A 144,179-nucleotide genomic window follows, 5' to 3' on the forward strand; every position below is an offset into this window, starting at 1 on the left:
CTGATTACTGAATACACAGTAACAAAGTGACACTTTAACAGTAGGAACACAAAAACACTTTTCAATGCCTATTTTCATATCTTAAATCATTTAAATTGTAATTTAAATTGATGTGATGGCTTGATTCATACTCATCAGATTTGTATTATTTTATCAGTGTATGAGGCACAATGTCTTCAAGCACAGAAGCTCTTTGCGAAAGACATTGGGCACGTATAAACACATGAGGACAGATAAAATGACAACAGACCCACACACACAGGTCCAGTGCTCCCTGGGGAGCAGTTTGGATGCAGGGCAGGGCTGGGTGTAGGGGGGGGGTAAAGTGGCGGTAAGATGTCAAATAAACTGTCATCTCTTATTGTGTCAATGAAGTAATTCCCTTTTAAAGGCTCGACCCTTCACCCTGGAGAAGCTCCGCCAATTGCACAGTGCATGGGAGGAGCCGTGAGGTGATAACAAATGACTTAACTGATGGGGGTGGGGTGCGGCTGACTCACCGCGGGTCAGTTACACCACATCATCAGGTAAAGGATGTGTCCAAATTAATTACAAATACCAGTATTTACATTTTATTATTATTTTGATAAAGTCTACAGATTATTAAATGAAAATGTGAATATTAAAGAACACAACAGCTCCCCTTCAATTTCACTGCATTTCACTGTCAGCCTTAGTTCCTTGTTGCACCACTAGGGGGTAGTATTATATGGACGGACTTGAAGAGAGCTTCCAATGACATACTTTCACTTCCTGGCTCAGGACTGTTCAGCTATTATCAAATATTGCGAAATACATTCACAAGTTCCCAGATGATCAGAAAGATGTGAAATGAAGGGAAAATGTGTGTGTGTGTGTGTGTGTGTGTGTGTGTGTGTGTGTGTGTGTGTGTGTGTGTGTGTGTGTGTGTGTGTGTGTGTGTGTGTGTGTGTGTGTGTGTGTGTGTGTGTGTGTGTGTGTGTGTGTGTGTGTGTGTGTGTGTGTGTGTGTCAGAGTGCTTGACAGGCTGAGCTCTCCCTGCGCCTGCTGTGGTTCTGAGGTGGTCAACTTATGACCTGTAATTACACTGCAACTTTGCTCACACATCTCACCGGAGCAGGTTGGTCCCGGACACTTCAATTACCTCCCTTCAATACCTCTGTTTCTCTCACATGCCCAGCAAACTTATAATGATAGTCCGGGGAATGGACTGGTTCAAATTTCACTACATGTGCCACAGCAAATATTGCCAATAAAAAGTTGTTACAGAAAACAGTCCACTGGATTAGACATATATTCTTATTATATGATTTGAATACTTAATAACAGGCAGAATTTAAGAAATTACACCTGAACCCTTGTGAATCAACAGGCTTATGAACTCTTACACATTTCAATATGCAGACATTTTAATACTTAAACAAGGGAGGCTTGAGAAAACAGCACAGCAAGGCCAACAACAACAATGGCCAACATATTCTTTGAAAATGGTCTGCATCAATTTGCATTCAAACTTTTTGTAAAATAGAGAAGAGCAAAAGATCTATCTGTTGGGACATATTTGAAGGTTGGGCCCAGGTCGCATATGTTTGCCCTTGTAAAGCTCTGTCACATTGTGGTGTAACGGAGCCTCAGCTGCAGGATTGCAGTTTTTAATGAAAAAGTGGGGGCCGCCACATCCAGGTAAGACCCCTGGAGGTTGTATTTCCAGGGCTTTGTTATATCCTACAATGAAGCCATGCCCCCCCCCCCCCCCCCCCCCCCAACACACACACACACACACACACACACACACACACACACACACACACACACACACACACACACACTCACAGATTCAACCAGACGATGATAGCTAGAGTCGTGGCTGATGATGCACATGTGTTTTCCTGTAAAAAGCAAATGTTGGATGTATCTGTGATAATAGTATAGAATCTCAAAACTTCCATCATGTTTATGAGGAAACAGCAGACATTATTAAATGCCAGCCAAATGCAACTTTGTAAATGGAAGAAAATCTGATTATCTTTTTTGTAGTGACGTAGGCACAGGCAGTCATACATGTTCAGGTCTTTGTGGGCTTATTGTGCACGGGGTTCAATGCCAGACTGTTTTCAAAATTTGATAATTATCTTTCCCAAATAATGCTTTTTGTCTCTAAGTTTGTATCAGTCAGCCCTCAGTACAGCAAAGTGATGATTACCCTCACACTTGATTTTATGACTGAGTGTGAAACAATAAATGGTGCAAAATGAGTTTTATTGTTGGAGAAATTAAGGAATTTATTTGTATAGCGCTTTTCACAGTTATAAGTCACAAAGTGCTTCACAAGGGAACAAAACAACGTACAATAAAGAAATAGACCAGAGGTCAGATACCATGGGCACACGTGCCACCAGAAACACAGAGTAGCTTAACCAATGGCACACTATTGTGCAAGAGAGTTTTGGGTAAATGTTGAAGTGTCTCATGCTAAATGGCCTCTTTCACAGCCATTGGCAGGTGCATGGACTGTACTTTTTGGTAGTTTAATTTACTTTTCCCCCGTTCACATTCTGCCCAAACCCGTCCTACTCTCACACCTGTGATTGGCTGGCTAGTATCCGTTGCTTTCCTTTACAGAATATGGCGCAAGTGGGGAAATGAAATAACACTGCCTGAGTGAGCTTGGTAGACGATAAGGCTTAATGTTGGTATGTGTACACTGATTAACAAGAACATTAAAAATAGCACTACACAATAAACAAGGCTGCAAACCCCTGTCACAGACAATGAAGTGGATTATGTAGGAGCTGGTTGGCATGGTAGCAGGATAACTAAGGGCTTATACTATATGTCTATGTTTATCATCTGCAGTATCCACATATAACATCCCAGAAAACCTCTGCACTCCACGCCCCCCTCTTTATAGACATCATGGCTTACAACATCATCCAATAACTTTCAACTGTCAATCTCAGGATAGGAAAGCTGCCCATCCCAATTTGAAACTTATTTATTCAGCGGTCCAGAATCACTGACACCAGACACTGATAGAACAACTGACACTTTGATCATAAATTCCCAAACTGCAAATTACTGCCACCGTGTATCACTTGTGTGGGCCTACTCTTGCTAGTGTTTCTATAATTTAATGAAGCTAAAATCTGTACTCTTGTCTCCAGCCAGCTGCTTATTACCCTGCTGGTCACATAAACCTGGATCTCATCAAAACAGAAAGATAGTGATGTGTGTATGTATTTTTGGATTAAAAGAGCAGGCTAAATACTGTGAAAATATCAATTTGCACTGAGTCTGTATTCTGACACTGTGCCTTTAAATGAGCCGTCAGGGCTTCTGTACAGTTGTGATGTCACAACTATACAATAAATAGAGGTAGAAAGTGCCTTTACAGTCATACCCAGCTGACAGGCCGAGAGCGCAGATGAGAAAGACCCGGAAATGCTGACCAATCAGAACAGACTGGGCTTTTTTGGGAGGGGGCCTTAAAGAGACGGGCGCTAAAACAGAGTGTTTCAGATGAGAAAAATAAGGGACCTTTAAATAAATGATCTGAAAACTTCTTTCACAGCTGCACAAGAATGATCAACCAAAGGGACGGCTGACACATGCAGCTTCAAAGAGTCTACTCAGCAGTTCAGAAACCACCATCTGTCAGAAATTATGAAAAAAGAAAAAGGTTTTAAAACCAACTAGACTAGAAATTGCGTGTGATGATCCTTCTATGCGCAAAGCTTAAATTATATATTGTATTCTCTTGATGCAGTGTGAGTATTATTATTAGTGTGATTTAACCAGCAGGTTCAGCTGTCTTGTTGGTGTACAAGGACTTCTAAGTCTGCAACTAACAATTAGATTGTTGATTAATCTGTCGATTATTTTATTGATTACTTGTTTGGTTAATAAAATGTCAGAAGATCACTCTATTATTATTCATGTTACACACACACACAGGCCTGCACACAGACATGCATAAACAGGACCTATATACATGCAATTAATGGAGAGATGTCAGAGTGAGAGGGCTGCCAATAGTTCAGCGCCCCGAGCAGTTGGGGGTTCGGTGCCTTACTCAACAGCACCTCGGCAGTGCCCGGGAGATGAGCTGGCACCTCTCGAGCCACCGGTCCATGCTCCATTCATGGTCCACACAGGGACTCAAACGGGTTACCCTCCGGTTCCCAGCTGAGTCACCTATGGACTGAGCTACTGCCACCCCTAGAAGATGGTGACAAATTCTGTCATTAAATTTCTTGTTTTGTCCAAAACTGTAATGGAGTAGTAAAGAAACCATCAGATAATTTTGCCCTTTTTTTCTTTAAAAAAAAAAAATTACTCAAACCAAGTAATCGATTGTCAAACAGTTGGCCTAACTAATCCATAAATCTTCGTCACAGTTTTTATGTTTCATTGCTTCTGACTTGTATGGAGAAATACAATCTACTGTGTATACAAGTAAGAGCTTTTGATAACTTGCAAATAATACATAGTGTAAGATAGTATTATAGTATAGTATAGTAGATAGATAGTAAAGATAGATAGATAGACAGTATAGTAATACTGATTGTATTGCTTAAACACACTGTTCTGCAGATGCTACAGAGGGAATAGGACCCATAAAGAACGCTGTGCAGACACTATTGGTTATAGTGAGCAGAAGGTCAGACAATAGGCAGGAGGATAAAGATTTTAGTGGGTTGGCAGTCAGGAGAATCTCATCTGACAGGAATGACCATCACACACCGGCCCCACTACAACTTTCCACTGACTCACCACAGTATCAGGTATGTTGTCTGCCATGAATCAGACCAAAGGTAAGTAGGTGCTAATGGCCTACTTTGATTAACCACAACCTGTAAATAATTTGTCAACAGCACCACATACTGATAACAATACTTTGATGATGGACACTGTAGAAGGATGGATGCTTTTTTGGTAACTGGAAATTAAGCAAATGTGAAAAGATGTGCAGCATATGGGGTTAGGGGAATTTAATAAAGTAGATGACTGAACATACTTAGCCTTAAAGAAACATTCCTAGGTTTACGTCATATGAATTTATAAGCAATTTTAGATATTATCCTGTGATTTTCTTGGCTGAAAATATTATAAAACATGACCTTTGATTAAAACTATAGCATACTGATATAAACATGCACTCTGTCATGTATTACACTTAAATAATATTTAATTTTGTTTATATTTTAACTTAATTTTGAAACTCATTAATATTTAAATTAGTCCCCTGTGCTTTTTGGAACGCCCCCATCTAATACCCAAATATTTAGTAATTCAGCATCATCATGAACACTTGCTGTTGATCCCATTTTAGTGAGAATTTACATTATAATCCACAACTGCAGCATAAAAATGCGTAATTCAAAACACAGATTCATAGAAAATAAAAGCATAAAAGAAATGAACAAAACTAAAATTCAGTTATTTCTTTCTTTCATTATATTCTCTTTATTACTTTCACTGTTCAGTTCATTGTGTTGGGCTTTATGTGACATGTGAGCACTGACCATGATGACTTCTTTCACACACCAAAGGTCAGAGGCATCACTTACTGAAAGAGAAGGACCCCCCAAACACTCACTAAGTCATTTAGCTCATTCCCTATCAATTATTGACATGCAGTTGTCAGTTGAAAAGGCGGCCAGACTTTCCGTTGATCTGTTTGATGAATATTTCAGCTGACAAACAGGCTATGTGACACTCTGCACCAAATCAATGTGTGGTTAGAGGGATGTCGCTCGTCTTGGCCACAGTCATGCACCTTTGCATTCACATCTATATACAGTTACAGTAATGTTGTTTGTTGTTGTTGTTGTTACTATTCTGATTATAGTGTTAAACGTATTGTTTATTTGCATTTATTTACCACTGGACTAAATACAGCCAGCTGAAAATACATCATTTAAAGAAAAGAAACTATGTGTGCTAAGGTGGAATGAGCCAAAGAACCCTTGAGATACTTGTACTTGAATATAATATGCTACTTCATATTTTTAAACCTACTACTTCATGTCAGAGGGAGATTTTGTACTTTTTAATCTACTGCATTTTGCTGGCAGCTAGAGTATAGGTACCACTTACTTTGCTCAAGATTAGGATTGTACGTACAAAAACAGCCACGGCCATTTCATATACAACTTATTGTTATACCGTCGATATATATATATTTTTAATTTTAATTACCAAACAGTAGTCCACCAGCTACAACATTAAAGTCAGTCATTATAATTAGGTAATATACATAAATACATTATAACATTTCTCTTCTTTTTATTAAATAAGATTTTGAATGCAGAACTACACCGTGGTGGCCTCACAAAACTGTCTTGATCTTGCAAGCTCCATTGTATTTTACTCGCAGATCAGTCTGGTAACTTACAGCAGAGAAAATTTGGAGCAGGTTGCCCAAGCGACCGAACCAATCAGTGTTGGTTTTGAGGCTCAAAGTGTGACGCAACAAGAAGCGACTGTTCAGTGTAAACAACAGTGGCTTCTGCAGATGAGATGAGCGCAGCTATCCAGCAAGCCGCTCACTGACGCTTTTTTCTCTTGGATCCTTCTGTTGGAATATGGCACCTGAAATTGTGCCTTTTATCCATAAATTCACGTCACACAAATGGCAAATATATATAATGTTGTTTACTTTGCCTCGATGCTCTGTAAGTATGCCATACGCTTTATTGATCTGATTGATTTGGCCTGTCTATCACCACTGATTTATCCAATCACTAACCAGTATTTCCACCTCTTCCCAAAAGTTCTCCAAACGAGAGTTCCCAGATGGATATTCAGAGCAAATGCAAAATTATGCGAAGCAATCCATCTGGCTTCCTGTTAACACTGTGGTACCGTATTTACAAAACTATTCTTCACTAACATTATGGGTAAAGCAGCTGCTTTTATGAATGAATAGTGTGCTAACTTGTATTTCAGTATTTGTTCATGTACATTAGAATATAAAACAGTAGAAACCCCCCCAAAATTTTTTCATTAAATTAAAACTGGATTGTTGTTTAATTCAAATGTTAATTATACTGTTTTTACTTAATGCATATCAGATTATTAGTAAGATTGACTTTAGAATGAAAGAATTCCTGAAATTAACATATGGCTTTTGGTTTTGGTGTACCACCCCATGATTTCCCCATATGGCCACCTTTATGACAAATGTCTGGGGGTGCCATCGTCCATGATTCAGTCACAGTGTTCCCTACACAAGCCATAAGGGGAAAGCTTTTTACATCGTCTAGCAATGGATCTGACTGCCCAGCAAGATAAAATGTCCTCACAAGGCAAAACCCAAGTTTAAATCCAATATTTCCACAGACCTCACCAGACACTGCCGCGGTGTGTGCAGCAGACTTAACATACTTTTCAACAAAGAAGAAGAGCAGAGTGGAACAAATGCAGCCGGTGGAAGTATTGGATTTAAAACTTGGCTTTGCCCCAAGCAATAATGTTATTGTTCCATGCAGAAAGCAGACATCTGCGAGATCAGTAAAATATCCTTGAAGACACAAACCACTGCTGGGAGAAGTAAATAAAATAACATTTTGTCATGGATGCTTCATGGGAATCGTCAGAATAGTTGGAACCTAAAATGGGCAAATATTTCATGGCTTTAAGCACTTTTGTTTTCATGTCACCATGTGAAAAGCAACACCATGTAGTCACATCTTGCATTCAATAAAGTCACTTGACCACAGCATGAAAGAGGAGCCAATAGCTCTCTGGTGAACTGGTGATGTGTTATTTATGTCAGGCCCAGTTCAAATGCAGCCTCTATGAAGAAGACACACCCCATAAATTTTTCTATTGCCCCTATGAGCAGGTCAGGAAGGCACCAATATTTCCTCTTTATTAGAAACAACATACAGCCATAAAAGGGACCTCAGAGGTGAATCTGTAACACGTGGAATGGTAGTGAAAGCATGCTACTCTGGGAGCTGAGAGGTAGTCACACAATCCATTTCCTTCCAACCTGCCATGTCAATATATTGGTGCATTTCCTCATAACTCTCACACCAGTGACTCACAAACTCTCCATGCTTCATCACAGGTCAACTTGGAGATGAACTTTAAAGGAAGGTGTGACAAATGGTCGCAGCTCCTCAGGCAATTCGTATCTGCTGAAGTGCTGTAACCCTCTACATATCCTGACCTCAATTTTGAGTCTGCGTGTTGAAGGCCCATCTGAGGGAGATGGTATCGATCTGAGCAGGGACTCTGGCAGCATCAATAAACAACAGGCTTCAGGCTTCAAGGCTGAGGAGATGCAGCTCTATTTCAGCCGGAGGGTTCGCATCTGGATACCTGAGTTGGGACGTGGCCCTGGACAGATGGTGGGACACGTCACAGCAGGTCCAGCTCCTTTGTGAGACCAAAATCCAGTGATATTTTCCGTATTGCTTGTTATATCAAGGTAAATAAGGCATTAAACCACCACAAGCTTTTTACTTTGAATAAATACCACTAATGTTAAGGGACATGGTAAATAGAAAGCTACCAAGTAACAGTCAATACCTGCGAGTACGATCGATGCTTAACCAGCAGACAAATAGTATTTCAAGACCTTCTATATCAGCATTACAGTGAAGGAGGACAGTGCTGACTTTGGCTCATTAATCAATAAACACAACAAGCCAACCAATACATTTGACAAAGACTAATGAAATAATAATCATCAGATGATGAGGAGGAGGAAGGATAAGCAAACGCAGGCGGCATTTGGACACTTAGTTAAACGCAAAAACAGCCATAAATTAAAATGAAAACTTTGGTAAATAAATAATTTGCAAACTTGTTGGACAATTGTGTTGCTGTCTTGTTTACTTGCTTTTCCCCTCTTTGCTGAGAAAGTTAAATAAGTGTGCCTCATACATTCAGAGTCTAACTGAGCTCACTTTGCGCTAAGCAGCTTGTCAATAGCAAGAGAAGAGGTGCGAGGCCAGAGAGGAGGTCTGATAAAATGGCTTTTAATTACCAGACAGTGAATGCTGGCTTTCTTTCCCACTTTCTCCTCCCAGCTAAGTCAGGAGTTTGATTTCTGATAATGTGGATTGCTGACTGGGCTTCATCCTAGTTGCCCCTAAAGCAGAAGGACCTAACGTCAAGTCCTGGGAGGGTATGTTTGACAAAGTGCCATATAGATCCTCTGCTTTTCATCAGAGGGCAGTGCTGGTGGAGGCATTAATCAGAACACTTGATAGCCCAGCTTTGTTTTTCCCGTTTACCCTCCTGTAACAATTAGGCACAGTAATAATTCCACACATTACATGGTAATCAATGGGTCTTTAACCCAGCTGTTAGTACAGGTGTAAGAGATTTGATGAGCGCAGAGCAGGTCGATGTGAACTTCTAACCTTTGTGTGTTTGTGTGTTTGTGTGTATTTGACACTTGACAATAGACAGGCAAGCAGATTGAGAGATCAGTAGTTCTCAAACGTTTTTGTCTCCAGGAACACTATTCATGAAAACGAGCATCTCCAAGGCACGCCTTTACATATTATTATGAAATCATTATAAATGAGACTAATTTCAAGACACACGGCCAATTCCTGAGGCACACACACACACACACACACACACACACACACACACACACACACACACACACACACACACACACACACACACACACACACACACACACACACACACACACACAAACACACACACACACAAAGATTGAGGACCAGATAGAGGAGATAGACAGTGATGAGAAGTTTATTTACTCAAGTAGCACTTAACCATTTTGAGGCACTTGTACATACTTAAATTGAGGATTTCCATTTACTGTGATGCTACTTTAATATGACTCTGTATTTCAGAGGTAAACATTATAGTTTTTACTCCACATTAAACATTTGGCTACACTATTAGAAAGCTGCTTACATGCTAATGCATCAATATATTCACATTTTATAATACATATACAATATAATGAGGAGTATAATTTTTTATGCAGGGCTTGAGAAATATATAAATATATTTACCTTTTAGATGGTAACAACCGATAAAGGAGTTCAGCCTTCGGCCAATCGGAGGCGAAGACTTTTGTTTTAGCAGCCAGTGAAATCCAACCTACTCCAATAGCTGGCACGGCGCACATGTCTTGGAAATAGTTTTTTTCAGGTGCCACATGTCGAGCCAGACATGAGCCATGAGGACACAGAACAAGCTTTAACAAGTTCTTATCACAGAATCAACAGACTTGGGTATCAGCTCTGTGAGCAGAGCGCTGTAAATTAACAGAAAAAGAGACTTCATTTTGCACAGGGATCAATGTCTTGTTCTTGGAACTGCAATCAGAGCTCTTCGGTGAGCGGGCAGGGAAACTGATGCGGCCCCTCAATCATAAGGCCGTAATCAACAACCGTTTTAAGCGCCCCTTTGTTTTACATTTAATTATACGCTAATGACTCATGCCTAGTGGAAACATTTAAATACTAATGCTGTGTTAATGTAGAGTGAAAGAGGTAAACCCTCTTTGAATACTTGAAAAGCCATGGTCATGGGGGCACATACTTTCAAAATCAGTTCAGCTCCTATTGTCAATACCGTTGAGGAACCTCGTCAATTTTTCCTCTTTACATCTACGAGTTTCTGTAAAAGTAAGAACCTTTCATTCAGCATTGAAATATAGACCGAACATTTACAATAATGATCTAAGGTCAATTCTAAAAAGAATATTTACCTATTAGATATCCATCCATTACACCTCCATAAAACTATTGTATGCTAAAAATTGTACTCTCTTATCAAACTTGATCTTGAATAAAAGCAGTCCAAGGTGATAATAATAATCTTCTTTTATGGAGCGTTCAGTGATTTTAATTCAGAATAAAAGGCTTAGTTGTACACACACATAGTGTGTCAGCCAGTGTTGCCTTCATGCACCTTTCTTCACAAAGCTTTTCATATAACTCTTTGTAGTCCAAATCACATTTGTAACTTCAATGACATTGTGGTTTTTGGCAGGAGTGAATAATGACAACAATCACACAAAAAATACATTTTAAATATTTCAAATCACATTATTCACAACATATTCACATTCCAATAAGTTAAATAAAATATGGGAACACTTTTTAAATCAAGTTGGTTATATTATAAATGTGAACACCACCTTTTAAGAATACCAGTAAGTTATTTCCATGACCTAAGATGTTATGAATGCTGCAGCACGTCTGTAGTACATGCATATGTGTGTTTGACAGGAAAGGAGAGAAGAAGAGAGAGGGGAAAAGAAGGTGGAATATCGCATGCAGTGTTTCTTTAAGGTATTAATAACTTAGGCTACTTGGAGCGCTGCTTTGTCACTTTTTGACCTCCCCACTGTGTGTCGTTCAGCCCTGCCGGCTGTCCTTTACACACAGACACATTTGTGAACATGAGCTACTCTCTCGAAGACAGAAACCAGAGAAGCAAGTCTCAAATGTGTGATGTGCATCAAGTATAACGGAGCTGTTCCATAAACAATGAATGAGAGACTTATTATATTTGTTTTCTTTTTTAGATCCAAATTATCTTTATTGTATTGTAGTGTTGTAAATGTACCAGTATACCCATACACTTTCCCCTGGGTGCTTTCAGTGTCATCTATAACATCTTTTATCAATCCATTTTCTATGGAGCAGCTCCAGACTCTCAGAAAGAGAGAAGAGTTATAGCACTCTGGGTTTTGGATGTGGGAGATGGCTGTTCACGGTAACTATTTTAGGACTGTTTTGGAACCACAGGAATAACATGGGAATTATGAAAATGTATTCCCCCTTTAATCCTTTTAGCATATTAGTTGTTGGTTAAACAGAGATTGTAAACCTGGACCATTTCTCACCTTACATCTGCTCTTCATTATCCAGCACACCAGACTCATTACCTTCCCAGCTGATCGACGGGAGACGCTGTAACACACATCGTCCACACTACCCTATCTCAAAGACAGTAAGCTTAGTCAAATCACTGTTATTTGGCTGCACTTCTGCTTTTAACACCATAGTTCCCTCCAGGCTTGTCTTAAAATAATTAATTGTCACAGGACTTTGACAAAATTCCACAAAACTTGGGACCCCCTGCTGACTTTTATTAGTAATATTCCTACTGTTATTCCTGATGCTTCATAATACTTGGACTTTTTTTTCTTCTTTCTTTAATTACTTTATTTATTTTCTACTATCATTTACAGTTTTTTACTCCATTCTGTCTCATTGTACCTTAATTATCTACTTATGTTATATGTTATTTACTTACCTAGTTGTTTACTGTGACTGCATCTCGGGCAGACGCTTCAGGTCTCTAAATGCTCGGACTAATAGACTTAAGAACTGTTTTTATCCAAAAGCTATAACAGTGCTTAACACCGCAAATACCTTTACCTATGATGGTACATGATGATCTTTGCTCAGGGTCTCTGAAATCCACTGTTTTTTGGTTTCTCTCCTTAAGCTTCTACGGTGTGTGTGTGTGTGTGTGTGTGTGTGTGTGTGTGTGTGCATGTGTGTGTAAGCTTGACGTTTTAAATGTGTCTTTTAAAGGTCTAGCCTATTCTTTTTGATGCTTTTATTAATGTTACATTATTTCTGCAATTTAAGGGATTGTACTGTACATTTCGTTGCACTGGTACAATGACAATAAAGACAATTCAATACAATTCAATTCAATCTGACATGGGTTGTTTGAAAGGGAATAATGGGATTCATGTTGGGTTTTTTTGTTTTTCTTTTTTACTTTCACACAGACGCCCTGACGCAGTTTGCAACTGTTGCACTTTTCTTTCCCTGTCTGCAAAAATCCAATAAAGAATTGTCTTATCTTTTTTTTTTTTTTTTTTTTTTAAAGGGAGAAAGAAGATACAGGGCTGGGTGTCTTTTATTTTGAAATCCCCTGAGCGGATGTTGATTCGGAAACGCTTGTTGGAGCAGAGAGTGTGTGTTTCCTTATAACTAGCTTCATGGCTAAATCTATTAGAAAACACAAGGGTAAAAACTTTGCCACGGAGAGCAGACGAATACACATTTACAGCTGAAAACACAACCTTTCGTGCGGTTATGACACGACCGTTGACCGAGTTTAACATTTTTAAATCTCCGCATCACTTGAGGAAAAGTGTCATGTGTCGTTAGCAAACCACTGCAGGAAATTAGCTTGTTAGCTTAAGACAGCCAGCCAAGTGTTACTATGAGGTTTAATTGTACATCTTTATGCTTATACTCGATCTAACGTTAAATAACCTTTGCGCAATGGACACCGAGGCGATAGTGATTCGTATAAAAACGCCGTTAGGGGACATGGACTCGGCCGTTGACTGTCCATCTCTCCTGAACTTCAATGATGTGCTGGTGAGTCTTCAGACACGGCTAACCAACTGTCACCAATGCAAACATCCACATTTACTCATTATTCCTGCAATCACTCCTACTCGAATTTACAGATATGGTCAATTATCAAACAGCTCAAATAGTTTTTAAAGCTAAAGGTAATGTATTACCTACAAACATACTGTTAGTTATTTTAATTTATGGTATTAATGCACTGCTCCACTCTATTCTGTGTACCAGGTCTTATATTGTATCCATCACAGCACTATGGTCACTTTATTTTTCAGTATTCATCTGTTACACAGAGCTGGCATATACTTAGACTGCTGTTTTCCTGCCATGCACCACCATCACTTTATTATTTAGCTTATAGTTATGTATTATATTTATACTCTATTACTGCACTATAGTTCTTTTTACGTCTGCTCATTACACACATGCATCATGTCTGACCTCATCTGAATCCGATCACTGTCCACTTACATCTTTTCTGCACTACAGTTCTGTTTATACCTGTTTCAACAGTCTACTGCGTGTTTACATCTTATACAACCGTTCACATGTCTGCTTACATCTGATACACGCATGTCATTCTACATCTCACGCTGACGATGTTCTCTGTATCTAACCTGTACTAACACACTAACATCCTGACACTTATTCTAACCTGTACTAACACACTAACATCCTAACACTTGTTCTACCTGTACTAACACACTAACATCCTGACACTTGTTCTACCTGTACTAACACACTAACATCCTGACACTTATTCTACCTGTACTAACACACTAACATCCAGACACTTATTCTACCTGTACTAACACACTAACATCCAGACACTTATTCTACCTGTACTTACACACTAATATCCTGACACTTATTCTAACCTGTACTAACACACTAACATCCTGACACTTGTTCTACCTGTACTAACACACTAACATCCTGACACTTGTTCTACCTGTACTAACACACTAACATCCTGACACTTATTCTACCTGTACTAACACACTAACATCCTGACACTTGTTCTACCTCTACTAACACACTAACATCCTGACACTTATTCTACCTGTACTAACACACTAACATCCTGACACTTATTATAACCTGTACTAACACACTAACATCCTGACACTTATTCTAACCTGTACTAACACACTAACATCCTGACACTTATTCTACCTGTACTAACACACTAACATCCTGACACTTATTCTACCTGTACTAACACACTAACATCCTGACACTTATTCTAACCTGTACTAACACACTAACATCCTGACACTTATTCTACCTGTACTAACACACTAACATCCTGACACTTATTCTAACCTGTACTAACACACTAACATCCTGACACTTATTCTAACCTGTACTAACACACTAACATCCTGACACTTATTCTAACCTGTACTAACACACTAACATCCTGACACTTATCCTACCTGTACTAACACACTAACATCCTGACACTTATTCTAACCTGTACTAACACACTAACATCCTGACACTTATTCTACCTGTACTAACACACTAACATCCTGACACTTGTTCTACCTGTACTAACACACTAACATCCTGACACTTATTCTACCTGTACTAACACACTTACATCCTGACACTTATTCTAACCTGTACTAACACACTAACATCCTGACACTTATTCTAACCTGTACTAACACACTAACATCCTGACACTTATTCTAACCTGTACTAACACACTAACATCCTGACACTTATTCTAACCTGTACTAACACACTAACATCCTGACACTTATTCTAACCTGTACTAACACACTAACATCCTGACACTTATTCTAACCTGTACTAACACACTAACATCCTGACACTTATTCTAACCTGTACTAACACACTAACATCCTGACACTTATCCTACCTGTACTAACACACTAACATCCTGACACTTATTCTAACCTGTACTAACACACTAACATCCTGACACTTATTCTAACCTGTACTAACACACTAACATCCTGACACTTATTCTACCTGTACTAACACACTAACATCCTGACACTTACTTTTCTCTTACACTTTATTCTTGTTGTTAGGTTAAAATGTTTTTGTATAGTTGCACTGTCGTTATTTGCTGCTCTGTGTGCCCTGAATTGCCCCCCGGGGACAAATAAAATTGTTTTAATTGAATTGAATCGAATTTAAATTATTCAGCATATATGAAGGGGGTTACCATTTAAGAGTGACAATTAATTTCAATATTCCATTAGTGCGTACGATCAGGAAAGGTTTTTGTGTTTCAGTCAGTGGGGTGAGGCTTTGGAACAGATTTCATAAAGAATTAAAGGAAAGTCCAAACGTAAAACAGTTTAAACTGAGGTATAAGGATGGGATCTTTACAAGGTACAGGGATGAAGTTACTCAGGACCACTAAGTGGTATAATGGGCACAAGGGTGTGATGGGGTGTACTGTAAAGTATGGGGATGGATATTTTTTCTCTATATCTCTCTGTGTGTATCTGAATCACGTATTCATTTTTTGGTAAACACACGTACAGCTATATGTGTGTTACTTTATTGTGCGTTGGGAATTTTTTTTTTGCTTAGCATTCAGCAAAGCGTTTTCTATTTTACTTTTTTTATATAAGAAATCTGTTTGGCTAGGAAGCTCATTTCTATTTTTCTTGTAAGTTATAAAGAAGGATAAGGGGTGGGAGTTTATAAGTTTAACTTCTTCTCACTCCTTTTCGAATATTTATTTCATGACGAATGCGATTACTGTTGTAGATATGTATGTGCATATATGTGTATGTACACATATGTGTGTATTATTTTTTGGAGTAATATTCAAAATAAATGCACAAACAAACAAACAATACTGACATAATGACAGCTGTAAAGATAAAGTGTCATCCGAGCGTCCATTTCATCACCTTTTGGAAAATGTTCTTTTTGCTAAAACTACAGTTAGGCATCACTATGATGAGAAATGTATTATTTTTTAGATCCTTCACTCACAGTAATACATTTAACATAATCTCTTTATATTACCAGGTAAGTTCCATATACACAAAGTCAAAATGTCCAAGGCAACCCCTTCATTCACATTATTTTGAATTGAATTCATTTATTTACAGTTTCTGTCAAGTTGAATCTAACAGCTATTTACCAGCTATTGAATTGTATTCAAATTACATTAAGTGAACTTGCCCTTTATTTATTTTATGTTTATTTTAATTTTCTCTCCTTTTTTTAATAATTTATTTTATTAGATTATTTATTATTGATTTATTTATTTAATTTAATTTCTTTTGTCATTTCTGTATTTCTTATACTATTTATCTACTGTATATTATTTATTTAAATGTTTTGATAATGTTTGTTCCTTATATCATTTATTATTCATCATTTTTTTGTTCCTTTTTTCAATTGTTCAAACTATTTGATGATATATTTTAAGCTTCAAGTTTAAAAAAAAACAGCTAACCAACTGTCATTAACAGTTAAAAACCCAGTTAAAAAACAAGTTTGATTGTTTAACGACATGCATATAGTTTGAATTTGATACTTTTAGGTTTCTATGTCTGAGCCCAACTAAGGTATTACAGATATCTGCAGTGCATATCGATTCAGTTTAATTTTATTTATAGTGCCAAATCATAACAAAAGTTATCTCAGGACACTTTACAGAGTAGGTAAAGACCACGCTCTATGACTTATGTATGATTTACACAGACCCAATCTAGCTGTTAAATGTTTAAACTGCTTAGCATAGGAGATTCGATCCTCAGCTCCTCCTGGCGCTTTTCAGCTTCTCACTGCTTAAAAGCAGAAGTCAAATTTCACTGCATAGTACTAACAATTGTATGTGACCATTGATCAGTAAAGTTAAGGTTAAAGTATTGTCCCTGTTGTAATTCACTCTGCCAAACATTTTCAGGTTGCAATCAGAGATGTCATGCCTGAAGCCACTGTCACGGCCTTTGAATGTAAGTGTGTCATGCTTGTATTACTTTGCTCCTGAAACAGGAACTCCACAACCACACAACAAGGTCTATAATGCACCACATCACTTTTCCAACTCCTGACAATCTCAAAGTTTACAGTACTGTGAACCCTCTGAGTGACCCACAGTGTTACTCTTCATTGGTAAAAATACGTTGTACAACAAAACCATAGTCCTATAATTTACAACCTGACTTGGTGTTACTGATGAAACTCCCCCTACTGCTGTATGTGAGCCCTTTAATAATCACCCCCTAATGCTGCATTTAATTAAGGTATCATTTGTTTAGCTAGGTGTATGTGGAGAGGCCAGAAAAAGCATAAATCAATTAAGTGCATCCTGCTCATTGATGTTTATCAAAATAATACGAGTCATGCAATTTCTTTAGAATAATTTATATCCTAATAACCAAGATAAAGCAATTTATTTTGTTCTCTTGCTTTGTGGTCTGTTGAACATATATATATATACTGTTTATAGCATGAATATATAAACCAGTATTTTCCCTGCAATTTTGACATTAATGCTAATTAAATTTGTAGAAGGTCCGTCTTAAAAATTGTTATGTAAAACGGTTGCTGGATAAAACAGGCGAGTATATACTGTTAAATTTAGGTTGTTCTAATATGAGATGCTGAAAAAAGTACTATTTTTTCATTTCTCTTTTTGTCATTTCAAAGCAGAAATATAAACAGTAAAAACACAGATTAATAATGGCCAAATTATTAGTGACATGCAGCGTTTATTGTCCTACCGTGTAAAATACAAGTTGTATGTCATTATCGTATTGTTGTTTTTTTCTCTTTTGTCCCTTAAAGTGATATGTACAGTTTCAAAAGTGACTCTTCTTTGAAGGATTCAGGATTTCCTCATGTAATGCTAAATTCAGTATAATGTTGTGTTACATTTGATGTGTCTGTGTTATATTATTTGTCATATTTGATATACACCAAGGGCCCTACGGGAGGCTAATCTTATCGCTCACCCCCAAATCAATCCAGTTTTATATCATAAATCAGTGTTGCCAATGATATTAACAGCTGTTTCTCTTTTCTATCTAATAAAACAAAATGTTTACAATCCAAATTTTAAGATGCTTCTGTTTTTTTTTAGATGAAGATGAGGTGGGGGACAGGATCACTGTAAGAAGTGACGAAGAACTCAAAGCCATGTTGTCATATGTGAGTATATATAGCATACATATATATATCAATTTGTAATTGTTTTTACCTATCACAGTCACACATCCATCCCACAGTTTTGGTTGTATTTTTATGTTTTAGCAGTGTTCGAGGGGACGATTTCATTTTCTCCATTAGAACGTACACCCACCGGCCACTTTATTAAGCATACCTGGTGCTTAAAAAAGTGTCAGTGTGGTCTTCTGCTGCTGTTCCCTATCTGCTAGAAAGTAGGTGATTGTGTGTCTTCACAGATGCTCTCCTGCATCCCTCAGTTGTAACAAGTGGATATTTGAGTTACTGTTGCCGTTCTATCAGCTCGAACCAGTCTGGCCATTCTCCTCTGACCTCTGGCATCAACAAGGCATTTGCGCCCACAGAACTGCCGCTCACTGGATATTTTCTCTTTTTGGGACCATTCTCTGTAAACCCTAGAGATGGTTGTGCATGAAAATCCCAGTAGATCAGAAGTATCTGAAATACTCAGACCAGCCCGTCTGGCACCAACAACCATGCCACGTTCAAAGTCACTTAAGTCACCTTTCTTCCCTGTTCTGATGCTCAGTTTGAACTGCAGCAGATCCAGATCGTCTTGGGCATGTCTACATGCCTAAATGAACTGAGTTGCTGCCATGTGATTGGCTGATTAGAAATTTGAGTTAACGAGCAGTTGGACAGGTGCACCTAATAAAGTGGCTGGTGAGTGTAGTTTTTATGAGTATACATAAAGGTCAGACCTCATTGTTGCCATTTCTGTCCACAATGTAGAACATTCATTGCATGTCTGAACAGCTGAACTTTTTGTTTAAGATGTTTCCATGCAGCTTTCCCAGTCTAAAACAAGGGTCTAAGAATATAGTGTTAAATTCTGTACAGATTTTAAGCCCTTCTAAGGCAAATTTGTGATTTTGGAGTATACAAATTAAATAAACTTGACCTGAGTGGATAGAGTTACCAGGGCATTCTTTTAAATGTCCTGTATTGTTGGAGTGCTTGGTGCTGCACAATGAAAGAGTCTTTCATCTCCCTGTCCATTCAGCAAAATCTTAAGCCATTTTTACATATGAATCCTGGACAATGTCAGAAGAATCAGGTCCGGAGATAGTCTGGAGTTTCTCTTTCACGCATGCAGCACATATTTGAAGGTTCTTACTTGATGGAAATACTCCAACAGAGTCTCTTGCTGTTTTTTAAATTTGTCTCATGACTTTGCTGTCTGTCCTTACAGAAAGAAGTTCACGAATCTCGTTGTCTCTCCAGTTTGACATTTTCGTTGCTGTTTTTGTATAAATCTTCCCTGTTGGAGGATTGTTTTGCCTGCTGTTGGCCAACGCGTGATATAAATGTCATGAAGGGTCTCCATGAATACAGCGGCTGCATTCACACATGAACTCACTTGGAGGTCACCTGGCCTATGTACTGGTGAGCTTGTTGGGTAAATTCGGTTCGGATGTCGGTCTGACTGAATCAGATAGTTGCGTTCACACATACAGCCTCGCCAGTTATTGTTCAGATAATTAATAAGGCTTGTAGTGCATTTTTGAGACAGACATCTCAAAAACATTGGCTCATGAAACTCAAACTGTTAGCATTAGTGTTTACCATTCTAGCTGGCATGGCGATAAAAACAACTTGCTTTGAGAACAATTTGAAAAAGTTTTAATGTTACATATGTATCATATATATGATACATATTTTTGCTGCATAATCTAATCTCAGATTTGCTGCATTAGCTAATCTCAAAATCACATGATCCCTTCCATTTCCACCAAATCCTGATTTAGTATTGTTCAAAGGGTCCAGCTCTATCAGATACTGATACACATAGTTAAGAAAACACTCGCTACAATATAATAATTGGTCTGGTTAAAGAAAATGCTGGTGACTAGACAGAATTGACACATTTAGACTTCTTGCCTCCACCTCTACACTTATAAAGACTCATATAGCCTTGTCCAGTTGTATTTAAACCAAGGTAAAAACAGCTGATTGGTAGTTTGTAGCAACATACTACTCATTCAGCTCCCCCAACTAGTGCTTTACATTTTCATATTCCACCATACTTACTGTTCATGCCACGGACAGTAAGAGTAATGGCGTGTAATGGGTTTCTCTAAGAGGTAAACTGAAAGCTAAATGAACTGTCAATTTTTATTATTTATTATTCAGTACTTAAAGTTTTGCCTCATTAAAGAGCGAGGCCCCCTGGGCCGCAGAATTGTTCAAAATCTACTTTCATCTGTGGATGTCTTTTACCCCCCATCAGCTCACAATGATGCTGCTGGAGCCACAGGCACAATTTACACTCCTTGTTTTTTGTCCATTTTTATCATGCATTCACTTGTGGTTGCTTTTTAATCATTAAGTAGCATAGGGTAGCAGGGTGATTAAGCAAAAGGAGACAGCTGTTGTGCCAAGGAACGTTGTGAAACGAGGGAAAAAAGTATTGACCTCAGCCAAATTTATTATTCATAAATATGGCCGACATACGTAGTTTGAGGTTATTTTGGAGTTCTGCTTTGCTGTGCTGTGTGTCGTGTCCTGTGTGAATTGGAGTAGCTTTTGAGGAAGTAACAGTATTGATGTACCAATAAGGTTTCAGGGATTTCCTGTCATGATTGTTTTTGTCATTGCTTTGTGTATTGTATGCTAAAATTGCATATTATTCATTTAACAACTTAATTTAGAAGTAAAATGATGTTGATGCAGTAGGTTATGTTGGTCAAGTGCTGTTGTTTTATTCCATCAGGAAGTGCATGAATGCATTAGGGCCCGATTGATCAGGGATTTTTGAGACAGATTCAGATACCGACTTCACTTCACTGATTCGTAATATGGGGGACGCAGTGAGTTTTTGAGCTGGGATGAAAATAGACCTTTACTTTTTGGAATTTGCACCGATATGACTCTGCAAAGATACTTAGTAGGCTGCTTTCTTAAACAAATAACTTAATCTTAATATAGAATATTTAACATTCTTATATACATTATACATACAGTTATTATATTGTCATTAGGAATGGTTGTGAGGGATAAATTCCTTGAGTAGTCCTCGTTTTAAACTAGCTCGGCAATTTTTTTTTGTGTGCATTACCACCTCTTGATTCTGCGCTGACCCGAGACACAAACACCTTTGATTTCTGGAACCGGCTCTTCATCCCACCATTTGAGAGAAGTTGTGTGACCTACATGACGGGGTTACTGTGCAAGCCCCAGATGATATGGAGGGGGAAAGCGTTGACATTCAGGGCCGCAGCATCACAAGCACAGAGGCACTGGACACCCTTTTCAGGGAGGACAAGTTAAAAAAAAAGGGTGTCAACAAGCTAGAAGCTTGTCTCAGTGAGCCATGTATTCATCCTCGGCAAAACCCACTGGAATGGTGGAAGTCCAACAGGTACCGATACATAAAACCGGGCATTCTGACAGGCTCTCTCAAGATATCTCAATTCTTATGGACTACAACTTTAAATAAAGATAAGTGCCTGTGGTACAACTAAAAGAAATTCAAGCTACAGTTTGAACCGTCAATGTCACTGGTAGTCAAATGTTTTTGTACATTCATTCATTCATTCATTTTCAATCGCTTGTCCCTATTGGGGTCACAGGGGGGCTGGAGCCGATCCCAGCTGTTTTTGTTCATGACATTGGTTAATTTAGTCAAATATTTAATATTAAAATATCTTTATTAGGCTAATCTGTGCCGAGATATATATATATATATATATATATATATATATATATATATATATATATATATATATTTATATATATATATATATATCCATTAATTTTGCAGAACAGGCTTTAGTAAATTCTGCTTTCTTAAACAAATACCTTTTATATTTGTGAACATATATACACAGACACCAATATGTCTGTGATAGGCCAATATCAGCCGATAAATTAGTAAGGCTGTAGTCTTAACAGCACATTGATTGAATATGTGGTATCCCCAACTTGCACTGCCTCGTCCATAGATTTCAAAAGCCACAATGAATTTTTGGCAAAATAATCCAGGAGCTCTGTAATAGCTTTCTACTCCTCGTGGGAAAGGCAGGTGCACAAAAAGCTGCTGATCACCCAAGAAAAACTGGGCGCACTAAAATATAATTTACACTAGCCAAGTACTTTAAATGTCTTATGCAAGGGTTATGCATTTCAGCAGTTATTTGCATTTGTATTCAGAGTATTTTTTCATGTTGTGGTTGTTTGCTGTGGTTGGCATTTGGCCCTCCGTAGAGACTCGAGTGGATTTTTGCCTCAGTGTTGTTAATTCCAGGTGAGCAGACAGCCATTATGTGAAATTAATAGGAATTAAGGGAAACCAGCATGCTAGGTGAAAGGTGGGATAATTCATTAGAGTCTCTCGTGTGTGTGTGTGTGTGTGTGTTTGTGTGTGTAACATGCAATATGCTACACAGTGTTTTCTGATATCCAAGATCTTTGCTTTAACATTGCCTTGCAAGAATTCATGCTTCTTGTTGCCGAGCAAAATTAATGCTCAAATCCAGCACTTAATTAACATCAGTCTGCAGAGGGCATTTATTGTGAAAAGTATCCCCCATCACTGAGAACATTGATTGCTACATGCTCCTGTGAGACCCACCAGTCTTCCAGGCATCTCTAATCATTGTTCGACACCTTGAAAGACAGACGCCTCTGTTCAAAGTTAAAGACTGGCCTGTGTCAGGTGCTAAAAAAAACATGTGACCTCATCCGCTCCTCACTCAGCTCCCCCTGGAGGTAGTGCCTCTAATTCCACCATTCTTACTCCCATTTCCCCTTAGTCTGCTAATGATGATGAGACCCGCTCTCTGCTCTCACTCTCCCACTTGTCCCTTAAGGCTGAGCGATGGTATTTGGGATCGGACACTGTTTAGTTATTGGCCAACAATGGAGAATGTCTTTTAATAACACACCTACTACAGATTAGGTGGTAATTGCAGCCTTAATCAATAAGCTAGCTGAGCGGAAAATTAAAGGTACATGAAGCCCGACCCCCCCACACCCTCAACACACACATGTTTTTAGGTATTAGGCCCATTGTTCAGATGTGGCCTAGTGAAAACGCTGGAGGGCAAAAGCAGAGGGCTAGGAGCGAGGAGGGATCTGACAGTGATAAATAGGCCTTTTAATAACAGCTGTGCCACTTGGGTAGTCATTCTCATCCATTCCCATCCAAGCCGGTCCCGTCGTCCTCCCTCCCTCCCCCACAATGAGTGAGCAAATTTACATATCGCATTGATGACTTGGTAGTTCATACTGCATTGTAAATGAAACACAATGAACACATGTACATGTGGACTTCTTGAAGACATCATCTAAAGTGTGTATTCTATAAAGATGTTGTTGTTTTATTGTTGGTTTGAAGTCTCAAAAGGGTGGAGAGATAAACGAAGCACACATACGCAATTATGCACACACACACACACACACACACACACACACACACACACACACACACACACACACACACACACACACACACACACACACACACACACACACACACATCCACAGTTTAACAGATGGTTTGGTTAACTGAAACATCAATTATTGCATTGCCTTGGCAAGCGTCTGAGAGACGTGTGTGTCTGTGTGTGCGTGTGCGTGTCCGTGTGAGTGGGCGCACGTGTTAGTCCTGTAGGATATGAGTGTTTGGTGAGCTGATGACCTGGAGGAGAAAAGGGTTAATGCTACACTCCTTCAGAACAAGCCCACAGGGCATTGGTCCTCATCGGCAACAGATTTCAGCACAGCATGCTCACGTTTATGGGAACACTGTGGATTAATTCTGACGTCCTTTAGATAAACATTTTTGTGTATAATCTAAAATTTGTCAGTGCATCATAAAATTGCAAATTCACCAATGCTTGTTCTGTTTTCATCTGTTTTTCAACTAACCCTTTATTAATGAAACTAGATATATTTAAGTTCCTAATGTGTAATAATGACTTGTGTCCACTATCCTTGTCAACTATTTGGGACTTTCTTCTCCCCTTTAGTACTTCAACACAATGAATGAACAACGCATGAATGGACTGCTGCCGGATCCTCTACAGATTTTTCCACGAGGTATGGAGTGACGTTACAGTTTATCATGGATTGGTACTGCTGAAAGGCTCGGTATATCTTTGTAATTAATTTCCTCATAATTAATCACAAGCGAAATTTAAATATATAGAAATGTTCACAATTTCCTAGTCAGAAACTATTAAATGAAATTTGGGTGAATCACTTGCATGTGCTGTGTTCAAACAATAAGAAAATAGGAGCATTTGGTGACTTGAAGTAACGATGCAGCCTCTGGAAAACATTAAAATTCAGTGGCTCATTCTGTTATGGTGTTGACAGTCATTTATAAATCTACATTTCTTTTGCTCCAAGGACATTGAAACTGCAAGCGTGTGTTCAGGCGCCCTGCCCAAATCTATGTAGTTTTTCCTAAACTGGTTTTCACTAATGAGTGCTTTATCCATATATACATGTTCTATATCTTCAAATAGTTTTCTCACCACACAAAGTCATACGTAATCGCTAACCGGCCCCAAGGGCAAAGTTTATTGTCTCCTTCTCCTTTACGCTGTATCTGTTTCTCTCTATCTCTCCCTCTCTTTTCTCTTACTGTGTGATTCTGTTTTCCTGTTCTACCATCAGCTGTCTCAAGAGCCCAACATCTCAATCATTCTCTTGTCTACAACTAATTTCAGAGTAACCCTCATTTCATTTCATCTTTCTTTTCCCTCTTTACAAAGAACTGATTCCTTTTCAGCACATTTGTAAATGGCCCAGTGATGTGTTCTACAATCTAGTCAATTACTGTTTCAGCCGGCAAGACTCCAGGGATCCGGAACATACATGGCCTGAAGGTACCTATCTCAATAATTGTTTCAGCTGCCTTACACGGAGAGCGAGGGGAGGGGAGGGAGGGAAGTCGAGGCAAATGGATTGGTAACGCTGTGTTCCACTTATTGAAATGTCAATTGAAGTCAAGGCTCTCCTTTTCTTTCACTCATTCTCTTGCTCCCCTCGTCTATGTTTATGTATGGGGATGACTGGCTGTGGCTGCAGTGGTGCTTGTCTCTCTCCTTCTCTTATCGCCTTGTATTCTTGGTTCTTATGCCTGGATTTGAAAGCAAGATGTTATATTGAATCCCCAGAGTATGATCCTCTCGTTCCATATGAGAAGAAGAACATCAGCACTGATCAGAGCAAAAACAAAGTCAGTAAGATGTTATTGTTCAACCATGAAATTGTCATTACAAAGCTCCCCTCTGCCATTTACACATGGCCCTCCACAGACATTCCCATTCCATGTCAGGCATATGTTGTCATTGAAACTCATTGCTAATTACCATGGGTTAAATTACTTGACACCTCCTCCATCTCTCCAGATGATCCATATTATATCCATCTCCATTTCAATAATAAAGTCACCCCCATTCTCCAAATACTGGAAGCGCTTTATTTAATGGATCCTCGGAGGAGCTTTGGTAACAACTACTGAACTGTCAGTTTTTTTTAAGGTCAAGGGTCTGTTTTGATAAGATAATGTTTTCCAAAAACCTTAAGTCCTTTGACTATCTTTCCCCCTTTTTCTTCAGTTTTAATATAAAAGTAATTGGCTGAGGGAAGTCTTGTGCGCTGCTTAAATTAGGTCTTCCTGGGCACTAATTAAAGAGAGAATCCCTGTGCTTTGGTGGACCCAACACATCGGCCTTTTGACCTCAATTAAATGAGTTATTTTTAGTATAGCCTTTTCAGGGTTTTGTCTCTTCTTTTGTGTACCATATCTTGGTTGAGTACAGAAGTCTTTGGAGTAAACATGCAGATGAATAAATGTAAAGAACAATGTCCCAAGTGAGGCATGGGCTTTTAAATTTTATTTTTGAAGTGCCTTGGTAGCCAAATGGGTACATAATGTCCCCTGTTTTATTCCACCCATGGGACCTTGTCATTTCATGCCCCTCTCTCTCTGTCTTTCCCTCCCCATTTTCAGTCTGCCTCTACACTGTGATGTGGTGGAAAGTATCGATACTTTTCAATACAACCTGTTTCAAAGCGATAAAATATCCACATTTGTTTGTATCGAAACGACCGATGCTATAAAAGAAAGTAGATCCACAATCAAATTAAACGACAGGGCAGAAAATCAATTGTGTTGGTCTTAATTTTTTTTCCTAGTATGATTTTGTTTTTTTAATTCTAATTTAATGATATAGTGACAACCTTACTACACTGTCATCTGTTCATTAAAGGCGAAAATACTAAAATAATAAAAATATTAAAATGCAGACTTCCTTCAGTTTTAAGATTTATTACTGTACTTTTGTGCAAATATATTTTCCCTCTCTTCTTTTTCCTTATACTGTCTGCCATCCTCTCCTCTACTCTATGTGGACATGTCTTTCTCTCTTCTTTGCCTGCCTCCCTTCTCTCCTACAAAAGCCAATTAACCTCCAGGCTGAACTGAGAGCTTGTGTTTTGTTCTTGTTCATTAGGGGGTCTGGCCATATGTCTGTCTGTCTGCCTGTCTTTTGGCCTTGACCAGTTAGTGTGTGTCTGTTTTTTTTGTGTTGATGTGATTCCTTTCACATTTTTGTGTATGCGTTTCCACACCTTCAGGTTAATACAAGGCCTAACCCAGCCAATGACTGCACTCATGTTGCTCCAGACTCCATGGCCAACAACAGGTGAGCTTGCTGGGGCACGAGGAGCATGTTACACAAGCTTGAATCAGCTTCAGTTGGTCGGATGATAGATGAGTAGAAAGATGGCTTTGATACGTGCTTCAACTGTGCTGTGTTACCTCCTCCAGCTTAAAAAAGTCATCTGCTGAGCTGAAGAGGATCCTGACAAATGGGCAGGTCAGCATGTGTTTTGGGTTTAAGTAGAATTTGACCACTGTTACCTCATAGCTCTGATTCCCACACCTAGGTTGATTGTATTGTGCTTTCTCAAACACACACACACACACACACACACACTCCTATCAGAGAGACAATTAAACCAGCGGTCTCTCAGGCTGTTCTCACAGTGAACTAATAGAGCTGTTGTCTCCTCCATCCCTTCATCCATCTCTTTTTTTATTCTCTTTACCTCCCTCCTCTTGCCATGCTATCAAATCAGTTGAGGTGATTTCGGGGGAGATGCATGCACGCTTACATATATGTAATCATCATATCACAAAGAGTTCATACTCATGTTAAATGAATAGCTCCAATTCTGCATGAACTGGGGAAATAATGAATCAGAGAATTATTTGTTGGACATTCTGGCTATTTTGGATGCAAAGATAAAAAACAATTTTCTTTCCTTGAATATATCCTTTTATTCTATTTAAGTTAAGGTATTTTCAGGACCCAGGTTTTTTGCATTTGTGCATTTCCTGTTATACCAACAGGATATAGAAAATCTTGTAAATGATATAGCCTTTCATTTAGTTTTGATATCATACAACTCGGTATGTTTATGTGAATATGAAAAGGATATTTAGCAGAGATAAGATGTGAAATGTATTTCAAATATTGAACAAATATCTTTAGATTATCTTTTACTTTTGCCACTTAGCTTTTTAGATTTTTCTCTTTTAATTTTGGTAATAACGAAGATATAAACATAGTAGTGGTAGTTACTGTTGACATACAGTAAGTCTAACTCTCAAACTCAAGACCAGGACCAGCACTATGTAATACGTTGTGAAAATATTTGTATAAAGAAATTAAATAATGATTAAATATTCCACTTAAATGGAGATAAGGACGTCCCCATGTTCTGTAACACTGCATTTAAAGTTACTGCAAAGAAATCAGCATTAAGTCAGTCGCTCACTCATCTAAGCACACTGTATTTTTATAAACTGGACATAAAATGTTGTATTGATTTGCTTTTCTCCTCCTGTTTTCTCTCCTTGTGTTGTTGAACTTGCGATGACCTGAGAGCTTGTCTTGTTTATAACCTCCAATGACAATGTCCTCCTGTCTCACTCTTTCACTCTCTCCCTCTCACCCGTGTAGTTACACATATCATCCACTGGTTGCATGTCTCCTCATGTTATAACATCTAAGTACCATTATTGTATACCTGTGTCAGCAGATAAATGCCCAAGATATCCACTATCAAGAGCAGCTTGGCCATGGAAACGGAGGCACAGTTTACAAGTAAGAGCTGGCTCTCCCATTGAGGCACCAATATTACAAGGCCACAGCACAATAACAGATAGTGACACTGAAGAGATACCTGCCAAAACATGTGAGATGGTCTGGAAGATTTATCCAGGGATCTTAAAGCCTATATACAGCGTAAATTTAAAGGAAGACTGTCTCAATTAGTGGCCAGTTTTAGACTAGAGTGTGGTACCATTCTTGTCTTTTCATATTTTTTTCTGCTCGGTTTTTATGACCAACACATCGACCTGCAATAGTGTTCTGTGAAGGGTCCTTCATTGCTCACCACCTGTCCTCCCTTCCTTCATCTGTCCATTTATCTCTGTGTTTGGTGTGACATCAATAAGGCTTGTTTGTGTCTTTACCTTCATTTATTTATTCTGGTTTGAAGGTTGCAAACATATATGATATTGATTTGGGGCTGTAAGTTATGACAGCAATTGATGTAATCTGTCCATAGTTCTGCACATTACCTGACACAAGAGGAGAGCTCCATTCTCTCTGGCTAGACAAATGTATTACTGCCCTGCTAATGTTATGACAAGGTTGGCATTTGTGTTGCTACCTCCATCCTTATTTTCCCCACCTTGTGTTTCCTCCTTCCCATCAATTCTTAGCTATTGAGCTGTTTTATTGAGATTGAAGTATTGATCACTGCTCAGACTAACCTTGACTTGACAGATTGGTCTGATTCACGTAGTCCCCAGCAAACCCAGTAAATGTCCTATCCAACACATCCGCAAAACAGTCTTTTATAACATGCCTTTCCTTCCAACCACCTTTTATCGTTTTGTGACTTTGAGATAGTTTCATTAAGAGCCAATCTCTCACAGTTGTAGAGGAATAAGATTGCTGATCAGTTTGGCACCAAAAATGGTTACACTGCAGTGGGAAGGCCAATATTGCAAGCCCAACAACTTCTCAGTCAATTTAGTCCAGCAAAAAATCAATATTCTCTGGTGCTGACATTTTTAGGGTTGAAAGGAGAAGATAAAAAAAATACAGAAAAAGAAAATAACCAGCGTGGTTGTCTGTGCTATTTTGATGTTTCAGAATGTTTTATTCCATTCCCATTTAAATTAAGATATACCTCACTTCGTTAGCAGAGGAGCCCAAACCTATTTTGGGTCAGCTTGAAGCTCTAGCCCTTTTATTATGTTCCTGAACACATGCTGTGTCTCAAATTCATACTACACACTAAAAATGACAAAATATACTCAACAGTCAATATGTAGACTAAAAAAACCTAGATTTTGTGTGTGCCATTGATAAATACTACTAAACGCTGCGGCATGATATAGACATCAACACACTCCATGCTTGAATGCACCGGACAATAAGCTCCTGTATTCACATACAGGCCCACTCGGGAATTTGGCCTTTGTACTAGGTTTACTGGGAGTACTTGTTTGATATCCAGTCCGACTGACTGAGTTGTCGGTGCATGACTGAAAGGAGCTGCTGAGAACTACACAACCAACAGTGCCTCCTGGACAGAGGGCAGAAGTGTAATGTCTCAGTTGAGGTCAACATTTCCCCACCCTGCTGAGGACGGCTAGGTCCTCAAGGGTGCCTTTAAGTCATTTTTCAACCCTACCCAAGTTCACACCTTACAAATGGGCTTTTGCTTACCAAACTACCCCAGTTATATTCTTCCTGGCCCGCCTGTCCCTCTCTGCTGAGTAAGTAGTTGCTTAGTAAGCACCAACCGTGTTCTGGGAAGCCTCTTCCCCCCGCAAAAGTTTTGAAGTAGGTACACTGACTGCATGTGCTCAATCTCTAAAAAGACACTGTAGAGGCTGGCTCGGAGGAAACTAAAATCGTTTCGAGTATAATCCCTCAGAGACAGCAAACCTATTTTTACCAAACTGTATCCAGCAGCCTCATCTGCCATTAGATCCAGTTCACGAACAGAACAGTTTACAGCTTGGCTACGTCATCCACCCAATAGCTTATACAATTAATTCCTATCACCGCTGTATAAATACTTTAATTGTAGAAAACAGTTAAGCTCTGCCCTGGCTTCTCCTGCACTCTGCCTGTCCAAATCACAGACACACCTGCACTTGTCCACAGGTCTGTGTGGAACTGTCACCCTACTGACTAATGTTGATGTGGTACTTAAACAACAACTTCAATATTCACATTTTGCTGGACAAAGTAATGCATATAATCTGTTTGTCTACATACTTAACAGGAAAAACAGTTAAACTAGTGTTCTTGGTCTTCATGTTTCTATCTAGATTGGTAATTAGAGCAAGAAGAAACTCAAAATCCTGAATTTGTAACCCAATTGGTGTTAATTATGTACGTGGCCTTGACAACAGCTCCGAAACATTTCTGGCGATATTTCTTAATTCTGTCCCTTTTTCTTTCATTTTAATTATTTTGTCACAGTCAGAAAAAGCTCTGAATGTGTTATTGACAGACAACACACAGCTAGTCAAAGAATGGCAACGTGTCCACCTCTGTGTAGTGATGTATTCAGCTCGGCTGGATATTTCATTTGAAACAAAGACAGCGATACAGAGTAAGTACTTCAAAAGATTTATCCAGTCTGTCCTCACAAAAGCTTTGTTATAGAGGGATTTTCTTGAGGGCCTGGACAGGAAGCTGAGATTATGCGATCAGGTGCACAAAGAGAAGAAAGCATGAAGAGTTTAGGTTAAAAGGATCACCATAATCTAAGGGGCAGTCTGAACATGAGTTTTCAGTCTGTGACAAAGGGTGTGTAGAGTTTCTGCTGTCACGATCTCAACAGGGAACTCATCCTACCACTGTGGAGCTAGGGTTGTAGGTTTGAGCCCTGAGCCAGTCACAGCACAGAAAGCACATATACACTTTTGTTTTGTTGAGGCTATTTGTCTACCTTGTTGTTCTTATCAGAAATACCTTTTGTAAAACACAATTTTGCTGTATTAGGCAGGAAATTAGTCCCAGATTCGAATATTAGAATTAGTTTCTTTTCTTTTTTTCAATACTGTATGCATAGGGTACTACGCACCAATGGCGTGGACTGCTTGCTACAAAACCAATTCTGTCCTCTTCAGCCCCTTTGGTCCAGCTTATATTAGGCTTATGTGTGAAAGCACTACCAAAGGCCCCACCTTTTAACCTTTTAGCCCATTTATGACCCAGAGCCATTTAGACTCAATTGGATGTTACCAACACCTCAGCTCTCCATAGCCACACGCTGACCTAGCCATCCATCAATGTCGGCCTTTGTTTTTTATTACACACTCTCGCAGAGGTCCATCTTGTCCAGCAATCTAACTGACTATATGGCTTATAAATACAATAGGACAAGGACACACAGGCTATTTTCGTGACTCATGGATCTAACAATGCAATTAAAACAAGCACATTTGCCTGACTGTGACTGTGGTGACATCTACTTAGACACCCATGGCTGGTCCTTTACTCTATCAGCCCATTTTCTCTATTGATTGAGTTTTTTCGCCTCATTGATTAGACTGTATGTTGAGGGCCAAACCTCTTTTGGTAATTGGTGGTAACCTAGTATCTTGTATCTAGATGTGTTCAGATTGTGTCTAGAACCAGTTGGATACGATTACTGTTTATACAGGGTATAAGTGCAGCGGCAGCCTAGGCTTTGTCTTTGGTGTAAAAATTTTTGTATATCTCTTTTTTATGGGTAGACTGTGGCTTTTGGAGTATTTCTCCAGACACTTAGGCTAAATTGTCTTAGAGCCTTTTTATTAAACTGTGGCATAGTGTAAACTGTAAAACCTACAATGCAGACATAAATAACAGCAAGTAAACTAAGTCTGCTGTAACACTTATTGCCTGTCAGTGCAAGGCCATACAGTTTTAACTGTCCTGTAAATGGCATGAATACATCTTCATGTGGTACTGGACTTTCCATTGTGGCATGTGTGAAACTGGTCAGGAAGTGAGCAAATGCTATAGGACACTTTATGAATACAAATAGACAGCAATATTTTTCTTTATGAAAGTTGTGTTAGAATTTTTTGTCAGCCACAGGACATCTGCTCTCAAAAGTGTGAAAGTCCAACAGTTATATTGTCTTTTTTCAGCATGGTGAGAAACAAACCTTTCAGTTTTGCTGTTTGTTGTTTGTCTCAGCCTTGCTGCTTCTAATGTGCCGGATATTTGGCAAATCTCTTTATGTATATTTGCGTGAACATGCATGTCCGTCTTTGAATGTCTGTGTTAAGGTTTCTCTCTTCCCTGTCAGTTAGGAAACCCGTTATAGTTGTTTCAGGTGAGAGAGTTAGCCAGAGGGAAAGGCGGCCCATCATCCATTTGGAAGTGTAAAAGTGTCACAGTAGCCCTGATCCAAGAGGCCAGTCCCTCTAACCCACAGCCCCAACTTCAGAGACATAGAGAGAGGCCATATGAATACTGCATGATGGAGGTTTTATTACAGAGCGAGCTAGAGTGTAAATAAGATCCAGGCAATGGGGCACGTTTACTGGGGTCAGATCAGGGGAAGTAGCGGGGGGTGGCTATGTAACCTTGTCCCCATGTCTCCTGCTGTCACAAGCCTGTCACTGTAACTCATACTGGGATGCTCGGCCCTGAGGTGGTCAAGGACAGTCTGAGAATAAAGCTTTAACCAAGCGGTAGTCACACCATGTCTCCAGCCCTTAACCTTTCCCTTTAAATATATTTGTTAAAACTTTTGGATTTCTTAACTTGTTAATTATGTCTGACATAGACATACATTTAACTTTTACCATATATAAATGAACCTGTGGTGCTTATTGGGGATATTTCCCTTCACTGTTATTGAAAGCATATTTAAGACACCACCCTCTGAAAAAGGACTGTATTTGAATGACTTTAATGTCAGTTTACCTTGATCCAACTGAACCAAAGTGAACTTTATTAAAAAGTACTAACTCTCAAAGATTGGATGCACACACTCAGACAAAACTTGTGCATATGGTTTAATCTCTTTTCAGGCTGCCTCACACACACACACACACACACACAACCTGCCCAGCCAGTATTTAACATGTCTACCCCTGCGATCTTGCTTCAATTAACATCTTCATCTTAATTAAGAGGTAGCACTCATGCTTAACTGATATTGATTGTAGCTTAAAGGAAGACAGAGACATCAAAATGGAAACAAGACCGTCAGCCTTATGTGCAAGGAGCACTCTTCCAAAAACGATGACACTTGAGATTAAAAACACTCTCTAACACTCCCTTAAGCAAAAACAAATAATAGCTCAGAAGAAGGCTTGCCATTTGTTTTAATGACTAAAAACTTTTGCTATTCCATATATTTTGGATTACATTTTATGTGTAAACGTTTGGTCCTAGCTACCTTATTCCTTTCACAATCTCAGAAAAGTTTGCAGATTGTTTTTGACTTTAGCAGTGATGAGACCGTTTTCAAAGATGTGTAAACTACAACTCACCTACAGCCACAGCCAGAATCTGTGTTTGTTCTACATGTGTGTAAATGCCCAACATGGCACTAATAGGTGGCATTAATTAAAGGCCTGGGCCAGTTTTGAGGTGTCTGGTCGAAAAGCAATGCGATACTCCAATCTAAGACACAATAATCACACCTTGTACCATACACATTCTCTCTGGAGGACCCACTGACAGTTGAGTAGCCAGGTATCACATTTACTCGCTAAGCAGCCTGTATGACGTCCATGGCCCCCACCTCATCCCCATCACCTGACAGCTGTTGGACACTATTTATCCTTAAGGATTGTATTTTGAGAGGTCCTGAGGTGTTGTCACTGGTGCCGTAAACTAACCTTCAAGGGCTGTAACTAAAGCCGATGTTTGGCATTAAGGAGTTTGATAATTAAATCATTACGGGGCAGGTTTGTGGCTGTTGCTTCACTTGCAACTCAAAACTCTGTCTGGAACAAGAGTGATAGGGCTGACTGGATCTGGTTTTGGGTGGTGACCTCTGACCTTTGAGAGAAAGGGCAGTGCATTTGCATACATGCTATGCTTATTTAGACTCTACTGCTGCTCAGGATGGAGAAAAGGGGAGTTCTTGTTGCATTGTCATTTACAGTAGGTCCTTTCATTTCCAATATCCTGAACTTGGACACCATGTTTAGTACATAATTAGTTCATTACATTAACAATTTGTGATCGCTCTGATCGGAACAGTGGAAAGTTGTTTTTTTTCCAGGGCAGAGTGCGGGGGAATTTTTGTATGGGGACCCTAGCTTAATGGACAAAATATACTGTACATTATGATCAGAGGTCCTTACTTGGAAGAAAGCTAAAAAAAAATAAAAAAGTACACTAGAAAGGAACTCAAGCAGCTGCTTTCTAGGGTTCTGTTACCGATTATCTTGTGTTTTGTTCCTCTAGAGCATACCATCTTCTGGGCAAGCGGGTTTTAGCTGTCAAGGTGAGAACTCCATCCCTGTTGTTGTACTTGCTCTTTAAAAAGTAATGCTCAATCTAAAACACCCTGTCAGAACATCAACAGAACTTATTAGTGTTAATTAAAAGTAGTTCCTTTATTCCCCATATTTGATTACAGGTCATTCCCCTGGATATCACAGTGGAATTGCAGAAGCAGATCATGTCAGAATTAGAAATTCTCTACAAGGTTAGTTTTGACATTTTCCTCTTTACAAATACAATTTATCTTTTCTTCTCTGAATGCTGTTGTCCTAGATCTACATTGTTAATAAACCACGAGTCTAACTCATGAAACATCATTTATTGCCTCAGGTCTTTCAATGGGATCAGTGATACATGAAAACATGCGCAACATACAGGTGGATTAGACAGTTTACTGATCACCTGTGAATTTCTTTCAATACATAAGAGGAGGTTTTTTTTCTGTTGCTACTGTAATGTACAGACCCAAAAATTGTGAGCGCTGATATTCACTTAAAATAAGGGTTGGCCATTAATTCAATATGATCGTTTGTCGCCTTTCAATGGCACTCTATCGCGATTAAATCATATATCGAGATGCACAATTAGGTAAGTCATCAAAATTTATAATAAACAGCACATACTGACTCAAGTTTTTCATAAAATCTGAAGTGAAATATTTTGAGTTTATTTAGCACTAAAGTAATACTAATTGGGAAAATAAAATTCACATTTATAACGTGACTGAATGTGTGTGGAAACAAACGAGTAATAAAACTGTTTATTTCCAAACAAAAACAGTTGATGGATTTCAGCACTGACTATAATAACTTGGGCATAAGCGATCATGAGAAACTTCAACAGATTATTTTGGCATACTCTTTAATGATCTCATTGTCTCTTCTCTTGATTACAGTGTGATTCACCCTACATCATCACTTTCTTCAGTGCCTTTTTTGTAGAGAACAGGATATCCATATGCACAGAATTTATGGACGGTGAGTTTCTCAGCGGCTTAAGCCGGTAAATCACGTGTTTTTTCTTTGCTAGCCACAGCTGTGTAGAAGCGACTAAGGGGATGTGTCGTCAGTCTGTGTATCCATTTACACTTTTGCAGATCAAGAGAACATCTTATTGCTGTGAGCTGCTTAGCATGCTTGTGTGCTAAAAGCTACAAGGGCGTGATGAATCTTGACTTAAGTGCATTTGTAGGTGCGTTTGTACGTCTGTGTCTGGATTGGTGTGAGATATGGGACTGTGTATGTTTTTAGGTGTGTGTGTGTGTGTGTGTGTGTGTGTGTGTGTGTGTGTGTGTGTGTGTGTGTGTGTGTGTGTGTGTGTGTGTGTGTGTGTGTGTGTGTGTGTGTGTGTGTGTGTGTGTGTGTGTGTGTGTGTGTGTGTGTGTGTGTGTGTGTGTGTGTGTGTGTGTGTGTGTGTGTGTGTGTGTGTGTGTGTGTGTGTGTGTTTGTCCGAGTGTGTGTTAATGCAGTGATTCCCCTGTTTCACACATTTGCCAGCTTGTCAGCAAAGTCTGTCTAACCTCTCAGCACTTTCTACTTCATGAAACTTTTCTTTGATCAGTCATTTCCAGTTGTATTTGATTATTTGAACACATAAGGAAACACCAATGAATGTGTCATCTTTCTTCTGGTTTTATTTATATGAAATATACATGTTGAATGCACTTAAAGTGTCATGCGAAGTGGAATTATAACAAAGAGTGAATATATTTAATTTTCAAGTACATTTTGAAATATACATGGCAGCCAAATCACCACACTGATGTGGAAATTCTATTCTTCTCTTCTTTTGGATTTCTTTGACATATTGGATGTGTATAGGTTAAGGTAGCACACATGTTGCCTTTGAAACATTTTTGTGAAGTTCTGCTACTTCATTCAGTGCTGAGCTTTTGTTGTAAAACATATTTAAATATATATTTTGTGTAAATATCCTGTCTAAGGTCTTTCTTTGCACGGTTGCCAGTTTTAAATGCAAAGCATTGTGGGGTATGCTGGTTGACCTAATGTAGATTTAGACCAGATCTAAGAATATTTTTTGTCAGTTGATTGGATTGGGACTGCAGTCTGGACCGCCAGGCTCAATTTGGCTCTTTGATGTGCCAAAAAGGCACAATATGAGAATATTGGAAAAGAATTTGTACAAAATGTGATCCTACCCGAATTAATAATTTTGCCTTTGCAGGTGGTTCTCTGGACGTGTACAAAAGAATTCCAGAGCACGTGTTGGGGAGGATCGCAGTGGCAGTAAGTTTACATGAAATACACAAAACCTCTCTGTTAGTGGTTTGATTACTTCGTGAAAACCATTTGGACTAAGAGGTGTGCTCTGGAGTGTTTAGAAACATTTGAGTGTATCAGATTGTGATTGTCCCATATGTGCCTGGCATCCACAGATTTAAATGCTACCTGTTATTAATTTTATCAGATACAGAACCGGTCTTAGGAAAAAACTATTTTTTTATTGATTTATTAAAACAAAAGAGAACCACAGGTGTGAATTTTTCAATTAGCTTCTATTTGGTGAACTGATGGACAAAGTCAGTGTTTTTCTCCCCTTATCCTCCCCTCTTTCCCTTTCTCCCTCCCTTTCTACTCAGTTAAACCTAGCATTTAGATAGAAACGGCCTTGATGTTGATAAATGCATGTCTCTTTTTTCCACACTCATTACCCTCCTCACATCTTTGCCTCCTCTTTTCTGACCCCCCCCCCCAACTTTGTCCGTAATCAAACAATGACAGCTATTTAGTCAGTGTTAATTCTAATTCACAGCTTTCCCTCCTTTCCACTGTCACGGTTGTTAATTATCACAGAAGGAAAAGCACCCAAGTGGGTGTGAGTGAAGCTCGCAGTCGCTGCACTCACACCACCACCTTTTGAGACAGCAGGACTTCAAAGTGCTTTTGTACTTTCTTAATTTATTTTAGAGGTTGTCATGCATCAGAGATGGATGACAAAAGCTAGAGGCTAAAATCAGCTGTCACATCCCATAAATGGAAAAAGCAGTATTACACATTAAGAAACGAGTAATACCTAAACAAAAACATAATGATTATATGGCTGTATTAATCCAGCCAGGTGGGCAGCGTCCGCCACTGGCAAGGGCTGCCCCAAAAAAGGGCCACTACTCTCCTACCCACTCTGACTAAAGAGGTGTTGAGCAAAACTCTGAGGAGCGTCTCATCACTGAATTGAGAATTGCTGGTTTGCCTTAAAGGTCGGTCCAGTGAGCCTCTACTGAAGGTGTTAGCTTAAATCTGGTAACAAGCAAATTCACAAGGACTTTGCTTGTGTCTTGAGAAGTTGAAGCATTTATTCACTGACAATAAACTATACATGCACTGCGCTGCTACATTCACAGTATTACCACCAACTAAGTAACTTTATACTCTCCGTCACAAACATGCTTTCGCTCACTGTCGCTTACATGCATGTCTGTGTATGTGTATGAAACTATGAGAGGACGGTTCAGCAGTGTTTGCAGAAATTGAAATTTAAACCTTAAAAATGTAAAAATTTTCTCAGTCTCACATAAGGCACACAAATACAACTCAGTTATTCCTTAAAGGAGTTCACTACTTTTTAAGGACATTTAAGTTTTTAAATCACATTAAAAATATATTTATTTACAAAAAAAAAAATCTAAATCCCTGATGCTTTAGCCCAGGAAGAGTAAACTTAGACATGGTGGTCTGTTGGGCTTGTAATATACTAGGGGAACCCCTGGTTGCTCAGTCCCTCAATCTCTTGCTGTGCGTTATGGAACGTTGAGATCATTACAACAATCTAACAGAAAACAAAAGCCGAATTGTGAAATATATAGTCTACTTGTGCTACATTAGGGAGTTAGAGAACACAACAGGGCTTCACACGAACCGGCCAGTGTGACACTCCCATTGCTGGACAACCCTGTGGCAATTCACCCAGTGAATACGGCCTTACTAGGTGCCCTAACTAACTCAATGGATGTATTTCAGCGCAAAGGAGCCACAGCTCATTCCAGTGCTTCCTAATTGCTTAGCTCCAAATACACAAATCACCCCGTGAAGAGGTTGTGTGAGTACGAGTATTAAGTGAAGGAATTCTTATCAGAATAAATTGTCTCAAAATTGAGCATCACTTCCACTCTACCTTAACCAGTTCAATTCATTATTAAGCTCAAATATGTGCTGATGAAAAAAATAGAATGATGTTTAAGTGAATCTACTCTTTTTGTCTGTGTCTCTAGGTAGTCAAAGGCCTGACATATCTGTGGAGTCTGAAGATACTTCACAGAGGTGAGTAAGGCAGTGTGCGGGCTCTGTTATTAAAAAAAAAAGACGAAAAGAGAGTTGATGAAGACAAGCTGTAGAGTGCTGATGTTGCAGTTTTATCAAGCAGTTTGTCTCCGCAGATGTCAAGCCTTCCAATATGCTGGTAAACACCCGAGGACAAGTCAAGCTTTGTGACTTTGGTGTCAGCACACAGGTACACTGATTTGTTTGTGTGAGCATGGGAGAGAGAGAAGCTGCATCACCACAGTCGCGTGCGTGCGTGTGTGCGTGTGTGTGTGCGTGCGTGCGTGCGTGTGCGTGTGTGTGTGCGTGCATGCGTGTGCGTGTGTGCGTGTGTGTGTGTGTGTGTGTGTGGTCAGCGTTGCAATCACTGCATTCATTTTCAACTCAAATCATCAGTGATATCCCAAGGGTCTTCTTCTCACATTAACTCCCCCCCCCACCTTCATTATTCTGCAGCCTCCAAAAAATCACTGGTTATAATTATGACCTGCACACACACAACAGCAAAGCCTCATTGATATGTATTCAGTAGATGTGGGGAAAGCTCGTGTGGCAGACAATAGCCCTGTGTGTGTGTTTCCATTGTAATCATCAGGGACAGACCTTCAGCGTTTGCCAAAACATCAACCCTGAGGACTTTGTCTCCCTTTTCAACACACACACACAGCAATTTTTCCGTTGCAAATTGTTATTCATTTGTAACCTCCACTTCCTTGGAAGCTCCAAGGTGATTTTTACACCCAGAGTGACCTGAGTGAATAACACTAGCAGCATTGACTTGTCCTCTGTCTTTTTTAACTCTATTTTTCTGTTTATCTCTCTGTCACACATACACACTCTCCCTCCCACGCACACGCTGTAGGGCATGCTCAACAAAAAGCCTTAAGGGAACAGACACTCATTATCACAGTCCTGTCATTGATGGCATGCGCCATTGTATCCACACACACTCAGACTCACTAATGTCTCCTTGTCTTACTCCTGTTCCCTTGTGGGAGGAGTGAGAGCAGTCCAAAATATCAGCCTGTTATGTCAATAGATTTAGATAATGTAAGTTAGGTCCATCTTTTCTAACTCTCTAATATAGAACAATGAATTAATGAATCCTAGAAGTGATTTATAAGAGTTAAAGTAGCTTATTATGGTCAGTTTAATAGTCAGAATTTATATTGATATGCAGCATAATTAGTTGCTTAGTAATTCATTTATTTTGCAGTTGGTGAATTCTATTGCCAAAACATATGTGGGAACTAACGCATACATGGCGGTGAGTGACCCCTTAAGTTCAGTCTCATGTCAATTGATTTTAAAGTTTTATTAGTTAAGATATGAGTTAGTCTCTAAATTTTTCCTTACAGTTTTTGATGTATGTTTTTATTCCACAGCCGGAAAGGATATCAGGAGAACAGTATGGTATCCACGCAGATGTCTGGAGCGTGGGAATCTCTTTTATGGAGGTGCGACAATAAATATAAAATAAATGGCTTAAGACTTTAGCTGGCCCTTGTACACAAAAATGTGGGGAAAGGAGGGGTCACTAAATTATAGCTAAATTGGTCAATTTAATTTTTGATGCTGATGTCATATACTACATTATAAATCTAATTGATAAAATAATATATGTTAAGGTTGTCTGTTACTCATTGAGCAACGTCAGATGCATTTGTGTGCATCAGTGTCTCTTTCACAATAGGTCAAGTGCTTGACTGACACCCTGCTTTTTAAAATAACATTTTAATTTCAGTATAATATTCCCTGGCCTCTTGTCCTCCCACTGACACTATTGATTCTCCATCTGTTTCTGTCCACAGAAACTCCTTCTGCAATATTACAAATGATTTGAGCTTCTGCCTCACCTTTGTTTGCCAATAATGTTAAATATCATTACAATTATAACAATAATAGATGGGTTCAGAAGGAAGAAGCCATGTCACAGTTATTGACGTGATCTCTGTGTGATAAAGATAGAGGGTTTTATTGCAGTGGACCCCCCTGGACCTGTTGTCTTTATTTCCAGCAGTGGATGTGTGCATTAAGCTAAATGAAATGTCTTGCAGTGCCACTCAATTTAGATTGATCTTTAGCCTACTAGTTGGTCTATTTATGTTCAAGGAAAGACTGTGAGCGTTTTGTCGTTTTAATAACTTAATGTTGCCAATAAGCTGCTCTTGACCAAGATGAAAAATGTCCACACCGAGTGACTTGCCAAATGTCATGGAGAGCTGTCACGCAACCCCCCAGCCAAAATAAAACCCATACACACATTACATACTACCATCCCACAGTCCTGTCCCGTGTCTCCTTATCCCTCTATTTTGTTCTCTGCAGGTGGTCATCGTGGGGGGGTTATTAACTAATAGCGGATGTTGTTTGATGAGGAAGTGTTATCAGCAGGCGGACACTAAGCTTACCTCCAAGACAGAAAGTCTCAAGTTCTGTACGCTTCAGTGGCTTTAGCATCATTTTCCTTCTTTGTCTTGGATTCCCTGTCATTACATGACATGCCATGTGGCAGTGGAAAGGCATGTATAAATTAATGCATGTGTATATAGACAGGGGGTGGACACATTATCATGATTACCTGTATAATCTTAACTCTGAAAACACCAAGCAGTGACAAAGTGCAGTCGTGCAATGTCTATGGAAAGCTGCAGTGGCCGCTCAGAGCCTACGGTCTGTGAGCCACAGTCCGCTGTGAAGTGCAGCCAAACTAAAAGTTGGGGGACAGTTCATTTTTAGCTGCAGAGTGCAGCCAGATAATATCCTCAGCCAACCAGCAAGTCCTGTGACCCCTGGTTCATGTTGACCTATGTTTAGAATCAGAATCAGAAAACCTTTAATGTCCCGCCGACAGGGAAATTTGTTTGTCACAGCAGCGACAGAATATTACAAGCAGAAACATATTACAAAATAAGATAAAAGATAAAAAAAATTGCAAAAATAAGAAATAAAGTTGCATTTAAAAAGGGAAGAAATAGAAGTAGAAATAGACATATATACATATTCACATGATATGAAAAATTGAGTTTGCCGCTGGTTGGTAGAAATGCCGCTGGTTGGAGAAATGTGGTCACCACTCTGAGGTCCCTACTGTACACGGTCAAACAGTATCTGTAAGGAGTAGGAGTAGGAATTCCCAGGAATACACATCCAAACTATTTCCAGAGAAATATAATAACAGGAAAACAGAAAAAATTCTATATTACTAAACAAAATAGGCTTATACTGCTACTACAGAAATGTGTAGGTCCTTTACGTTAGTCTTTTAGACCGGGGGACACGGTACAGCCAGAACGCAGTGCAGGTCAGCATGAATCAGCAGCCTCTCAGCGCTAATGGAAGATGTACTGTAATGCGATTTTTGACTTTTGCTTTAACGAATGTAATTAGTTATGGATGGACTAGTTAATTCCAAGATCTAGGTATTGCATCAATTCCTCAAGGGCCTTGTACTTGATTTTCCAAATCTATTTTTAAAATGCAACGCTTCTTCCTGCAGGAATAATGGTGCACAGCAATACAGCCTACCCAACACCTACTGCTTATTCTCAATCAAAACAGTCACAGTTCCCCTCTAAGGATATAGTTTTTCACGACCACATCTTCAAAACATTGTTTCCTTCCTGTTAATGATCAGTCCAGCTGTGGAGAACATCCACTCTGCTGTCACAGAGGTGGCAGGGACTGGCAGGTGCTGCTTTGACACAATGCAATTTTTCTAAGGACGAATGCATGGCTCACAGAAACGAGCTTCTAGCTTGTTGACATCCATATTTTCGAGCTATTCCTCCCTGAAGAGGGTGTTCAGTGCCTCGACGTTGCGGCCCCGAATGTCACTGCTTTCTCCCTTCATGTTGTCTGGACCTTGCACAATAACCCTGTCATGTAGGTCATACAACTTCTCTGATGATGAGGCGAAGCGCTGGTTCCAAAAATCAAAGGTGTTTGAGTCACGGGTCAAGCGCAGAAGCATTTTTTGATTACCATCAAGTTAATTTGAAACGAAGACTACTTGAGGAATCGATCACTCACGCCCATCCCTAGGTCTTACAATGAAAAAAATTGTCATATCACTTCCATGAGGCTGAGCAGACAATTACGTTGGCATTTCATGATTATCTCAGCTAAGTTCAAGCTACATACAAAGTTATGTTCATTCTAATGTTGATTTACATAAACTGACTTCTTTTGTCTTTATAATTATTAGTAGCACCATATAATACACTAAAGCGTTTAGGTTGGGAACCCATAGGGTTATGCATATTTCTCCTTTACACTTTTAGTATATCTTGAAATATCAACAACATAATATTTGGAATGTAGCTGAAATTATACCTTTAGATACAAGTACATTTCTCTGGGTTCCCGCAATCATTTTTTTTTGCTCCCAGGACAGAAAGTATCGAATTTTCTTCTTGTTCCGAGGGTGGGTAGAATCTTAGCCACAGCCTAAAATAAGAATATAAAGTTACTTATTGTTAGCTGCACTAATGCGAGTTTTATGGAGGTTTGATTCAAAAGTATTCCTTTTTATAGGCATGTTGATATTACCCCACGAGTATGTTTATTATTTCTAAATATCAAGAATAATCTAACAGTATCTTATAACTGTTATTATTTCTTTTTTCTTTACACAGTTGGCGCTGGGCATGTTCCCCTATCCACAGGTGAGTCACTTTCACTGTTTAGTTATTTGTATTTGAGGCTAATTGTTTTTATCAATTTTCAGATTTTTTCAAAGGGTCTTTGGCTTGATCGTATTGGATTACAGTTAAAAAAAATACATATATACATATATATATATAATTTTTTTTTTCTATACCAATGAAATTTCCCCATGATTCCAAAACATCAAACTCTCTCAAACATTTTATTTTTATTTAGCTGTAACTATTATATGAGGCACTGATATTACCCCTGCATGAGAGTTAAAAGTCTGTTGACCTGGAAATATAACTTTCTGTCATCTATATTATTTTCTAGATTAGCTGTTCACTATTGATATATAACTTTAAATGTATAAATCTACTCTTTAGTGTTTTCCCCTCATTACACTAAGTTAAAATCCTGCTCAAATGTAATTGCCGACCTCTGAAGTGACTTCCCAATCCCATCAAGTCTTAATTAGCCCTTTAAGATGGTTTTATCTCACTAATCCCTAGCCAAGCAATCTAAATCTGGTTACCTCAGGTTACCTCCTGGCCGCTTGTCTTCATGAACGATCAAATGAAGACATTGTTCTTAGAACTACATTGTGCTTGTGTGAAAATGATTCTGTGTAAACCTGAATTATATCATAGAAATATGGTGGTTTTTAATTTCAATTTTAACGTAAGGAAACTAGCGAAAACTTTCCACTTTTTGTTTGATTAACAAGGGAAATAAACCTTGCCTGTGTTCTTCATATTGGCACATTTGACCATTTTCTGAGCCTGCAGGCTTAATGTATGCGACACCGGACTTCTCCACCAGTCAAATGAAACCTCATTGCGGTTGATTAAAGAAGCAGCATGTGCTCTAACCACTGTACTATATGATCAGGGATTGCCTAATTGACTGCTTTTTTCACAATGTCAACTATCAATTTACTAAACATTAGAGTTGGATTTCGTATAAGACTTAAAATCTCAGCATCTATGTAAGACAATAGTCGGATACTACCAAAGTGAACAGCCATCTGTGAGACGGATTACAGTTGTGATGTAGCTATTCACTTGTTTTCTGTATTGATCGTTAATTCTTGAGCCATAATGAAAAGCATTATACAAGCCTTTGTGCACAGGAGCAAAGTAGTGTTTGTATAACACTCAAATACAGTGATGTAAAAGTCACACAATGATCAATCTGTGTGTCTACTTATTTGGAGCGTATGTGTGACTATAGCCTAGGGCATGTCTGATTTTAGAGCACTATTCCTTCATTCAATGCTTCCATTATCATGTTAATTGTAAGTGTATCTTTGCAAGTGAATGGTATTTTAATCAACCCTCATTGATAGAAATAAGATAGACAAAATATCAGGAATGCCTCTCAGTTTATAGTTTAGGCTCTCCACAGTCACGCAGCTTTCCTCATCTCAGTGTTAATTTTCCCCTAACTCCATATGGTACTGCAGACAGTTCACCTGCAGGCTGTAGCAGAGCAGTGTGGCGAGAGCACTCGGATCCAGCTCGTCAGGCGCAGCCAGCCAAAGTCCTCGGGCCTAAGCTGTCATTTTTGCAGACGCTGGCACAGCTGTCTGTGCAAAAAACCCCTGCTACACTTCACAGAGAACATTTTAGTACATACTGAGGGAGAAGTTGGAGAAGATGTAAGAGAGAGAGATTGGAAGAGAATCAGTGTCATCTGATATGCCACTCATGTTAGTCGAAGACTTAGGATGAGTTGTTAAAGTTGAATTTGGTTATGAGGCGTTCATGATTTTCACTTTAGAAAAGCCAGTTTTAGCATTGTTTGGAGTCTTTTGTTCACCTTTTACATGCTGAGAAAGTGTGTGTTCTTGCTATTTGCTTTAATTTGTTGTTAGTTGACGCATTATCCCTCATTCATTCTTTTGTGTATAGATGCACAGTGGAGTCATCACTTAATGTTTGTCATGATTAGAGATGGTCTCTTTAATTCCTCTTCACCACATGTCGGGATTCATTTGCGTCCTTTGTCAGGAGTTAATGGAGTTTTTGCACGGCTCGCTCTAAAAGTCTTTGAAGACACCAGACCTGATGTGATGTGTATACAGCCGCCAGCACTATTGCTTCTGATTGATTTGCTTGCTCGATGGTTGTTTTTGTTTCTCTGTATTTTGTCGTATTTTTTCAAATTTGAATGAATTTTTGGTTGAAATACCATGTCAGTTATTTGTGTGCATTTTTCAGGAGCTTCCATTGCACATCACTGCATCCGTCAAAAAGCATGACGCATTCCCTTTGTTACTTGTTTTTTCTTCTCAAAGGAAATGGAAAGAAAATGCTATTGTACTGTATGTGGTGTAAACAATGTTTGCTGTAATTTTGCAGCACACCACACCAGCTCTGAACTTTTACACCATATGTGGTCAAATGCCCCCGTTTCAGAAATAATTTAGTGTGTTAGGCTTCCCTTTAAAAATGATCAGAAAAGATATTGACCCTTCCTTTTTAATCTTATGTAAAGCTACAGTACATTTGTCACTATTCATTACCATGTTGTCACCCAAACATTTTTCAATAATGCGCATGGTCTGCACTACCTTGTATTTGGTCTCCCTCTTTCATTTATGAATGATAAATTATTTTTAAGATGTAATATTTTGACTTTAATAGAACTTACTCTATTGCAAATCTATTTACCACTCAGTGAATCTAAGGTAAGCAGTATTGACACGTTTGGCGTCTAATGAAGGGTTTTCCTAGCCTGGCTATTGTCGGACCAAGTTCAATCTACGATTGTACGTTGGTCTTGGAAGGCAGCTGTCATTTTCTTCAGCACAAGAGGCGGGCGTAGTTTAAATGGCTGCACACAACTGGACAGTCCTTCAACCAATCAGACCAACGATGATGCACTCCATTCGTTTGACCACCAACTGGTGGATTAAACTTTTACCAAAACCAATCGGCAGTAAAGCAAATACATCCTTTCTGCGGAGGAATTACTCCAGAGCAAGTTTCTGCTCAGTTTTCAAAGTAAACTTGCCAAGGAAATCATTTAAAACCGCAGGGACAGCTGCATCAACAGGTAGCGGTTGCTGCTTTTCGGTGGCCGCCATGTTGAATGTAAATTGTAAACATAGAACTGCTTAAGCCTGTGAATATTCTCATTTGTCCAGGTCATCTTTATCCTCAAAGCAATTTCAGTCAAAAGCAACTGGACTTGGTTGTTTGTCTAGGAAGACCTTTCACCTCTAATCCAAGAGGCTTCATCAGTTCATGTACGCATCTGACCAGGCTTGGACTGGTCTAATTAACTGGTGTGGAGATCCAGGTATTTAACCTCTAACAAGGCCGATGATGTCACTGAAACCCTTTGTGCCACAAGTGCCAACAACCGTCGTTAGAGTGGCAGTCGTTGGTGGGAAGTTGGTTTCGGCTTTGTTAGTACTCTAGTGAGTCTTAATGGAGGCCATTTGTTCTTAGAGGTTAGATTGTTGAATCTCCTAGGAAGGGATGAAAGGGCAGCATTGTAAATTGGAGATAAGTGGTGTTTCAGACCTCCTCCTCTGTTTAGAGATGGTTTCTCCACTTTAACATAGATGGCTTCTTTCACTCCTCTTTCAATCCTCTGTCCTCTCTGTCCAAGATTTGGACATTGTTGTCATCAAAGGAGTGGGCTTTCTCCTTGAGGTGTAAGTGGACAGTGGAGTCCAGGCCTGAGGAGTCAGCTCTCCTGTTTTGGGTGTGTTTATGCAGTGGCTGTTTTGTTTCTCCAATGTAGTGATCTTTGCCACTTCCCAACTTCCCACCAACGACTGCCACTCTAACGCTGGTCGTTGGCACTAGGAGCACAAAGGGTTTCAGTGACATCATCGGCCTTGTTAGAGGTTAAATACCTGGATCTCCACACCAGTTAGTTGAACCAGTCCCAGCCTGGTCAGATGCATACATGAACTGATGAAGCCTCTTGGATGAGAGGTGAAACGTCTTCCTAGACAAATAACCAAGTCCAGTTGCTATTGACTGAAATTGCTTAAAGGATAAAACTGCATGCAACGCTTCTCTGTCCTCATCAGCTTTAACCAGCCAATAGTGCGCCAGGTGAAAAAAGCTTGCTTGATGATTGGATCCAGAAAAAAGGGATAGGAAACAGGAGGAATAGACCTGCTCTTTTCCAGACCCTTGTGCGGGGCAAATTCAAATCACTGGTAGAAGGGGGTGGGGATAGCCAGTCTAGGGTTTTCCATTTGAAGGAGATCAGAAAAGAGCTGCATAATCCAAGGGTAGTTCTCAGGCTGACAGAGTGACTTAGAGAGAAGGACCTCTTGCCCGTTTTCCCCTCTTTATAGTGATATCTCCATGGTGCAAGAGTGGGACTGCCCTTGCCCACAACCAGACCAGGCACGTCAACCTTTGTTGAAATTGGCAATTTTGATTAAAAAAGAAAGCCTTTTGTAGGACTTTTCGTATTCCTTACCTTTGAAGAAATATCTTTGAAATTCTTAAGGAGGGAAAAGTCATCTGATCTTTAAGAATTATTTATTGAGTTGCTCTTGAAAGGAACAGAAATCATTTGACGTTTAAAATTGTGAATTACTTTTTTTCACATTGAGCCCACTGTGATATTTTCAAATAATGTAAAAAGCTTGTGGCACACACATTGTCACAAAACCACTTTTGACAGGGCTCTCCAGCTCAGAGAAAGAAGAAGATGATGCTTTGCACAAGTGCAGTCATTAATTAGAGATACATACACACACACAAACACACACACACACTCACAGCTATTTACAAACAGTCCTGTAGGACGCGGGTAACTTCCCACCTTCTGCAGCAAACACAACCTCAGTTTGCACCCCTTAGATCGTACCATTATCTGCATGTTCTCCCTGAGGGTAAACATTGTTTGATATGACATTTATACTTAGGAAGATTTTCAAATGATGCCTGGTTTCACAAAATTTATTTCAGACTAGTCTTTAGTTTTAGGCCAGTGTTACAGTAAAACTGCCATCACTTGGATGAATTTAGACGTCCGTCTAAAGTCTGAATAGCGGCTAGATCTAAGACAAAGTCAAAGTCCATTTTTGTGAAACTAGCCCCTGCTATCAGAAGAAAATGTGAAAAAGACATCATGGAAGTTTTTTTAAGTATAGATGCCATTTTCATCAATGTTTACCCTCAGGATGAACATGCGGTTAATGAATGAATGTCTACCAGATAATCAACGCACAGGGATGAGAGAAAGGGGAAAGAAACTGAGGCGTTTTTAAACCTCTCTTTTTGTTATGTGGTCAAGCTACCTAGTACAAAAAGAAATAGGTGCTCAATTATGCTTGAATAAGTTGGTCTCTTACTATCCAATTTCAAACCCTGGAGTAGCATGCAATTTTGTCCTAGTAATTATTTCTGAACAAATTAGTTTTCCATAGTTCCCTTTAATGTGTCTGGTTCAGGCAAAACTGGATATAGAGGCAGTTTAGGAGTCTCTTGGTGTTTGCAGAGTGTGAAAACCTGTATTTAATTGAGTGAATCAATAAGTGCTCTAATGCACTGTCAAAACCCCTGAAGAAATGAGCAATTTATTTACCAAGTATTCTTAGACATTTAGCTTAACCTAGTCGTCAGGCCTTATATCACGAAGTCTGTATGAAGTTAAAAAATTTGGGGTTTTCCGCATTTAAACGGATTGTCACAATTAATACACGTCTGCGGGGCTCTAATGGGGAAGAAGTTTCATTGCAGTGTCTTTGACATTATGAGGCCATGTCTAGATCTTCCAAATAAAAAGTTCATATTCTAGCTCATACCGTATTTATAAGAAATCAAACATTTCACATGTCTTGACTGTGAACATAGAAAGTGCATGTTGTATGTCTTAGATTTCTGTTTCTATGTTTTGTCTCTTCTGAACAGTAGTTATTTCGGGTAATTTTTTCCACACCTTGAAAGATCTTCTCTTAAATCTCTTGTATCTGTTCCTGTTTTGTTTTGTCTGAAAAATCATCATCATCTTTAACCCTATTATCATTATGTATGTAGGTAGCTCACCGTGTCCTGGCCTGTTTATTGTCAGTGTTGCACCTGTGAAATTGACTCATTGAGCATGCTCATTACAGCGCTTGCTCATACTGTTTGTAACAGTTATCCCAGCACATCTAGATAACCTGGAGGGTATGAATAAAGTACTACTCTGAAAATTAGCATTTGTGGATCTTTTACCCCCATTCTCCACAAATGAGAACAAGGCCATTAACATTTGTGTGTTTTCATTATGTAAATGGTGTTAATGCATACTCACAAATTGCCAACAGGAAAGCAATAATTTTCTCCTCGTGATCATAATGTGTCCAAGTGCATCGTCTTGATTATGACACTCTAATTACATATTGCCTCGTCCCCTCTTCTCTGTCTTGCCCTACAGATTCAGAAGAACCAAGGATCCTTAATGGTAAGTTTTATTGCATTAGAATAGTAGGAAAGGAAATAAAAGGGTCTCCCACTCTGTAGTCTGTTACTCTTGGTTGGCTCTCTCATTTGAAAAAATACACTCAAAATTGCATTTTTGCAATGACATATTAGACCATGCTTAAACTGCTGGTATTACATTAGGTGCCATTACGGAATAATAAAAACATGCAGGAGGTGAAAGATTTCTTTGCCTGATCTTGCTGCGTACTTTGATTTATCTAAGTAGATACTTTTTTTGGTCACACTATTGATTTTCCCTATTGCCAAGAAATTTCATGTAGGCTGACATGTTTTTTTTCATCTCCCTGTGTCTCTCCTCTTCCAGCCTCTCCAGTTACTGCAATGCATCGTTGATGAGGTGAGTCGTCGTCTTATGTGCTTTTGCATCTAAAGTCAGTCCTAATGGCCCGGAAAGCTTATATTTTGTTTCCTAATGAAGCAAACCACTCAGGCGGCTTTTCTCCCCACTCACTCAACCCTTCACCCTATGCAACTGCCTCAGGCAATACACATATGCACACCCACATTACTGTAGAGGCTGGACCTGTCATGAGTGACACACACATGCACACACAGCAACACAATTCTAAATTCTGTGTAGTACAGAGCCAATACCAAAGTGTTTGTTTAACCAGGACTATTCTTATGATTGCACTGGGTGTTTGTTTCTGTATAAAAAGGTTTAACACAAACACAAAATTAAACCATCAACCACCATACACTATCCATCTAATAAGTAACATATTTATGTCATAGTAGGCACACAACATATAAACATACATGAGTATAAAAGCAACAAATCAGCAACAGAGACAAGATTGACATACATCGTTTTGTAAGCTGTCATTTTAACCATCATATCTCTCTTTCATTCAATTTCTTTCCAAAAATTTCGCAGCTCCATACTTGTGATTGATTTTAACATTTAATTCCAAAATTGAACAAGTGTCATCATAAAATTAGACAGAGCAGTGGCACAAGTATATTGTGAAATGTGCCATTAACCTTTTCAGTGATGCCTTCCATATTTATGACACCTTTTAGACCGACTTAACCTAGGTACCATCTGATACTGAAATGCTCCCTCTCCTCCTCACACACAGTTTTATGTTTCTTGACGTATGAACATGCTATTTTTGGTGTATGTGTATCTGCCCATATTTTCATCAAAAAGAGCAGTCACAACCTTTCCCTCATCTCTTTCTATTATTTATTGTTTGCTGACATCCACTGGTAGCAGAAATACCACTATGCCTTTCTAGCCTTAAACTAGTCTCCCAAACGCCATCACCAGCTATATTGCAAATTTAACGTACAATGTCACTTGTCCTTAACTGCCTAAAGATTTGGCCGTAATTAATAATTAAATGCTTTTGGTTGTAATGGATTGACCCGAGCTGAACTGTTCATTAGTCAGCTAGACAGAGGCATCACTCAAAACAATGTTCCCTGTGCCTTGCCCTGTTCTTCCCCTTGAGGCAAGTGAACATTTATATTGTCCCTTGTGAGTCAGCACTGCCTTACTGCCCAGCTAATGCAGTGCTTTGGAGGAAGAAACAAGCAGTTAAGCATTTGGAAAGATGGAGTTGCTCAGAGATGTTGTAAAGGTTGAGGACTGCACTAGAGTCAGGAAGTGTATACAGGTAAATGTGTAGTAGAATACCCAGAGAAGTGCTCTATCTTATGGCGTTTGCATCATACTCAACTTGGCGCACCAGCCCAGCAGGGGTTTGCTTTTCCACTGCAGCGGCTACCTGCTTAAAGATGGGTCTTCAGTGGCGGGGCTTTTCGGAGGCTATACGGAGCTTTGGTTGCTTTGCCGTTTTTGGATCTTTAAACATCAATATTCTGAAAGTATTTCTCATGTCAGAGAAATGACAGTGAATCTTTTTTTATGGATGTTACTTTCATACAGTCAGTGATGTCATGTTTTTGTTCCAGGGTCAACAGCTCTGTGTGCTCCTGTTGTCTGGCAAAGGGTAGCAGTTTTGGCACGATGGTCTGCCGGTATAAAATATCCTTATTTTTAGTTTGATAAAATGCTCTCGGATTTAAGGAAAGGCTATTTAGGATATTTAATACAGACATTCCTGTTGCTATTTAGAAGCTGGAAAGCTTTAGGAGCAGTGGTAACACAGTTGATAAACACCTTTAATTTCCTATAACACCATCGCAATACAAGTCCCTCATTGTTTTGTTGTTTACAAAGCAACTATATCAGGAAATGTTTGGTTTCCATCAGCTGTAACTCAACACTTAAAAAAACATTCTCTCTCGTCTCCGGCACAAACATGTTTTTAGTGTTGCGACACACCCTTAACTCCACTTAACTAGTATCTTCTCATCTCGTTTGGAACCTCAACCACCGAGGTAATACTAAAAAAAAAGTAACAGGTAGCAGGTACAAATTTTCGGAAAACTAAAAGGGAGTGAGTCAAGTCAAGTGGAGTGGAAAAGGGCCAGTTTGTTGCCAACTCAGACCTCATACAACTGATGCTAGAGTTTGTTCTTCTTAAATTTTTCTTGATCTGAGCTCAGCATTTGACAGTTTTTGGGTCCTCTCGAGAAAAAGGTTGGCATCAGGGATACTGCTTTAGACTGGTTCAAATTGTATTTATCACACAGTTCTTATTCAGTAATGTCAAGGAGACCTCCTGTTCTGTGGCCCGCCTGACCTGTGGTGTTCCCCAAGGCTACATCCTTTGCCCCTTGTTGTTCTGCATATACACAATGCCACTGGGACATAAACATAAAAACAAAATTCAGTTCCATTGTTTTGCGGATGATACACACATTTATGTCCCATTAAAAACCATTGAAAAAAGCAATGATCATCAGTTATTGTCAGGGTAAATTAATAAACACTATCTCACACCTTCAGCTGGTCAAAATGAAACTGCAGGGCTTTTAGACAAGATCATATCAGCCAAAATTTGTTTTAGCCTCTCTTAACTGGTTACCAGTAAAGTGCGGCTAAATTACCAGTAAGTTTCAGAAATGGTTTCAAGTTTTGAATGATTACCTTTTTAAAGTACTTGATGGTTTAGTTCCCAGTTATTTTGCTGAATCCCTACTCCCAAACTGTATGAGCCAGAGTGCAGTTTCATATCCTCAAGCAGGGCTCTGCTGGCTGTTCCTAAGTCCCGACTCAAGACAAAGGTTTGGAAAAGTGTTCTATAAATAAAGTTTATTATTATGGTACTACTTGTAGAATTTACAGGCATCATAGGTGAGCACTGATCCTATGGAGTAGTTAATTTAAGGCAAGGCAAGTTTATTTATATAGCATTTCTTACACAGAAATAATTTAATGCTACAGTATTTTTAATTGAGCTAGACACACCTGACTTCAACATCATGACAGGTGTGATAAATTATACCTGGCTCATTGACATTTAGTAAGTATTGCCCAATAGTACATACTGTAGATGTGAGCCAAATACTTTTTTCTTTGGTTGTGATGCTTTGATTTTGTGTGTAACTTATCCACCGGGGTTTTGAAAGTTGCTTTAATGGCTGAATGAGTAATAGGCTCCTGTGAGTGGATCATTAATATTATTGTAGCTGGAGGTATGTGTGTGTGGTGGTGGTGGTGGGGGTCAGTGTGTAAGAGTCTGCCTCTCTCCCGTACACACACACACACACACACACACACACACACACACACACACACACACACACACGTGTGGCTGAGAAAGACCAAATAAATAAGGAGATGAAAATACAAATACAAATGTGTCTACACAAGGGGACAAAGGAGAGTGGCCTTGAAAATAATGACTTCAACATAGATAAATGTAATGTAACCAAGAGAAAAGGTGGCCTTAAGTCACACCTTACCATATTTCCGAGGCAGTTCACCCAACTTAAAAAATAATACATTTTCTCTATTACCTAGCGGTATCCAGCCATACAAATTCTGTTGAAATTTCAAAAGCAATGTCTCTTTGTAAAAAATGGTGATCCGGTTTACCTGGATAATTCACAGAGCGAGCTGTCCACAGCTCCTTGGTAAAAAGTAGAAAGAATTAAAAGAACTGGATTCATACCCTCTGGGATTGAGTCACACAAAAGAGAAGTTATACTGTGGGCTTAACAAAAACAATATTTAATGAAGAACTTGCTTTTAACCCACAAGATTAGTTGAGAAGATCGAAACCTGGAGCTCTAAAAGATGAGGGTTTCTGAGTCCGCTTTGATATTTTTTTGTATCATTGAAACCTAAGGAGACTATAACTCCACAGCTGTATCATGGCTTTACAATATGAAGCCACTTTGTAGGACATCATACGTGTAAGTACACTGATATTTATAAGTGTTGTGTACATGCATCAACAATTCAAGTAAGAAGGGGTTATCTTGAGGACAGTATGGTAACTCATGTAGTATGTCCAATTTAAGTGAATTTAACTATTCTACATTTTAAGTGCCTTTAGACAGTTAGAAATGATCCGGTGTGTTTTTTAATGTTATTTGGTATTAATGTATGACACAGGAAAATGCTCCCTTTATTCAGCTTAGGTCTTGAACAAAAAGTTCTCTGTAGTTGTTCTACCCATCTGTCCATTGTCCACCCTCATTAATGTGCCTCTCTGCTCTGTTTCTTCTATAGCAAGTGGCTCCACTAATAAAGAACTCCCACTTTATTTTCAAGCCTGTAATTACTGATCTAATTTTGCCTAATAATTGCTTCATGGCAATGACATGTATATTTACTTGTACCCTTGTAACCTCGTAGTGTGTGTTCTCTTAGTGCAGCACATTGACAACCAGAGGAATAATTCACGCAGACTAGCCACTTTCATCAGCCTGCTAGTCTTTTGTGCCATCGCCTGCTGCCACATCAAAGCTGCAGCAGTGTTGCTCTCAGCTTCAGAAATGAATACATGCATAAATGTGTGTTTGTTTGTGGCTGTAAAAAAGGTGCATGCAAATATATGGGGAAAGTGCAGGGAGATATTTTGTATCAGATTTACTCTACACAACACATAAATTGGTTGTGTAGTCAACACTTTGCACAAACTGTGGGTCCAATTGTTTGCGTGCGTGCATGCATACACCATAGTACAGTGGTTGCAAATTATTTGGTGCTCCCCCTCTAAACAGAGTGTACTCTCAGACTTGTGGTGTGCATTGCTCAAGGGCATTTGTTTGTGCATGCCTGTGTGTGTCTGTATGTGCTATGATATATTGCTCATCCAAGCGGCGGCGGCAGCACTGTGAAGTGCAGTGAGATTAGAAGGGAACCCATTCCTTTGTTAATTTAAATGGGATCATGCATCATGCTTTGCGGGAGGCTGCCGATCAGAGCATTAAGGAATAGCGAACACTGCCCAGAGGTGTTTTTAATGGCACAGCAGGGCTTCAGATGTAAAGCGGTTTTATTCTCTGCATTTGAATAAATGTCTGGTTGTGGAACCAGGCTTTATGATTTTTGTACAGATCTTGAGTAGTTTGTGTATTTTTTTAACAATATCTTTGTCCATGTCATTGGATGTCAGGGATTAATATAAATTATGCAGGATTTACACATATAGTTTGCCTAATGGTCAACTTAGTTTTGATGTTGTCCAATTGTACCTCTTTTATTTGAGGGAATATCTGTCTTATGTACATGTTGGTGTGCCAGGTTGATTATATTTCAGAGCAATCAGGGTTACATTCATGACAATTTGATTTGATCCAGAGTTATTGGTGTTTTACTTAATGCCATTTTTCACATTTGTGAGGAATGAGCCTGTCTATGTTGACATTGACATATACAGTACATTGAACAACAACAATTATTGATTTAGATTGTACCACCTTTTACCATAATACTTATGTCCATCATTTAATTATTTTTAATGAATGTGTAACTTAAACCCTGTCTCTTATCATTGTTGTTCTATTTCAATTTCTATATTTATTTGTACATTTTGCAAAACATACATTTTGACGCTAAAAATAGGAAAATGCTAATGCTGTTTTTTTTTTCACAAACCAATTCATAGTTGGCTCTCTTGTGGAGTTTACTGGCATTGAAACAAAGAAAATACAAATATTAATTTGATAATGCTGTGTCCATGCAGTGGTCCGCGTTTTTTCTCAAAGGATATCTAAGTTATAAATAAGTGTAAACATTAACCGCTACAAATGATATTGAAAGAAGCGGACTGAGAGTAAATAAATGGATGGCGTAATGAGGTGAGGGGCAGTAATAGAGGTTGAGTCTGTACTACATGACACGGTTCATAGACTCTCCATTGACAACATGTCACAAGCCTGACACACACACAAACACACCCCTTTTGTTCATTTTGACATCACGATTTAGTCTCAGTCCTTAGATGAAATGTCCCTGTGAGTTTTATTAACATTTGGTCACCCTCATATTTTGAGTCAATTTTAGCCTCTTGTTAATAAATGTATTATTAACAACACCGGTGCCTGTTATGCTAAGAGCCCACTATCTGATTATCCACTCGCTGATAACTTTTGGAGCCAGCTCCGAGGCAAATCTGGGTTAGTTCGGCCATATTGTATTATTATTGGTGTATGACTTTAAAAATAAATAAATAAAATGCTGGAAATGTGTCTGATCTGCTGTAAAATAATGTAATGTAATAATAATAATGATTATTATAATGTCATGATTAATAGTAAAGTAGCCAGTTCAGCCATGAAACATGGCTGATGAAAACTAAGAATAACATAAAAACTTGCACATCACAAGTTCATGGCTTCTTCCCATCTCAATTCAGCAAGATGCAAACTAAAAGAACATAGTAATAAGGCCGTCATTTTGATCTCAACTACACACCTGTAATGTTTCTTGACTGTATCTTGCATTATTGCGATGCTATCGTACTGACAAAATGAAAAATTCCTGCATTGCCTGTACGGTTGTTTAAAAACCTGCAATGAAGGGCAAAAATGTCACTCTTTCCCTGAAAGAAATTGTTTCTTCAACATAATGAGGCAGACTGCACAACGCGTTCTCACACACCTTAGGGATGTCAAAAATGGATTCATAATCAAGAAGTGTACATGAATCACCACCATTCAGAAATGTAGCCTTCATCTGAATGGCTTAACATAGTTTATAACACCTTGTTCTGTGCCCAAGTGCACCTTCAGGTATCTCTTGAGATTTAAAGTATTTGAAAGTCTTGCAGTTTTCTCCCAACACCGTAACACTCACACTCTCTCCACAGCATTATACTGTAAGTAAAGTAGATCCAAACATCAACCTTTTTTCACCTTCACCTTCTTTCTATCAAGCCTCGTTGCTGCCCTTATGCTTTTGTTTGCAAAAAAAATAGTTTTATTAATCAGTCCCTCCTCAAAGCAGTTTGCCTCGTATTTTCTTGCTGCTCGAGTTGTTCCGTGTAAACTAAATAATATATTTACTTTCTTGTTTAATCTTTGTAAGAGTTTCTTCCTTGGCCAGCAGACCTCACTTTGCTTTTGTCAGTGAAAAGTGCATCTTGGCTCAGTCAAAAGAAAGAGGCAATTTAACGTTAGCCATGTACAAGTGAATTATAAGAATCAGTCGAGGAATTAATAATCATGACAGATAAAGCTTGACCTGTTAAGCTGTTACAAATGTTTGTCATGTTAATTACACCATGCCACCTTTAATATATACATATATATATATATATATATATATATATATATATAGATTATATATACAGCAGTTTCTCTTCGGTTTTCACTTTCAACTTTTGAATCACTGGATTTGTTGTTCAGTTGACCAACGAGACAGATGCTGTTCAGCCCAGCAGATGTTGTAGATTAACTTGACTGCCAATTACCACTCAATGCTTGGATGTATACATAAGTGAAAGTGTAGAGCATGTAGCCCTGGGGTCAGGCACAAAAGTGTTCGTACAAGAAAGATACTTTACCCTGAACATCAATGACCTTTTTGAAAATGTTGTATCAGTCATTTTATATATAAGTGTTTAAGTTGTGCACCTTTCGGGACCTTGTCTTCTTAAGCACAAAAGCTTGAAACATCCTTCTGTAGTGATTTTGCAGAACCTGCTACTTTTCCACTTTGCAACTCTTATAGCCTTGCTTTGTGTTTGCTGTATGGCAGTCTGTGGAAAACACGTTATACATATCAACTCTGTGGTGACCCTGTATCTTTATTTCTGTCTCTAGTGGACAACAATGTATTAACCTGTATACCAAGATTACGTAATGTTTTATTTTAATTCACTGGTCAGGTTTAATTCTGAGCCTTTCTTGACATGTTGGTTTAGTCCTCTCCAAACTTGGATCATAACCAGGCCTCTTGGCCGTTTCTCAGGAGAAAAATAAGAAAGACTTCTGATGATTTTAATTTTTAATGTAGTGACCATTCAGCGTTTTATCAGACATAATGGTCAACTTGTTACACTCCGTCTCCATCTTCAGTGTGACATTATCTGCACTCTAACTGATTTCCATGGGGGAGGGGATTAGATTTTCCCTAAGCAATCACAAGAGACTTCCACTTCAAACCGGATTTTTTAGGGTTTGTCAATACGCTTATTTAAATGAGAGTAGAATAGTTCATTCATGCGGCTCTTCTAGACTTTCCTAAATGTTATCGGACCATATCAAACAAATTCTGACAGTAAAATTATTCATTTTTCGCAGTGGTTGAGATGCTCAAAACTATTTAATCCACCGTTCTACAGCCACGACAGTAGCGACCGGAGACTGCATGGTAGCAGCGCTTATTCGCTACTCTGTCTGTTTAACCAAGAAACCGCAGTTTCATGTCACTGTGCCAGACGAATCAGTCAACTCTGTGAGTGGGCAGATTCTAAGGTCTGTACCCAGGCAAGCATTTTATAGAAGCTTACACAAATGTTCAACTTTAGTTTAAATCATTAAATTGAGTTTTAAACGTCTCATGTTTAATTACATTGTGCATGCATTAAGTTTAAATTGGGTTTAATCATTTATAATGAGATTAATCTAAATTATGTGCTAATCCTAATTAGCTAACCCATGAAAATATGGGTTAGTCCTTCAGTCAGTGCAGCGAATCATCACCATACCATAATAAAATGTTACTTGTTTTCTAAGTTGTTGTGTTTCTCTTTACAGGATCCTCCAGTTTTTCCTGTCGGGCAGTTCAGTGAGAAGTTTGTTAATTTCATCACTCAGTGGTGAGTGAGTCACTGTTTAATACTGTTATTTCCAGAAGGACACCTTCAAATTTTAAATGGGATTGTGTCTATTTTCAATGGCTGATGACTGCATAGTTAATTTGTATGTGATTCTAGTTCATAATAGCTTAAATTTGTGGCACAGTCAGCCATCTGAGCCCTGCAGAGCTAGACTGAACAATTACAAAGACCACAAGCTGCATTTGACATAGATGAGCCAAATTATGGAAGATGAATCAAAGGTATAATGGTAATACAATGAGATTAAAGTGCATTTGCCTGTGTGTTAATACATTGTGGTTGTAATGCTAATAGCTATGATATACAGTGCTGCTGAATAAAAAGCCAAAGATTGATGGATTTTATCTAAGGCAACAGGACAATTACAATGTTTACTCGGTTTGCCTCTGATTCATTAGCCTCTTGTAACCTTTACAATTGCACAGACATCTACATATACACCCAAACCACAAGGTGTGTGCTTGTGTGCATGCATGTGTGCGGCTCTCACTAGCTGGCTGTACCATCTGTTGTTTATCCCCCATGCTTACTTTATTTACTTAAACAGGGCACCTCTCTCTCAGGACAAACTGAAGTACCTGCCCTGCCCTGCCCTGGTGCAGGGCTGGCATTATCTTCTCCCAGGCTATTCTCAGAGGCCCATTCATTGTGATACATGAACCAGTTACATTACTAACTGCAGATAGGCCCCTGTTTTAATTCCCCAAAGGACACTCACAGAAGCACACACATAAATCCACTGAACCAATGTTGTTACCGCTTCAATTTTAGTGCTCTGAATAAGAGGAAATATTAATTGACATGAGAAATATTAATTAAATGATTCTGTTTGAAATAAATGTTCTATGTTGTTAGGCTATAGTGTTAATTGTCTATCATGACTTCTACTTTCATTTCTGTGCCATGAAAGGTTTGGTTTCAAGCTTTCTCTTAAATATTAATTTATAAATGAAAATGATGCATGGAAATGAAAGATTGAACAAAAAACAAAATGCCTTGCGCTCATTAACAAACACAGTTTGAATAGTGGCTGGATATAGACTGCTTGTCTCTCTTCTTTTCAGTATGCGGCGGCAACCCAAAGAGAGGCCTGCCCCTAATAACCTCATGGTAAGTTAAACCAAGACTTCCATTAAACAGTTCCAAGGACGACAAAATATAAGTTTTGAATAACTGTATACAGACGGTGATCATATTCATGCGTTCCAATAAAGAATTCAGTTAATAATAATTAATAATTTTATTATCTCTGTAGCTTTTGGAATATACGATTGTATTTTCCGCCGTGATTGAGGTGGTCTGGGTCAAGGACCCTCAAAGTTGGTATTGCTGTGTGGAAACAACAGTAATGAACTTTTTCCTGCGAATGAAAGATGTCAGAGAGAGGTCAGCAAAAAACCTTGAGGTAGGATTGAGACCTACTTCAGCAATAATTCATTCAATTTACTGCATTGGAGTCGGCCTGAATGAATCATTCGGGACTGTTGTAAAAGAGAACAATGATTCTAGTTTTTTAAAAAATTAACTTTTATACCCTAATGAAAATATGAGCAAGGGGCAAAAGGAAATTACTTTCTGTCTGCCTGTCGACGTAGACACTGTCTACGTGGTTCTTATCATTTTAGCATCTTTCTTACTGCACAGAACATAATTAAATATCAAAATCCTTAAAGTTTACTGCCAACAAATAAACCTCACGCCTCATCTGCAAATTAAAAACATGAAGAGACCAGCAATGGGGTTTTTTTTATTGATAAATGTAAATCACTAGGTTAGTTTTACAATTTATTATACAGTACATCTCCTTTCCTGTTTTCTAGCTTGCTGAAATGTATTTTAACTCATTCATGTTAAATGAAATGGAAAATTCAGATTTTAAACCAGCTTTGTGTCACTACAGTGCCACAGAACATGCACCCTAAAATTTTCCTTTAAATGTTCTCTGACAAGGTGTAGTCTGGTAGTCTAAACACCACGGTGGTGTGTCTACTGTACCATCTCTAACTGGCTTAATGTAGTCTGGCCTTTAAAAAAAAAACTCTGTTAATGTGGATTTTTACTTGGCTGAGACTTCCATTCGGCTCTGATTTTGTTTTGTCATTATACTATACTATTATACTAGCAGCAAGTTAATTAATATCCATTTTATAGTTTTATAGATAAGTCAAAGGTCCTAACTAAGTTCCAACTCTTTCTTTCAGTGTCTGGTACACAAGCCAAACCACCCCCCACCCCCAATGTAGACTATGAGAACAGATTTTCTCTGTTCTAGCGTTAACAAGGCAACAGCAGTTTGCACAAACGGCCTTTTTAATAGTTGCAACACACTCTGGTTTCTGTGTCAGGACCAAGGACAGCGACAGTTAGGTCCACAGAGAGAGGTTTTGTAAAGGTTTGTGTTGTGGGGATGGAGGGCTGGAGGGTGTAAATGCAGAGCTGCTAACAGATTGTATGTTCTCAGTCTCACACCAGAAAGGAGGAGTAGAGGGAAATGTTGTCTAGACACTCACTGGGAATTACTGCCTCTAGACAGACGCGATTTCTCCTGAGGGAGAGACCATGCACGACTTATTTTGAGGAAGTTCAGCTCGGTGTGTTTGCGATGTACTGCTCAATTTTTATGACTGTTCGCCTTTTGTCTGAGCACGGCTTCCATTGTTTGTGTGTGACATCTTTGACTCCAATCGTTAACACTTGTGTTTCTAAGTATGTCTCTGTTATTTATCCAGTGGAGGGATGTTGTTTTTAGTTCAATTGAAAAATCAGATCAGCGTCCTCTTGTCTGTCTGAGTGCCCACTTCACAAAACTTCTTGACTGCTTTTGTATTTGTACCATGAAGAAGAAAACGAATATTTGACGAGTCTGAATGATGAGCTGCATTGTCTTCTTGTGCTTTCTTTTGTTCTTTGTGAGTTCTTGGATTCACGAAAGCTTAATTTGAACACAATGTAATTCAAGGGCAAGGGTCACACCGACTAACAGACAAATATTTAGCAGACATAGTTAGACCTGCACCGATGAATATGCAACCAATCCAGGACCCTGGATCAAGCACAGACTGCTTCTCTTCCTTTCTGGTTTTTAAATGCTTCAGGTTGTCTTAGCTCACATGGCAGCATTTTCTCCTGTACGCCCCACTTCCTGCACAATCATAGTGGTCCCTGTGCTCTTTTTCAAATTTTCACAGTTCTCTCTCTCTCTCTCGCTCTCTCTCTCGCTCTCTCTCTTTCTCTCTTTCTCTCTTTCTCTCTTTCTTTTCTATTCCCACTTTTTCTCCATCGCTCTAATATTTCCTTTACCTATATTTTTGTCCTCCTGTAGGCCTTTCATTTCTTCCTCCGCTCACAATGAACTGAGATATAAGGTCATGGATGCCTGCCTTTGTGGCACCAGCCTGCTGATTGTCTTTCTCTCCTTCTCATCATTCCGTCTCTCCTCCCCACCTCTCACTCTACCTCCCCATTCCCCCAGCCTCCTGAGTACATTAAAACTCTTTACCTATTCTATCTGTATGTTAATGTACCTAGCTACAGCTCTCCTTCTCTTTCCTCTCCCTCTGCTTTACAGAAAGTGCCACCATTTGCTCTCAGTTTTTATCTCTGCAACTCATTTCTCCTGGAAGGTAATGCGGAAAATCACACAGTGTAGACACTGAGCAAATAATGTTGTTTTATGGCCATACAAACTCACCTAGTGGCTCTAGTTGCTCATCAGGTTTCAGCATGTGGGTTCTCTAATCACTGGTATAGCTTTAATTGACTACATTATTTTCACTGGGATTTGATCCTATTAGACGTTCTTTAAAGGGCTGCTGTTTGATTGCATGCCTGCTCATGATGGGTCCAGGCCCTGAAGCTTGACACAGTGTGCCTCAACTACTTTTACTGGATGTTTTGCTCATACTATTCATATTTTTATTCTATTCAATTCAACTTTTAAATCATTTAACCTGACTAAGGTGCACAGTGAAAGAAATACCCTTTTCACAGGTTAATGCTAAACAATGTTCCCGACATAAATAAAGGGAGAAAAAACTTAAAAAATGCAAGGGTCATTCCCCCACATCTGTACCATTTGCATGTGGTAACTGGCCAAATTTAACTTCAACAATGTATCTAATAATGAGCATTTTAATTTCTCAAAATGTGTCAGGGTCAATCTTACGCCATTACATTTGTTTTTTACCTAAGTTTCTAAATGAAAAAGACTTCATATGAGTAAAAGGACTACGCCTTTAGCATAGAAAGAGCAAATACATGAAATATAGCCTTGTGGCACTAATGCTAGTAGCATTAGAACCCTTAGAAGTTCAGGTGGCTCACCAAAACTATCTTAAAATGAAAAAAATATAATTTCATCTAATAAAGGTAACGGCTGAATGTTGATATTGACCTCAGTCATACTTACAATATGACCAAGATGTATAAAATCTGAAAATGGAGCGAGAAAACCCACTTTTCCTTTAATCCTTTTTTCTCCCCATGGCCTTCAGGACACTCAAATAATGCTACTTCCTGTTGATCATGTGATTTATGAAATGTCACAAAGTTTCAGAGGGGGGAATGTGTTAGGATAACAGGACTGATGAGATGTGTAATTTAACTAACATTATGAATTTCGGATAAGGGAAAATATCATTTTATGCCTGAACTGATAAAGGGGTCATTCAGTAGTAAAAAACAACAAGATTTCTAAAAGATTCTCATAATTATATTTCATGTTGAAGTGTAGTGTTAGATAGTAGCGATAGACTAAAATCCTATTTTTCAGTGTTTTATGCAGTCTTTTTATTACGGTTTTACATAATGTATCTTCAAATTACAATCAGGACAAAGTGCAGGTCACTTTGCTTGATAATCTAATGCATTATACGGATACTTGTCGTGCACCTTTATGCAGAGTTAATGATAACAGAAGTAGTATGAAAGTGTGTATTTTATTAAACAGTATTCTCCAAAATCATACCGGAATTTACGTATAGTTGATTGATTTGCACAAAGGTAGTACTTACTGTCTTATTTAAGTATATATAATTCAATTTTCTTCTTTTTGACATCCTGTGAGTTTACAGTGATGTACAATATGTAATAATAAAATAAATGGCTTGTACCATGATTTGATACCTTAACACCGATGGAAAAGTTGAGTTGATCTGAGCCCAGATGGTTTACACCATGACTCATAATCTGTTCATCATTTTGTTGGACGCTTTTCAATCAAGAAGAAATATCTAACCGAGCTTTGTATGGCTGTATCAAGCTCAATACTTCACTGAGAGATCTTTCTTCTTGTTCTTCCCATTTCTTCCCTTTTTAGTCCCTTATTTGTAAAGAATCACATGAGACATCAGAGAGGAAAGTGAGTGTGTGTTCCTCCTCTTATCCTAATGCATCTTTCATTGCGGACACCGTATCCTGTCATCATAAGCTAATGACGTTGGTCAGTTGAGGAGACTTTCCACTGGCCGCTCCAAGGACATTAGCTGCAGGTATTTGGTGATGACCCATCATGTCTGACGTGTTTTGCTTTTGGTTCCAAACAGGCAGTCTTTCTCCTCCCCCTTCCCCTCCAATACAGGGCCTGGTCTGCGTGCAGCACCAATTGGCTTTTTTTTAAGCTATAGGGAAAGAAAAGCAGAACATATAGTGTTTGGTGAAACATTATTGTGTGTGCTTGATTCTACATGTGTTAATATGTGTGAGAGAGAAAAAGAAAACAAAAGTGATATTCCTACAACCTTATATCCCTTGATTGTGTTTTGATGGACATTGCATTTCTCCCTCCCCCCTTCTCCCTTATCATCCCTCATTCCCCAGCCAGCAGCCTTCACACAGCCTTTTAGCACCCTTGTCAATGCAGCCCTCCTATTCTACTTTTCTATTCATAGGCACGCATATACACACACACACATTTCATAGCCCCCTTTCAACCCCGGAGACACCAGATGAGCCCCACGGTTTTCCACAAAGGAAACCCCTCCTGCGTCTGACTGTCCCTAAATCTAGTTTTTTACTCTCACACACACATAAACACACACATAGAGATACTAGAAAGTGGTGTTAAAACACTGCATAGTGCTAATTGGTCAAGAAGTATCATCACTAACATGACACGGAATATCCTGCACAAACCTGCAATTTCTAAATAGCCAAGCCACATTCAATAGCGACCGCAATTTTTCACACTATTTACTCAACACCGTACAATTGACGAATTACAGATTGTTTGGTCAACGATGAAAGGATTCAGCGAGTGACGTGTTGAAGATGATGTTACAGCAGTTTGACGCAGTGGCGCTGTTGTGATTAGCTGAGAATCCCGCCTACACTGACCGAGTACCATCCGCAGTGGAAAACAAAAAGAGAAAAAGTACTGGTACCAAAAAGTGAGTCGTACCATGCAATGGAAACACATCAGAAGTGACACCCCGTTAGTGAGACAGAGATGTATGACATGAGACGTGCAGTTCACTGGAGGCCACAAGGCACTGCACATTATCCTTTATATTTACTGGACATCCACATAATACTGTGTGACATACTATTCATTTTGGATCAAGATCGAGCAACTCTTCTTTCAGGTTTATGAGCTGCCTTAGTTCATCAGCAGTGATGGAGGTCTTTGTTGTCTTGGTTTTCATTACTTTACATAATGTTTTTCTGGAGTAAAGGAGTGATTTGTGGCGCCCGGTAGCTCAACTGGTAGAGCGTGCATCCCAAATGCAAACACTTAGTACTTGCTGCAGCGGCCCAGGTTCAACACTGACCCGTAGCCTTTGCACGTCGTCCCCTCTCTCTTCCCCCTTTCCTGTCAATCTTGAGCTGTGCTGCCAAATAAAGGCAAAAATCTAAAAAAAAAAAGAAAAAAGGAAGTGCTGTGCTCATTTTTAAAGGGTGATGTCTAGCATGAGTTCTAGTTATCGTGTCACAAATTTTGGGAGCAGCTTTAATGTCTGAGGAATAGGTGTTTACATCACTACATGTGCGAAAAGGATTTTCACATGCATGCTTTAAATCATCTTTGGGGTTCTTCTCGCTTTTTTCGGACTTGTGCCGAATCACTGGTGTCTCCTCCCTAAACTTTTCTGTCAGCACCTTTGCTGCCAAATGTTTTCACTTTTCGCCCTTGGGTCTTCATGACATTAACCCCCATTCACACTTACTGGCACTACACAACTGTCCAGTCAAGTCATTTTTAATAGCTGGAGTCAAAATCACATTGAAATCTTTCAGAATAAAAACGAAATTTTGGCACCGGGAGGAATTATGCCCTTTGTTTTTGGATCTGAATTCCTTGATTTGCCCAAAACATGGTTTTTCGATTTGTAATATTGGTCCATATAAAACATTTAATTGACTTGATTGTCTTTTTGTTCAGGTGTAAAAAGAAATGAGACAGTAGTGGAGATTGTAGCTGAAACAACCTTGTCTCATTTTTGTGAAAGTTAAATGGTCAGTTAATCATTGTAATGATTATTATAAAGGAATTGACTGGTTTTCTATGAGGTTCGTTGACACCAAGAACAGTAAGTTTAAGACAGTTGTTCATTTCTCAATACCTTTCTCTCAACCTACAATGAACAATTATACATATGTTTCAGTCCTGTTCAGTGGTAACTATGTCTGATAGTCCTGACTACAACCGACTCCTCTAAAACACATATTTCCATGGAGATTTTTGCATCTTCACCCTGTTCTTCCCACAATCCCACTTCTCTCAATGACCGGGCGGCAGGATTTGTAACAAGTTACAGTATGAATCCTGAAGGGCTGGGTCCAAATATTCAACTAGGTTTTCCACTTCCAATTTCGGGATTCTGATACTAATTTTTTTTTCTTCAGAACTATAAAATAATTGAAGCAGCAGAGTGTTAACATTTGAGCTCAGTGTGAGAGTCTTGACTGAGTTTTTCTGTAATTTACGGTCGCTTTTCTCTCTCCTATTTTCTCTCCCCTCCTCACGCCGGGGCTAGGTACGCAGCAGGGAGCTGCAGGAGCAACTCACCAGTCTTGTTGCTCTGCTAGCAAAATTAGCTGCTCTGTGTCAACCATGTTAAGCTTAAAAAACACACAGGCTGACATTCGCAGTGGTGTTCTGTACAGAGTTTACTCACGACTAAATTTTTAATTCCACTGAAACACTGCTGCACTGTGCCGTCCATCTCAGCCAGGAACGGAGAAATGCTTGACAGAGTCACAAGCAGTGTGGTGGTCTGTGTGGTGATACTGTAGCAGCCTGGTGCCCTATTAAGGCGATTTAATGAAGATAAACCCAGTTTAAGGTTGTGCGTAATGCCATTGCGTGTGGAGGGGGCCGGTTACTACCCAATTCATGCTGCTTACCAAACCGTATATTTCCTGTTGATTAGTACCGAAGATCTGAAGCTTAAAAAAACAATTTTCAGGACAGCCCTAGAATACTGCTGTTGTGGTGGACATTTAGCTTGTTGGGGACCAAACTAGGCCATGAGAGTAATGGAGCTCTTGTTTCACTGTCTGTTTTTCCACTTCTTTCCATTTCAGTGGCTAACATTTAGTGTTGTGGCTCATTGATAGGCGGCTATCTGGAGAGAAAGTGCTGCCACACTATGCAAATAGTTTTGGAAGCAGCAGATAGATTTGAAAGTAGCATCAAATGCTTGTTGGATCATTAAGTTGAGAGCACCGTAAATCTCCTAAGAGAACGTCCCCTACATTTCCTGTGCAATAAGATTGACCAAAGTAAACACACGCACACACAAACACACAGACTGTTTTTTAATACACACACCAACCATTGCCAGCCACTTTCCAGAGGGAGCGGATGATTAGCATGCAAATCTGTAAAGACCTAGTTATTCTATCTACCTCTTCACCCTTCTGTCTGTCTCACACACACACACACGGCGTTTCTCCCAACACTATTGTAATGAGGTGATGACCAGTCTCTTGTTATAATTGCCTCAAACTCCTTTTAATTTCTTTTGAGCATATTAATCATACATAGAGTTATTTAAAATCGCATAAATTAATCTTAGATTAAACAGTCCCTTCAATGCCTTCAAACAATTAAAGAGTTAGGTAGAATTTCCCCTGGGTGTAGGCCATTTCTATTTGAGCAGAGCCGTTGCAGGTGATTATCCCATTTTGATGTGGCCAGACGGTGATTAATGTAACTTTTAAATACGTCCTTCCCCCGTCTCACCTCTGTCCACGCACAGCTACAGCAAAAAGTCAAAACACCTTCAATGACCTAACTAAGGTGTCATTTTTCACTCTGTATTTATAACTCTTCCGTTACAGCTTTCATACTTAATTTTAGTTGCATTTAATTTAATTATTAGGTGATTATGTGCATGGTGTGTGTGACAGAGGATGTAACCTCAATATACTCAATATCAGGGTGTATGTGTGTGTAAGTGCACCTGTTTACATCCGCATCAAAGTAAGACTCTTGAGGCAGTTTATGTCCAGTATAATTGTGTGCACATTTCCCAACAAAGGGGTCTTGTATGTGACTCGATGGGGCTGTAAGATAAACCCCAGGGGTTACAAGAAGATAGAGGAGAAAAAATAAGCATCATTTCTACTGCACAAAAATACGTTTATCATTTTGGGCTTTTGAAAAACTTAAGCTTTTTTCATAAAGTACATGATAATTAACCTTTCCAGGTCTCTAATGACTATTAAACTATCAAAATGAGAAAGGAACTTGAATTTTTGTTTGGACTGCTCACAGCTCATAGACATGCGACCTGGGACAAAGAACAACAAGTACACATTGCTTGACAATAAAGAGCCAAAAAGACACAAAAATCTGATTGTGCCTGCTTCTATTGATGTCGAGAGTTTTATCTGTTGCTGTTTTTATTTTAAGTAGTAACAAAAACAAAGTAAGGACAGTTAATGTAAATGTCTTGACAATGTTTATTTAGTAGCTGTTATGGAGCTTTACGTTCTATCACATTTTTGAAAGCATATAGAATTGTAGTTGTTTACATTTTCATATTTCGGAGCACTGTGAGGACTTTTTTTCAATTTCTCATCCATGTTGGCTTTAAAGTTTAGACTGATTCTTGACATTGGAAACAGTGGTTTTCAGTCTCAACACAAGGTCCATTTAGGGGCTTTCCATCTTAGAACAGCATCTAATAAGTTTACTATAACTTTTAAAAACATAATTTACAAGCCAACTTTTAATGGGGTAGCGAGGGTTATCTGTCTGTGTGTTTGCAGAAGGATACATTTAGAAATAGAAAGATCAGGAACCACAGGCATAGTATGTCTTTTGTTCAAGTTAATGTTGTGTTTCTGCAGTGTTTTGGCATGTGTGTATGTGAGTGTGGTATGACAAGCCACGCACCTTCATCCAGGTCAAATTCCAGCAGAGGTCTCTGGCCTGTCAGGGTTAATTTCTAGAGCAGAGGTGGAGAGCTGGAATTTAAACACATCACTCAGGACATCCTTCTTTATTTCTGTATCCCTCCCTCTCTACTGAGGCAAGGAAGAATGATTGATGAGATGGGTATTCAGCACATAGGGGCACCCAGGAGCGTCCACTCCACCCGTCTCATACTGACACACACACACGCTCACACTGATATGAGAGTAATTAACCTCAGACTGTGTTAACCCCAGCTGCCCATTAGAAGGACAACAGGATTGATGGGGCTCCCCCCAGTCCTTCACAATTTCTACAGTTTGTGCATTATTAGAGCACGCTGGGATGTGTTAACATGTACCTTTTAAAATATAAAACTACACTAGACAAAATGTGGTGATTTAATGATCGCAGTCAAAAGTTAATTCATGGAATCCCGATGCTACAGTAACTTCACAATGTATTCACCCTTCATGTGACTTTATTTTATATACTGTACATATTCTTCAGTGTAACCGCAAATAGACAAGAAGGATCCCAGGAGGAAGAAAGTGGACCATCACTACAAGTCTGTCCTACTTTGTTGCTAATCTTAAATTGTCTGCGCCAGTTTGGGTGTTGCAGGGGGATATTTAAGGTTGAAGAAGCAGCTGACAACAACTCTACTCACTTTGAAATCTCTTTCTGCATCAAATCTGAGCCAAACTAGTAATGTCACTGTTATTGCGGGATGTGGTTTTTATTTAGACAAGATTCACTTTTTGCTAATATGCTAATACAGCCCTGCGATGCACAGTAAAATAATAATAAAATGTGTTTATAAGAGGTGCTTATCCATGAGTAGACAACTGGTTACCCAAACTTTTGTTATGTTCCAGTTTTAACTGTTACATTGTGACTATATTCCAACTGATACAGCATTTTTGGGACCATTACCAAGATCAGGAAATTATATTTTAGATAATGTTTCCCAACATAAACATTCACGTTTGATGAGGAGGATAAGGATTTCTTAAACTTTACCAAGATACTTACGGAGCGGTTTCTTCTAGTGACGTATTTGCCCCAAATTGGTTCCAACCAATTTCTTTGAATCCATCCAAATTTCTGCCAGATCACGTTGTCATTTAACGTGGATTGCCCCATTATGTGTTAGCATTGAGCTAACGCCTGTATCCACTTTTGGCTTCATCAACAGTTCTTCGACGGTATAGTTTTTCGACTCGGCAGCGTGTAAAAATTTAGTTCTGGCTTCCTTACCCTCTTAGTTGTACATCAGACCACACAGCAGCTTTTAGGCATTTTTCTGTTTTTCTAGCAGACAGAGTTGACACGGAAACACCCTCACACAATACAAAGTCAATGGAGAGGAGTGAAATGTTTCCCTTCTGGCGTGGGCCTAATCTAAACCCAGAAGATGTGAAAAACTGTTCAGCGCTCCATAATTCAGTAATACATGAATCTTTCCACATGTTGACAGCAATAATTGTCCAACATGTGTTATGTGTTTTGAAATAAATCTCTGTAATTCCTTTTTACAGACTTTAAATTAGAAATGAACTCATCTTAACGTGAAAGTCTCTTGTTATTAGGGCGGGATATCGTTGAAATCAGTGTTGACAAGTTCATTTAAACTGGCCCTCCGCCGCTTTGTTTGTCTAATTGGACAACTAGACACCACAAACATGGTCAGCCTCACTTGAAGTGTCTCGTTTACAACCTTCTCCCCTCTCACCTCTGACCCCTGTGTGACCTCTGGCTGTGGCCTGGATAGTCCCACAGATGAGGCCGGTGATTGGGGCTGTTGTCATTGAGATATCACAAGTGACATCTCTGTTTCAGTCCTGCAGCAATAACAAGTGAACCCTAACAGTCAGCAGCGACCGCGTGTGCACATGCTTGTGCTAATTTATTGATGGAAACCAGTAAAGACTGAGACTGCATGAAAAAGAATGATTATCATGTTCAAAAGCATTTCTTAAGTCCTTTTTTTAAATAGTCAACAAAGATGGTTTGTGTTACTGCCTGTGTGAGTACGAAGCTCATTTTACAACCCCGTTATGACAAATGTAGATCATTAAACTGCAAAGATATTTCTTTAAAATGCCCTGACAAGCCATTACTTAAACGTTTAGCATTTAAAACCAAATCTGTTGCGCGTAAATATTTAAGAGGGTTTAATGATGTTCCTGTTTAGTTTATTTGTATTTTATTATTATTTCTCGATTCAGGGTTTAAAATAATTATACAAGTAGAACTAAACCGAACACTTCTCATAAAAGTATAATAATGTTTGCGGCTCCAATCTGTTTGATAATAAAAGATTATATTGCAGACTTTGTTTGATAGCTGTTAGAATATTTTTTTATGTTTTTATGAGAAAGCTCATGACTTGTTTTTACAGCCACTTCAGTCCGTTTTTGTCATGGATGACAATTATGCTGAAGGTCATATGTATGGAGTTAGATTAGTGACAGCATATATTTATTTATGCTAAATGTTTAATGAAAACTGAAATAATGTTTTAATAGACATATTAGAAGAAAAAAGACTTTCCATTGTGGCTGGTTTGTCAGTGCAGTCAAGTTTACATTTAAAACAAGGAAACGCCGTCTGTTGTCTGGATGTTTTGAGAATTTCAGTCTCAAAAAATGAGTCATGACTTTTAAGTACGACTTAATTTTAATAGTAAATCCAATTCCATTCTATTGCGTTTACATATTACAGCATATTAATAACATGATGTGTACAGATTATCCTCCATTTTTTATTTATGCAAGTTGTTCCTATGTTGTGTGACTGTATTACTCCGCATGCCTCTGCTTATTGAGGACAAATAAAGTATTTTGCATGTAATTTAATCCCATTTCAGTCAAATTGAAAATGTGGCATACAAGTCTGCCTTTTGAATTCACATATTCACTAAATAACCTTTTTAACAAGCTCATTATTGTTACTGTTGCAAATCCAAGTTTTGCAAATAAAACATTTTAAATCCACCAATTTCAGAATGTTCAGAAATGTGTATTTTTTGTATATAAGACCAAACAAACCCAAACTTATGTTTAGCTGTTTTCGTAATAAAACCGATTTAACACTTCTGTCCTTCTCTTTATTTTTCAGGAACATTCCTTCATCATACAGTTTAATGATGGTAATGCGGAGGTGGTGTCCATGTGGGTTTGTCGCTGCCTGGAGGAGAGACGAGCTCAGGCACACGTCTGACGTCCTCCCGCTGTCTGCCCATGATGGACCAGGACGGCTGATCTCAAACCTTGAAAACTTATCAAAGGCTTCAAGGTCAAGTACGTCCATATGCACTGGACAAGTGGCTCAATGTACATGGACGAAATCACTAGACAAACTTTATGTGAATAGTTCTTTGGGCTGTGACAGTGAGGAGTTCGTATCCTCTAAACTTTGCATCGCAGAGACGTCTGCGCTTTCTTTCCTACGTGGGTCTCCATCCGCAGCTTCGCCCCCACATTTCTTGTGAGTATACAGAAATGCAGTGAGTTCATCAGTCTGGTGGATGAAGATAAAGTGTCCTGATTTAAAGGATCAGTGACAATAATTAACTTCATAGGACCGTAACACGCTGGCAGAGTAATGCTCCGTTTCTGGGATGGTATCTCAAATAACCGTCTTGTGCTTTACTGTTGACAGCCCTCTGGTGAATGTTAAGGATTTTGCCTGCGAGTAACTGCCCATGTGTGTGCCTGTTTTTCCAGTGGTGTAATACATTACCTCAGCAAACTTACAGTAGGTTGTCGCTGTAATGGCAAACCCCCCCCAGAAATGTTCTTTTTGAACTCCTGGACTAGAACGCTTGTATCCAGATATTCCCTAACCTTGTGAGGTCGGGGTATTAAGTGCATTCAAAGCTCTGTCTTCAAGTGAACAGCAAGCCTGCATTTTTTTCAGAGTGCAATGAAATATTGACATGCATCATTTCTTGGTTCTCAAGCTTAGTGACCAAACAATTAATCAAGAGGAATCATGGTTTCTGTCCATTTAAACTAGTTTCATTTTTTTCCATTTGCACATACGTTGAATGCCACTCAATGATCTTTTGGAGAGGGCATTGTGCCGAAGCAGTTCTCCATTTTTCATTAAGCAGCTATTTTTTTTATTTAGCCGATAATAAGAAACTGTGGGCAACAAGAGAAACGCACAAGGGACCGAGTCTCTTTCTCCCTTTATAAAACAACACTTTTATTATTATTTTTATCCACTTTGTCCCCAGTAATTCTTACTTTAGCAAGATGTGTCATATTTCATGTACTATACTGAAAGTATACCGTTTTATTGCCAAATGAGATCAGTTGTAGAGTGAAAACATCGATACAGTGCACACCAAAGACCACAAACGACTCAAATGGTGAATTATAGGTACCTCTCATGACTGAGGCAAACATAATGGGTTAAGTGACTAAAATAATTTGAGAGGGTCGTGTGCAGCTGTTGAAATGTGTAAGGCTCAAGTGCAATTAAATGCTGTTTCTTCCACAAAAGGAACAGTAATCGCAGCCTACGATGACATGATGTGTACAGTGTGAACATCACTGGAAACGAATGTAATGGTAGCACATCAACGCAGTAGAAAAGGCTAGTTTATTATGCTTTTGTTTTGTGTTTTGAAACAGGGCATGGTCTGCGCTCTGAGTGCTCTTATGTACACTGTACGATGTGCTTTTGTCTTCCGTGACGATGAGGCAACACATGGGCTGTAGATTTCAATCACTGGCCTTTTGACTGTAAATCATCCAAAACGGAGAACACATTTGTAGAACGTCCATTGTCCCATTTATCAAGATTTCTTGTATTTTTACATGACCGAACCAAAGTTGGTCTTTATTTTATCACTTTGAGTGTCAAGCATCTTATTTCCAGTATGTAAAACATACCGTCATTTAGCATCTTTGCTACTTGAGTCATATTTACTTTCCTTTAGAACTGACCTGACTCTGAACAGGAAATTGAAGAAATACTGTATGTGTGCTGTGTCCTAGCTCTATACTACATACTAGTTATTTTATGTATGCATGAAAAATTGTGTATACTGAAATATGCAAGTACGTACATTAGCTAAAAAATAACTCAAGGTTGCTTTTTATGGACTAGGAAAACCTAGAGATGCATTTGAAATTTTGGGTGAAAGCTTGGAGGACTTTTGTCAGATTACTGTGTACAAGGTCAAAGTGAACAGCAGACAAACATTTGACATTGGCAGGAATGCTCAAAGTGCAGTTTAATCAACCATCTGCACACATTTTATATAGTCCTTTATACAAAAAAAATGTGTTGAATAAGAACTGTAAAACAGTATTTCATGAAAGGTAAATGTTATCAGTCCACTCTGAGGGATGGAATTTGGACACGGCACCACAACACATCGGTTGTAACATGTACCAGGAACAAATTTTATTATTGTCATTATTTGTGCCTCAGAAGCCTGAAACTGAGGGACAGCCTTTTTACTTTGATGTACATCGATACACTTTTACCTTAACCTAAGAAGAGAAGAATTCCTTTATTAGTCCCGCGAATGGGGAAATTAAATTTTCACTCTATTATTTTTTTCATTTTACACACACACAGGCCCGAAATACACACACATGCTCAGACAGGACCTATATACATGCAACCAATGCAGAGATGTTAGAGCGAGGGGGCTGCCAGTGACCGGCGCCCCGAGCAGTTGGGGTTTCGGTGCCTTGCTCAATAGCACCTCGGCAGTGCCCAGGAGATGAATTGGCACCTCTCCAGCCACCAGTCCACGCTCCATTCCTGGTCCACACAGGGACTCGAACCAGCAACCCTCCGGTTCCCTGAGCTAGTACCGCCCCGTAATATCTAATATCACTCTGATAATTGGTGAAACTCAAAAATGCGACATGTTCCAAAAAAACATGGGTTTTCCAACAGCTGAATAGAATATCACTTACATTATACAACATTTATTGTTAATTATAATCATTTAACTGTCAAATTCTATCGTAGTACTAACACATCTGCAGACATCCGCCTTACATTAAGTTGGCCTTAAATGTAATTGTAGTTATAAATACTTAACATCTGGTAAAACAATTAAATCAGTGTGAAATAAGAACAGTGAGTAGTGGACGCTGATGAACAAATGATACATGTATTCTTGCAACTCAAATTAAACCAAAAATAAAAAAGACTTCTTAGATCTTAAAAGATGCTCTGCGGACTCAGAGAGCTCGGACACATATTTTATGGTTTTTACGCATATTGTATTTTTAATTATGAATCCGCATTATCAGTGGAAATATATATTTTTTTTTTTTTACTTTTCTGCTTGTGACTCTTTCTCTCTGTTTTTTCCTAAACCATGAAGCGTTCAGTCAGTGATGGGACTCAGCAGAAACATAAGTGCTGTGGTATTACTAACTTATTATTATGGCCTTCTCTGTAATTATCTGTGTTGGCACATATTCCAACCCATAATGCACAAATAAAATAAAGAGTATTTAAACATAATCGCTTTGGTGAGTTTGATATATTGCTGCTCCCTTGACATCCTTTAGTTTATTCAAGTATGTTTCCTATTATTATTTTATTCTTTTATTTTGAAGGGGAAACTGATTTCACTGCTTTTACACTGACACACAGCAATGAAGTGAATTTGTTTGAGAACACACTTCTGTTAACGTTCTCACCTTAATAACCTTCAGGCTTTTTCTGTTTAAAATCCCAGATATTTGAAATAGATTCTTCTGTAGATGATGTTTTGTTTCTGTAATAAGTCAGACTTTTGCACATCCATGAGAAATAAGGTCTTATTTTACATCTGTCTGACTTTTATCCTCACACTCACAGGAACTTGCTCCATTTTCAAATTAATGTTTGTTTGTTTTTTGCTTTTTAGAAAAGTGCACAGCCCTTTCCAAATCTTTTGAAGTCAGACTACAAATGAGAAACGATAAACTGATCTTTAAGCTGCACTCAGTTTCCAGTTACAGGTGCATCAAGCTAAAACGAACGCAGTCTAAAACAGCAGCAATGCAAAAAATGTTCCACTTTTGTTTCGACTGTTGATTAAACTTTAGGGTCATGTTGGAGGCTGTAGTCTGTTGTGCTTTTATATTACAGTATACATTATTTAGGAAATGCTGTGTACCCACTGTGCTACATAATTCATTCTAAGCAGGTTTTGAGTATGTAAAGCATTAAGAAGAAAAAAAGTATAATCAAAGTCAGATTATTTAAAGATACTAAATTGATTTTTGAGTGTTGTCCCACAATGTCACAAATATGACGGCTTCAGAAACACCAAATTATTACAATATTTATTTTACGCTTGTTGACTAGACATGCCAGCATCACAAACTGCAGCCTCTAAACGAAGTAATATAAAGCCTCTCTAACACAGTAACAACAACAGTTGTGTGTGCTTTGTGACAGCAGAATCTTATTGCAGGACTTGTGTCTTAGGGCGCACTCATACTGTCCATCCGTATCGTGCCCCGTGCTTTAGGATAGTTGCCCCCCTCCCTGCCCCGCTCCCTCTCCCCCCGCGGCCCAGGCCCGTTTGTACCCACACTGCCTGGGCCTCGGCGTGAATGCTTCTTGCCTACCTACACGTCATCACTCCGTAACGCGTCACACGCATTGATTGTGGCTTTGTTTACAAATCTTTCTGACTCGTGCTCGTACATGTGCAAACGTGCTTTACAAAAGTCCACCTCTCCCAAACGGGCCATGGCCGGCAAGCATACAGCGCCTAGACTTTAGCCCCTAAACATGCTTGGGCACGATACCGTTGGACAGTGTGAGTGTGCCCTAAGACACAAGTCCTGCAATAAGAGAGACTGCATTAGGTATTTTTTAGGCGTTCGTTGTGGCAACTGAGTGTAACCCCGTGTCTAGACCACAAGCGTTTTTCACTGGTCCATCTCAGCTGCGTCTCACGTCCCTAAACGCGTCCAGAACTGTTTACCTAACACTTCAGGTCTACTCTTTCGACAATACACGCGAGATTGATGCGCAATAAAATGCTGAATAAATAATATATATTTATTAACATTTTGCAACCTGTGTGGAGAATAAATGCTCCAATTTACACTGTACAGGGAAATACTGAGGAGCTGCAGTGTTTATTCACGGACAAACTGTAACCCACACTACATTTACAGACAATTTCACAGTCTGTCATTCAGTGCCAGATTAAAACGGTCGGCAAGACGAAGTAACACACATACATACAGCCTGCTCAAAGTTTTCATTAAAATTACAACAAGACTTGGGACACCTTTGGGACATGACCACAACTCTTCACGTGACTTAAAGTATACAGAAAAATGATGGCGCTTCATTAATAGTTTGACATTTGCGTGTCTTACCGTATGACCCAAACCTCTGAGCACCTCGCTGTCCTGAGTTCAATCACAATTTGCATTTCATAATTAATTTTGGTCAACCTTTAATTAACATCTGCCTTATTCTTGGTTATTAATGTGTGCGGCTGCATTATTTTAATTTTTTTTACTTTATGGGTTCTTAAAACTAAGGGTACCTCCATGCGATCGAAAACAACCTTTAACACCAGCCTTTTTTCGCCTCGTTCTTAAAACCGACCAACAACGGAGCAGAAGATATGGGGAGAAGCTGTGTAAAATACAAACATCTGCAAATTTCTCGCCACATCTGGTGACTTCCCAAATCCTAATCCATCCTTTAGAGAAATCTAGCGACTGTTTCTGGTGTTTTGGAGACTCTGATGCATGATTCACTCTGCAGTTGGTGTCCTCAACGAGCAGCAGGTGCTGCTGTGAGCCCTTCCCCGTCGCAAAGCACTCACAGGTGGTCACTTTCTCACTAGATTTAGAGACTTTTCACACTTTCTTAGCAACTTTATTTATAAAAAGCGACTAGCGACCAATTAGCCAGACCATCAGGGAAAATGGAGAAATATATGGTCGGCCTCATTCATTCCCATGCAGCCGCTCAGAGTCCAGTTCAGTAAACGGTCTATGGGTCAGTCTCTCTCCACGCAGCATTCCTGTCGTTGTTATGTGACGCCAGAGGGGTGAGAGGTCCGTTACGTTTAACAAAGTATGTGGTTTCGCCGTCCAGACGACGTTTTCAAATCTTCCCACTCTGGGACCCGGTTTCAGAAGATACCATTTTCAGGCTCCGATAACGCCGGCTGCGTGTGGATTGTGGGCCAAAACGATACTAAAGTTGTGCGGTTACAGGAAAAAACTGTCTCTGTGTGGACGGGCCCTACGTAATAGTGTGTCAGACATTACAAGGTTTGCTAAACAGTTCATTTGTTCTGGTGCAAAGCAGGAGTATAATACATTTCTGTCTTCCTAGGCTGGCTTTACCTTTTACATCCCACCAGATCCTCTTCTTTATGAAACATAAAGAGTGTGTCCCTCCTGGACTTCCATACATGCTCGTGGTCTTCACAGCTTTATTTTGTTACTTACCGTTAGTCCCACGTTCTTCAATCGGAGACCTTGTGCGACGTTATTTATACAAGTTTCTGTCTGAGTGCAGCGTCATGTATAGACGAGGCAGCCTGTTTGAATATTTATGCAGTGGTGTGTAACCCCGTGGACCCCTGACACACACCTAAGCAGCGTGCAGCCATTCAGTGCTGTGTTGAATTGTGTGTATTGTTAACTTTAAAAAGCGGCCTCAGAAAGCAGAAGGACAAATTTATGATTTAAAGGCTCCGCTATACTTTCGCATTGTATGATTATGAGAAAATTAATTCCACGATTCATTTGAACTTTAAATGAAAGCTGTGTTAAGGAAAATGATTTTGTGTTTGTGCTGGAGGTTGCCTTCACTGAACCTCCTGCTGTGACAGATACTCTACCTGCCATATGACCCCTTTCACACTGCAGTGATTCTTCTGAAGGGACAGTGCAGCCAGTAATTCAACAAATATGCATTATGAGCCAGAATACTGCTCGTCCTTGTGTTGATATTTCTGTTTCGTTTTTTTGGAAACTGCCGCCATACTATGTGAACTTAGGGCCACCGACATCCCAGAAAAGTGTTTCAATGTTTGAGAAAGTTTATTCAAGGTTGATTAGTGCAGGGTTGACTCTTTGGTGCACACAGTACAGCATCTGTCGAAATCCTTCACTGAGACTCCAGCCAGGCAGGAAATCATTTTGCCTTTGTCACATTTACTGTTGTATCCTTTTAAAAAAAAAAAAACAACCTTGGACACCTGCTGCCAGATCAATAAGAGAGTTGTCCTTAAATATCGACCTAAAGGCTGCTGCATACCACCGATGAGAGGCTCTTTACAATTTGGATAGCACTACAACGCTCCTTATGATGGTCTGATGAAAAGGGAACATTTTCGTATCTTCCTGAAATTAATCTAATCTCACTTTCTCACTTTACACAGCTGGCCAGGAGCGCTTGCTTCTGTCCAACTGCTCTGTGCCATGACTCGCTTACTTTTTAAAACTTTTTTTACACAACAAAAACCTTTGAAATTGCTTTTTTGCTTTACAGAATAATAAATAACATTGATCCATGTAAACTTATGTTAAGTTTAAGTTAATGTCATTTGTTTTGCAGGTATTTGGTCGTAAACAAATGCACTGGACAAACTGAAATTTTAACCTGAAAAGCCAGGAAATTACAATTCATCCTGAACTGGACATGAGTGCCTGAACCACATTAACATCCAAGAGTTGCTGAGACATTTCATTCAGGGCCTCAAATGTGACTTTGTCAGGGGACAATCAAAGTCATTAAGATTTTATCATCTGGGTAACGTGCATTTCAACAAGTCATTGACGTGGCTAAAAACCTAACTGTTGCAAACCAAGCAAAGTTTCTTCTTAATTTACATGTGGCACTATTTTGTCAGATCATTTTGAATCAAGAAGTGGACTTCATTACAGCCCTGCCACTGCACAGTAATAGAGAGCCAATTACAAAACAGTGAGTATCCCACCTTTTGGATGAATTCGCACTCATTTGTTTTAATGCTAATGGAATTACTCTAGGGATGGCAATGTCAGTCTGTTAGCTGGTCTCCACCACTTTGGTCCAAATCTTAGGATGGAATCACACCAACTGCTGCGCCAAACTGGGTCAGTGGCGTGAGGTGGTTTAGGCACCAAAACTACCGTTCTGTGACCGGTTTTAGCCTTCAAAAGGTGACAGTTAGCCATCAAATATTACTTGGTTAGGATTAGAACAAAAGGTCATGGTTTGGTTTACTACGTCTGGAGCATAAACGGCAATGGGGCACAAACCTCGCTAAACTGGGTGAAAGTCCAGTGTTTTGGGACCCTCCACCACCCCAACCTGCCTTCCTAAGCTGAGGTTATTTGTGTCATACTACGTCCTCTGCTTTTAATACGTGGAATACACACGACTTAGTGCACTGCTTTCTTCAGTAACATAAGATATAAACACCTGGCAAAATACTCAAAACCGCTTCTGTAGTTCCTGCTGCAGTAGGTGTCTGCAGGACCACATTGGCCACGGTGACACACTGGCTCACAAGATAAAAACAATACCAGCATTGTTGTTGCGGCTGGTAATTATCTCAACAACTGTTGGATGGATGGCGATGACCTTTTGTTCAGACATTCATGGTCCTCAGCCGTTAAATCCTCATGATTTTGGTGGGTCCCACACTTTTCCTCCAGTGTCACCAGCAGGTTCTCATTTGTGGTTCAGAGTGACATGTCGCCGTGAAATTTGATGCAGACATGATCTCAGAAAACTGGCGATTGTCAGAATACTGATTGACGAGTCCTGTCTCTAAAACTGGAGAAGCATTGGGAGGGGATTTGCTCACCTGCAGTGAACTGGGGGAACAACAACAGAAACATGTCTCCACATACATGGACATGTGAGTATTATTTTAATTTAAACTTAGGAAAAAAAATTGTACCCTTGCCTTTAATGGGGGCTCCCACCTAATCAAGTCAAGTCAAGAGATCTTTATTGTCCCTGGAGGGCAATTTGCAGTACTGACAGCAGCAAAAACAGCAGTAAAATGCACAATAATGACACATACGATGACAAAGACCTAATGATTAAAAGAGATGGGATACACAACAACATGAGTGACATGGGACAACAACTAACAATCATCAATTAACAAAGTACAACAGTGCCTCACTGGATGAAGACTGGATACAAATAAGGAGTTAAAGTAAGTGTTAAGGCCAACAGCCACTGGAAACCAGGATTTTCAAAGTCTGTCAGTCCTGGATCTGGGCACATTAAACCCGTCAGTCCTGCATCTGGGCACATTAAACCTGTCAGTCCTGCATTTGGGCACATTAAACCTGTCAGTCCTGCATCTGGGCACATTAAATCTGCATCCAGTTTAAATTCAGGTGCTAAGGGATGGCTCGAGTCAGACAGGACAAGTCTGGCGTTGTTCAGGGCTCTGATGTCTGAGGCGCAGTTTATGCTTTCTTGCAAAAGCTGATATTATAAACATTTTTTCCACATTAAGCATCTTATTTTAGGCCGCAACAAAGGGAATAAATTAGATTTTGTCTGCTTTACCTCTTTGTACTGTATCAAGAAATCAAGTTCAAGGATTCCCCCCCGAGTTTTGTATCCCTGACAGTGGCGGAAAGGCTCACACCACAATTGACACATAATTATAAAAGCCGCGCTCATGCAGCTCATAAAGTCGCGTCTTGTAAAAACTTTCTAAAGCTGACGTGATAACTTGACTGTTTAACCTGCCGATCGCATTGACCGAGGTGAGCCGCTGACTGTGATCGGTCCGCGTTGTGACAGCTCTGCCCGCCACAAATGATTTCTGTTGCATGTAAATCGTGGCATCAGATGATCTATGGCTGTGCTTCGTGTGACCTATAGTGATAATATGTCTGGAATGAAAACGCGGCTGCTGCATGATCTCATCTGGCGGGCCCCTCTCCGGGATATTGACCGCGCTTTGTTTGGAGATGCGTCTTCATTTCTGGCAGTCCGGGACCTTCATATTCCCAAATTCCCACCGAGCTGCGTCTCTGCTTTGTATCGGCCGATGACCTTTTTTTTTTTCCCAGAGCAGTCCGACTTGATTAGCGCGTCAGGCGGGGACAATGAGTGTCCGCCCTGTACACAGACATTACCCAGATCCCTTTATCAATGTCCTGTAATTAAAATGTCACCGTTTAATTTTCCAGCCATCGCTTTGCTCTCGGCGGAATCTTTCCTCCAATAAAAAAGTGCAATCGAAATGCTCTTTTCACTGGAAACAAAAGGGGGATACGGAGAAAGCGTTTAGCAGCGAGGGATCAATAGGCCCTTTAGTCCGAGAGGAGGATTGATTGGTCTCTAAAATGGGATTTATAGGGGTCATGGTTTTATAGGGTGCTGATACAACTGTTAATTATAAAACATTTGCCTCAATTGCTGCTGTTATTAAACCTGTCCTGATTGAGGCGGACTTGATTTATCTTTTTACATCATATGACAAAATGATGCAAGTGTTTGAGAAATAAACCTTTAAGATAAAACACAAAATATAAACATGCTTCAGCTGCAATCACACACACATTAAAACACACACGCCTGTTGGTTGTTTTACACTTATTTCGCTTCTTAAAGACCCTTCTTTAATACGTGGATACATTCTTTTTTATTATGTCAAATACCCATGTTTTTATCCCATTCTTTTCATTGGACAATAATACAGGTGGTGACGCGACAGTCGCTTAAAGAAGAGCTTTGAAGTTGCTCTCAAGCTGCTGAGAAGGCAACCAATCAAATAAGCAATCCAAAAACCACATCCGCATATAAACTACACCACTGTCATGTTTGTTGACTTTAATAAATACAATACAGCAGATGATCTGTGGAATATGTTTCCTAAAGTGAGAAAATCAGCCTGTCGTCGAGGAGATGCACTAGCGCAATACATGAAACAATAACAATAAATATAAATAAAATAAGTTAAAATATCAGTGAAGCACAAAAAGTTTATAATTTCAATAAGATAATAACCAAAGTATCAGCAGCTACTTGAGAACTTCTCACGTGATGTTTTGTAAACTCGGTGTTTTGTCATATTTTGTTTCAAATGTCCTAATTTCGTGTCTCTTTTGCAAAAAATAATAATAATAATGTGTAAAGCTACATTTTTTCGACTTCAGATCCCTTTTATTAAACGTTATTTCCGACGAACAGACAAAAACCCATCACATCCAGTGCGGTGTTAAATAACCCATCAGGTCTGGGTTCACCTGGTGAGTTGAGACTCCTAATGACTTCAACCTGAAGCGCATTAATGTTTCAGGTCAAAGGTTTGTTTAAACAATTGAGCGCATATCAATGAGGCCCGGGTCATTTGTATCCAACAGTAATAATAAAGAGCTCGCCTAAAATTACCGCTGAAATGTCTAATTAAAAACTCCTCGCTGCTGATCCAGCCACGTCAGCTCACGTTTCCTCCGGAATTAGCAGCGACAATGGCTGCATTCAAGTCGGCGGTCTAAATAATTAAAAAGAGAGGAATAATTACAGTATAAAATTGTAATTATTGGCGGGGGCTGCAGGGGAAGCCTCTTGATGGTGAAAGAGGAGAGGATGCGCTTAGGATCAGGTTCAGCATCAATATTGCAGGGAGGTAAAACTGGCGAGCTCAGGCTGCACACAGGCTGATGATGCTTCATACAAACTTCATACACGGGCTTACACACACACGCACGCACACACACACACACACACACACACACACACACACACACACACACACACACACACACACACACACACACACACACACACACACACACACACACACGCACGCATACACAAACGTGTTTCTCTGCTGTTGTGTCAAAAAAACGTACATATTTGCCATTTGTTTGGTTTCTCTTGGCTGCCTTCTTTAACACTCCCTTAAACCTAAAATAATGTGTTTATTTGTTTATTTATATACATGTATTTGCTTGTCATTAGCACGATGGCCCATTTTTTCTACAGATTATATAAAAGCTATACATGCAAGCTCTGTATCAGTCTGACTGCAGGTCCTGTCTAAGATTTTCTGGGGTCCATGGTGAAATTAAGTTAACTGCCCTCCACCTCCACCACACACACACACACGCACACGCACGCACGCACACGCACGCACACACACACACACACAAACACACACACACACACACACACACACACACAGAAAAATAGACTTGCATTATTATTATTTTTTAATGTCCACTGGTGTTATTCTGCATTTTTGTTTTTGTCAACAATTACCACAAAGCAATATCGCTTGAGTCCGCCTCTTTTTCCCCTAACCTGTTTGTGCTTCTCAGCCCTGAGCCCATTGGTTCATTATCGGCTCACAATTATAAAGTTTAATATTTTAAAATGTAACAAAGGACCTCATGAAACAGCTGGGCACTGTAGTTTGTAAGCAAATGTTACTCAAACCTGAGGAAATTATACATTTGTTGGGGATTATTTTCGGCAGTGGATTAATACACAAGTTTTTGTGGCAGCAGAGCAGTGTATGTGGGGATGACAAAGTTACATATTCAGATTTGTTGGCAAAATACAGAATAATGCAAATGTTATCCTCTCAATTTTAGATCCTGCACCTCAGAGTGAGTATCGCCCAGTCAGAGCACACCTTGAACACAGGTGCGTGAGAGAATGAAGTCACACAAAAGAAGCTTGTGAACAACTACACACTTTCAGTACACGCAGGTTTATCAAAAAAGCAATGTTTCTGTCACAGACCTTCAGCAGCAGTGATGTTGTCTACTTTCAGTCAATAGAAACTTTAAACTTTGTGATGACAGTAACGTATACCTTATTGACAAAAATAACACACACACTTGCTAAAAAAAAAACTGGAACCAATATATGTAATTATTTAGTGGGACATGTAACAGTTGAAGTGTCACCTGTCAGTGCTCTCTCTGTATATTCTCTCTGGCAGATACAGGCATAGAAAACCCACCCAGGAAAAGGGTGGGGGTCTGTTCTTCAGAAGGTATGGCTCATTTTCCATCCATGCTGTGATGCAAAAGAATAAAATGTCTGATGACTGTGCTTTTCCTCCATCACTTATTACTTCACATATGTCCCTCTCAAACACTGTCTGTCTGTCTGTCTGTCCGTCTGTCCGTCTGTCTGTCTGTCTGTCTGTCTGTCTGTCTGTCTGTCTGTCTGTCTGTCTGTCTGTCTGATTGATTGTCTGTGTGTCTGTCCACCTGCTGCAGGTATCTACACCTCTCTCTGCACACTGTAGCTTGAGCGATCAGCCATGGATCTGGTTTTTATTAAGAAATGAAGGTCTTAAAGGCAGCCAATTGGTGTGTGTGTGTGTGTGTGAGACAGACAGACAGACTGGCCGTTGTCTCTCCTCCATTTCATCACAAACAAAAAGCACCTTTAAACGTGCCTTTTAACTTTTTTTTCCTGTCCTTCATTTCTTCATTTCTTCATTTCTTCCTTCTCTCTTTATCGCTCCGGCCTCAGATTGATTTCCGTGGCCGGTGTGGAGCAGATGGTCGTGTGTAACTTGATAAATGAGCCGGCCTTCTGTCATTATTTTTGCCCTCCAACGTGCCGACGTGTTTTTCTTTGAATTATGTCAAAAACAAACATATTTATAAGCATGGGCCTGAGACTATTAGGCCAACGTTTGGGGTCAGCAGGGGTCTAAAGGGAAGTGTTTTTTGCCCCCTCTTTGTGATCATGCTTGTGCGTCAGAGCTGGAAAAAATGTGAATTATCAAAAGTGGTGTACAGTAGCAGCTCAGCACGTCAGAGAGAGGGAGGAGAGAGAGAGAGAGAGAGAGAGAGAGAGAAGAGAGAGAGAGAGAGAGAGAGAGAGAGAGGAGAGAGAGAGAGAGAGAGAGAGAGAGAGAGAGAGAGAGAGAGAGAGAGAGAGAGAGAGAGAGAGAGAGAGAGAGAGAGAGAGAGGAGAGAGAGAGAGAGAGAGAGAGAGAGAGAGAGAGAGAGAGAGAGAGAGAGAGAGAGAGAGAGAGAGAGAGAGAGAGAGAGGAGAGAGAGAGTGAGAGAGAGAGAGAGAGAGAGACCGATGTGCTTCCTGTCTACTCGCCCATTCACCTCCCCGGGATCCAGCGGGATGGAGGTCCTGTCTGCTGCACTGAAATAAACTGAAATAAAGACTCCGGCTCAGACTTTCTGACCAACCTCCTCGTCTGTTGCATCCTCGCTCTCTGGACTCACCCGCCCTGCATTTCCATCAATTGTTGATATTGATTATCACTTTTTTTGCTGGAGTGTGTCGTCTTTTTTTAAGGGAGAGAAAGGTAAGATAGCGTTTTCTTTATATTCATAATAATTTGGTGCGAAATCGTAAAAATGTTGCAGTCGATCTTTGACATTTGTGATAGAAAGTGCTTTAAAAATGTCAATGTAACTCTTAAAAATGTCGATTTACCAAACAATGTGAAACAGTTTGATCCATGTCAGGTGTTTAAAAGGCGTTAAAGCCGCTGCAGGCTGTTTGCGAGTCCTATTTTTGCGGCCTCCGTGAGGACGAGATGCAAAAAGTAAGTATGCGCAGGTGAACGTGAGATAGGCCTGCTTCAACCTCATTTCGAGCAACTGGCAGCGGCTTATCTGCTCAGAAGCTTTAATTATATATAGGGCTAGTCTTTTATTAACAATGCGAAGATGCGCCCGTGGATCTGTGTAATTACCAGGAAAGCAGCTTATAGTTGTTCTTTTCCTCTCTGCTAAGCGCATTGACGCGGCTCAGGCTGCATTTTCCTTCTGTTCTTATCCGCGTTTAAGAATCTTAAGTGAGCCTTAAGGAGTTGTACCATAAGTGACTGGACTGAGCTGAATTAAAGACTGGAGAAGCAGCAGATCCGCCCGGATAACCGAAAAGAGGCCGAGTACACGCAGCAATGAACTGATACGAGAAATGATCTGTCCGATTTCACTTTTCAATATAACCCCCCAAAAAGCCGGATGTTTTAGTTGGTAATATTTAAAAAATATTTATTATTGTGATTATTAATATGTCCCATAAATCCTAACATTAATGGGCCTTTTAACAATAATCATTATTATTATTTGCATCATTATAATTATCATTTAAAAAATAATTACAATGATTATTTTCATTATTTTCTTGGAAAGCACAATTTTTCTATTTCATTAATAGGTTTTTTATTAAATCATTTAAAAATATTGTGCTTTATGGTGTTAAACAGCCCCCGGCTCACTCCGGTTTTCTCTTTGATTGACAGGCTTCCAGGGATGGAGTCGATGCCCGGACAGCTTCGAGACGCGGGACGAGACGCCAGCTCTTCCCCCAATTCAAAGCAGGACGCACCGAGCTTCTCCGGCCCCAACTCCCTCAAACCAAACCAAGTGAGTGAGACCGCCCTGTACGGGGTGCCCATCGTATGTCTGGTCATAGATGGTAAGGAGAGACTCTGCCTGGCGCAGATTTCTAACACCCTGCTGAAAAACTACAGTTACAACGAGATTCACAACCGCCGGGTCGCTTTGGGCATCACCTGTGTGCAGTGCACCCCTGTCCAGCTGGAGCTCCTGCGGCGTGCTGGGGCCATGCCCATCTCCTCCAGGCGCTGCGGCATGATCACCAAACGGGAGGCCGAGAGGCTCTGCAAGTCCTTCCTAGGAGCGCACAGCCCCCCAAAGCTACCGGAAAATTTCGCATTTGACGTGTCTCATGATTGCGCCTGGGGCTCCAGGGGCAGCTTCATACCCGCCAGATACAACAGCTCCAGAGCAAAGTGCATCAAGTGCAGCTTTTGCAACATGTATTTCTCCCCAAATAAATTCATTTTTCACTCTCATCGCACCTCAGAGTCCAAATATCTACAGCCGGACGCGGCCAACTTCAATTCGTGGAGACGCCACCTGAAACTGACGGACAAAAAACAATCTGAGGACATTCACCACGCGTGGGAGGATGTAAAGGCAATGTTCAACGGAGGGAGTAGAAAGAGGACTCTGCCCATGAGCGGGTCGGGGATGTCATCATCGATGAAATCACAGGCCTCGTCCAGCCTGGCCCAAACCAGATCTCCTGAGGTCCCTCACAAAACTTTACGATGCGACGAGGATCAGGGAAATAATAACCTGAGTTTGGCGAGCGGCGCGCGGACCTACCCAGTCATCCCAGTACCCAGCAAGAGCTTTGGCATGCTTCAGAAAATCCCCCCACCTCTGTTCCCCCACCACCCCTATGGCTTCCCCAGCTATGGGCTGTGTCAGAAAAAGAGCGACGGTGTACCTGATGCAAACAAGACCAGTGTCTCTGGTGTGTTTTGGCCTGGCGCAAAGGATGCCCTCTACCCTGCTTTCCCTATGTTTTGGCCTACAGCTGGCGGCTTACCATTGCCGCCCTATCCGGGGTCTCCCCCCAAACCTCTTCCGGAGATGCCAGGCGTCCGGCAGGGCGAGCTCGACTTATCGGACCAAAGCGACCGGGGCGCAAACACACCCAAAGACACCAACCACCACCCTCACCATCAGCAGGACGCCGGAGAGCGCTGCTCCAGCTCCCAGTCCTCCTCCACCAGGAACGACGAGGACAAGTCCGGGGACGAGACCCCCCAGAGGAAAATCAGCTACATTTCGGCCTTCAGACCTGTGGTCAAAGACGCGGAGACCATCGCCAAACTCTACGGAAACCGGGACAGTTACGGCGTGCGCCCTGGCTACCTGTCCCCGGATTTTATCAGCGAGAGCTCCAGTTATAGATCGATATCACCGGATAGGGACAGCGTGGTGGACGACGACGACGACGACCCGGACGTGGATGTGGAGTCCAACCGGGGACAAGACGAGGAGGAGACGATCCATATCTCGCCGGGAGGGGACCACCATGACTCCCCTGTGCCGGACCGGGTCTCCCCCGGTGCTGAGGAGAGCCAGGAGCAGCCTGATGCCCCCAGCCCCGGAGCAGCAGCTGCATCACCGGAGGACTCCGTGCACACTGGGTCATCAGATGAGGACAGACGGATGCGTAATGGCTCTCCTCTTCATGAAGTAAGATTAGATTAAATGAAACTTTAATGATCCCCGTGGGGGAAGTTGAATTGTCGCAGTTGTGGAGAATATGAAAAGAGTTTATATGAGAGGAGGCCGATGAAAATGCAATCAAGACCAATTGGCCTGGAATTAAAAAAAATAGGAGCATTTTCTAAAATATCAATAAGAATACAAGTTGTTAGGGCGACAAATGAAAAAATGCTCTTTCACTGCACTGCTGAAGTGCCGTTGAGCAAGGCAGCTGATGGTTACCTGTAAAAACAGTGAAAGAGAATTTACACACACACACACACACACACACACACACACACACACACACACACACACACACACACACACACACAAGAGATAAATAAGGAGAAACATTAATTTGTACCATCATACTGTTACTATTTCAAACAGGGTAATTAAAGTATAAAACCCGAATGTATCTTGATTCATTTTAAATTCATTCCCATTAAATCAAATTATGTTCAATTAAATAAGACATTGTTATTTTCACCAAATAAGTGTTTTTGAATGCAAAAGCTTCCTCGCAACAAATCGCAGGAGTGCTGTTTTGTCAGAAGGAAAAAATGGCGAAAATTATGCAAAGAACTGCAGTAAATGACATATAATTGGTCTGCGTTATTAAACACGAGTGTCCGCTTCTTTTTACAGGTGTACGCGCATGAAAGGGACGGCCACGTGCTCCTGAAGGAGCCCTCGTCGTTTGTGTCCAAACACTCGAGCAGCCCCCGCAGACCCAACGGTAATTATTGAGCTCATTTATGGTTTTGAAATTAATGCAAATTCGGGGGTTTCTGTGTCTGTTATACTTAAAAGTGTTGTTTATGTTTAGGTGTCCATCACGTGTCTGAAATACAGAACCAACGCAATTCAACTTCCTACCAGGAGCAAAAGGAGAGACAAGGTTTTTAATTACTCTGTTTTATATTTTATTATTCTTAAATTCAAAATAAAACAGGTTTAGCTGCTTTAGTTTATGTCCCCAGAAGCCATTCCACAATACGTTTGTGATATAGGTGACTTTCTTACTTGTGGGTTAAATTATGTGATTTATATGATTATGATTTATGTGATTTATTTGTTTTTTTTTGCAGCAGATGGAGCTTTACGCATCGATATCAGCGTGCACGAAAGAGATCTGGAGAACATGGCTAAAGGTAAGAGGCTGTTTTCACGATCAACAAGGAAATACAAGAGAGAAAATGTTATTAAAATCCATCAGCAATTATTTATGTTTTGATTTGTAATGTGCCAGCCGACAGATCTATATTTATGCAGCAGCTAAATGGCTGACAGGGCCTGACATGTAAGGAAGACAGCGGTTTGTTATTTTAAAATGTAAAAAAATCAAATGTAATCAAATACAGCCAATTAATTGCTATTTAGTTTGGATTTGTGAATCGTTAAACCCTAATCAACCCTTCGCCCAGGCTTGTTTAATTGTCAAATATAAAAAAATAAATTAAAAAGTGTGTTATATTAATATTTAATACTTAATTCCACCCCCATTTTAAATGCAGCCAAAGGCCCACGGCCTGCTAAAGATGACATGCCAGAATCCAAATGTGAATTTACATCTTGTAGGCCTAAAGTGTTTCCATAGTTGTAAACCACTTAATCACGAGATGTGGGAGTTTTGACTTATTATTGTAAGAGGAAATCGTTTAGAGGCTATTAATATTTTAACGAACAGAGCCATAACCCTGAGGCAAGGCAGCTAATTATTTTACAACGCTTGGAAAAACCCTGGGACTCCATTATTATCGTCTCAACCTCCAGGCAATGCATGGCAATTACTGTGGCAGCGAGTGAGAGAGAAGTGGTGAAGTGGTTGTTATCAAGGATGTAAACGCACCTGAAGTCGGTTTACTGGGCTGACATTAATCTTTATCTGCAGAAATCCAAAATAGATCACAGTAAGTGGAATCAAATTGATGTGAGGTAGATTAGGATGGAGAAGAAAATGTTTATTTTTCTAATGATTTGGTGGTTATTTGCATGATGGTGCACGGTTTCCTTACTGCACCGCTCTCCTGTTTGTTATTCAGAAGTCCTGTAAGTGTCAGACAGGGTATGTTTCAGCGTTTCAGGGAGAGTAACGGCATTTCCTTTCAGCAGATGAAAATGAATTGGCGTTAAAATTGACATATTTTTTGGTTTTGCAGAGGAATTGCAGAAGCAGCTTGTGGAACAAGTGGAGTTGAGGAAAAAGTTGGAGAGAGAATTTCAGCATTTAAAAGGTAGGACAAAGCCACAGAGGTGTGTTTTGCTCCTTTGTTAAGATCTTAGGAGAATGAGCCAGTTGTACTGTGTCCTTTGAATCCAGGAATATGTCTTTAAATGTATCCCCGCAATGTCAAAGAGTTTCCATCTGATGTGGCCTTCGGTACTCTTCAGATAATTTTCAGGATCAAATGAAGCGTGAGCTGTCCTACAGAGAGGAAATGGTCCAGCAGCTGCAGATTGTCCGAGGTTGGTCTCTCTCTCTCTCTCCCTCCCTCCCTCCCTCTCTCTCTCTCTCTCCTCCATAGATTATGGCTGTAAAGCATACGTAGATCAATGTTCTTTAAGATTATGAGAAAAATATTTGAGCCACACATATGAAAAATATGTTTTTATATCATGGGTCATATCAATCAACCTGAACCAACTAGCCTAAAAAAAAATTAAAAAAAGGAAAAGTGACACTTGCATATTGAAATATCGGCGATTTGTGTCCAGCCCTTTTTTCCTGTAAACCATTTCTCCTGCATTTGAGTAAATTATAAGATATCAGAAGGTGAAACTGAAACCACAGAGTTTTGTTTGCAAAGGTTATTTTCTCCTAAATCATGCTCTGGAAAATTGAATGGACAGATCATTATGTAGTGCTGTATCGGTTACATGCAGTAGACAGCAACTAATGCCACCCGTTAAAGGATTGGTTTAATGTTACAGTAGTTTAAATACAGGGTTCAAGTACACAGAGGGGTCACTCTAAATACCATAGGGGCAAGCGGCATACATTACACTCCTCTGCTACAGATGCAACGCAGCAGCTCACATCTTTTTTTCTTTTTTTTATTCCTTTTTTTTTTTACATTTATTTGTATTTTTTGGATAGACACTTTGTGCAGCGAGTTGGACCAAGAGAGAAAGGCTCGTTATGCAATACAGCAGAAGCTAAAAGGTAATTTTATCTGGTCCAAGAGAGAAACATGAATTCATATCATGTTGTGCCTATAAACGTAAATATGCAAGTGCTACTTTTTTTCCCTCCTGTGATCAGTGTGATGGATTTTTGCAGTAAAGCACCATTAAAGAATAGGTTTGCATTTTTTCTAAGGCTGTTTTAAAACAACACTCACATGCCCGTATGTGCGTTGACGCTACTGTTGGACGCTTTAATCGTTCTTTCTGTTCATTCTGGCTGTAAAGAGATCCCTTCACAGAAGCAATTCAATAAAAACGATGGGCAAATCCACAGTAAAAAAGGAATTTGGGGAAAAAATATAAGGCTTCAGCCTTCTGAATTAGTCAAATCAAGTGTGTATCCTCCAAAGACAATTAATCTTCTCACTACAACATGTCCTCTTATTATTACTTAAACTCCACCGTGCCTCAGACAAGACAATAAGTGTGTTTCCATCCACCTGTTTTTATGCACATAAAACCCCTGGAAACACTGAAAATACAAAAAAACCCTCAAAAATAAACAACAATTATTGCAAAAGTGTTTTTACACTTTACTGAGGTGGAACTGTTGATGCATTGATAAAAGCAAGTGCAGTAGAAACAGCCTCGGTGAATAAATCATGATGTATTTGAAGCGTGGAACTTTAGTTTCCACTGAAGAAAAATTAGATGAAAACATCAGATCTGTGCAGAGCCTTGAGGACACTGCAGCCTATATCTTTAATTAATACACGAGACAACCACGAATGCCATATTTCCATCACATTTTACAAAGTTTGAATTTTGTCAGTCGCTCTTTTAATTACGTCATCTCGTTGTGCCATCTTACCCTACAAACGTTTAAAGGTGCCATGATGTAAAAAGATTTTCACGGCTGTTTTTTATTATACAGCAGGTTGAGGTGCTATATAAATACTGTGAAAGTATTCAAAATTAAATGCACACAGGCCGTATTCACAAACTGCCTTTAAGCGAGCCGTCAGAATGTTGCGATGTCACAACTACAGTGTATTATATACAGGTAGAAAGTGGCGTTACAGTCATTCAGAGTGTGTGTGTGTGTGTGTTGGGATGTGTAAGACCCGGAAACACTGACCAATCAGAACAGACTGGGCTTTTATCGAGACTAAAACAGAGCGTTCCAGACAGAAGGTGCATACAGGTATATTCAGACAGACATTATGAGGAAAATAAATGTGTCTTTTGAACATTAAAGCATATAAACATGTTGAGTAATGACCTGAAAATGAGCATATGTCCCCTTTAATGGCACCAGACTGAAGAATCGTCATCACCAGCTGTTCATCTCGATGAACTCTTAATATTCACATCCATTCTTCTTTTCTTTTATCACTTTTCTGAAAAGAAATGGATTGAAATGAACACTACATTTGGATGAAAGACTGGCTTATGAAATCACACAGTACATTTTGCACTTCGTACGTGTGAATCAGGCAATTAGCTTCAGCTGAACTTGAAAAGTCCATTTTTACACAGAACAGTGACTCTGGATTTTGTCCTTCATCACATGCATTGAATTCAAGTTAACAGCAGATCTCTTCATGACCTGTATAGACAGAAGGAGCAATTACAATGACCAAAAACTGTTTCAATGTACATGTGAGTATTTAAGACACTTGAAACAATGTGAAACTATCCTTTAACATCAGGTTAAATAACAAAAAACTTAACGCCTGTAAACTAGAAGACCATCATCAGTGAGTTGTCTGTGTGTGTCTGCATGTTCTCACTGATGGACTCGTTCCTCCCCAGAAGCTCACGACGCCCTTCACCATTTCTCCTGCAAGATGCTCACCCCTCGTCAGTGTACCGGAGGCTGCACCTTCAAACCTCCGCTGCTGCCTCCCTAGTGTCCGGCACCACCTCGCACCTGACCCCCAGCACAGCCAAAAAAAGAAAACGCACGCACGCACGCACACATATACACAGGCACACACACACACACACATATACACAGGCACACACAGATCCGCCTGGAGAGCTCTCGTGTTCACGTCCCACCTTTAACCCAAGGATTACCAACCTGCTGTAAAGACACACCACTGATTTTAGCACTTGAGTGAAGACTCGCCCCCCAGAAAACTGAACTCTTGAGTAAAAGAGATCTTCAGCGTGGAGTCCATTTTTTATGTTGTGAGTCAAAGGGATTGTCGATCCGAAACTAAGAAGCTCAAACCAAGGAGTCTCTCCGAATCAAAGTCGTCTGCTCTTTACTCTAAAAAGAAAAAAACAACACTATATACATATATATATATATAAATATATATATCACGTGACGATGTGCAATGGCTCGTATAATTGTGATATTCAGTTTGAAATGTATCTCATTATTTCGCTTTGGTTGCTTGTTTGAATGTCTCGAGTTTTTACTTATATATTTGTTATTTATTTGTTTGACTTATTGTTTAGATCATTTGCAACACTGTATATGTTGTTAAGCACTTTAAATGGGCAACGTTTCTGAATTTGACCATGCTGTCTTATACCAAATTCTTTTATCATAAACACTTTTTATGTTTAAAATAGAATACATTATTATGAGCACTTATTTCAATTCGGGTTTGACATCAAACCGTAAAATATTTTCTGTCGCACAAACTTCGAAGTGATCATTTAAAAAAGGAAAAAAAAAAACAGTTGAGCCATTTTTAGACACCATGTACAGTTTAGACAATTTTAACACAAATTTGATTTGATCATTTTCTCTGTTTTAGGGTTTTTTCTATCATTAAATGCTTCTGTGAGTCATAACAGACAAAACCAAAACCTTTTCCCATCATCTGATGGTGTTTTTATAAGAAGAAGACACTGTGTGTGTGTGTGTGTGTGTGTGTGTGTGTGTGTGTGTGTGTGTGTGTGTGTGTGTGTGTGTGTGTGTGTGTGTGTGTGTGTGTGTGTGTGTGTGTGTGTGTGTGTGTGTGTGTGTCTGTAATCTACCATTCGCACAGCTGCGTTTCATTTTCTCTCATTTGTCGTTTCTGACACTAATTTACCCATTCATGTATGTACCCATGTCAATATTAATAAAATGTGAAACACACTTTTTGCTTTATACCCTTACTTGTCATTTGTTTCCTCCGCTGGTGTGAGCCTGACACCTGCTGGCCTCCGCACAGAAGAGCTCCTCATGAGATGGATCATATTTCCTCTTATTGTATTTGAGTTCAACATGATCTCTTTCATTAGGCGGCTACATCAGTGCGTGACATGTCCCGTCAACTTATAATGTTTGACGTCGAGTCAGGGGAGCAGGCTGATCTAATAGTGAAATCTAATTCTTCTGATGGGAGGGCTAATAGATATTGATTACACGGCTCTCGGTCTCTGGATGCTTCATACGGAGACAGATACTCGCATAATGTCACTGACACACAATGAATGTTAATTTTCTGTGAACGTAATTGCCCTCCGACGGTTCTCTTTGAATACTAACAAGACCTGCGAAGATGAACTGAACTCTGTGGGAATGATTGGCTGCTTTAATGTATTTTTATTTAGCTGTTTAACATCAACAAACACTGGATTAAGGTTGATATGTGGTGACAAGCACTGATGGATTATGTGATAATAGGACCCTGCAGACATGTAAAGGACCCCACAATCCCCTACATAAGAGACTCACAGACTCAAAGAGACGCAAAACGACTACAAGTGACTTTATTGTTGTTTTGTTTCTCTTCGTAGTCTTTTGGTGTCTCCCTGTGGCCATTTTGTCTCTAATCGTGGTCATTTATGCCTCCTTTTATAGTTGTTTTGATATTTATTTGTATCTGATTGTCGTGTTGTGTCTCTTCGTGGAAATTTTTACATATTTTGTGGTTATTTGGTGTTTTTCATATTCTTTGCATATTCATTTTTTCTGTATAATTGGTTTGTGTCTCTGTGCTGTAGTATAGCTTATTTTGTGTTCTTTTTGTGCTCATTTTGTTACTTTTTCTGGTAATTTTCCTTCCTTTTGTGCCCACTTTGCTTCTTATTGTGGTCATTTTGTGTTTCTTTGTGGTAGTTTTGCACCTCTTTGTAGGGGTCTCTGAGGGCCTAGTAGCCTCCTGACTTCTTGGGCCCCCGGGCCCCTGAGGCCTGGCTGATATACAGCAGGCCAATTCAGTAATCCATGCATGATGACACATGCCTCCTTAACAAGGTGATTTCAGGCTTTTCTAAACCCTCCAAAGTGGAACCGTACACTGAAGACAGAAGGCCTGAAAGCTGCTGAATACAGGCAAAATAAATGATTTCATGATAAAGTTCATTATTATGCAACTTTAATTTAAAGTAGGACAAGTAGGATCGTGCTTCGTGTTCCCACATTGCTCCTTGTTGCATGTTGTATATGACACATTGGGCATAAACATAAATGTGTCCAAATAAAAATTTGCAGCTCACACATTATCACACCGTAATGATTGTTGTTTATTTCATTTGTAAGAAACTAAAAAATAAAGATAATTGACAAAATAAATAAGCAATTTATAATCAACAAACATTAAAATACTTAGTGCTGAGGAAAATAATGATGTTAAAACAAATAACATATGTAAAAAAATATATAATATACATATCAGTTGTGTTGACATGTCATGTAGAAGAAAACGGAAATCTTTCCACCACTGTGATTAGACACTTTTAATGCATATGATATTTCCATAAACATGTTTATTTCAGATGATTTTCTAGATCTATATTGATATATTTATATCACAATATATAATTATGTATTTAGAAGTACTGTAGTTGTTTTTCGTGGACAGAGTATCTGTCACTCCGGGTGTTTGTATTTCATGTTCTCAAAGCAATCAGCTGCTCTACATTCAGTCCATTTGCACAAATCATTAAACCCACTGTAATATCAAACATTTTGAAAGAAGATGAATCTTTTATCTTCCTATTGGACATATTGTCTGACAGTATTTGCAGACTGTACTGCTGATTCATCATTTGCTTATATAAACATGTGGTCAGCGGGCACCTGTCAACAATACAGCGTCTGGCAGCGATACATAATGATATAATGAAACCTCTGTGAATCTCTCGTGTGTGAAACAAGCAGCAGAACTAGTTTGTCAACAGATTATTTGTTTCAGGAGATGCTTTCTTTGTATGAATCTCGAGGTGAGGAGGCTTTTCTGATAATGGGTTTGGGTTTGATAATGTGTTTGGTACGATTATACATTTTTAGTGAGGAAATATAAATATATAGTATAAAATATATTCTTATGGACAAATAGGTTATTCAGGTTTTAACTCAGGACCTGAGAGTTCACTTCATGGTATTTTGGATTCATCTTCATTTGAAATAAAATGGCGCCACCTACTGGATTTGGCAGTAGACTTCATCCTTTCTGCCTTCACCGTCTGGTTCCCTTTATCCTTAAGGGAGTAAACTGACGAGCCCTGATTAAGTACAAATTTTATGGAGATTTCATGTTATATTCAATAATATGTAACAATAACAGTACAGAACAACGAATAAAATGTACAATTAACCAAAATAGTGAAGAATAACAGCAGAAAGTTTGTGTAAACAAGTGATTCGGATGGATTTTGAGCAAATACATCTTTGGATGTTGTCCAGGATTACAAATACCTTGGAGTATACCTGGATAACAAACTGGACTGGTCCAAGAACACTGAGGCTGTTCACAAGAAGGGCCAGAGTCGTCTCTATTTCCTGAGGAGGCTCCAGTCATTCAATGTTTGTAACACCATGCTGAGGATGTTCTACCAGTCGGTGGTAGCCAGTGCCATCTTCTTTGCTGTTGTGTGCTGGGGCAGCAGACTGAGGGCAGCAGACGCCAAGAGGATCAGTAAGATCATCAGGAAGGCTGGCTCTGTCCTGGGGGTCACACTGGACTCTTTGGTGGCGGTGTCTGAGAGGAGGATGCTCTAAACTGCACAGCATCCTGGACAACAACGCTCACCCTCTCTACCAGCTGCTTACCTCCAGCAGAAGCACCTTCAGCCACAAACTCATTCTCCCCCCTTTTTCTCCCTGATGCTTGGCATTTGTTCTGTTCGCTCTTTGATTGTTGAAACCGTTGTAATGCACGTGAGGCTGTTCAGCAGAGAGGGAAGTTTTGCTTATGTCTTGTTTATCTTAACTGATTATAATCCAAACTTTAAGGATATCATTGTAATGTAGTGTTCTTCAGAGACATGAATGAAATGCTGAGATATAGGTCAGCTGTATATTTGTTTAACTTGTCTGTCACCTCAAAGCTGAAGTCGGTAAATATCTGTAAAAAAAAGTATGTTGCTCAAACTGTGATTATATGCCGACAGTACAATGAGACAAACAATCTTCATAAAGGTGATGTATCTCTACCTCTCTGTCTGCTGCTAATGTCATCAGCTCGTTCCACCGCGCCAGACCGACAACCAATCACAGCCAAGGAGTCTCTCCTCTGAACTCCGATCAAACTATGAAAGTAGGCAGCGCTGATCAAATATGAATCGATATTCTGTTACTGTATTGTATATTTCTCTCAGTTTTCGGAAAATATATTTCAGTGTACTGTTCAGCTGTAGCTGCAGTTGGTGGGCGTGGCTTAGTCTCAGCTCGACTAAAAACTATTTTTTTACTGAAAGTTATAGATCAATCAATAGGTCCTGACCCCCTATGAAGCTTTGATCAAAAGCTTGGCAGCAGCATCTTGAACCACTTGTAGGTGATTCAGAAAAGTCTTGCTAAGGCAGGGAAAATGCAGACGTCAAGACTGGAGGAAATGATTGCATGGATAATAACTTCCAACTTCGCTGGGGACACAATGGGTCTGATTGCACGCCATTGTTCTGCTCACATCCTATTATATTTGTCACAAATAGCTTTAATGGTAAGCTTAGATGGCGAGCACAGCATTAATTGTACCCTGCACACTTCAAATGACAATATATTTCAGGGTGCTGGAATATTTCATTACAAATTTTCAAAATTGCTTCATGTCTGTCTCTAGATGCATGTCTGCCTTGTTTTGTTTCCCAAAATGTTTCAGGTTCAAAACAACACTTATTATAAATATCTAAATCTTCAACCGCTTTTTCGGGGTCAGGTTGCATGGCAACAGCTCTAGCAGGGGACCCCAAACTTCCCTTTCCCGGACCACATTAACCAGCTCTAACTGGGGGATCCCGAGGCGTTCCCAGGCCAGTGTGGAGATATAATCTCTCCACCTAGTCCTGGGTCTTCCCAGAGGCCTCCTCCCAGCTGGACGTGCCTGGAACACATCCCTAGGGAGGCATCCAGGGGGCATCCTTACTAGATGCCCAAACCACCTCAACTGGCTCCTTTCAACGCATATTTGAGATGATGTGTGATGTGTGACATTTTAAAATCCCCCAAAAATGTGATTCTTTGTGTTTTTGAACCTCTTTTAACAGAGAACATGCCGAATAGGAGAGATTTAACCCCTGTATATATATATATATATATTCACCAGGAACACTGCTTAAACCAGGTTGAATGCATTTTGCCTCAATTCCTCATTGCATGAACATAACAAGTTGTTGGAAGCGTTCCTTAGATATTTTCTGCCATTTTGACATGATAGCATCACACTTGTTTCAAATTCGCAGGCTGAACATCCGTTAAGTGGATCTTGTGTTCCCCGGCGGCGTAAAGGTGCTCTACTGGACTGAGATCTGGTGACTGTGGAGGCCATTTGAGTATACAGTGCACTCATTGTTACTTTCAAGAAAGTTTACCAAGTAATTCTGCTGCAAGTGGCAAATAGAAGATTTGAGTTATGAAATTAAATTATTCAGTAGGAACTGATGTGCTGAACATGAGAGTTAATTGCTAAGTTTTGTATAGTTTTTTACATGAACATGTGAGAGTATGTGGAGTAAATACATCATGTTCTTGGTTCCAGTTTTATCAGGTCTCTGGTTAAAGGCCTCACAATGTAACCGGTCCCTTGAAACAGGCTTGTTGGCATCCTTGATACAAAAGTACATAATGCAACAGGTCTACTGACCGTAATTCCCCAAAAATGTTTTATCTGTGCTGATAGTCTTTGTTCTCAGGTGTTAGACTGCAAATAATACGACGTAGTTGAGTGTATTTTTTCCAGTTGTTCACTGAAAACTATTCACGAAAGTCTTTGGGTTGTCCAGAGCAACTTAGACTGCTTGTGGACAAGGAGGTGTTGCTGTTAGATATGTTTTTAATGCTTTGAGGAGCACAACAAGATTAAATAAAGCTGCAGGTCAGCGTGTAAATCTAATACATGCAAAGTGTGCCATTTTGATACAAGCCTAAAACAAATGCATTATTTATGTGCATTAAGGTTTTTCCATTAGTATAAAGAGTGGATCCATGCAATGTGTCAGACTTATTCTAATCTTCCAGACAGTAATGATTTTAGATTGCCAGTCATTAAGTCACAGGCTGGATGGAAGAATAGATTTCAATCGCTAATGTTGAAGAATGATTTAACTCACATAGCAGACGTATCTGGGCCAGACATGTCTTCATTTTGGCTCTGCTGGCCGTTAGTCAGCGCTTGCGTACAGAAGGGAATATGAGCTGAGAATGTGGAGGTGTGGCGCAGATGGCCCCGTTTTTTAAGATTGCAAAAAGGATAGTCATACAAAACATGCTTTTGTTGATATTTGAGACAGAGACTGATGACCTGGATTTCTTTTTTGTTTTAGTAATAATGAGTTGTTGTTGTTGGTCAAAGCCCAGTGGAATAGAAGCACTTCAATGCTAATGGGATAGTTGAATGTTAATGTTTAAAAAGCTACAGTAAAAGCAAATCCAAGAGCAATCACATACGCACTATTTAATAGGTGTAAAGAGAGAAACAGGTGAAAGAAAAATGAGTCTGAGAGTCTGTTTTAGACACTTTAGAGTTAAGTTGTGTGGCCAAAACATTGCATGAACATGGGTTTAATGAGTACTGATGGTCAGCAATTTATCAGATCCTTTTCAACAAGTTAAGACTCAAAAATCTGCACGTTATGCACATTTCCATTTTATTCTGTTCTAGTTAAGATTAGAGCCTTTACTGATCTTCAGAGGGGAAATTCTGTTGTTGCAGCAGCACAAGGACAGACATAAGTACAGAGAGTATTTAAAACAAATATAGTATAATATATTAAAATAGAAAGATACAAGTGCAATTAAGGACACATTTATAAGGTAATTGGTAGCAGTAAAGTCAGCAAGGCATAGTATATGTAAACAGCATACAGCAGATTATTATAAAATATGAGTAAATTACGTTTGTCTGTATTGAAATATAAATATGATATAATATCGAATGCAATGAAAAATTATAGGCTACCATATTAACATAATAGCTATAGCATGATATATTATCTAGCAATATAGTTTAGCATATTATATAATATAATATAGTACAGCAATATAACATAGAATTAGGAGCAGTGGATAGTTTGTACACAGATAAAACTTCATTCATAAGGAAGACCATGAGATCTGATTTAAAGGTCTGTAAAAATCAAAACAATAAAAAAAGTAAAATGAAATAGTTGTTTTTCTGTTTCTCTTTTCTATTCTATTTAATTTTTCCATTCCTGTTTTTTTTTGCTCTTTTTCTTTTATTTCTTCTGAAAAGTACTATAATTAAAATGAATTATTGTTATAATTATTAGTATGTTTTTATATATTTTAAAACATATGAATTCTAATATTTCAATATATATTCTATTCTATTTTTCTTTCTTTTACTTCTGAAAAGTACTATAAATAAAATGTATTATTATTATTACTATTATTATTATGGTTTATTAGTTATGTATTTTAAAAAACTAAATTATATTATTTAAATAAAATTGTATTTATTTATTTGTAATTAAATATATTTTGATGTCAAATCAAAAATCTTTTCTATTTTTCCACAGACCATTTTTGCTTTTTGCTTTCTTTTACTTCTGAAAAGTAATATAATTAAAATGTATTATTATTATTATTATTATCATTATTGTTTTTATGTTTTATTTTAATGTATTTAAAAATATATAAATTATATTATTTTGATCAAATTATATTTATTTATTCTTAATTAAATATATATTTTTTTAAGTCAAATCAAAATCTATTCTATTTTTCCACTGAACATTTTTGCTGTTTTCTTTCTTTTACTTCTGAAAAGTACTATAAACAGTACTATTAATTAAAATGTATTATTATTATTATTATTATTATTATTATTATTATTATTATTATTATTATTATTATTATTATTATCATTATTATTATTATTATTCAGAATCAGAAATACTTTAATAATCCCAGGGGGAAATTATTTATTATTATTGTTGCATTATTGTTTATTATTATTGTTGTTGTTGTTTATTTTTAGTGTATTTTAAATGTATTTTATTGTATTTATTAATTGTAATGTGTCAGTTAATATTATTAACAATTATAGTAAAATTAATACCATTTTTTTATTGATATATTTCTGTAACATGCTACAAAATCTTACAACTAATTTTTCCTCTCCTCTTTTGTGTACCTGAACGCACCCTTTGCGCGTTCACGAAGCTGTTCACGGCACCAGCTCTGCGCGTCCCAGTCATGTGACAGCACCTCACCACGCCTGCGCACAGAAATACAAGATGGCGGAGAGTGCGGAACTGAAGGTAAGGCGCAGCCTGAAATCATCATCATTTTTAGTCGGTTACCGAGCGTTTTGATTGTCACACGGATGTGTCAGTGCTTTTAATGCTCGGGGGAGCTGAAACGTCAGATTTTAATCATTAGCGCTCAAACGCAACGGCAACTTTACTGAATCCGCGCGAGCTCCATGCACAGCCTGCACGAGCATGTTTATGTTGATATTGAGACGCGCTGGTTTTGGTTCTCGGCTGCACGGACCGTTTCCTTCACTCCAGCAGCTGCTTGCAGGGCGGCTCTCACTCATATAACCCATCATCTGTGTGCTGCTTTAACCCGGGATGAACCGGGTCACTCCGGGGCATCACAGCTGTCACTGTCCCGGTGTGTGGGAGTTATATTTTCCTGTGAAATCGTGTTTCCTCGGGAGCGTTTTTCATGTGACAGCGGCTCCGTGTGTCAGAAAGCACGGTGATAAAGTTGGTGCATGACAGGAGCCGAGTCCGTCTGCAGCTGAAGTCACCGGCTCCTTCGTTACCCGGGACTCCCGTTACCTGTTGATACACAAGAAATGTGTAACGTGCAGCCGGCGGCTCAGGTGTCCAGGTGGTCCGCTCTCAGCGCGCGTGACGCAAATAAGTCTCGAGTCATTTATTATTCTTGGACAAGTCAAGTGCGTAGTCACTTAGGCTACCTGCAGTATCCAGGCTTTATTTTAATAAAAGAGAGAAAAAGACACTTGTTTAATGCATCTATAACCTTTTCAAAGTGTCTGACATAATAATAAACATCATCTCCTAAAACATAGAGTCCCTGCAGTATCTATAGGTGTTTTATAAGTGTCCAGGTTCTTGGGCAAGTCAAGTCCGTAGTTACGGTGATTCAAGTCATGAGGCTACCTGCAGTATCCAGGCTTTATTTTCTTTTTTTAAAGAGAAAAAGACACCTGTTTAATGATATGCATCTATAACCTTGTCAATGGGCTGAATTTGTATTCTAGTTGTTGATATCTAGTGAAATAAATGTAATAAAAACTTCTATAATCATAAACTAATTATATAAATTAATTTCCCAGATAAAAAAACATATCCCTAAAACCATAGAGTCCCTGCAGTATCTATAAGTGTCCAGGTGGTCGAACTCAGATAATTAATTTATTCTTGGACAAGTCAAGTGCGTGGTTACGGTGATTCAAGTCATGAGGTTACCTGCAGTATCCAGGCTTTATTTTCTTTTTAAAGAAAAAAAGACACCTGTCTAATGATATGCATCTATAACCTTTTCAACGTGTATGACAGTGGATTGAAATTGTATTATAGTTATTGCTATCTAGTGAAATAAATGTAATTAAACTTCTATAATTATAAACTAATTATATAAATTCATTTCTCAAATAAAAAACCTTATCCCTGTAGTATCTATAAGTGTCCAGGTGGTCCACTCTCAGCGCACATATCACTCAGATAATTAATTTATTCTTGGACAAGTCTTTATTTAAGGTGAACTTAAACAGTTAATAATAATAATAATAATAAGTCAAGTCCTTAGTTAAGCTGAGTTTAAACAGTTAATAATAATAATAATAATAAGTCAAGTCCTTAGTTAAGGTAAGTTTAGTCACTTAATAATAATAATAATAAGTCAAGTCCTTAGTTAAGGTGAGTTTAAACAGTTAATAATAATAATAATAAACTCAATTCATAGAGCACCCTTCATACAAAAAATGCAGCTCGAATTGCTTTACATGAAAAGCATAAAATCGAGAAGACAACCATTAAGAGCGTTAAACATGAAATATGCACAGAGCTTATAACACTGAAAAATAAAATAATTGATAAAAAAAATAAAAAAATAAAGGCTACCCACAACCCAACAAAAAAAAAATAATAAAGAGGTACCTTTCTCATGATTTAATTGTCCAGTCTATGTAAAATCTTCACAAAGTATAAAGAATGATTGAATTTGTATTATAATCGTTGATGTCCGGTGAAATAAATGTCATTAAAAACAACTTTATAAATGAACTTCTCAATCAAAAACAAGATTTCTAAACAGAACTCTAAGTATTCAATATAAACTAAAACTTGAGTTTATTTATTTCTTAATTTCTTCTCAGTCAGAATACCAACGTTTTACTCTGGAGAGTGAGTTAGTGATATAATAACTTATTTAGAGTTACACAGACACATTACACAGACACTGATGTATATAATAATCTGACAGCATTAAATGAACACAGACAAGTCATTTGAGTCATCGTGTCTCGAGTCGAATCACAAGTCTTTAACTTCTGAGACCCAAGTCTTTTAGTTGCGAGTCATTAAAACAGCGAGTCACATTCACAGGAAGAATTCAGGTCCAATTCTTGGTCCGTCCTTTTTTTTTTCTATGTCCGAACAGGCGCACATAAAATGACGTCAGAACCGCTGTAGGCCTCGTGCTCGAACACATGTGCATCCTCGTGCTCGTACATGCGCAAACGTGCTTTACAAAAGCCCACCTCTCCCAAACGGGCCTTGGACGGCAAGTGTACCGCGCCTGGATGGTTGCACTCACACTGGTCGAACGAACTTTAGACTTTAGCCGTGAAACGTCCTGGGGCACGGTACGGAGGGACAGTGAGAGTGCGCCCTCAGATGCTGTCAATACCACACTGTGAAAACACTCCACGGCGTACGAGAGTATTTTCAGATGGTAATAATGTGTATGTTGCGTTTTCCTGCCTTAGATATTTCAGGTAATGTTTTTACCTCCTTTATATTCTGTTGGTTTCGTCCACATCAGTGCATCATATTCTGCGAGATCGTCGCTGTCCCTTAAAAACTCTGTACCTTTTAAATCGTTTTTAAATATTTTATTTAGCCTAAGAAGAAGGGTAATTTTTTAAATACAAAAAGCAAAACTTCATCCTTTAGTTTATCACAAACATGCAACAGCAACAAACCTGGAAGTACGTGGTTTTAACCGGGCAGAAGGCAGGGGAGGAAAAACATGCAATCCAAAAATGAACTTAAGCTGTCAGACAAATGCAGGGGAATGGAAAGTTTCATATTTTTGAGCTGCAAGGTGATAAACAGAAGAATGATGTGCAACCGTTTGGGTAACCGATTAATCACTAAACTCATTTTTCATGCAGAGATGGCAGAAAATGCTGTTTTCTTTCTCTCAAATATGGAGATTTCCTGCTTTTCTCCATTTTATATCACACTAAACTGAATATATTTGGACCTTTTTTGACTATTTTTGACATTTAACAGACCAAACGATAGAAGATAATCGTTAATGCAGCCCTACAATATTTATCTGAGATGTAGAGGCGTAAAAGTATGACGCTGTATAAAATGGAAATAATCAAGTTCAAGTACAACTTCAAGTACCTTGAAGTACAGTATTTAAGTCAGTGTATTTAGTTTCATTGCCTTTAACATGTAACTGCACTGAAACAGTGTTAATTTAACTTCACTGAGCACAGTTGGAACATGTCTCTCCGTTATTGATCAGAGACTTGGGCTATTTTTAGACTTTTCCCCACCGTGTTTCCACTGGTTGCCCAGGATCTGTGGATCTATACGTGCTCCTTTGTGCCAGCTGCTGCTCGCCTGCACAGACTCTAATGAAGCTTTAGCGTCTGCCTCCTTTGAAAAGCCAGATGTGCTCTTAATATAGTTTGTCATAAACTTGATTAATAAAAATGCAGTTCTTTATGGGGAGATGGTTCTTCTACTTAAAGAAGAAGAAGAAGCTTCTTCAACTTAAACATTTGCTCGCTTTTTCACTTTGTTTACACTGTAAGTGGAATATTGTCATGGTCAATTAATCAGCAGATCCTTTTACATATCTAGTAAATGTCAGAAAATAGTGAGAAATGCCATAATTTAACGAAGCCCAACGTCTCATCCCAACTCGTCCCATAACGGCGTTTTGTCAGGACGTCACTGGGTGATTTGGCGTCACCGGGTGGTTTGGCGTCACCGGGTGATTTGGCGTCACCGGGTGATTTGGCGTCACCGGGTGGTTTGGCGTCACTGGGTGTTGGCGTCATTGGGTGGTTTGGCGTCACTGGGTGATTTGCTGTCACTGGGTGGTTTGGCGTCACCGGGTGGTTTGGCGTCACCGGGTGGCTTGGCGTCACCGGGTGGTTTGGCGTCACTGGGTGTCAAAAGCAAGATGCTCCCGGTCGCTGTTTTTTACGTTTATGTTGCGAACTCGTAGAAAACTACGTGGTTAGGTTCCGGCAAGAAAACCACTTGGTTAGAAAAAGATCACGGGTGGGGTTAAAATAAGTGCTTTTGCAACGTAACTACGGTGATGCAAGGGGCATGAACCGCGGTCTCCTTGGTGGAAGTCTGGTGTTCTCTTGACCCGTCCACCACCTCCACCTACCTCCCTACACAGGCTTTTGAGCTCTTAATCCTGGAGGTTTACAGTTGAAAGCCTGGTGCGTTTGGCACCGATGCACAAAACGGCAAGGGCCGTGGCAAAATGGCGGTATTTGACGCCCTGGGAATGAGAACGCACTGGTCGTCTACACGCTTGTTATGTCTGACAATCAGAAACCCCAAAAGATATTTAACTGGAACTCTGGAATTTCAGCCAATTTATTTGTTATTTTCCGATGGTTTCTAATCCTTTTGAGTTTTTTAACTGTTGCTCAAACACAAAATATACTTTTGAGCTCTGGCAAGGTGGGATCAGCATTTGTCGTTACGTTTGTGTTTTATCCCCAGAGCAATTTCAGTCAAAAGCAACTGGACTTGGTTATTTGTCCAGTTGCTTTTGACTGAAATTGCTTTGGGGATAACGACGACCTGGACAAATGAGAAGTCACAGGCTTTGTCTTTTACAAGTCAACAGATTAAGTAAATAATGAAAGATAATAATGAATAGCTCAATCATGAGTTGCAGCGCTTATTTGATTGAGAATCGAGGATGTTTTTGGAGTCATAAATGATCAGATTAAGTTAATATCCATTTTTCACATGTGAGATGTTTGCTCTCCTACATTGTGTATCATACGTGGTTACACCAGTAATATTATGAATGCAACCACTGGAGTTACAGACTCATAATGACCAGTCCCCCTTCTGTCTCCTCATGTGAATTTACACATCAGGACGTGAATAGGTTAAATAATGGAAAGGGAGCCCCAGTAACTCTGACACATCAGGGCAGTACGCCGCCGTTTCACACCTGAGAAAAAAACGTGTGTTATTTTAACAAGTGGATTTATCTCTTCTGTCCGTATCCACCCTGCGGAGCAGAGAGCAGTAAACCGGCTGTGATGTTGTGCACCGGGCCAAGTGCCTTACAGAAAAGTAAGGCTCATGGCTTCAGCTACACAAGGCTAATGGTCATTTTCATTATTAAAATGATTAATGTGAATCAATTTGATCCATAAAACGTCAGAAAATAATGAAGAAACCCCATCACGGTTTCCTAAAGTTGGAGGTGACGAATTCAAATTGCTTGTTTTATTCTTCAAACTGTTCGAAACCCAAATATATTCAGTTTACTCATGAAATCCTCACAACTGAGACGCTATAACAAGGGAATGTTTTTGTGTGTTTTCTTTAAAAATAATTGATTTCAAATCTTTTCAGCTCATATTGGTGTGCACTGCTGCATTTTTCTGTTCGCGGGTGCCTCAGGCCGTATATTATTCTAGCTCATACGCACAAATGGTGCATAAATCTGTGATGCAGACAAAACCTGTGCGTGTGAATGCCTGTGATGTTGCCAGACCCCCCCCCCCCCCAAATGTGTCCTGTTGCATCGCATTTTGTTTCACGGGAGTCCCGATCCACCTCAGCTTCTTTGAACTGTCTTCTCTGTTCTGCGGAGTTGCTGCAGCAGCAGCAGCAGCAGCAACCTGGCAATACAAATAACTGTCTGTGCTCTGGCGGCTTATAGGTGGAGACAGTCTATTTGTAGAGCCCGTGGCTAGGTTAATCCCTAATGATACAGGCCCTCTTCTCTGCTCCCATGCATCCTTTCAACACCTGCTTATTGCTGTTGTTGTCATTGTCATTATCACTGCAGTTAATTTTCAGTTTAAGGGAATTAGACGTTGGAAGTCAGGAGTGAGTGATAACAGTTCTCCGCTGGTGGTGTATTTAAGGCTTACATGCATGCACAGATGTCGCCGTGTGTTTCAATCTCACACTCTGTGATTAAGAGGCGGATATTGTGGCGTTTCACGGTATCCTCTCAAAGACAAAAGTAGGGATTCATAAGATTTTATTGATACCAGTGGCTGTATTGATTCTGCTTATGGTCTGTTTGTTTATCAGTTCCCTAATTGTTTACCGGATCAATGTTCTGTAGAAAAAGAGCAGGGCTACAGGTTTTCAGCCTCAACGCATCTGTTTTATTAGGTCTGAGTCTGAACACAGAGGGGATGAAATGAGCTTTCTTTTTTATTTTGGTTTTCTTAGTTAAAGAAAAAAACCTTCCCGTGTTGGTGCGCCACACTTTGGTTTAGAGCTATGCGATATTTCAATATGATAGTTTATCATCTTCCAGTGGAATCGTACCGTGATGAAATCATATTCATGGAGGTATCGTTATACACAATTACATCATCGAAATTGACTATAACAAGCTCATGCTAACTCAAAGTCCATAGAAAATCTGATGTGAAGTATTTAGAATTTATATTTTGTCCTAAAGTTTTTAACGAAATGAGTAAGTACTTTTAATTTTTTAAGTACACACAAGAGCATACAAAACGTCCTTACCATGTGTCTATTTTATATAGACCATATGAATGACCAGAAAACATAATATATCGTGTTATGAAATTACCTTTATCACCTACTTTGGACTGTTTCTGCCTCTCGGACAAATCCAGCTAAAATTTGTTACAGTTTCCCAACTGGAACTGCTTCTTCATTTCGCCTCCCTACACAAAAAGCACTGGAAATGTAAAAATGAGACTGGTGATTGGCGGACGTGTGGCAGTGGAATAGCAAAACGCTCCCAATGTGAAACACCACGCAGATGTTGCACGTCTCGTCTGCGACAGAGATGTCAGGGGTGTTGAACCAACTTCTGTAGAGAGTTTATTGCCTTTTTTTATTGCTTCCAGCATGGGAAGTTTATCAGACAGGCTGCCAGATAAAGACATCAAACTGTGACACTAGGTGTATTCTGTATGTTCAGCCGGTCAAACCAGGATTTAAGCTCCTATTATTGTCAGATACGTTGCCCTGTGAGAGCAGTCTGCAGCCATCCACTTCTGTTTGGCTTCGGCGAGACGGAGCTTTTTTCCAACTCCTGTGGTGATTTTGTTACACAGTCCTGTTGCCGTGGAAACATGTCACATTTGAGACATGGGTAGGTAGCAGTTTGGAGCTCAATTGTGCGTTTCCAAGCGGAGAAAGAAAGGCAGGCATTTCTCTGGCCACCCTGCTTATTTTTTAAAGGTTTTTTAATGTTGGCATTTCAGAGATATTTTGGTGTGAATCGTAAATAAATGAATAATAAATGTCTAGTCTGTCCTTCATAGAATATTTCTTTATCTTGCTTCAAGCTTTCGGACTGAGGTGTGTTTGCAAAACCATCACTTTGAAGTTTATAAATCTCAGAGTTAGTTTTACTGTCATTTTCTGGACTTCATTCACTTATGACAGCAATGTTTTTGTGTGTGACGTAAATCAATCTTAGCTTCTGTTTTACAATAAATCCTGAGCCATAAGCTCTATGTGCAGTAGCCTACCTTGTTGCAGTACGTTAGATGTGCCAGCTACAGCACAGGTGACCCAAATAGAAACAATAATTTGGGACAGCTTGCTGCATTTTGCAAGTTTCTCCTGAAAGTTTTGCTTTCACATACAAACTTCATAGTTATAGTTACTGTATACTGTGAAGATTAGTGTGTGATTTACAGACGAAGTGCCTGCTTTACCCAACTGGTTCTGGTTATTAATATCATAGTGAGTGTGACTGGACATTAGTCTCATCTCATCTCATCATCTTATCTTCATCTGCTTATCCGGGGTCGGGTCGCGGGGGCAGCAGCTTCAGCAGGGGACCCCAAACTTCCCTTTCCCGGGCCACATTAACCAGCTCTAACTGGGGGATCCCGAGACGTTCCCAGGCCAGTGTGGAGATATAATCTCTCCACCTAGTCCTGGGTCTTCCCCGAGGCCCGGTAGATCGAGAGCTTTGACTTCCGGCTCAGCTCTCTTTTCGTCACAACGGTGCGGTAGAGCGACCGAACACCGCCCCCGCTGCTCCGATTCTCCGGCCAAACTCACGCTCCATCGGCCCCTCACTCGTGAACATGATCCCGAGGTACTTGAACTCCCTCACTTGGGGTAAGGACTCATTCACTCATTGCACATTATTGCAAAAGTTATATTGCACGAGACATTTAAACATAGTAAAAACTAAAATTGCACATGACATTGAAAAAGTAATTCTTGTTGTTGTTGTTGGGGGTTTTGACTTCTACTGTCGAGTTGGTGTGTACGGTGACCGACTCTTCGCCTCAAGTATTCCTTCTTTTCAACCCGGCCGCAGAAGTTGCCACAGTGATATTGCACATGAAATTGAAAGTGGGGCCGAGGATGATTTGACAATATATATTGTTATAAAAATGTCTGTATATACGTTATCTATATTGTTTCTATGACAATGTTAAAAAAGCCAGTGGCTGAACTGCGGTACAGCAATAATGACGTCATTTGGAGAACACGTTACGTTTCATTCTGCACTAAAGTTTCTAATAAAATGAGAAAATACTCAGTACTTTTCATTCAACTCACAGAAGAGTATACAGAAATAGGCTTTACCATAAATATAGACCATTTATTTATTCAATTACCAGAAAAGATTCATGATATCCTGGAATCGTTTTCGAGGTATGAAATGACCTACTGTTCTAGAAGTAGATTATCACATAATCCAACAATAAATGTGCAATTGAACGGCCAGAACATTCAGCAAGTAAAAACTGTAAAACTCCTTGGACTCTGGCTTGATTGCACATTATCATGGTCTGATCATATCAACAAAGTTGTGGGCAAGATGGGTAGAGCTGTTGCAATTACATGTAAATGTGCAACATTCATCAATCCGCAGTTGCTAAAAAGTGTTGTTTGTACATTGGTGCTATGCCATTTAGACTATTGTTCTGTTGTATGGGCTGCTGCATCAAACTGTCTGCTAAAACAATTACAAGTGGCTCAAAACAAAGCTGCAAGACTGGTTCTTAGTTGTTCCAAAAGAACTAGTGTTACTGTGATGCATGAACGTCTTGGTTGGCTGACGGTCGAGCATAGACTATCTGCAAACATTTTAATATACTATCACAGAATTATTAATACCAAAACTCCTGGATCTTTTTATGATAAAATAACATATTGCTCAGATTCACATTCGCACTACACTAGAGGAGCGGATAGTCGACAAATAGCATTACCACTACCCAAATCAAACTCAATGAAAAGGACTGTATTTTATAGGGCAACTGTTCTTTGGAACAATCTACCTGTTATGATTCGCGATACAAAGGGAAAATTTGCTTTTAAAAAGAGACTAAGAAGGTTTTATTCATTTTAATTGTTTGACTCAGCAATGATTGTCCTGTTTATTAATGTATGAACGGAATTTTATCCTTCAACTTTTTTTATTGTTTTTATTGTTTTTATTTATTTTTATTATTGTTCTTAATTTTAAGGTCTTTATTTATTGTTGTGTTTTTATTTTTTTTTATTTGTGTCTTATTTTTGGCTAAGGTTGTGACCTTGCCAATTTAAGTGTGTAAAACTGTTTTATGACCTCGGTGGACCCCAGGAAGACTAGCTGTCGTCTAGGCGTCAGCTAATGGGGATCCTTTTCAATAAATTCAAATTCAAATTCAAATATCGGGACAGAAGATTTTGGCCACAGCAAAAATAGACAAACTGATGATATTTATCAGTGGAAATACATTATAACCTTGACTTGAATGTCATTAATACTTCTCCTGTCTCCATCTTGTTAACTGTGCTGCTGTCCTTCACTTTCACTGCACACACGGTGGCTGAACTAAACAATTAGACAAAGATAAGAAAATAAAACCAATTAATTATAATTAAAAGGACATTTTTTGTTTGCCAACAGTCATCTGCTGGTATCAAACTGAGCTGATAACTTGTCAGAAATGTGTTTATTACATTTTCATTTAATAATAATAATAATAATAATAATACATTTTATTTATAGGCGCCTTTCTAAGCACTCAAGGACACCAATCGTATCCTTCAAGTAAAACAGACAAAGCCCTTAAGAAAGCAGAGGGCTTTTCTGCCCACAGCAGGCTACTTCCTAAAGAATAAAGATTGTTTGGTGAATCAGTATCTTAAGCTGCGGTCCCTCGGGTCACAGGTCACTGGAGAGGCCGCGGCATGAACGCTCTCTTCTATTATTAGCCATTAGCTCAACAGAAACATCTTTACCAGCTGGCTTCATTCTCCCAGAGATTCACAATCACTTCACCACCTGAGACCGAAGGCTGTGTGGCTGCAGGTGTCCTTATGTGACGTTAAACAGACATAAGAGAGGACACTATTCACCAAGAAAAACACCTCATAGAGAGTACATGTGTCGTTCTTTTTTCATTTGATGACAGACTGATATTAGAAGAAGAAGTAGAAGAAGAATTCCTTTATTAATCCTGCAAGGGGAAATTAAATTTTTCCACTCTGTTATTATATTATTCATGTTACACACACAGGCCCGAAATACACACACATGCACAAACATGACCTATAAACATGCAATTAATGGAAAGATGTCGGAGCGAGGGGGCTGCCAAATGGATCAGCGCCCCAGGCAGTTGGGGGTCCGGTGCCTTGCTCAAGAGCACCTCGGCAGTGCCCAGGAGATGAACAGGCACCTCTCCAGCCACCAGTCCACGCTCCATTCATGGTCCACACAGGTTCCCAGCCGAGTCACCTATGGACGCTCCAAAAATTAAAATTAAATATAGTTTTCTGAAAATAAGACAGCATCTCCCTGTAATCCTTGTGGTTTCCTTTATACATTTGAGTCAAATCATAGCAGCTCCAGCCGGAGACTGAGACCACGAGGTCTTTTCTCCCAATGGCCATTAAACCGTATAACTCTTCCCCCTTCTGCAGGAAGGACAGCTGACAAATCGGGCACTGAGAACAATTATATCATGTGCAATATTACTTTCAATTAGAGCTGGACAATATGACAAAAATATTATATTAAAATAAATAGGTGATTTATATCTCTATAGCGATATATATATATATATATCACGATAAAGCATGTTTTTTGGTAATTCAATACATAAATAGTCTGTATGAAATAACCACATGGTGAAGCCTATTTTTGTTTACTTTTGTGTGAATTACATATGCAACAAATGAAACATACAGCACATTTTGTCATGTTATTAAGAACTTCAGTGCAAAATATAAAATCTAAATATTTCACATAAAATTTTCTGAGAAATTGACAGTACAGTATGAGCTTGTTATTATCAATTTAAATGACGTACTTGTTAATATCTTGATGTATGATTTTATCACGATACGATCCTACTGAAAGACGATAAACAATCATATCAGACTATCACCCAGCCCTAGGTATGATGTGTCATGCACATCTTTTGTTCTTGTTTGTTTAAATGTTATGTTTTGTTAAATGATATTGAAACAGCTATAGTTGTAAATTCAGCAACAACTAGTAGCAGTGTGTTGTTTTCCCATCACGCAGCTGTAGTGAGATGTGAGGCAGAGTAGAAAGGGAATTGGGCACAGACCAGCCTGGTGCACCCATCAAGGCTGCCTTCTTTCTCTGAATGAATCTCAGCACTAGACCACAGTCACAGTCACAGTTCCCAGGCAGTGATGAGATGAAACCAACATCAAAGAGGCCACTCTGATGATAACAAGGCATCTGTGCTCTTTACTCTCCCCGCAACATGTTTGCTGCACAGCCTGCTGTCTCAGGCTTCTGTCTCCACGGTTCCCCTTCATCTCCCTGTCTGCCGACTGCTGCCAACTCTGCATTAGAAGAGTTTAGAGGGTGAGGGCAACTCAATGGGTGTCTTCCCACTCTTCTTCATTTTCTCACCAGACCAGTGCAGTGGGATGTTGGTGTCTAATGTCTTTGTTCTCAGATGTTTAGCTTCTGCTCCTTCTGTCTTTCATCACCAGGTCAGTGATAATCTAACAGGTGTTTCGCGCCCGCTCAGTTGTTTGTACCTCGTTGCCATCACACTTCTTAGTCAGAGATTTTCCTGCCAACTGTCTTTGTCCACATACATGGAAGCAAACGTGTTGCTTGGTTGCTACCAGCAGCATGCACCTGCACTGTTATGGCACAACATTACAAACCTCCCTTCAGCCCCTCGTCATCACATCTTTGTGCCTTTTAGCATCGAAGGGGACGGGTTTCAGATTCACCATCTGCCTATGGCAAGCTGGGACTAGACCTCTGTAGCCTCAGGTGTGATGGCACAGCATTTAAAGCGCTAATGACTCGAAAAGAAATCATTCTGAACTCAGTCCAGCGGCGTTGCATGAACTGATCTTGCTCTGGGAAAGAACGGCCCGGACCATGTTTGAGTCCCAAAGTCTTTTGTGTGATCCACAATGTGCACCGTGATTGTGATACCACAGAGGCAGGAGGGAGAAAAAAACAACAGGCGGAGGTATTTCAGAGTTAAGCCTGAGTCAGAGTAGCTGGAAGGCTAAGAGGTGGGGGGATGGGAGGACAGAGAGGGGAGGAGGACGGGGAGGGAGTTGGCACTCAGTACAGAGCCCTCTAACCGAGAGTGGGAGCTTTATATAATGGCCAGGTAGTGTGCAAGCTCCCCCCCATCCGCCTCCACAACCTCCGCACACCCACACACAAACACACACATCCTGCAGTTACTTTGCAGAAACTGCTTGGCACAACATTATTAGCCTCGCTATCTCCCCGTATCCCGAGACTCAAAAAAACTGCATTACTGTTCACCTCCTCAAAGCCATGTAAAGTGCAGCAGCGTTTTGTTAGCTCTGCTAGCAAACATGTGGAGCTCAAAGGGAAGGATGTTGGTTTCTCAAAGCTGCTTCTTTGGTCTGATTAGGATTTAACAACCAGCCCTGCCTCTAGGGGACACAAGTGGAGGTTTTAAGCTTTTGCTTCCCTATTCAGTTTGACGCTGTGGCCCGGGTTAAATTTCGCATTGGCAGTTGATCTGAATGGGTCAGTGCTCGTCAGCTTTGCTTGCGCCTCTCCATCCTGGGTTGAATTTGTGTGGGAACCCGGCAGCATTCAGTGAACAGAATGTCTCTAAATTTTATTTAATCGTATTGACATTTGAGCTTCATTTAACCATATTCATAGTGAGGAGAGGGCAAGAGAAACAAGAGTGCACACATGTGAGCGCTTCTGTTTACACTTCATTGTTCACTGATTTTCTCGTATGCATCCAAGGCCAGGTTACCTGTTTTTAAAAGGGTTTTTCCTGGAATCCAGTTCGGTCTGCTTTAGCGACACACGTGCCAAACCATTTCCCCACTGCTCTGCTGTGGTTCTGCCAGGTAGCAGTCTGTCTGTACAGATATGTGGCAGTGCCAGAGTTGTTTTTTAAGTCTCTGTGTGTTCAGCTCTCAGAACCTTTGTAGCTTTTGAGGTTTGCACGTTTCTGTCTTTACTTTCACATTTCAGCCTTATTTCACTGTTTACTGACCGCTTTCAGCCATGTCACAGCTGTTTTAAGTTACTGCTCATGCAAAGCTAACATTTCCTGCTGTCGCTGCCTCACATTAAAATCAAATGTGATTGTCACCAAGTTAGCAGAGCTTTATACGTGGGGTCTCTTCTTAAAAAAACAGGTCAAATCAACCAGATGGTTGCATGTTTTACGCTATTTTGATCAGTTAAATATTGTAGGGAGAAACAGAGTCAGTCACATTAAGCTGAAAAGGGCTGCATACGACAGATCAGCACACCTCCAACACGTCATCGAGGTAGACAACTTTACCTGGCTGTGCGGTTCAGTGGAAAAACACTCACACTGTGCCAGCGTGGCTCGACTGCTCGTGGCTCCTCATGGCCTACAAACTGGCAACAAGTCAGATGATGATGCCAATTTTAGAAAATGTAAAGCTCTTGAGTCAACACAAATGAATGGTACCACACATTGTTTTGGTATTACTTCCTTAACACAGGTATCGTATCTGCACTAGTATCAGAAAACCTGTGAACCTGCATCACATATGTAGAAAATTGTCATCCTGTGCTTTCAAAAATGATCTTTCACAGTCAAACGACACTGATTTCTCTGATGTTGATTGTGGCTCCATTTAGTTTCATTTGCATTTTCTTACAAATGCCACTGGTATCACCAAGCGTTGCTGGTTCTCAGACAATTACCTGGTAATTCTTCCTTAAATTGTAAAAACTATCGATCCTTTCATTTATCTTTTAACACCACATGGGAAGTGTCCAAAATGCCACTTTCTTCACGTCACATCCTTTGAAAATTAACCTAAAACCTTTACATAGAAGTCAGTCCACAGGCTGTTTTAGGCAACTGAGAAAGTTTGTGAACGTCTTGATTATTGAGTTGCGTAAAAACCTGTTAACCATTGGCCATAAAAAAAATGATTCATACATGTAAAACTTTACATAAAGACATTTAATTGTTAAGTCATGACATTGCTGAAGGGCTGCAAGTTAGAGTCAGGATCAAGGTGTGGTCCAGAGACTCCTGTTTCACCGCATTTCTTCTCAGTGTCGTCATGAGGGGAGGAAAATATTTATGGTGTACAGTGTCACCTCAGGCAATGGAAAAAAAGCTAGCCTAAATTTATCTTCCTATGCAAGCTAAATTTGTACAAGGCCTTCTCAATCATGCATATAATTTTTTCCAAGCATAGGTGAAGTTAATCATTATCAAACATACTTCCATCTGTCAGCCCTGTGAAAAGGAAGCTAGTTGAGCAGATTTCCTCACATACACATGCAGACAGTGTCGTTGTGTGCATGTCATATGATAATCTTATGACTGAACGGTGCATTTGAGGATTTTGCACACACACCAGCCATTTGGCCTGCACACGCGAGGTTAATGATCTGTGCGTGGGTCCTGATGCTTTGTGTGTGTATGGACATGTTCCCCCCTGCATGCTAACTCTTCATGGCATGCATGCAACATCTTTGTGACTGTTCTCTGCGTGTGTGCTCAGTTGAACTGAAGCAAACCCTCTCATGATAACCGTTAAATATTCCGTGTTTGTTGTATGTGTGTGCACTGTATATTCGTGAATTTCCTGCTTGCTCTTGCTTGTAGTCATTCCACCCTTTTTAAAAAAAGGTGTTTGTGCGTTTGCTGATTGTGTGTGATTAAAGTCATTAAGATGAACACTGATAAAAACATTCAATAATAGTCCTTTTTTCACTGGAGACATTTCGACACTTCACAGTAGGAGGTGTCAACACGCAGGAGGGTGCTGATTTAAGACTTTATTTTCTCTAACAATTTCCTTCCTTGATATCAGCACGGACAAAAAGCGTTCCAATTGTCGATTGGCATTAAGATTGAGCTGGTTTGCGTGTTGCAGTAAGCTGTGTGTGTGTGTGTGTGTGTGTGTGTGCGTGTGTGTATGGGTGTTTTAATAACATCTAAGCCTGTGACAGATGCCGTAGTGTCACTCTGAATATATATCTCACACATTAGGCATTAAAAGCTTTCTTCACTGTAGTGATTTTGGAGCACTTTCGAGGTTTGGATGGATATGAAACGTGAAACGGTACAGAAATGAACAGCCGTGTTAGAATATTTCTGGTTCCTTGATGTGCAATATAAAAGTTTCAAGTCTGTGTGCATAAAACGTTGAAGGCTAGAAGTTAAATATGGCTCTCAAGGTGCATTTTTGGTAAGGAACAGGCAAGCTGAAAAAAAGGTTTCCTGCTGCTGACAGCTAGTGAAGACTAAAGATTACACTTTGTGGTCGGTTAATCGAACAGGATCGACACACACACACACACACAAAAAAAATACATTCTCTGGTTACCACTTCTTAAATGTGAGGATTAGCTCCTTTTTTCTCTTTTATTTAGCCAAACCAAACCAAGTTGTTGGTCAGACAAAACAAGCCATTTGAAGATCTTACCTTGAAATCTGGGATACAGTAATGGGCATTTTTCGACTATTTTTGAAGATTTTATAGGTCAAATGATCGAGAGCATAATGAGCAGGCAGCTGTTTAGGTTCACATGCTGGATCAATTTTGGATGATTTTGGCAGCTGCTTTGGTCCCAAATGTGGTGATGAAGCTTCTGATTTGTGCCTCTGACTGGTTTCTTCTCCATAGCAACAGGGCATGAGGCGCATGGCTATCTTATTTACAGTAATGTCACCACCCGCCATACCAAACTGATGGCAAAAACTGGAGCTGTGGAGAATTTCATTTGGTTTAGAGGCTCAGCTGCTCTCACTCTCTCTCTCTCTCTCTCTCTCTCTCTCTCTCTCTCTCTCTCTCTCTCTCTCTCTCTCTCTCTCTCTCTCTCTCTCTCTCTCTCTCTCTCTCTCTCTCTCTCTCTCTCTCTCTCTCCCTCTTCCTCCCTCTCTCTCTCCCCATCCCCCTTCCCTTTATCCCTCCATCAGTCATTCTCACCAGCTCTGGACACAGCAAATTATCACCCTACACACCACCTCTCTCCAGTCTGACACGAATCGACCAAACATGCAGAGAGAGAGATGAGAATGGTGTTACCATCATTTAAGTCGAGCTCAAAGTCAACACCAAGACAGTATTTGCAATAAACCGTTTAATTATATATATAAAAAAACGTTTAGTTGTGCCTTAACTCTACAATTTTAACCAAATTACCCACTACCTGGGTCATTTTTATGAAGATTTTTGCCCACACTGACAGGTCATATCTTCCATATCCTCCTCCGGTTTCTCTTTGCATCAGTATAAAATATTGATTTGATCATTGGGCTTAAACCTGGAGTGGGCAGTTGTGGCGATGTACAGGAAAAAAATCCATCATATTCTTTTATCATATTTTAATTCAAGTGTGCGTAAAAGAGAAAAGAGAGGGAACATTCCTACGACTATTTCTAGTTCCAGTTTCCGATCACGTCTTTCTTCAGTGAGACACAACTTCATCGATAGGAAAGTTGTAAAATGACAATTCTGGCGTCTTTTTACTCAAAGCTGTTCAAACAACAGGGAACACAGCACTACAGATTTTATCGTTTCTGCGATATAACTATGCAACTGTGTTAAGCTCAGCTGCATAAACTTTCAATGTTAGCTTGTTACCAATGTTAGCTTTGTGAGAGGTTAACTTTTCGATTGGCATTCATTAAATTACATATTTTTGAAAAGTGCTTTCTTGCCGGTGCTGCCTCCATCTACTGGCTAACACCGTTAAACCAGGAGAAATACTCGTTAATTATTAACGTCAGCTAAAGGCAAGTTTACGTTACAGGTTTATTTTTGACCACATAACATTAATTTTACTGCGCTATTAGCTTTAACCATTACACTGCGTTTGAGAGGCTGGAGGATTTTTTATTTATTTAACAAAAAGAGCTCGCTGACATTAAACATCTCTTTTTTCTCAGTGTCCTGAGACAGAAAGCAGCACGACTAACACAGTTTCTGACAAACATAATCAGCAGCCAATACAAAATACATGACTATAATACAATAAAAACATCAAATAACAAGTAAAAAAAGCAAATATTCATCAAAATTGTGCATAATCATGAATGTGTAATGCAGAATATCTACAGCCAGATGTGTCCGCATCCAGCTTATTATCAAATGTCTTAAAATCCTCTAATGAGAGCAGGACCTGGCATTTCAGGTGTGTCTGTAATTATTTCCAAGTTATGAGAGCAGCCGACTTTATTTATTTATACTTGATTATAAGGTGTCATTGTTGGGACTTTGTGTAATTATACAATATGGTTGCACTTCAACTCTATTTTTCTAATTTATTAAAACCATAAGAGACTTGATTAGGACTTGCTGCTTCCCTCAGAGACTTGAGACTTGACTTAGACTTGCAAAAAGTGACTTGTGACCATCTCTGCTGTCCAGTCAGAGCCATATATTGCGTAATTGATTCTTTCAGTTTTTTTTTAATTCAATCCCAGTCAATGGATCACTCACAAGGTGTCACCAAAATCACACTGTCCCTTTAAAATCTTTCAGAAAATGATGCAAGTGTATCGTATTGAATCGTGTCTAATTAAATCGTATTGCTGGCTGAATATTGTGATTATATATTATATCGTGAGCTGAATATTGTGTAGCGTATCGTATCGTACTGTGAGATTGGTGTATCGCTACGTCCCTAGCTTGGACCTACTTGAACCTGGACATAGTACTTTGAAAGGGCGTTACGTCGCGATTTAAAGACAGGATTAGCTCAGGACAGAGATGGGAGAGCTGCAAGAAGAGATCTTACTCTACTTCAAATTGTTTTGCTTTTCTTTGCTTTTCATCCACTGAGGCTTTAAGTGCAACATGTGATCTACTATAAAGACGTTTAAAATGAGTTAAAATAACTTTCTGCCATACGGACCTGACCACATCTGAGCAGGCATACAAGTAGTAAAAAGGGCGGGGCATATCCTTTATGGAATAACCACATGGTAAAGCTTATTTTTTGTACACTCCTTTGTGAATTGAATACTTGGAGAATCATAACTTAAAGGCGTGTCTAAATGATGTCAATATTGGCTAAACGCTGTTTGGCTGCTGGTTTTTCAACACAGAGATAAAAAAGATAGATAGAAAAATATATTATAGACATTTTATAATGTTTGGACGTATGGGAAATATGGCTACAACTGTGAGGAAAAAGATCCATCTTTAAATGTATGTATCTGATCATGTTTTTATTGGTTTATATCCCAAAGTGGTCATACACCACCACCACAAGCTTCTTCTTCTAAAGTATTTTAGTTTTAATGTATAATTTTCTGTGAAGGATCAGCAGAGATAGAAATCAGTCGGAGCTACAAATGTTTTGGAAAAAGGAAGCAACGTGTGTCAACACGCATGAGAGAGAAACAGCATGAGGCAGAAACAACACTGCATCTAAAAAGCTTTAGTCCAAAAGGCAAAGCAGATTTGGGAACTTTTAGAAATGTCTAATCTGCCAGCTACAGTATATGTGGGCACGGTTTATGTCCAGGCAATTTGTTTTCAAAGTTTGTCTTTGTGAGAAACAATGATTTGCAACGACCACTGTGTGTTTTACTTTTTACTCCTCTGCCAGCGGAGTCGAAACAGGGTTTTTCCTTCTCTGTTCATCTGATCATTCCTCTATCTGATCACAGGATGCTCAAAACTTTTTGTTGACATTTGATAAAAAGTCCAACATGTGGCCCAACTCAGGGTTTGAGTTTGAGGTTTGAAAGCATTTTATCTCAATCTAGAAATGTTCCAATATAATTTTTCCCTTCCTGATACCTGAACTTGCACATCGTACGAGCTAGTACCTGTGCGATGCACAAAGTGCAGTATATACAGTATACACAGGGTTGCAAAGGCGTGGAAAATTTCGTATGACCAGCGTAGGACCTGGCTCAGGTCAGCCTAAACTCAGAACAAATACATACAGAATGAATGCCATAAAACTGTATTTTATTATCTAGTTTGACAGTCAGTCACAACAGAATAACATAAATAAACCACTTTAAAGTAGATTGTTTCGGGCTAAATTATGTGCCATTAGATCCGTGCATAGACTCACGTACTTGCTGAAACCAATATCAGCCTTTAAGGCTGTAGGTATGGAGGTATTTTTGGATTGTAATTTACATTTAGCAAACTCTGATGAAAGTTAAATTGCGGGGTTAAGATAACGACCATGAACTGCTTAAAGCCAGGGACCTTTGTTGCATGTAGTTTTCGCTCTACTAAGTTCAAGTACATTAAAAGAAAATCCCATCCCAAGTCCTAATATTTATTCTAGTGATGACAAGTGCGTGCTTGCAGTCTGAATGACTCATGAGGCTCATATTACACCCGTCAGCATCTGGTCATTCAAGCACCACAAACTCCACCTGGATGGTGCCTGAGCCATCAGAAACTGCAACGTCAGGAGGGACTTTTTAGGGGACAATTAACCCCATCCAGCAACCAAAACTGAGAGGGATGGTTGGAAAAGCAAATAGAAATCCTGAGTTCCTCAAAAGGTTTCTGGAAAAAAACTCTACATACTGTAAATAAATTAATTATCAATTATATTAGTAAATTAATTATTATTATAATCACTGTTTACAGGGCTCAACACTAACTTTTAAAAGTGGCAGCTTTTGGTTAAAGAAACTGCCATTGCGTCAGCCTAATAATGTAAATGTAACATGTCAGATCAGTCAGTTGGCACATTTCTTTGTCAAACTTTTCACCCCCAGTCAAACAACTTTATTTGCTTCACCATTGTCTCTCAAACAAATGCCTGTGCACATGCAAATAAACACACCCACACATGTGCAGCGTTGATACAATCAGAATCAGACAATGCTGCACATATTTACATTTTACTGATGGACCAAATCTCATCTCATCTTCATCCGCTTATCCGGGGTCGGGTCGCGGGGGCAGCAGCTTTAGCAGGGGACCCCAAACTTCCCTTTCCCGGGCCACATTAACCAGCTCTAACTGGGGGATCCCGAGGGGTTTCCAGGCCAGTGTGGAGATATAATCTCTCAACCTGGTCCTGGGTCTTCCCCGAGGCCTCCTCCCAGCTGGACGTGCCTGGAACACCTCCCTAGGGAGGCGCCCAGGGGGCATCCTTACTAGATGCCCGAACCACCTCAACTGGCTCCTTTCAACGCAAAGGAGCAGCAGCTCTACTCCGAGTTCCTCACGGATGGCTGAACTTCTCCCCCTATCTCTAAGGGAGACTCCAGCCACCGTCCTGAGAAAACCCATGCAGAGAACAAATATTAAACATTTATTTATTTTGGGGTGCTTGTTTTGCTCTTTGCTGTCCCTATCTTCATATGTTAAAAAGTGGTTGATACTGACGGTCAAATTCTCAAAACAGTTGCCAATGGAGCCGTGGTTAATTGCAAAACAATGCTGCTGAAACAGAAGATGCTTCATGTTAAAGTGAAGTAATGGTAGACATAGGTGTACGCAGTATACATTTAAAGTAGTTAGTTATGGTAGTTTTCATCATCTAAAGAATCATATCCCTGATCCAGCATTAACATACCAAAATTAAGTAATAATTAGGGATGGGAATTGATAAGATTTTATTGATACAAATTCTGGTATCTTTTCTGCTCATCAGTCAGATTCTTTGATTATGGATCAAAGTTCAAAGTTGGCCCACACAGATTTCCAGTATCTGAAACCGTTTAATTATCTGAGTCTTAACAGTGCAGATGAAATGAGATAATTTTTGTACAGCATATATTTTCATCAAGAATTTCTTAGTCAAAGAAGATAAAATCTGCCTCCATGGCTCTAATGCAATGATAACAGGATATTTACCCCCTGTAATAGACGTGCTGCTCAGTTGGGAAGCAGTGGCACTCGTGCGTAGATTGTCAAATACACAGCATTCCTTGAATTTAAGCTCATGCTGCGTAGAAAGATGTTTCAGCATATTGCTGGTGTTTCCACCCTGACTTGAAATGATCATTTAACAGACTGCACTGTAATGAACTGAAGGCACATTTTGGACCGTTTCTTCCTCTCACTCCTTTTTGTTGCAAGTTTCCAGCAGTGCATGAGTTTGATGTCCTTTTTTTTCTCCTTTTAAATAGGCACAACTTTAAAAAACAAACATGCCAGCCTTGTTGAAAGGAATTAAAAAACCGAGGCAAATGATTCAAATTTGTTACAGATTCTCAATTTGAAACATTTCTCATTTCCCAGTAGGATTTGGCGAGGGGAGGAATATATCAGCTACCAGTTGTGATTTTTTGGGGCGATCTTTTGTGACATTGTTAAAAATGTATTTGCTGATGAAACGGTCTGCTTGAAATAAAAAGCCACGCTCTGTACCCATAGACAGCTGCTCAAATAGTGAGGGGATAGGTTTCATTTTCAAATCTTATTGTGTGAATGACAGACTTGTTTTGAACAAACCAGAGCTGGTGATAGTTAAAACAGCGTAAAGCCTAAATTAAGGCAGTTTTGTTGAGTTTTTTTTTTGTTTCTTTCCAGTTTGAATGAAGTGTGTTTTGATCAGTTGAGGTTATCGATCTAACATCTTAGTGCAGTGAAAGAGAGAAACTTGAAATCCGAAAGTGTGAGATTAGTCTGTCCTTAGTCTTTAACTGCAGTGAAATTTCTTTGCACAGTTCTGGGAGTGTGTTTCTTTCTAAATGAATTTCGGTGCAGTGGTTTACTTGCCTGAGGAAATGTCATCATTCTGGGTTTTTGTGGGTTTCAGTTTTAGCATCATATGTTGGTCAAAATGTTCCCCTCCAGTCTGACGAGAAAACCGTATCATTGAGGTGGACACAGTGGATCCTCATCTGTGCTTTGGAAACCAAAACTGTCTCATTAAAATATATTGTTTATATATTGTTTATCGCTAAATGTCACTGCATGGTACATTTAAGGCAGAAACAACTTCCTCTGCAGCTATTAAATGTGTGTGTGCGTGTGTGTGCGTGTGTGTGTGTGTGTGTGTGTGTGTGTGTGTGCGTGCACGCATGTGCGTGTGTGTGTGTGTGTGTGTGTGGAAGCTCCCCTGTAAATAGCAGCTATTCTCTTTGTGCTGTATCCTCTCTCTCCCTCTCTTTCTCCCTCCTTCCTTTGTTGCAGCTTCCCTTTGCACCTACATGTCAAGTTGTTTCAGTAGAACAACACAACGGAGCGCATTCTCACACAAACATGCATTGTTCAAACTCGGCTTTTCGGTGCAGTCGAATCGGCGATTCCTCTGTTTTTGTGTGAATAAAGCAAAACGTACATTTTCAGTAATTAAGTTGAGATGATTTGTGGTGTCATCAGAGATCAGCAGAGATGGGAATCAAGAACCGGTTCCAGTCGTGAACCGGTAACAAATTGCAATCAGAATCGTACTCGTGCCTCAGAGTTCATCAGTTCAGTTTATCGATGTCAGCATGTTTTGAAAGCGGTACATTGCAAAACAATGGCGTGAAACTCATGCGTCTCTTTGAAAAAGTTGAAAACCTAAATGAAAAAAGGATTCCGTACAAATATTCTTTCATTTCATCTACACCTTTCACCAAGCCTGTTCAGGTTTAGATATAATGAAAACGGTTGCGTTGACGCTGAAATCTGTGTGGGCCCACTTGATCAGGAATCCATAAAGCCAACCAATCAATAGTTAGAAGAATCAATATTGGCACTAGTATCAATGAAATCCTGTCAATTCCCAACCGTAGAGATCAGTCAGCTTCATCTGCCACATTGACTATTAATATAATTTGACACTATAATGTCTTTATTACTTTAAAGCATTTCCTTGTCGTTTTTCACTGGCTTTGATAACTGTCACCACTGAACCAGGATTTGTTGCATCACTTCACTAAGAAGTGCAGGATGACTTACTGTAGTAACACAACTACAATCTTTTAGCAGATTGATAAACAAATGATGCCTTACAACTGTTACAATAATTGATTAGTGGTTAGAGTCAAACATCTGCTCGTTCCACGTTCTCTTAGTCTCTCAGTGATAAAAAACAGAATATCGCTTGGTTGTGAGCTGCGAGTACACTCCCCCCCCCCCCCCCCCTCCTGTTGACGGGGAAGATGGAGGTGTTTCGGGACCACCTGTCCTGAGAAGGAGAATGATTGGCTGATGGAGAGGAGGGCAGAAAAGAGGGGGAGCTGTCTCTCTCCTCCATCCATTGTTTTCTCGACTCTATTTGATTTTTGTTTTTTTGAAACCAGAGGAACGTTACACATTCACAGTGTGGTGGTGTGTGTATGTGTGTCACATCTATTTGAGCCAGTGTTTGTGTGTATTTTTTTATGTGTTGAGTGTGTGTTTGTTTTATAGAGAGTGGGTGGAGGGGGTGTGCAGCCAGTGTCATCATTTTTTCACCACCCCCTCTTCTCCACAACATGCATATTTCATGGAACTGGTCATTTATGTCGCCAGCAGGAGAGTTTCTTGGCCGAACATATAATGAGTTTGTGTGTGTGTGTGTGTGTGTCCGTGTTTCCCTGTGTGTGTGTGTGTGTGTGTGTCTGTGTTTCCCTGTGTGTGTGTGTGTGTCCCTGTGTCCGTGTGTGTGTGTGTGTGTGCTGTCCAAGTCTATGTATACTGAACTGAATAATACTGAAATAATTAAGACGATTGTTCTGTTCAAACGTATCCGCAGACAGACAGCTGCTGGCTGTGTGATGCACCTGTGATTGAGCTTCCTGCTGTACGAGCCGTCCGTGTTTGACTGATGTGTTTTTATAACTGCAGTGTGGTTCAGTTCGAAGGCATCACAATTACATTCACCACTTTTTCTCCATGAATGTGCCTTTGACATATGTCTGCAGTGAAAAAGGCCATGGACAAGTCAAATGTGTGTGGATATTGTAAACATCAGCCACTTTGATTTGTATGTCTGTGCGAGTGTGTGCATGGCTCCATATGTGACAGCTGTACACAAGATGCAGTGTTTGGTCAGTAAACAGCAGCCTTTGCTCTGTCACTGTGAGCAGTTTGGAGCTTGTTTGGGGTCCAGGTTTTCTGAAATCTCTTCTCCATGCAAGAACTTAACAACTGCTTAATGATCAGTCTAATGACAATGCAATCTGCAACGATAACACTGATAATTAATGAATTGTTGCCATGACAGCGATGCTGGTAATGTCCTCTTGCGTGTGTGCGTGTTGCTGAAAAAAAAACACCAAACGATCACAAATGGCTGCTAAATGCCCACAAACGCATACAAAACAACTACAAACGACCACAAACGACTACAGAGATGCCAGAGATGACACAAATCCATCAAAAACCTACACATAATGACCACAAACAACCAGAAGCACGCAAGACGACTAAAGATAGATGCAAAACAACTAATAAAAAACCCACAAAATGACCACAAAGAAGGGCCATGCGACTAAAAATAAATGCAAAACGACGATGAAATGACTTAGATGCAAAACAATCACAAAATGACCACAAGAAGGTGCAACATGACTAAAAGTAGACTTGTTTGTGTGTCTAGTTGATGGTGGGGGGCTTCTTACATGTCTGTGTCCAGGGGCCCATTGTCTCATAATCCATCCCTGGTTTTAGCAAGGGCACCGGGAGAAGGGGGGTAGGAAGTAGGGAACGGACCATTATTGCACCACTTTATGCCCTGACCTGATTTGGTTTGATCCCGTCGCAGTCTGGTCTCTTGTTTAAGTCATTTTTTAATCAAGAAAACTGCCAAAAAGGAAACTGCTTCCAGCTTTTCAAATCTGAATGTTTCATGGCTCTGTTGTACATCTATGAGGAAACTAGTTAGTTGGGTAAAACACGACATTTGAAGTCATCACTTTGGTCTTTGGGAACTTGTAATATACATTTATTTTTAGAAGAATTAATCGATTAATCAATAAAGTAAGAAATAATGAGTTGCCGCCTTTACTTGCGAGCTTTAGGTAGGAGGTTCGGTCTTGGGTTTTCCTCTGCATTTCAGGACTGACCTCATCTTAATGTGCGGTTTGGTCGGCGAGTAGAGAAAGTGGCCGTAACAGACAACAACGCAAGAAGTGGTGCTGCTTTTTGTTACTGATACTAGTTCACGTTAATGTGAGAATGAGATAAAAGCTGGTGGGTCGGTAATCTATTTTAATTAATTTTTCTGAAATCGATCTTGAAGTATCCGGAACCAGAGCACTGCGTGGGTTTTCTCCGGGTTCTCCGGTTTCCTCCCACAATCCAAAGACGTGCATGTGTTCGGTTCATTGATGACTCTAAATCGCCCGTAGTTGTGAATGGTTGTCTGTCTCTGTTTGTCTCTATGTGCCCTGTGATGGAATGGCGTCCTGTCCAGGTTGTAAACCGCCTCACGCCCGATGTCAGCTGGGATTGGCTCCAGCCCCCCGCGACCCCGACAGGGACAAGCGGTTGAAGATGAATGAATGAACACAGAATAAGAAAATAGGTTACAGGGAAGGAAGGAATTTGCTGTGGTGTGTTAGTGCAGAACATAAACATAGTAAGAGTTGTTTTGGTAAGTTCCTGCAGTGGGATAGGGCTTAAAGACTTCTTGATCAGCACAGAACAGCATTCTCTGGCTCAATAAGCTTTTGTAATATGAATTTTTTCTAACTAATGCCTAATCATGCCTGTTGATAATTCTTCTCTTCACATCCAGAAATGTCTAATTTCACCATTTGATTAATTAAAAATAATACGCTTTACCTGAAAATCTTTTTTATGGCTCTGTGTGTTTCAAATATTGTTGTTGTTGTCACTTCAAACATGTATTGGTTTGCTGCACTTGCAAACACTGAAAGCTAGATTTGCAAAAGTGGAACAGGTTTAGGAGTAACCGGCAACACTTTTAAGGTTTCAGTTCCTTTCAAAAGTATCGCTGATACGTTAGTTTTAGTGAAGCAGTGCTCTTCTTTGGTTGGACCAGAGTGAGAGGTTTTATTCACACCTGGGCTTCTTCTGCTGAAAATGAAAGTAGTTTTGGTGCTGTAACATGTTTTGGTACCCGGCACAAAATAGGACAGCAGAAGAAGAAGCTTCAGTTTTGTCCTCTTCATTCAACAATCCAAATAACAAGTGACTTTGCTCTATTCCTGCAAAGTTATGTGTCTTATTTGATGTGCACATTTGATTATTATGGATTCATTTACTCCAGTTGAGCAGTTATTAAAAGAGACAAATTTGACTGTGTGGACTGGGATCTGTTTTAAATATAAGGATTCTTTTATTTTAGTAACGTGGTTTTGGTGCATCTTACTGTTTTTGTTTTTCCAAGTCTAAAAAGTAGCTGCGATGTTTAGGTCACTCGGAAGAATAGCCTACAGCACTCATGTACTGTATGTCATTTTAAACGTCAATTAAATGCAAGACTCCGGTGTAACTGCAGATATATGAGCCTCATTATAAGGAAGAACAGTTTAATTACACACAAGTTCTGAAAACATAACAATTATAACCGTGTGTATATAATTGATTAGCCGGAAACTGACACACTGGGCAGTAGCAGCCCGTGCTTTGTCATTTAAGGGGCGTGTGTTTGTGTGCTTTTTCATCCCGGCTCTGTCATTAAAGGAGATGAAGGGAGGATGTTTGTCCAAGACATTCTTACGGGCTACCCAGAGTTTGTGTGTGTGTACAGTTTGTGTCCTTGTGTTTAGCTTGTGAAATGCAGTTAAGATTGGATTTCTGTAAGGTCTGCCTCATAGCGATAGTTTGCCATAATAGGTTCATGTATGCTACTGATGGCTACTAGTGAATGGGGTTTCTTTTAAACTTTATCACTCACCTCCACTTTAAGATAAAGAGTGCATCAGGCCCCGATCAGACAGAGTGCGTTTTGCAGGTCGAAAACGTGAGGCGCACCGCACTGCGACGCCCTGATGAGACAGAGCTTTTTCAGCTGCGTCCTTTTGTTATTCTTGCTACTAGGAAACAACCGAATCACCCGTCCTCAGACATTGTTTTGCTGTAAAGCACTGAGTTGAAGTTTCTTTCAACTCAAGGCGTTAAGGGCACTCCTGCAAAAAAAAAAAAAAAAAGACATGAGGCGCTCAACAACGTAATTAGAAAAAGACGCCCCAGGCTGCTGAAACGTGCTCCGTCCGATCCGGGCCTCTCTCTTCCCTACTGTGCTTGTCCTGTTTTGTTTTTGTTTGCTCAGCTCTTTATTTTCGTTTCGGTCAAAGAAAAAAATGATTTTTCTTTTAGACTGAAATGACTGTAGGAAGCTGATTATCTGGATGCCTCACCTATTCTAATTTTTAGAAGTTGTGCTCCCTTTTGCTTTACATTGAAAGATGATTTAAGTCTTTTCAGACAATTAGCTAAATATTTTTTCCCTGATCTCATGTCCTTTCAGGCCAGCTTGGCTCCTTGAATCTAGAGCTGCAATATTTAGTCGACTAATTGATGAGTCAATCGACGGAAAAATAATAACTAACTATCTTGATAATCCACTATTTTTCATGCAAGAATGCTGTTGATGTGGAGATTTCCAGATTTCCACTGTTTTATATCATATTAAATTGAATATCTTTGGGTTTTCAACAAAACAAGACATTTAAAAACATCATCTTGGACTTTGAGAACTAATCAGCAGATGAATCGTTAATGAAAATAATCATTAGTTGCAGCCTGCTTATTTATCCACACATTTCATGTAATGTCATGTAAACAGGGCTGCCATAGCCTGCCCTCCTGGGGCTTCATTACTCTCTCCACCCCCTCAGTTCATACAGAGTTTGGTGAAAAGGCCTTCTTCTTCTCTGCCCCCTCAACCTTGAACAAGCAGCAGCACAAACTGAGGCTGTCCAGCATGGTTCCCCGGGGGGATGTGAAACTTCTTTTATGAAATCTGGAGAGAGCGTCGGTGGATGTCTCCTCCTGATCTGCCCAGTGTCTAGTGATCCGGAGCAAATGACGAGAAGTGTCTTGCTCAAGGGCACCCTTCAATACCCTTACAGTATATGTTACTTGCAGTAGCTGTTTTTCTGTATCCATCTAAATCTCAGCTGGACTGTGAGGGTTTGGTTTTTTATCACCGGAGCTAAGAAATTCCAGCATTTGGTGAAACAGCTTATTATGAATGAAATGATCACTGCATTAACTTCTAAACAGCTGCAGGCAGTGCTGAGCTTCAGTCACCCTGGGCACAGCTGACTTTGCTTTTCTTAACATTTGGACAATCGGTCCAGTGAGATGATGAGCTGCTTACCGTAGTTTGTGCCAACCTGAAGTGCAGGCAACACTTTTTCCCATGCTCTTACTGCAGCTACTCCATCCCACGACCCCCTGCGAGGGACCGCCTCAGCCTCACGTTGAGACAGACAAAATCCTTTGTAGATTTTTTCTCACTCCAGCACAGTCAAAAACCTACTGCATCGTGTGCGCCGCTTCCCAGTGTCAGTGGTGTGTGTTGTGTTTGGACAGGTGCTGATCCAGCAGACAGGTTCTCATACATGGTTCTCATGCTGTTGTAATATATTTTATGGTATGTACTGTAGTGCAGTGAAATGCTCTCTGCCAGGACTGCCACACTGTGTTTGTGTGTGTGTGTGTGTGTGTGTGTGGGGGGGGGGGGGGGCGTTTTTTTCCTAAACATCTGTTGAGCAAACTGCCGGCTGTGCTAAGCTAAGGTATCTCTATGTAGGGAGAGACTCAGCTCAGACTTTGGCATTGCTTTAAAGCAACACACCAGCATCAAGCCAGATATAGACACAGAATATTGATGCAAATCATCCACTTATGCATTTAAAATTGAATCCATCAATTTATTTCCGTACCTGGCGGGGCTGACGGTGGCAGAAGGGCTAGCAGAGCAGCCAAATGTCTTCTTCCACACTGGGGACTGTTCCAAGTCAAACTGAGAGTAACGCTGCACTCACACAAAGTAGTAAGCATTCTCTGGCTTCTCATAAATCTGCAGCTCTGGGTATGTTGCCTTGAGCACATAATTTACATGCTCTACTCCGACCGGACAGTTGTTTTCTGACGTAGCTGCTGTACGAGGCACAAAGACGTTGTTGATTAATTTGCTGTTCCACTGTTTGTGTCCAGGGTGCACTGCAAAAAAAGCTTTTTGTTCTCTTTTTCAGCGCATTATGCGTATTTCCCAACTCATCTGGTGGAGCGAAGAAGTAAACACCTGTGTGCTGTGATTTGCTCTCGCCTGGTTGTCACCCGCCTTACATTTGCATAAAGTTGAGCCTTTTTCAACTTGTAGTTCGGCTGTAGCCAGGCTGCAACACCAGGTCCCATTCACAATGAATAGCAGCCTATCACTGTCCCAGCTTTAGTGTCCCTATGTAAAGTGACTCCACCTTTGTGTCCTGCTCTGCTCTGAGTTCTCTACACATCAATGACTGCTAGTTTTGTATCCGTCATGTGAATGGCCTCTCAAATCAAGATTTTTCTTCCTGTTTCACAGCAAATGGTGATGAGCCTGCGGGTGTCAGAGCTGCAGGTGCTGCTGGGCTACGCTGGACGCAACAAGCACGGACGCAAGCATGAGCTGCTGACCAAGGCGCTGCATCTGCTGAAGGCCGGCTGCAGCCCTGCCGTGCACATGAAGGTCAAGGAGCTCTACCGACGGCGCTTCCCTGCCAAAATGGTGTCCCACTCAGAGTTGGCCATGCCCGGGCCACACCACCCGGCCTCAGCTGGAATGGTGGGAGGCGGGGGCGCCGCACTGCCCGCCGGCCTGACACAGCTGGCGTATGAGGGCCACGCCGGTCATGGTGGAGCCCCGTCCCCCGCTGCCTTACTGCCACTCTCACTGCTGGGCCCTGGAAAGCATGAGTTGACCGGGCTGACGCAACACCTGTCCAGCTCAGCCACGCTGCATCCGGTCCACCCAGATGTGAAGCTCCAGAGGCTGCCCTTCTACGACATGCTGGACGAGCTCATCAAGCCCACCAGTCTAGGTGAGGACACGTGTGTGTGTTCTGTGTGAGAGGTGGATTTATGGGGAACGTTGGTAGATGGATCCATTTAATCACTGTGTAGGCATTATATTTGCACTATATATCCTCACACTGCAGGGTATAATAAATGGGCTTAAGCGCTGTATGAAGTGCTTGTCAGCTGAGCTGGTAGCAAGAATTTTCCTGAGGAGATAATTTAGTAATAATTAATTGTTCAAACCCGATTTCAGTTTTCAGGAGAATAGCACCATTTTATATTATATTATATTATTATAAATATATACTGTATATCAGTTTATTGTGAATATTTAGTCGGTATATACCGTATAATTCCCATAATAATCATGGCAGCAGTCACAGAAAACATTGACATTTGGTGGAGAGGCTCCCTGCCAGGGCTGCCTGGTGTTGTGCTGCCTGCTAATGCGTTGAGAGCACACACAAACATGACCAAAAATATAATTTTCCCAGGAGAGTACGGAGTAGACAGAGGCCACAGTTGGTTCATTAGAGTTGTAAGTGAAAATATTTATAAATAAAAGCTGAAGAATTTGCCATCTCAGATTATCTTGTATCACTTCTTCCCACATTCTGTCCCATGCCTGAAACCAACATTTAATGATTCATCATATACGTGGTTTTCTTGATTTCTGGATCCAAAGTTAATTTTCAGTGACATTTTGCAACTGGATACATACATAATAGGTGAATAATGGACTCTTATTTTGATATCTGTGTAGTATTATAATATGCTGGAACTTGTTTCTAGGCAACACATGAATTGTCATTATATTTTCATTGTATGTACTGTATGTATTTCTTGCTGTGAGACCAATTTACATTAGTGTGGAACCACTGAATATAAATGAATCCGTGCATGTAGATCATTAGCAACATATGTTGACATTACATTTATCAACACAGTCACACGTCTCCTCGGATACATTAGGTGAGTAATGAGAGTCGAGACATTTAATGAGGAAAAGGAAAACACTGCTGAGAAACAGTTCACTGCCTCTGCATAGCACCCTCACATCTTAACTTACTGTACAACACTCAACTTTGTTCCCATGTGACTACACACAGCCGCATGGACGCATTACAAAACAAAGATCCCCTGGGCACAGACATGTTAGAGCCCCCCCCAATCTTTGTGTCTCTGTAGTCGTTTTGTCTTTTTTTGACAATTTAGCAACTCTTCGTGGTCATTTTGCATCCCTATTGTATTTTTTTGTCTCTTTGTGGTGATTTTTGGTTGTTTTGTGTATACTTGTGGTTATTTAGCGTCTCTTTGTGGTCTTTGTGGTTTTTTCACCAACATTTTATGAATCAGCACCCCTGAACCTATTGGCCCCTGGGCCCGTTCATTGATCTATCCATGCACAGCTGGAGTGAGTCCAAAATAACAGAAGATCCTTAATATGTTTGAATTGAAACGTCTTAAATTTGAATCTCTTTTTTGGTACGGCACTTGATTCTGTATACAACAAAAGTTTATACTTGTGATATACATTTTTATACTAATAGTGTAACAAGTAAACAAGCAATTAATATGATAATGTGACTACTTTAAGATGAACTTAAAGCATCAGAGAACTTGTTTTAGGTTCTCTATACCATTGAATCTTAATGACTGAGTATGCAACAATCAAGGTTAAAGGCAGAATGGGTAGATTTGTCAGTTTGTAAACACAACTTTCAATGTTGGGTGTTGAAGGCTAAAATGTTCACCAGATGGTGAAAGCCAACCCCAGATGACCCTTGCTCTTGGATGTGTGCTTACCATCTGGCACCTGGTCGCTGCGATTTTATAGAAGTTGACGCCCAGAAACGTCCCAAACACAACTAAATGAGCAAATGCAGACACTGGGCTCTGCAGGTACTGACACACCACACTCTTCTAGTGGGTCATAAGTAACGATTGAGAGGGATTTAAAAAAAAACGTGTATATACATTGTTTTTTGTCGGACAATTCTAATGATTGTGCATTTAAAGTTTGGAAAGAAAAAAACGACGGCAGTCGGCAAGTCTGGAAGAACAAGTGGACTCAAATTCGAATGTTTAGTACTCTCACGCCCCTCCCCCTCTATCACCGAGCTCCTCCTCTCCCTCTAATCGAATGCTCGTCACTGCGTGTGCACCAGATTCCTGTGAACGCGCCTGTCTCTTCTGTCATAAATAAACGGCATGGAGTACACCCTACGCTGCGGTGAACTAGCTAACTTACTTACAATTGCGTAAACTTACAAAAACTTAATTTAGCGTATGCCTAGCTTGAGGGGTGTGCATGTGATATTGTAACATGCGCGAGGGGGGTTCTGTGGCGTGTGCACGAATTGTGCCTGACAGTCAGCTGTCACACAGCCGTGCACTGAGTGGATAGGATGTTACGGGCGCGGTGGATTTTTGCAAAACAAGCAATAAGCTCTAGGTGCACATGGATGTAATAATAATTTATGTTGTTCTATCGGAGCATAGTGTCTTTTTCAGTGAAATTATCAAATGTTGCCGACTGCAACTTCAACAGTCAAAAAGGCTCTAATCTAATCTGCTTCATCAGGACTGTTTGGGAGTGGTTCAATCAGATTAAACTGGCGGTTAAACAACTGTCATCAGAATTTGATTCAAATATTCTTAAATCTTGGTCGGTGCAGGGATGTTTGTGTGGTAACGAGAGGAACCCTGACAAAAACACAAATCTGTCATATAAAATAACTGAAATTGTTCAAACGTTGGCAGAAAATGTGTGTACATGAAAGACCTCATCATTCAGGGCAAGAAGCTGATGGAGAACATTGTTTTTAAGCCCTTTAATGAGTCCAAATATCCAGAATCTTCTCTTGTCTAATTTCATGAAGGCCCATCATTTAAGCACCATGTCTTTTAATCCAAGTCTGCCCTTTAATTCACTACTTAAGGGTTTATAATCTTTATCTTGGTCAGATTTGTTTTCATTAGATGCGCATCCAGCCTGCATTTAGCATAATAACACTCTCTGAGCTCTGGGATATATTGCAAATATATGGAAATGTCTACATTTTCCAACATTAGCATTTTAATGGAGTAAGAGACCATCTCGTGATTAATTTGCCTGCAGATGCATGTACAAACACTGCGCCTGCAGCTCTGTCATCACACCATCTCTCTCCTCTTCCCCTCGTCCTTCCTCACTCTATCCATTTCCTGCACAAATCCCCCCCCCCACCCCACCCCCCATTCCGTCTTCTATCCTCACTCTGTCTCCGCGGCCATCCTCTGTTAAAATTTGCATGCAAAGTGATGAAATCATACAGGCATACACCTGTGCCTGCAGAACACACCCTCCACTCATTTGAATCTGGATCGCACATTCACACTATTCTCACGCACACACACACACACACACACACACACACACACACACAGAAACACAGAAACACACACACTCAGACGTCTGCACATAAACACAAATGTACTTTACAATAAATAATGCATGCCGAGAAGCAGAGAGAGCGATGAGATGACTGAGAGGAGGAAAAAAAAAAACAGAGGAAGATGGTGCACATCGTTTCACAAAGCTGAACATTTTGGATTGGCTTCAGAAATGACCCTCTTTATCCCTACAATTATGGTAATAATGGAGGGCAGTAATGAAACCACTTGATTAATTGTAATTCCCCCTCATGGGCAGAGTGGGAGATTTTCTTCTCTCGTCTTAAGACCGCTGTAGTCTCCTCACTCTCATCACACACTCTTTCACATACTCTGCCTCTTCTCTGCTTGTTTACTTCTCTCTGATTTACTGATTACCACTAAATCCATCTCTCTCACTCTCTCTCTCTCTCTCTCTCTCTCTCGCTCTCTCTCTCCCCCATTGTTTTTCCTCTCCTGTTGCCTCGCCTCGGCTCTCTCTCTCAAAATTTTTCTGACTCCCTTCCCCCACTTGCTTGCTCTCTTCATTTGCTAGATTTCTTTTTTAGCTGGAGAAAGCTCATTTGTCGGCTATGTATGTGCTTAAGCAGTCTGACAGGGTTTGTACAAACGCGCATGTGCATAACAGACTTAAGACTGCAGTGAAGGGATTGTTTTGGTGCGTCCTCGCATCTAAAATTGTGAAAAAAATATTCAGAGAAAGTCTGTTTCCACAGTTGATCTGCAGGTTGTCTGTTAAAGTCAGTAAATAATTGTGTGTGAAACAGTACAATGTGGCATAAGAGTTGGTTCATGCCAGACATCATAGAGATATGCAAGACGCATATTACCCCCATTTTTGCAGAGCACAGTTTCTCCCTGGAAGACATGCATACTGTTGCACTCGTCCATGCACATCCAAAGTGACGGAAATAATTGTGTAAAGAAAGAATGAAATAAGAGAGCTTGAGAGTTTAAACCTTTTTTTTTTAACTTGCCAAGTACTGACAAAGCTGCTGCACAACACTTCCGTTAATTCACTCCTTGATTTTTGCATATAAGTTTTGACCTTTCGTTTCACCCACATGCATATTCCTCTTATGTTATCCTGCAGGCATAAATACATAATCTGTACTATTTTAACATTTAAAAGTTTCTACATTTTAGAGCCTTTTAATTAAATGAGCGGTGGGTTTGTTGGTTCTTGATAAGTAGTTTTGTCTACAATCCTATTGGCTCTTGGTTTGTATTTGTCTTAAATGCATTTCCTAACGCTTTACACACTAAGTAGTGTTTGGACGTACACTGTAATGGCTGCGTGTCTGCGGCAGAACATCTAGAGATTCCAGGTGCTAATTTGCCTGCAACACTCACATGATTCGCAGCAAATAGAGAAAGTGAAGTAATATCGTTACAGGGCTGCCACTACAGTTTCAATGTGTTTACATGTAGAATATGTCACAGACATGAACAAAATGTAGACATGTGTACTTAACACTTTCTGGTTTTTCATTTAAGTGGACAGAATCTCAACCATCTTTGTCTAAAACAAATACAAATGACATTTGTTATGATGTGAAACATTCTATTATATATGGTTATTATCATTGTGCTACACGACACCGTACAATTGACGATCAAAGTTTCCAGCGAGTGTCGCATTGAAGATCACTGCGGTCACTGTGTCAATCAGCTGAGAATCCAACCTGAGTGGGTACTATCTGCAGTGGAGAGCGGAATAGAGAAAAATTCCTGGTACTAGAGTGGAGTGGAGTGCATGTAGTGGGAATGACGCAGAAGATGCAGTGTAAGATGTATAATGTAGCTTGTTTTAAGAAAGCCTTGCACCATGTTGCACAGTAAGAAGAAAACTGTGTTCTTTCTCACTCCAGAGCCCGTCCTCTCACTGCGACACCACTCTGCAGCAGCATATATCTTTAATAAACCTAAAGATGGAGAGGAGAAAAATGTACATTCAGGTTTATGGTAACCAGAAAATTGCATTGCATGTAAACTTGCTTTCAGATTTCCTGCATTAACCTGATTTCTCACCGTTACCTGGTTTCTTGTGTGCATGTAGTTGTAGTTATTACCCCCCCCCCCCTCTCTCTCATTATTATCCATCCCTCCTCCTTCCATCCCTCCCTCCACTGCTGTCTTGTGCTCTCTGCTGAGTCTTATCAGTTTGTGGGATAAAGGTTAGTCAGCCCTGGCAGTCTAAACTGGTCAACAGTCTGGGCTGCACCAGCTACTTCTTCATTACCATGGCGACCTCTCTGGTTGAACCCTCCATCATTATCAATCCTCCATAGAGAACGATGCCTCTGTGCTCATTATGGATATCATTGTGGTGCACATGCATTATACATGAATTAATCACCATACCTTCAGTAAAAAAGGATGCAAGCCGATTGCGTGTTTGATGAGCGTTTCATGCATAATGGCTTGTGACATGGGGGGATTGCTGTGATATTCATACAGTGGCAGAAAATCATATTAAGTGCTTGACACAGTTAATCATTTTATTTTTCATATTATTATTGAATCTTGAAAACCTTTGTGAAAACTCGACGTCGGGGTTTCTTTAAGATAGTTTTTTCTCATCGTTTCATTTAGGCCAGTAGGTCACAGTCACATGTGTCTTCAATACATTTTTAAAGGAACCGAGGCAGACAAGGACCTTCATCTCTACATACAAATTACTTTTTTGGCAGTACATAAAGCGTGGTGCCATCCACCTGTCAGTCAGGCTGTGAACACAATCACTTATTAATGATACCTGATACTAATTTTATACTTACAAAACAGGTTGTTTCTCTACAGCAGAGGATTTTATTAGATTCTTTTAGTGAGGGCGCAACTAACCGACTTATTCTCCTCAACATGCCTGTAGGATATCGTACGAAAAGTTATGCACAAAAATCCATATGATATCTTATATATGACGTTCTATTTAATGCCACAGATTGTGATGGTTAAGCTTAGTTACATTTAGGAAACAAAAGGTGACGTCAGCTTACGTGACAAATGATGACGATTAGGGTTAGGCATCAAAACATCTTAGTTAAGACAAGTCTTTTTATAAATCTGGGTCGAGTGAATAAAAAAATAACAGTTGCTATGCTATTTAAAAATTGACAGGTTATGCAGGATGTCTTTTTGCCCAATTAGTGGTCTGTAGTGTTTTAACTCCACCTTCTTGAATCAGCTCAGGTCACTTGGAACCACGGCCGAGGTGCTAACAATGAAAGTACCAGGTACTATTCACTAAAGAGCCGGGGCTGAGTCGAGATGTACCATGCAGGGGACAGGCGGCATTACACTAGCATGATGCCAGATGTTATCCTGACGTTCTGGGTTCAAGTCTTTATGACAGCACTTCTCCTCCCTGCTTGATCGTCCTTGAGCAAGCACACGTAATCAAGTTGTTCTGTACATCTGGTGTTGCCCTTGGATCGGCAAACAAATACGTCTCCTCTGGGAATCAGTAGACATATTGTATCACATACATTATCAGCTGCATACGAAAGGTTATGGTGGTAATGTTCCCAAACAGCGACAGTACAGAAACCAATAAAGCACCTCTCTTCACTAGCCATCAAAACATACGCCATAAGCTCACGCTCTGACCTCTGTGTGATCCAGAGCAACATCTTTATCTCCCTGTAAACAACTCTGCTTTCTCACAACAAATGGACATCAACAAAGGAGCCCTGGCTGCTCCGAACTATAAACACACTGCACAAAATGGCTTCCCTAAGTCGGCTCATCATTATCCCCACGAGTCGTCTGATTAGAAAAGACCCGAACCCTGATTGTAACTCTAAACATGTCTCGCTCTTTTAGCTGATTTCAAACATAAGCAGTACTGTTTTTTTTTATTTCCCACCAGAGACATTTAACATTGCTCTTTCATGATATAATGACTTGGGCATGGTGTTTATTGCGTGAAGCCAAGCTCTAAGTACGTTGTGAAATGCCTGCTGCAGTACATACATTGATGAGGATAGCAGGGTTCAACTGCCACACTGAGACAATGTAATGCCAGCTTTAGCAGTCCTGTAAGCACACTGGAATGCCTTAATGATCCCTGTCAATATATAACTGTACAGCATTATGCAGAAAATAAAGGATAATCACTGCTGTTAGGGGAGAGAAAGTGACACTTCGGGAAAATTTTCAATTGTGTGTGTGTGTGTGTGTGTGTGTGTGTGTGTGTCTGTGTGTGTTTGTAAAATCCAGATCTGACCTTTTGTTGTGGATCCTTCTAGCATTGTAGTTTTGAATTTGAGTGACACTGAAAGGTTTTATGTCTTTGTTCTGGCTCTGAATGGTGCTGTATGGTGTGTGTGTGTGCGTGTGTGCATGTGTGTGTGTGCCTGTGTGTGCGTGCATGCGTGCGCCTGTGCCTGTGGTGTACCACAGAGAGAAGAAGCAACGCCACTCACAAGTTAATAAACTCCAGCTGGAGCTTTGTTGTGCTGAAGACGGGCTATAGAGTTGAGCACATTCTCCGTAGCTTAGCTCACACGTCCCTTCTCTTCAAACCAGAACTAAACGCAGCACAGAGTGTTCTCTGGGTTTTTACTGCATTGTAAGAATATTCATACCTTACTCGTAGTCATTGGTAGCCACAAAGCGAGCTCGTTATAGTTCAATATTTTCACCACGAAATACTGTAATAAAATGAATAAAGCTGTGTTCCAGTATAAAAAAATTAGAAACATTTCACTGTAATGTAACAACTGCTTTCAGACCAGATGTGACTGAACTCGAACATACATCTAGTTTAAACATAAATGTGCAGGGTGCAATTTTTTTTACAGCATAGAGAATTTTTGTTAAACCTGAAAATGTAAAAATGACATGTATTCAGATCCTGTTCACTCACGTTAAGTGCTAAAATCACAATGTGAATATACTCCACAAGTACATTTCCTTGGGTAAAAGTATGTAAATATTACCAGCTACATTTATAGTATTAAAAGTAAAAGCGGCCATTATGCTGTAAAATAGAATGGAATAGAAAGCAACAAATAACTCTTGTGTAATCAACTGACAGCTGTCACTATATCGTTTAAAGACAAATAGTTAAACACGCCTGTCTAATCTATCTGGTGCTGAGTGGTGTTATTTTCTTTATTCTGTGGCCCAAAGGGTAAATAAGGTATCCAACATTATGCTAGTGAAAGTAATAATAATATATGAAAGCATTAAACATGCATTTTAGATGAATCAGTTTAGATTGAATCAGTCCTTAGTTTATTTCCTCTTCACTGTGAAAACCAACTGGTTGGAGGTCATTTTCTGTCCCTCTCCCACCAGCTTCTGTCTGTTGAACACATACATTTTTATACTATTGAACCATGTGAAATGCAGCATAATGGCCGGTAAAGCAGAAGGACAGAGTATGAAGCAGCGCTCCAAATTAAGGCTGCCCTGTTGTCCCTGAGACAATAAAAATAGCACCTGCTACAAGATGCAGTGTCTGAGACAATTCTTCAGCAGACAAACGTTACAAATTAAATTATGTTTATACAACATATGTATAGAGAATTTTTGTTAAATGGTGTTAAAAATAAAAGCGTGTGTTTATTATGATATATGCTCAAAGTATGTGAATGTCCATTGCTGTGAACCCGTCAGAAACATATTTGCAGTTTTGCATTTGTTGATCGAACAGAACTAAACAAGAAACTGTGACCCAACCAATAACTAAAAGAATAATGACAAGCGATTGCGCCCAAACACTTTTGTCCATAACACAAGAATTCCTGCGCTAATTATGACCTTTCACACATGCCTAACAGAATGAAATGACGAAGTGATGACATTTTATATCCAAAAGGTCAAAGGTCAACTTCACCGTAACATCATAATATTTCTGTCCATTATTCCACGCCAAACTTTGCCTTAAAAAATAACTTTTATTAAATCCCTTCAAAGTCTGGACTGCAACTTGATCCTTGGTGGAGGCATTTACTCAGATATAAGTGCAGCTTGTTGTTCGGGGAACTGAAGTGAGTCAATGAAGGGATGCGAGTTAACACTTAGTTCATAATAAATATTACTTTTAAAGTACAATAAAACAATTTTTTCCATGTAGAATGAAAAAAAGGAAGATTCAGGGACAGTTGTGGGACAGTTGCTCTGTCATGTCCATGATAACACGTACGAAATATGTTCTAAAAGTCAAAAAAGGATTTCAAAACTGTTTTTGCGAAAAGCACATGGTCCATATAAAGCGTAGAAGTCTGTCCTTATTTTCTGGTCGCTTTAATTCTCTTCAAGACAACTTGTTATTAAACTCTGTAATATCCACTTTCCACCTTTATAAACTTCCACCTTAAACCAGACAGTGAGGTCTTATCAGCTGTGGTGATTAGTCAGAACAAACTCTTGGTGCTGCAGGATGATTTGCACTGGTAGAACCTCTTATTTGTGTAATTGTAATTTCACTCGGGTCTCTAAATGAATATAGAATAGAATAGAAATACTTTATTGATCCCAAGCTGGC

The 144,179-nt window shown here is 39.7% G+C and overlaps 3 protein-coding genes across 3 annotated transcripts in view; all 3 read left to right on the forward strand.

Annotated features, from left to right (window-relative positions):
• The first annotated feature begins 12,958 nt into the window (after nt 1–12,958).
• map2k5 (mitogen-activated protein kinase kinase 5) lies at nt 12,959–76,420 on the forward strand. Its single transcript, XM_083916864.1, has 22 exons — nt 12,959–13,337; nt 17,239–17,287; nt 18,418–18,485; nt 24,494–24,563; nt 25,317–25,357; nt 27,114–27,181; nt 27,307–27,355; nt 28,584–28,648; nt 34,994–35,033; nt 35,169–35,237; nt 35,928–36,009; nt 37,217–37,278; nt 39,261–39,309; nt 39,426–39,499; nt 40,526–40,576; nt 40,695–40,766; nt 43,947–43,976; nt 50,359–50,385; nt 50,731–50,763; nt 59,493–59,554; nt 60,640–60,685; nt 73,059–76,420. Exons 1-22 carry the CDS (start codon nt 13,200–13,202, stop codon nt 73,158–73,160), a joined length of 1,347 nt encoding a protein of 448 aa, XP_083772990.1. The 5' UTR covers nt 12,959–13,199; the 3' UTR covers nt 73,161–76,420.
• An 11,745-nt stretch (nt 76,421–88,165) lies between these two features.
• Nucleotides 88,166–94,986, forward strand: skor1a (SKI family transcriptional corepressor 1a; the record flags this gene model as incomplete). Its single annotated transcript, XM_083912243.1, has 8 exons — nt 88,166–89,929; nt 90,593–90,683; nt 90,774–90,845; nt 91,036–91,098; nt 92,107–92,181; nt 92,339–92,413; nt 93,045–93,110; nt 94,889–94,986. 8 exons carry the CDS (start codon nt 88,166–88,168, stop codon nt 94,984–94,986), a joined length of 2,304 nt encoding a protein of 767 aa, XP_083768369.1.
• Nucleotides 94,987–103,726: 8,740 nt separating this feature from the next.
• LOC310950454 (E3 SUMO-protein ligase PIAS1-like) overlaps nt 103,727–144,179 on the forward strand; it is a 56,116-nt gene continuing 15,663 nt past the window's right edge. Inside the window, exons 1-2 of the mRNA XM_083918272.1 lie at nt 103,727–103,747; nt 133,776–134,271. Of these exons, the coding sequence (XP_083774398.1) occupies nt 133,779–134,271 (493 nt within the window). The 5' untranslated portion in view covers nt 103,727–103,747; nt 133,776–133,778. The remainder of the gene's footprint in view (nt 103,748–133,775; nt 134,272–144,179) is intronic.

The sequence above is a fragment of the Echiichthys vipera genome, assembly GCF_963691815.1.
Source record: "Echiichthys vipera genome assembly, chromosome: 1".
In the NCBI taxonomy this organism is placed as follows: Eukaryota; Metazoa; Chordata; class Actinopteri; order Perciformes; family Trachinidae; genus Echiichthys; species Echiichthys vipera.

Bases quoted from the DNA above. Each gene is read 5' to 3' on its own strand.
- map2k5 (XM_083916864.1), top strand. From the start codon at position 13,200: ATGCTTATACTCGATCTAACGTTAAATAACCTTTGCGCAATGGACACC. The intron at 39,310-39,425 runs GTGAGTAAGGCA...TTGTCTCCGCAG, and splicing joins TCTGAAGATACTTCACAGAG to ATGTCAAGCCTTCCAATATG. The intron at 40,767-43,946 runs GTGCGACAATAA...TTCTTTACACAG, and splicing joins TGGGAATCTCTTTTATGGAG to TTGGCGCTGGGCATGTTCCC.